This window comes from Geotrypetes seraphini, chromosome 2, assembly GCF_902459505.1.
Source record: "Geotrypetes seraphini chromosome 2, aGeoSer1.1, whole genome shotgun sequence".
NCBI lineage: Eukaryota > Metazoa > Chordata > Amphibia > Gymnophiona > Dermophiidae > Geotrypetes > Geotrypetes seraphini.
This window is the reverse complement of record NC_047085.1, coordinates 37477134-37621312: the sequence shown is the minus strand read 5'-3', so window position 1 is coordinate 37621312 and position 144179 is coordinate 37477134. Positions and strand designations below refer to the sequence as shown.

Sequence of the window (144179 nt, the reverse complement as noted above, 5' to 3'; positions counted from 1 at the left end):
GGCCTTTGCGCACCCTCGTGTGGGTTTCCCCACGTGCTGCCATTTGTACCACAGCAGTTAACGGGATGATTTTCCCAATTTTTTTTAAAAATTAATAGCCGTGCGCTAATGCTGCCATTAAATGAAAATAGTGCGTCTGCGCTTACCAACACCTATTTTGCAGGCGGTAAGGGCGCATGCGCTAATTCTGCACTAACTAGTTAGCATATGGTAAGGTAGGAGCGCTGAGTACTGGCTAGTGCACACTGATTTGGAACTTACTACAGAACATCTGTATGTGTCCAGGAAGCCATTGTAAGCTGCAGTAAGTCCATGTTAGAACATAAGAATAGCCTTACTGGGTCAGACCAATGGTCCATCAAGCCTAGTAGCTCGTTCTCACGGTGGCCAATTCAGCTCACTAGTACCTGGCCAAAACCCAAGGAGTAGCAATATTCCATGCTACCGATACAGGACAATCAGTGGCTTCCCCCGTGTCTTTCTCAATAACAGACTATGGACTTTTCCTCCAGGAACTTGTCCAAAACTTTCTTAAAACCAGCTAAGCTATCCGCTCTTACCACATCCTCTGGCAACGCGTTCCAGAGCTTAACTATTCTCTGAGTTAAAAAAATTTCTTCCTATTGTTTTTTTAAAAGTAGTAACTTCGAGTGTCCCCTAGTCTTTGCCATTTTTGACGGCGTGAAAAATCGATCCACTTGTACCCATTTTACTCCACTAAGGATTTTGTAGACTTCAATCATATCTCCCCTCAGCCGTCTCTTTTCCAAGCGGAAGAGCCCTAACCGCTTTAGTCTTTCCTCATATGAGAGGAGTGCCATCCCCTTTACCATTTTTTTGAACCTTTTCTAGCGCCACTGCTGCTCAGTAAAATGGCCTCTTAATTAACTTATGTGAAATGACTAACATAATTAAATAAATAATACAAATGTAAATAAACAGATCTAGGAAATGCTTTTCAGAAAAATCTTGTCCAGTTTCTGCACACAACATCATAGCCAGTGGTATAGCAAGGGTAGGCGGTACCCTCTCTGCCCTCCTCTCTGCCCCTTCGCTCCTTCTGTGCACCCTCACTCCTTCCCCGCCTCCCCCCACTACACTTGTGCCCTCTCTTTCACATACCTTGTTAAATCTTTGACAGCACGATCAGCTTGTCTGGCCTGCTGCTCGCGCCAGCATTGGCTTTCCCTCTGATGTCATTTCCTGTCCCCGTGACCCGGAAGCGATTTCAGAGAGGAGCAGGCCAGCGCGAGCAGCAGGCCTGAGAAATTGCTCATGCTGGTGAAGATTGAAAGAGGTACAGGCTGGGGGGAAGGGAGGGTGTGAGCATGGCGTAAGGGGCGGAGAGGTGCCGGTGCCACCTCCAAGATGGCGGCCGGGGTGGTCTGCCCCTCTCGCCCCCTTATTCCGCCACTGATCACAGTACCACCAGAGAAGATGTCTCTGCATTTGCAAAATGTGGTGTGGATGCAGGATAGGGATCATGTGACTCCATGGACGGGTTCAAATCAAACCTCAAAACTTTTCTATTTAAAGATGCTTATAAAATATGACAAAAAGTGACTTCTTCCACCCTTATTCACTCCCTTTTACTGACAAGCTTGAGATTATTTTAATTTAAACTTAAGACAACTCTGGACACTTAGGGCTCCTTTTACTAAGGTGCGCTAGCGTTTTTAGCGTGCGCTGCATTGCCACATGCGGTAACCCCGCACTACGTGCCAAAAACTAACGCCAGCTCAATGCTGTGCTCGCTAAGCACACGCTAAAACCGCTAGTGCAGCTTAGTAAAAGGAGCCCTTAAATATATTTCCCACTTCTTTTTTGTTATACTTTTTATTTTTATGTTTTTAAAAAATATTGCAATTCTCCCCTTTTATCCTTATGTATCTAGTTGACTATTTCTTTTTAATGTGCATTTGTAAATTAACTCTTTTTTTTTTTCTTCCTATTTACTATTATTGTAAACCGCTTAGATATTCGATAAGCGGTATATCAAGATTTCAGTAAACTTGAAACTTGAAACATTATCATTGGATTCCAATCCATGGTTGAACTGAGTTCAAGGTTTGTTTTTTTTTTTTTTTTTAAGTCAATGTTTATTTATTAATTAAAACGTTTCCAAACATAGAACAAGATATGATATAGCAAAATGATTGATGGTGTACCATCACATCTGTAAATAGAAAAACTAGTACAACGATAAAAGTATATAGCATAAGTGTAACAAGTCTTAGGGGTCCCTTTATCAAGCTGCGGTAGGGGTTTAACGCACGTTAAACCGCCTGCCGCGCTAGCCGCTAGCGCCTGCATTGAGCAGGCATTAGTTTTTTAGCCGGCCGCGGGGGTTAGCGCGTGATGAAATGTCCGACGGGCTAACCCCGCTAGCGCAGCTTGATAAAAGGACCCCTTAGTAAACATCAGTCAAGGTGAGTATAAACAGTTATCATCATGAAGTCAAACAAAAAGAAAGAGAAAGAAAGAAGACATAGAAAAAGTGATTAGCCAGTAGAGAAGAAGGAAAGAAAGAAAAAGTAGTGGAGATCAAGCATCAGGATGATGAAAGATAGAGTTTTAGAGATTTCCAATTATCTTGGAAACGTTGATAATAATTCAATTTTTTAGCTCTATATGCCTCAAAACGATAAGTTTGACAAACTAAATTCCACCATGGAGGGTGAGAGGCTTTGGCTAAGTTCTTCCAAGAATTGAGAAGGACCTTAAGAGCCAAAACCAAGAGGACATCAAATAGAAAAGCATCACTGATAGAAAGATGAAGTGAAGATGCAGATTTCAGCAACAACATTTGATAGGGCAATTCAATATCTACATGAAATAAAGAACATATAGTATTCCACACAGATGTCCAATGTGTTTGTATTGTAGGACACATAAATATGAGATGTTTTAAGGAACCAGGGGCAGTGGCACATGTCCAACATGCACTAGAAAAGGATAGATTCATTCTATGAGATTTAATATGGATCCATTGTGCTCTATGTAGAAGAAAATAAAGACTTTGAGTGAGGGAGGCAGACTTAGAAGTGCCAAAAGTAGATTTCAAAATATTGTCCCAAGTAGCATCAGAAATGGAAGTGCCAATATCTTCTTCCCAAGTATGTTTTAAAGAGGAGGTTTGGTTAGGAGGAATTTGCTTGAGCAGGTTATAGAATTTCGAAGCTGTGTGGCCAAAATTAAGAATTGTTTAGAGAGAGTATAAAGAGTGGGAACGTGAGTGATATTATGCTTATTAAAACCAGATTTCCTAATAGAGGAGTGAGAATTGAGATTCAGGAAGGGAGAACTCGGATTGTAGTTCACTAAAGGAATGCCAGGAGCCATCGGGATGACACAGGGATGTGAAGTCCCACATTTTATGACGCTGCCATAATGGCCAAGAGATATATTTTTTTTCAATTTGAAAAAGTCTGTTATACCAGAGAGGACAAAAGCCAGAAGCCAGAAGCCAGGGATGCTCTAGCAGTTTATCCAGTTCCATCAAAGTTTTATGAGTGGTGTGTATTAGAGGGTTATCAGGACGGGATTGTAAAAAGGAGGAACCTAGCAATCTAAGTAATGGTATAGGCTGCAGAAGTGAGATTTCTAGGCGCAACCAATTTGGGCTATCATGAGGTTCCGTTGTGTGAAGCCACTCCGCGCCCTGTCTTAATATATACACCCTATGATATAGATTAAGGTCTGGAAAATTAAATCCCCCCAGAAGTTTAGGAGCTTTCAATTTCTGAAGCAAAATGCGGTGAGGTTTATTATTCCAAAGAAAGTGAAACATTAGAGATTCAATTTGTTTGTAAAAAGAGGGTGGAAGTAGTATTGGGAACATATTTAGTAGGTATGTAATTTTAGGAACTACCATCATTTTTAGGGTGTCAAGTCTACCCCACCAGGAGAGGTGTAAAGGAGACCAGGAGGATAGAAGTGTCTTAACTGTGGAAATAGCTTTGCAGATAAGTAATGCTGATGTGGATTTAATATCTCTAGCAAAGGGTATACCTAAATATTTCATGCTTGAATTGACCCATGTGAACATGTAGTGGGAAATATGAAAAGGGATACATGTATCGTTGAGTGGCATGAGCTCCGTTTTGTCCGAATTAACTTTATATCCTGACATGTTGGAGAAAGATGAGATTAAGCCAACTAGAGAAGTGAGAGAAGATTGTGGATTTGATAAGTATAGTAAGATATCATCCGCATATACTGATAATTTGAATTCGATATTAGCAACAGTAATGCCTGAGATGGAGTTGGATTGTCTGATGGCAGAAAGTAATGGTTCAAAGGCTAAGTTAAATAGTAGTGGGGACATGGGACACCCCTGTCTTGTGCCTCTGTGTAGGATAAACGTATGGGAAACTTCATCATTAACTACTAATTGGGCAGTGGGTTCATTATACAAAAGTGATATCATGTTAATAAATTCCACAGGTAAACCAAAGTGACCAAGAACTTTGAACAAATATCTCCACTCTACCCTGTCAAAAGCTTTTTCAGCATCAAGAGAAGCTATCAAAAGGGGGGTGTTAAGTGGACAGGGCAGAGTGGAGAATATGACAAAGTAACCTAGTATTATCTGCACCATATCTGCCCTTCAGAAATCCAACCTGATCTCTGTGGATTAAATAGGGCATACTTTTTTCTAATCATAATACAAGTATTTTAGCAAAGATTTTATAGTCCAAGTTCAAAAGAGATATCAGACGGTAGTTTTTCACCCGTTGTGCATCTCTATTTGGTTTCGGAAGTACGATGATGTTGGCTTCACGAAAACGATGAAGGTTGTTCGGAGAGGATATGATGGAGTGATAATAGGCAAGGAGATGTGAAGTCAGAAGTGAAGAAAACGACTTGTAGAACTCAGAAGGTAGTCCATCCGGTCCTGGAGCTTTTGCCAATGCCATGGAGGATATAGCTCTGATGAGTTCATCTAAAGAGATAGGTTGGCTTAAAGACTGACATGAGACTCAGTCACAGAGAGTAATGAAAGGGATTGCAGAAAATCCGATATTTGATTGTCAGTGCAGGATGTTTCAGAAGCTCATAGAAGCTCATGTTAAAGAGACTCATAGAAGACACAAAAATCTTCAAGAATGTCTTTGGTAGCAATGTGAATCGTTCCAGAAGAAGAGGTTATATGTGATACTCTATGCCTTGTTCTACGGCCTTTCAGGTAAGAGGCCAGAAGACGACCAGCTTTGTTAGATTGGGCATAATACATAGTAGACTGTCTAAACATAGATGAGGAGGCAGAGGTGCTAAATATTTCATTATATTGGAATTTGAGTTTGTAAGAGTTTATATAAGTTTGGATCAAATTTGTCATACAATTGGGTTTCGTGAGAATGGATTTCCTGTTCCAGGCGAAGTAGATCAGCTTTTTTCTGTTTGAGACGAAAAGCGGAGTAACTTATCGTTTCTCCACATAGCCTTGCTTTTTAGGCTTCCCACAAGGTGGAGTAGTCGGTAACTGAATTCTGATTAGTGGCGAAGAACGTTTCTGATTCATTGGTGATGTGGGATAAAAAGTCAGTATCATGCAATAAGAGGTTATTCATCCTCCAAAACTTTGTTGTTGATGGAGAGGACCACAGAAGGGAACAAGAAACAGCAGCATGGTCCGAGATGACAATATCATGAATTTTGGCAGCATCAGTCATATGAAGAATGTCCTTCGATCCCAGAATATAGTCGATTCTGGAATAGGTTTTGTGGGGTACTGGAGAATTTTCATGACTATCAGTCTTGCAAATTTAAATTGAGATGGTGGGCCAGATGGTACTCTATGAGCCCTCTCTATCTCTAGAGGTGGTGAGAATTGTAGATTTAAAACTTTTGGTAGAAGATCTTGTAAATAAGAAATGAGGTCCTTACCCTCCAAAGTCTCTGGTAAACCTATAAGGCGCACGTTATTTCTGCGCATACAGTTGGACATGTCTTCGATGTCACGTTGAATAAGATCAATCTTATGTAGGCCCCGTTGCGCTTCCTGTAATTGAGTGTTATGAGCTGCCACATGTTCTTCAGTAAAATCCAAATGGGTGCTGTATTGCTTGAGCTGAAGAGTGATGTTATTAATTTCCGATCAGATATCTTCTGTGGCTGCGAGGTTATCTTGCATGAGAGTACTCAGGATTTGCAAGTCAGCAGCGATCGAGGCTCCCAGATCCTTGGCTACAGAGGAGCATGCTTTTTCAGGTGACGGAGAGTCGTGCTTGGAACGCTTTGACGCATTATGCATGGTAGTATTAGTGATCGGTGGCAAACCAACCGGTTTGTTAGATCGGGAAGACATAGCGATCTTGATATTTAAAATTACTGACCTCTAGGACGGCTGTAGCGGATTGAAATCAAGATTGATTTAGAGGGCTGGAGCAGAGGAGTTAGTTAGGCTGCCATCTTGTGTGCGGTCAGTCACGTGACCCACCTTGAGACTTAAGATATACGGTGAGGGAATTCTATCATATTTGGCTTCACTCATCTCACATTACATGCTTGATAGATTGCTGCATTTAGCCTGTGATCAGTGACGCACTTTTCCTTCTGCTTTTACAAAACAGAGGAAAAAGTGGCCTTAGCCTGCCCTTACATGGGTCTTTCCTGCTTGCTAAGGCGCACTGGGATAAAAAGGCCAAATTTCATTAGATACGACATCATCCAATGTACGAATGCCTGCATCCAATTCTTCCAAGGATCCCAGCGTCCACTGAAGACATTGCATAAGCAAGCAGCACAAGTTGTTTGAAGATGTGGGGTGTCAGGAAGCCCTGAAGAAGCGGTAGTGGACCGTGAAATGTTGGCTTTTAAAGAGACGCCACGTTTATATTTCAACACATTTGGCAACATTGCTTTTTCAAGCGATTTTTGTCCCATATTTAAAACCAGCCTAGCGGCAAGTGTAGAGTCTGTACGGAAGTTTTTTCTGCCAATGATGTGGGTGGAGGAGGCTTGAGCATTTATGCCCTGCCTCAACAAACCTGAGACTTTTTCTTCCATTAAAGGCATTACTCTCGGCTGATCGAGTGGAGCAGTTTTGTGTGTACAGTAAGTATTTAGCCTGTCTTCCCAAAGGAGATCAGAGCAGGATAGAAATCAGGTACTAAAATCATTTGCCCTGTCTGTCCTGCTGGGCTTATACAATATAGCTGGGGCAATGGAGGATTTAAGGGGCAAATTCTATAAGAAGCGCCCTAAAATTAGGCACCTATTTAGGCAGTGTTCAGCGCAATTCAAGTGAAATTGGGTGCTGTTTAATGAATCACGTTTAATGAAGACACCTAAGAAATAGGCCAGCTCTAGGCACAACTAAAAGTTAGGCGCCTAGATGAGCGCTTAGGCACGCTTAAGAGCAGCGATTCTGCAACAAGGCACCTAACATGCAGCCACGCCCACGCCTATCGTGCTTAGCGCCTATTTTTTTGAAGGACGCCTAAATTTTTAGAGGCGCCTAGTTGCAGAATCGCTCTTTCTTGATAGGTGCCTAAGTTTTAGTTATTGATGATTAAAAAGCTTAATTGAGCTTGTTAATCGATTTAGACAGGGGCCTCTGAAATAGAAACTGGTCTTTGACCAGAGGGCCGCCGCGTGAGCGGACTGCTGGGCATGATGGACCACAGGTCTGACCCTGCAGCAGCAATTCTTATGTAGGTGCCTAACATTAGGCACAGAATTTGGGCCTAAGTGACTTGCCCAGGCTCACAATGAGTAGCACAGGATTTGAACCCACAGCCTCAGGGTGCTGAGTCTGTAGCTCTAACCACTACACCACACTTTCCTCCAGGAGTAGCATTAGTAGTAAGTAGTAGATTAGAGACAGGGATGGATATAGGCCGGGAGATGTGAACCATGGAGGGATCTGAGAGTGTCAGATCCAAGGGACAGGGTGGAAGACTGGAGTGCCAGCTGACAACTCAGAAGTTATGCAGGTGCAGGCTGATATCCAGTGCCTGCACCTGCATAGCCAGGTGGCCAAAACTAGGACTGCCTTTTGTGCCCATACAATTGCTGACTCCTTCCTGCCTCTGCCTCCACCTTTGGACTGCATTGGCACTGGCCAAATTCCACCTGGTCAGTTTGAGACAATATTCTGCAGTATTGCCTGGCTATGTGCTGCTGAATATTGGCAGCTGGCCTACTTTAACTGTGTTGCATATTGGCTCCTGTGTTTCTTAAAGACATAAGGCTAGCCCTACTGGGTCAGACCAATGGTCCATCTAGCACAGTTTTCTATTTCCAACAGTGACCAAGCCAGGTTACAAGTACCTGGCAAAAAACCAAATAGTAGCAACATTCCAAAGCTGAGATTGTGATGTCATAATGCCTCATTCCACCAATGCCTAAAAGCCAGCCTAATCAGTGATGTCACAATGGCTTGATTGTTCTACACTCGGCTTACATAAGAACATAAGAATAGCCATATTGGGTTAGACCAATAGTCCATCTAGTCCAGTATCCTGTTTCCACAGTGGCCAATCCAGGTCACAAGTACGTGGCTAAAACCCAAATAGTAGCAACATTCCATGCTACCGATCCCAGGGCAAGCATTGGCTCCCCCTGTCTTTCTCAATAGCAGACTACAGACTATGGACTTTTCCTCCAGGAACTTGTCCAAAGCTTTTTTTAAATCCAGCTAAGTTAACTGTAGCTGTATGCCAAGTGATCATGTTTTGTACCAGGCTGGTTTCCTATGCACGTCATCTGTTGCCTATATAGTAATAACAAAGCTGTACTAAGAAGGCTTATGCCTTTGACTAATATGAGTATTTGTGATAACTGATAAACTTCATTTTAACCATTTAAAAAAAAAAAAATAAACTGACTAGTGTGTTTTTCTCCCACAATGTGGTATACAGGAATCCCACTTTAATATTTATCATGATATGTTGCTCTTGTACTGCAGAAGTGGTTAGAAAACACATTACTCAGGGGAGAACTCTTAAATTTCTGAAGGCAAAATCAAGCCATATGCTGGATCTCTCCAAATATGAAAGAATTTAGAGGCCCTTTTACTAAAGGGTTTTAGAATCTAGGCTTAGCTCATCTTAAAGTACAACTTTCTTGTGGTCTGGGCCTAGATTCAATGAGGCTATACCTCCTATTAAGGGCATTTTTATTTTATTTATTTTGCAGGTCCCACGCTAATTTTTTTTATTAATGCACAGAACTTGCAAAAATTTAACTGGGAACAGATATAGGGTTACCAGATTTTCCGTAATGAAAATCTGGACCCATGGCCCTGCCCCGAGGCCCACTCTATTTTGCCTGAGCCATGCCCGTTCTGCCCCCCAGCCCCGCCCCCTCAACCTGTATGCTAGTTGGGAGGGCATCTGCTCATGCGCTATTGTGATTGGGGGGTGGAACAGGAGCATGATGGGGCAGAGATAGGTAGGACTGGGCTTGGCTGGGGGCAGGTCTAGGGGTGTCCGGATTTTCCAGACGGAAAATCTGGTAACCCTAGTGCACAGTCTGTCTTCATAAGTCATAATCACTGGTAGAATTAGGCTTGGATATTTGGTGCCGGGCCATATCCAGATACCAGCTCTGAATATCCATTTTTTCGGTGACTCCCAGAAGTTATCCGGGTGCCACCGATATTCACTAGTGGTACCAGATAAATAATTGGCCATAGAGAGGGCAGCTTTTTATGAGGTCCTACTTGCCTGAATGTTAACAGCACCAGGGTAATTCCTGGCTCTGCATATGAATCAGTGGCAGGTAAGTGTTGCTGAATATTATGTCCTGACCTAGGTAGGAGGTGAACTAGTGCTCAATATTGGTCCTATAATTTTGCTTTTTATACCTTGAGATTAATGCTTAACTTGCCACAACTCTTCAAAACCTTTGAGCCCGATTCAAATTCCAGGCTCCAGTGCACACAACTTGCACAGAGTCTGAAGGCAATAAATCTTTTCTAGACGGCATATGTACATGGGAATGCCAGGCTTGTCCTTTGAACCAAGAGATCTGTTCCTCTGCCTTTCAGATGAATAGATACAAAGGTGTTCTAGAACCGACAATTAATTACCATTAGGGTCGAGGGCTGAAACTTCTCAGGCACCCAGTTGAACGGGCACCATCAGCTTTGATGCTAGTGCCAAGACCCTGAAATAGAACAGTGAGGCACTTTTTTTTAATGAACCTTTTTCTGCTTCAGTGACAACCCAATGGCGGGAGGAGAAGCAGCATCTCGAGAAAACAGAGCAGCTTTTATTAGCCACTGAAGGGAAGTCCTGCGGTTGACCAGGATCTGCTGTTCTTCCATCACCGGGGACCAAATGATAAACATGGAAAAGTTCATTTCCACTGTGAAAACTTAGGTCAGGTTCAATGTGTACCTTTCCTCTTTGGGCTTCAAACGGACCAATGTAGGAATAAAATTATTCGGCTACGCTGATGATATTACAATCATTATTCTTTACAATACTACACTGGTTCAAATCACTCACACCGTTAAACTTGTCTTGAATCTGATGGACTCATGGATGTCGGAATTTAAACTTAAATTGAATAGTGAAAAGATCAAATGTTCTCTTGCTTCCTCCCAAAAGAACCTCCATGATTCATCCATTGTGTTAAACACAATTCAATACACAATTTGTTCTTCTATAAAAATATTGGGAGTTGTTTATGATCAGAATCTAACTATGAAAAATCAGATTGACACCTTAGTCCAAAAGGGGTACTACACATTATGGAAGCTCCGTACTATTAAATCATACTTCGAAACTTCTGCACTTAGACTTATGGTCCAATCATTAGTACTGAGTCTTCTGGACTATTGTAATATTGCTTATTTAGCTACGACTAAGCAAAATATTACAATTGATCCAGAATACTGCGGTACGATTGATTGATGGTCTAAAGAAATATGATCAGGTAACCTCTTTCTACCGTGAGTTGCACCGGCTCCCCGTGTAGGCACGCATTATCTTTAAACTGGGATGCATATGCTACAAAGTCATCGATGGCCAAGCCCCACTTTATTTAGATGACAGATTTTCAATTGCATCCCATAAGAATAGTAGAAAATCACAAGCTCTGTTTGTATTTCCCTCTGTTAAAAAGGCTGCAAAGGCAAGAAATACCACGATCATCTGCTTTCATTTCAAGCAGCTTTTCATGACAAAGACTTTCATTCACTGTTACTCTCTTATGAACACTTTAGGAAACAATTGAAGTCTTATCTTTTCCCTAAGTACTTGTCTGAGTAGTTATCTATTCTATGGCCCTTTTTTGTAGATTATGTAGTTTTTGTAGACCGCACTGAACTTATGGTTATGTGGTATAGAAATACGATGTTATGTTATGTTACCCCCCTTTCTCTCCCTTCCTATCATCACCAAATCTCATTGCTCATGGCAATCAGTTTTGGGTTGCCAGATTTTCCAATTGGAAAATCCAGACCCCCTAGACCTGCCCCCAGGCCTGCCCAGTTCAGCCCCTCCCCGTCCCCGGATGGTGTATATGCTCCAGATCTGAGGTTTTTTCTCACCTTATCACAGGGGAGTTAAACTGATATAAGAAAAGCTATTTGGTTCTATAGTACTAATTCAATGAATGAAAAAAGAATATTAGTTAGTTTATATTGTTGAGTCCATTGTGTGTGAATTGAATTATTATAATTGAAAGAGACCATGGACACAAAGAAAGGATCATTCAGTACTGCACAATCTCAAGGCAGACTAAATAAATCAGTAATTATTTTGCATGTATTTTCAACAAAGAGAACTGGAGCCCCCCTTGTCTGTTTCTGAGTGATTGGTTGGAGGGGCTTCTAAACCAGGGCTTGAAGGGAAATCCTTCCCCCCACTGAGAGAACCTGCTTCCTTTTGCAGGAATGTGCACATATTGAGCAAAGAGGGGAGAAGGATGGAAGCAAATAAATGTTCGGGGGGAGGGAGGGGATCAGAGGTATGAATTTTTTGATGGCTCACCCTGCAACTGGGACAATCCTAGACTTACCAGACGTCCAGATCTCCCAGGACATGTCCTCTTTTTGAGGACATGTCCGGGGGTCCAGACGGCTTTTCAAAACCTGGCACTTTGTCCGGGTTTTGAAAAGCCTCCCTCAAAATCACTGTCGGACAGGAGGGCAATGCGGTGATGTCATGTGCATGCGTGACATCATCGTGCCACATGCACGGATGCCCTCCTGCCCGACCAGAGCAGGCAGCAGGGGGCGGGGCTGGGGCGGGATTGGGGGCTGGACTGGGGCGGGGATGCGTGGAAATGGTGGGCCTGGCGGCGGGTCTAAGGGGGCTGGATTTTCCGAACAGAAAATCTGGTAACCCTAGACAACCCCCCTTATACAAGGCTATGCAGATGACAGAGATAGTTGCTTAAAGACATAATTGATATAGCTCTAGTAGCGTTCAATGGGAAAGCAGACCTAGGGTTCTGTAACCCCAACCTTGCTGCTATAGTCCTTTATCTCTACACTACCTCTGTTAACACCAATGTCACAAACTCTACTTTCCTATCTCTGTGAAACAACTCTCCTTGCCAGTATATATTACCCCATCCCAGTCATCACAGGCCAGGGCAGATATGGTGACATTAGTCACCTCCCCCACAGCAAACTCTTAGCATATCCCCATCCCCACCACCACCCCTTTCACTCACACAAAAAAACCCACTCAAAATTGCCCTCGCTATTGCAAGATCCATAAACAACATAGATCTCAGCCTATGTAACCTCCTCACAGACAATAACTGGGACATCTTCCTAATTACCGAAACCTGGATCAAAGCCAATGATTGGAGCCACATTGGGTATGCTTTGCCTACTAGGATATCAAGCGCTAGCTTGCTCACACACCGATACTAGAGGAGGAGGTGTAGCCACCATAATTAAATCCAACCTCCACCCAAGACCAATAGACACCATCATGCTAAACGCACTGGAATGTCTCATCTTCTCAGCTGGTCACAACAGAGATTTCACCATCACTCTGATATACAGATCACCCCACTCTCCAATGACTGTCTTAGATGAATTACTATCCATCCTTGGCAAAATGGTCATCACCTACAACCAGATTATCATACTAGGAGACTTTAACTTCAAAGACTACCCAAACGAGACTGGATCCCCATCAGATTTCATTACATCACTATCAGACCTAGGCTTCCATCAAATAATCCCCTTACTGACTCACTCTGTGGGCCACATCTTAGACCTAATCTTTATTCAAAAAGATACTTCACTAACCTCAGGAACTCCCAGCTGATCCATCAAAGCAGCACCATCTGATCAATTTGACCACACTCACACAACAAAATACCCAGCAACCAGGAAGCAAACCCAATCCAAGATAATACGCAACAATGATACTTTCAACTTGGGGGATCTCTCAAAGGCCTTTGTAACCTAGCAGACACATTAAAACCGAATTCCAAATCCAAATCTTTATTAGTTCGTAAACTACAATTTCATTTTTTTATCCTGAACTTTTTTTAAAAAAATTTAAATTTATCAAATTTAAATTATTTATCAAGCATTTAAATCTTGTACAGAAAAGATTAATAGTTATATTAAGGTTCAATAAAATAAAAATACATTAAGGAAAATAATTAACTAAATCATTCTCAAGTCCACAATTAAGATCCAAGGTTATATTAAAGCAGAATTCTGAAAATTACTAGAACAATCTAGAAAAAAAAAAAGCAAAACATATGTTATCTGACTTAAAATTGAAATCGTATATATACGCAGATGACATTACAATTATCATTCCTATAACCTCACTGACACAAGAGACAGAACAACTCACCTGATCTGTTCTCACTAAGGTAGAACAATGGATTACACAATTTAAATTAAAACTGAACCCAGAAAAAACCAAAATTTTCATGGCAAGTCCTAATTACAAGTTAACGAATACCTCTTTGAAATTAAACGGGTTAGATTACCCAATTAATTCTACTATCAAAATCCTCGGAGTCATCCTGGACCGATGCCTGACTTTTGAAGACCAAACTAATGCTCAGGTTACAAAATGCTTTTACAGCCTATTGAAACTTCATACCCTCAAACACTATTTTGACTTCCTCTCTTTTCGACTGCTGGTTCAATCTCTAATCTTAAGCATCTTAGATTACTGCAATATTATATACTTGGGAATCCTTTAAGAAAACCATCAAACGATTGAGAGTCATTCATGGTCTCAAAAAGTCGGATCATATAAGCCCGTATTACAGAAATCTGCCGATGGAGGCAAGGGTCATCTTCAAGTTTGCCTGCCTCTGCTTCAAAACCATAACAAATTCATCCCCAATCTATCTGTTGCACCATTTTGAATTTTCAGGCACCATTTGCACACGTAGTGCCTATCTGTTTGCTTTCCCATCCTTGAAGGGCTGTATTTACAAGAAATTCCTTGATAAATCACTATCATTCCAAGCAGGCAAATGGAATAAATGTCTAACCACCTTCATTTCAAATGCACCCTCCTACCAAACCCTCAGGAAATCAATTAAAACCTATCTCTTTGATACATTTCTCTGACTTCTTTCCTGCCTTGTTGTATCTCTGAAATGCTTCCGGATAAACCTTGACTACTCTTGGCTTGCTAATGTAATTTGAAAGTCTTTTTCTGTAACATCGCTGTCTGTATACAGTCTCTTCCTCTGTAAACAGCTCTGAACTGCTTGTGGTATTGCAGTATACAAAAATAAAATTATTATTATTATTATCTGATGTCTGGTTCCGGAGACCTTCAATCTTCTTTAGGAGCTCATAATTCCTTCTTCCTTCTTATCTCATGGATAAGAAAGCAGTTAAATTAGAAGGTTCAAAAAACACATACTTCATGGAACGATACTTTACTATGTATTTATATGGATATTGCAAATAAAAAATCCCTCCAATAAGGGTAACTCCAGGTTTCAAAAGCAAGAACTGACATCTTCGTTTATGTGTATCACTAGATACATCAGGAAATATTTGAATCTTAAGTCCTAAAAATTTCTTTTGGCTGTTCTTGAAGAACATTTTCAAAATCCACATTTTATCTGGCAAAAGTGCCACTGAAGCCACTAATGTTGATGATTTGGCTACCTCTTTATCAGAGGTCTCCAAAATTGTCGAAATATCTAACTGTTCTTCATTTTGATCTTGATTAGGAATCTGTTGATCTTGTCTTTTAATCAGAAGATAATAGACCTGTGAGAAGGGAGGAATTGAGTCCTCTGATACCAACAAAACTTCCAAGAAATATCTTTTCAACATTTCCCTTGGTGTCTCTGCGAGCACCTGTGGGAAAATCAAAAATTGCAAATTATTATTCCGAGAAGTATTTTCTAATATTTCTATTTTCCTCCTCAGGTTCATATTATCTTTAATCATAGTTTCCTGAATTTGATGTATCTCTTTCAAGCTGTTATCAGTTGTATCTATCTGAGTCTTTGAACAACTTATTTTGACTAAGTCCACTCAAATCTTTTTCTTGTTGAGTTATTCTTCCCTCTAAGACACTGGATTGAGGGCATAAAGATTTCCCTAAATTCACCACCAAATCCCATAATAAGTCTAAAGTCACTTCTGAGGGCTTAGCCAAGGAACATATTTGTGGTTGCATAATTTTAAATTGCTCATCATTCCTCTTCTCCTGAAGGCCTCTAATAGGGATCTCCTCCTGCTCAGAAGTTGGAAATATTGCAGACTTCCACTAGTCTCTCCTCAAAACAAGGAATTTAACTCCTCCGGAGTTAATGCTAAAGCCTCTGGGAAAGGATTCATAACTGCATTTGGTGTATCTCCCACCTGCTTCGGTGAAGTGAGACTCGGAGGCTGGGGAGGAGAAGCTCTATGGTCGGGGCATAGAATAACATCCAGCCCTTGGATATCTGCCATGGCTCTGCTTGCTACTGGCATCTCCTGCGGACATCCCTCTGACATTGTTTCACATTAAAGCCTCTTCAAGAAGTCATCCATTGTGCCATGCGAAGTGGATTTGGGGCGCTGTGAAGCTCCAGCGGTGCTTCTGTCACATCGCTTCGGCATGGAGAAAGGAAATTTTCCTCTCAAGCGGGGAAAATGAAGAAAACAAGAGAACGCTCTGAAGAGATCTTCCCTGTATCAGGTGCGTGCGGCCCCATGTTAGGCTGAACTGTTTTTATTTTTTATTTTTATTCTATTGTCAAACCATTGCCAAACCATTTAGATATTTATGATAGATGGTATATCAAGTAATTAATGAAACATGAGGTAAGAGCTCTCTATGAAGGCCTACCAACTACATTAATGGAGCAAGACTGACCTATGTCACCTTTAGAAAAGCTATAAAAACTGCCTTATTCGACAGAAATATCACCTAAAAAATATCTACACAAAACTCTAAATCAATTTCAAATATTTCAAACAAGTTCTCTCCTGCGTATAAGTCTGAAATTTCTAACATCTGTTAAACTATCTGTATATTGTATTTTGCTACCTTTTAAAAGATTCTACATGCTGTATTTCTCTTATCTCTGCATATTATAACTCACTGACTGTCCAGCTCTCTTCAGTGTAAATTGCCTAGAAGTCTCACGACTATGGCGGTATAGAAGAATAAAGTTATTATTATTATCATTACTATTACCACCAACCAAAGAGATCAAATACTATCCGCACAAATTAAGATCCAAGAAATGAGAACTAAGAAAAGCGGAAAAGAAATGGTACAAATCCAGGCTTAACAGCGACAAGTCAAGCTGTAAGAACCTACACAAAGAATATAAACAAGCTACCCAAGAGACTAAAAAGATATACTACTCCAATCAACTAAAGCAGCTCCTGATTGGTGAGGCCCAATTTTAGTACAGGAAGAGGCGGTCGGAGCATACCGCGAGTGATTTCCTTCACTCGCCGGTGCTCCAGTTGCACTCTCCTGCCTCCCCAGACGAAAAAACATATGTGCGGTTTTTCGATATTCGTGGGGGTTCCTGGAACGGAACCCTTGTGAATATCGGAGGAGTACTGTACTTCACTGACAAAATAGACAAAATCTGATCTCATCTCGACTCCACTGCATTACCAGCACCAACTCCCCACAACGCTAAAAGGATACCTATACCCACTTATTACGAAACTGTCTCCCATGATGACCTCACCAAGATACTAGACTTTATCCATCCTTCTGACTCCATCCTTGTAAACTTCATTCTTCCTCTCATCAGCACCTCTCTACAATCAGGCTCAGGACCCACAAACTGGAAATCAGCCATCATCAGACCAATACTAAAAAAAACAACAACCCACACTCGACCCTAGCATGTCCAGCAACTTTAGACCAGTCTCTAATCTACCCTTTATTTACAAGATCCTGAAAAAACCAGTGCTCAACCAATTACACTCCTTCTCTTGGAAACTCATGGATAAAGGCAACAATATCCTTCTGGTGCTACTGGATCTTAGTGCAGACTTTGACATCATTTACCATCCACTCCTCATTACATGACTCTTTGAAATTGGCACCCAAAACACTGCATTACACTGGTTCACTTTCTTCCTTTGTAATAGATTCCAAAGTGTACTACTCAATGTGGCCCTATCGAAACCAAAATCAATCAAATATGGAGTTTCCCGAGGGACTCTGTTATCTCCTTTATTACTTAATCTCTACATCAGACCCATCCTAGACATAGCCCACAAACGCCAAATACACATTCACTCCTTTGCAGAAGACATACAACTGTATCTACCACTGGGAGAATTCTGTGACTCCCAGATCACAAAATTCATGAACTGGCTCTTGGAAATCAAAAACTGGATGTCTGTTAACAAATTGCAATTGAATGCCCCCCAAACAGAACTCCTTTGGATCTGCAAAGAGCATGGCACCCACCCCTCTCTACTCTGGGGATCAACCACCATAATTGCAAAGGACCAGGCACACAGCTTAGGAATACTCCTTGACTCCAACTTATTGCTTTCCAACCATATTTCCCAGGTGGTCTCTTCCTCATTCTACTACTTATGACAACTCCAGAAAATAAGGAACTACTTCTCGGAATCTGACTTCGCCCAACTTCATCCTCTTCCACATGAACTACTGCAACTCGCTATTCGACGGTCTCACAGCAAAGAATATACATCTCCAATGTGTACAATATGCAGCAAACCGACTTCTAAAAACCCTCCATGCCCTCGACCCTGTTTCCCAGGCTCTGTCTTCAACCCACTGGCTCCCCATAACCAAACTCTGCATCCTTAAAGGCTTGATGCTAGCGTACAAATCCCTGCAGAATATGGCACCAGACTACGTCAGCTAGGTTTCCACCCCACTCCCAGGAGAAAGCATGCCTCCAAACAATCCCTGGTCATGCCTTTCAACTACAGAGCGCTACGATCCGACTCCCATTTCTTACCATACTACCCTGCAGATCAGATCCCTCGAAGGATTCCTGAACTTTAGGAAAGCAATAAAAGCTTAGAAACTTACCTTTTCACCTAATCCCTTGTCTATTGCCTATTAGAACGAGATTCTTTGCATATGTTAGGATGGACACATTGTTTTGTAGGTATGGCAAAGTGAAACCGTATTTTATGTATGTTATCCTGTGACCCATTCTGAGCTCGTTGGTGAGAACGGGATAGAAATACATAAATAAGTCAACAGAAATGGCTGATGGTTACCTTTTCTGCTGCTTTCTAAAGCCGCAACTCTGGCCGTGTCGGAATTGGGAGTTCTTCCCCCACTGGGTTCCGCTCTTTACCTCTTTTGCTGCAATGTATTTTAATCCAGGTTTCAAACACCACCTTCTTTTCTCCGACATGTTAAAAGGCTTTGAAGTTTAGGTACGAGTGGATTAGTGAAGGTGGCACTCAAGCTTCCTTATTTATAGATCTGGCCGTCGTAATTACATGTTCTACATGAAGTAAGTTGAAAAACGGGATTGTTTCGCTTGTTTAAACTCTGAAAGCTACCTTCATGAGCCTTCTGTGCTGCCTGAAGGTTTGACGGTGAAAATGATGCTGACGGATTTACATAAGTTGTTTTGCTCTGGTTCCAGGGCACGCTGCATAAAGCATTCACTGGATTTCTTTTAAAACTCTTTTTTTTTTTTGGGGGGGGGGGGCCTTTTCCATGGCCCTGTAACTAGTTACAGACGTAGTCTGTGAATTAACATTCTTTCTTCAGTAATTCCATCCCTAAGAGTCTAGTCTTTTACCTTTCAACCAACCCAGATTCCACTCCACTCATTTTTATACAGTGTTGGCTGGGCTGCTATGCCAACTAATAGCATCCTTCATATACTGCAGACTGTCTCCAGAGAATATGCAGACAGCAGAAATGCACAGCAGTGTTAGCAATTGGAAGCTCTTTTTTTTTTTCCCCAGGCCTGTCATTGAATAGTCAGAAGAAAACTAAGCATCACCCGGTTATGAAATCAACTTCATGTAGTGCCAGATGCTCTAAAATCGCCTTTAAAACTCTGCGGGTCACTGTGGTGCCAGTAAATTGTCAGATTTTGAAAATGGCAATTGATGTTTAAACAATTTTGCATGCGAATGAGTTTAGAATATAAGACCAATGATCCACCAAGCCCAGTAGCCCGTTCTCACAGTGGCCATTCCAGGTCACTAGTACCTGGCCAAAACCCAAGGAGTAGCAACATTCCAGCATCTCAAAGAATAGCAAGATTCCGGAACCCCAGTGAGAGCAACATTCCAGAGCTAAGATTGTGATGTCATAATGCCTCATTCCACAGTGCTTCAGAGCCAGTCTCATTAATGATGTTACAATGGCTTGATTGTCCTATACTTCGCACATGTAAGAGCATAAGAACAGCCATACTAGGTCAGACCAATGGTCCATCAAGCGCAGTAGCCCATTCTCACGGTGGCCAATCCAGGTCACTAGTACTTGGCCAAAATCCAAGTAGTAGCAACATTCCATGCTAGCGATCCAGGGCAAGCAGTGGCTTCTCCCATGTCTTTCTCAATAACAGACTATGGACTTTCACGGAGGTCCACCGTAATCCCATCTGATCAGTTGTTGGAGAAAGTGACTGACATATGCACAGAGCTGACAGGGGAAGCTGACCCGTGCGCACTGGCGTAGTGAGGGGGAGGGGCACTCGGGGGGGGCACCCCTTACCCTCTTCTCTGTCCTCCCTCCCATGTGCGTACCCCTTCCCTTCCCCTGTACCTGTTTGGCTTCCTCGGTATGAGCAGTATCTCCTACTTGCTGCCAGCGCTAGCTCTCCCTAGTCGTGGGACCCAGAAGTAACGTCGGAGGGGAGCACCGAGGCCGGTGTGAGCAGCAGGTTGGAGCTTGTGGCGGGAGAAGAGTGAGAAGAAACAGGGATGTGGAGAGGAGAAGAGGTGCTGGCACCCCCACCGAGATGGTGCCTCCCAGCCCCCTTCCTTACCATGAGCAGTCATTTTGGGCATTGATAGCTGAAATACTTTAACGCTAAGCAGGTTAGAACTGGTGTAGCGTCGATCGTCAAAGGCGCAGTGAGTTTTGAGCATATGAGGGCATCTGTGGTTCTATAAGAGGGCATCCGTGGAAAATCAGGGGCGGGAAACTACGAGGTGACACCAGGAAATTCTTTTTCACTGAAAGGGTGGTTGATCGCTGGAATGGTCTTCCACTACAGGTGATTGAGGCCAGCAGCGTGCCTGATTTTAAGGCCAAATGGGATCGGCACATGGGATCTATTCACAGGACAAAGGTAGGGGAGGGACATTAGGGTGGGCAGACTAGATGGGCCGTGGCCCTTATCTGCCGTCTATTTCTATGTTTCTATGGGACCTAGTGCCCTGCTGGCCCCCGAGGGAAGTGGGAGATGGGAGGGGGGATCAACATTGTGGGGGGAGGGAAGGAGAATTGGGAGTGTAGAGGGCACCTTCATCCCTTTTGCGGATCCCAGACCCACTGTTATTAGTCCTGGATAGTCAACGTCTGTGCCCAGATAAGGCCTGGAATTGGATATCGGGGGCTAGTTCTGCCTGCTGCGGTCAGTGTTTAAAAAAATGCTGACCTCTGTGGGTTGGTTATCAACCAGTTTGTGGACATCCCCAGATGTCCAAATTGTGCTCTGGAAGTTTTTCTTAAATGTTTGATTACGACAGAAAAACATCCATGTCATAAGCCTACCCTAGATGAGCTACTGATCGATAGTAGTTTCAAGTTTTGATAAAATTTGATGGATCGCTTAATCTTAATACAAAGCGATGAACAGGTTTAAAAACATGTAGTACATATCTCAATACAGGGAGACGACCTCCTTAATGTAGGCCAACCAACAAACAAAATGGACCCTAAGGGAAAATGAGGGGAGAAATACAATATTTTGACAGTTCAGGAGACGAGTAAGGAAAAAAACGATAGAAGGGGAAAGACAACGCTAAAAATCTGGAGAAAACTAATTAAAATAGTGATGGAGTTCTAAAAAAAAATAAAAATAAAAAATAGTTAGCAGTTAAAAGCATCTTTAAAAAGAGAGCATTTCAACTTGCTTTTGAATTTGTCTATAAGAGCCGGGACATTGGACCATTTACTGTACTATTGTCCCTTGATACTTACATTTTGGAGATCCATATGGGATCAGGTGAACAAAATATTAGAAAATCCAGTGGCGTGGACGTACAATACCATCCTATTTGGTACGTTAATGAGAGCTAAAAGCCAAAATCTGCTAGGAATAACAAACTTCTCTTTATAATGACAGGGGTTGCCATACAACTTATATTGAAGAATTGGAAGAACTGGGATAGGTTAAATTACACTTTTTGGTGGGAATCTCTTTGTTATACTTTTAAAATGGAACGTTTGATGGCTCTACAGCAGGGAAGTTACGGAAAATTTCTGGATGTTTCGGAGCCAATGGCTAAATTTTGTAAGGAATACGGTAACTAGCTGTATTTTACTGACCTTTAAACATGCACATCCAGGGAGGGTGGGAGGGAGGGGGGAGGGGTTTGCATTGGAATTGATTTGGGGATTTTTTAGATAGTTTCTTGTGGGTATTTATTTTCTTGATTACTAGGTAGGAGGGTGGGGGAAAATAATTGCTTATTAATATCTACAAGTTTATTGTGCTTTTCTTGTAATATTATATGTACATGAATTATTTGCATGCATAATTGTAGTTTGAAAATTTAATAAAGATTTTTTTTTTAAAAAAAACACTCTTCCCTTATATATATATTGTGAGAGAATTCCACAATAGTGGAGCAATGACAGAGAAAATATATTGCCTCCGAGTATTAATAAATTTCAGAGTACAAGTGTTGGTTATTAGATCTAAGTGATCAAGCAAGAGTATACGGTATTAAGACGCACTCAATAAAAGAATATAGTTTTCAAAATAGTGAATTAGAAGGGTTTGGCAAGAAAAACGTCCATCTGCCTCTTTATACCACTTTTCAGGCATTTTTCTTGTTTGAAAATGAGCTTCTAAGTCATTTTTGCACCTATGAGACCTTATGTCTGCCAAAGGCTAGTGTAAATGTTCACGCCTAACTACTGTCAGGCATGGAAATGGAAATATTTTATAAATCTCACATAAATCCTGGGAATGCCAATGACTCACTCATGCCCCTCTCTTGGCTATGCACCATTGAGGGCTGCAGATTCTAATGTTTTTCAACATAGCAGAGCTCCTCCAGGCCCTCTTTAGATCTAAACTGGGGATAATTATAACAGGATATCCACCACAAGACACCGATCCTTCCAACTCCTCCCCCCCCCGAAAAAACAAGAACAACAACAAAAAAAAAACAACAACCCAAAATGTTGACTCCTGATGCAGGCTTCCTTGCCGAAACACAGCCGTGTCATCTTCCTTAATAATTCTCCTTGCAAATAAAGACATTGTTTGTTTGACTTTACCATTGGCTGGAGTTCTTTTGGCTGCCTTGTGCATAGCTGAAGGGCTACATTACATTTTAATATAATATACAGAAGTATGTTATTAATCAGCAGCTGTCTGAAAGTTCTAGCACTCTGCTTATGGATGTTGATTCATTTCTGCCTCATTTTTCAGACAAAGTGAAACTGGAAACAGTAGCACTGTTGCAGTGATCTTTACCAATGGCTTGCAACCTCAAGTCATAGAAACATGATGGCAGATAAAGGCCAAATGGCCCATCCAGTCTGTCCATCCGCAGCATCCACTATCTCCTCCTTTCCCTATTGGCTAAGGCTCTTTACACCTGCATTGTGAGGTCACAGAGCATTATTATTATAGAAACTTAGAAACATGATGGCAGATAAAGGCCAAATGGCCCATCCAGTCTGCCCATCCACAGTAACCATTAAATCTTCCTCTCTCTAAGAGGTGCCTATCCCAGGATTTTCCCAGTCCTTTTCTGCTATTTTAAAATAGGATCACATTAAATTTGCTGTATGGTGGCCATTAAATATAAAAGAAGATAAATAAAATAAAAGAAGATAAATATGACAGAAGATAAAGTCCATGATATACAGTATAACTGTGTGATCTGCTTTAGAGCCTTCCTTCCTCAAGGCAAAAGAATGAATCCTCTGTGTTGCCCGATTTCAGTTTCATCACCTCTAGTCACACCGAGGAGGCTATTCTTTGCACCCACCATGAAAACCAGCTACTTGTCAGCCTCTTATCATGGCATGTATATTGTAGGCACTGCAGAATTATAGATCTGAGAAGAGAAAGAAAAATGGCCACCTCTGCCAATTCAAGGAAATGATTATTATGAGTTGAAAAGACAGGAAGACTGATACCCTAACTTAATTGCTGGTTAATAAAAAAAACAATTTGAGTTTTGGAAGGAGAGGCCAAATGCATATAACTTCAGCTATATTCATTTTGCCTTGTTTTCATCAAGTTTCAAGTTTATTAAAATTTGTTATCTAAGCAATATCATATACTTCAATGCGTATAACAATTAAAAAAAAAAATCAAAAAAAAATGGGGAGGACAAAACAAGACATTGTAATCTCATGTAAGTTTGCAATTAGAGAATGACAGGGGGACAAATTTTTCCCCAACTCCGCAGGAACTCATTTTTCATTCCCATCCCAGCGTGTTCTTTTCCTGTCCCTGCCCCATTTCTGCAAGCTCTGTCCTCATCTGCACAAGCCTCAAACCCTTTAATATCATAAGTAGCAACATTCTAGAGCTCAGATTGTGATGTCATAATGCCTCATTCCACCAATGCCTAAGCTTTGTCCTCATCTGCACAAGCCTCAAACCTTTTAAAATCATAAGTAGCAATATTCTAGAGCTCAGATTGTGATGTCATAATGCCTCATTCCACCAATGCCTAAGCTCCTTCCTCATCTCTACAAGCCTCAAATCCTTTAAAATCATAAGTAGCAACATTCTAGAGCTCAGATTGTGATGTCATAATGCCTCATTCCACCAATGCCTAAGCTCCATCCTCATCTGCACAAGCCTTAAACCCTTTAAAATCAAAAGAGTTTGAAGCTTTTATGGTTAAGGCAGAGCTTGCAGTAATGGGGCAGGGATAGGGACACTGACAAAATTCATGGGGACAGGGAAATTGAGTTGCTGTGGAGATGGGGACAAATTTGTCCCCGTGTCATTCTCTATTTGCAATATGGCAGAATACAACAAAACAGCACAGCAAAAGGCAGCATAAGATCATCATTACAAACTAGCAGAAGAAAAAGAGCAAGTATACACTGCAGAAAGAAACATATTTTAGAGAACATAATAATAATAATAACAGTTTATATACCGCAGGACCGTGAAGTTCTATGCGGTTTACAAAGGTTAAAAGATGGTACAAGTTGAATGAACTTAACAGAGGTGAAAGATAGCCTTACTGGGTCAGACCAATGGTCCATCAAGCCCAGTAGCCCATTCTCACGGTGGCCAATCCAGGTCACCAGTACCTGGCCAAAACCCAAGGAGTAGCAATATTCCATGCTACCGATACAGAGTAAGCAGTGGCTTCCCCATGTCTTTCTCAATAACAGACTATGGACTTTTCCTCCAGGAACTTGGCAAAACTTTTCTTACAACCAGCTACGCGATCCGCTCTTACCACATCTTCTGGCATCGCATTCCAGAGCTTAACTATTCTCTGAGTGAAAAAAAAATTTCCTCCTATTGGTTTTAAGAGTATTTCCCTGTAACTTCATCAAGTGTCCCCTAGTCTTTGCAATTTTTGATGGAGTGAAAAATCGATCGACTTCTATCCATTCTACTCCACTCAGGATTTTGTAGACTTCAATCATATCTCCCCTCAGCCATCTCTTTTCCAAGCTGAAGAGCCCTAACCGTCTTGGTCTTTCCTCGTACGAGAGGAGTTCCATCCCCTTTACCATCTTGGTCGCTCTTCTTTGAACCTTTTCTAGCACCACTATATCTTTCTTGAGATAAGGAGACCAGAATTGAATGCAATATTCCAGATGAGGTTGCACCATGGAGCGATACAGTGGCATTATAATATTCTTAGTCTTGTTAGTCATCGCTTTTGTAATAATTCCTAGCATCCTGTTTGCTTTTTTGGCCGCCGCCACACATTGGGCAGAAGGTTTCATCATATTGTCCATGATGATACCCAGAGACTTGGGAGTACTGGTCGACAAGTCGATGAAGCCGTCTGCGCAATGCGCAGCGGTGGTGGCGAAAAGGGCAAATAGAATGCTAGGAATGATTGAGAAGGGGATCACGAACAGATCGGAGAGGGTTATCATGCCGCTGTACAGGGCCATGGTATGCCCTCACCTGGAGTACTGCGTCCAGCACTGGTCGCCGTACATGAAGAAGGACATAGTGCTACTCGAAAGGGTCCAGAGAAGAATGACCAAAATGATTAAGGGGCTGGAGGAGTGAGAGGTTAGAGAAACTGGGTCTCTTCTCCCTTGAAAAGAGGAGACTGAGAGGGGACATGATCGAAATGTTCAAGATAATTAAAGGAATAGACTTAGATAAACACAGGTTGTTCACCCTTTCCAAGGTAGGGAGAACGAGAGGGCACTCTCTAAAGTTAAAAGGGGATAGATTTCGTACAAACGTAAGGAAGTTCTTCTTCACCCAGAGAGTGATAGAAAACTGGAACGCTGTTCTGGAGGCTGTTATAGGGGAAAACAACCTCCAGGGATTCAAGACAAGTTCCTGCTGAACCAGAACGTATGCAGGTAAGGCTAGTCTCAGTTAGGCACTGGTCTTTGACCTAAGGGCCGCCACGTGAGCAGACTGCTGGGCACGATGGACCACTGATCTGACCCAACAGTGGCAATTCTTATGTTCTTATGTAGATCCTTTTCTTGGGCGCTAATCCCAAAATGCATGGGGAGGGGCCTAAGGCCCTGATTGGCTCACACGGCTCGGGCTCCTCCCAAGTATGCAAAGATAAGAAGATCCAAACGGTAACAAAGCCATGATTGCTTTCCTGCTCAAGTTAGGATAACGACTGCATAAACAACTAAAAATACAGCTACTTGCCATTAGTTTTCAAGAACCAATCACGTCAAAGAATGATGCTTGTCTGGGCGGTTGCATCCTTACGCACACAGACGCTCATAACATTGACAGACTTTTTACGAACGTGATGGACATGGCCTCTATTGTAGTATATCTTTAAGAAGGGAATTTTTTTTAAATAAAGTAAAATTTTGGAATCTCTCGTGACACATTCGGAATTTCATCGGGGCACACGGTTTGAGAGACACTGATTTAAAACACCGAGTGATATATACTTAATATTGGTTGAGTTATCTTATTGAGATTTTTGTAAGTTATTTAGCCAAGTTAGAAGGAAGTTATTTACCAGCCTGCTGTGATTCTACTCAAACTGTCATGTAAAATGGCAGCGATTAATCATTTCCCAAACTTGACTGTCATTATGTATTATTTCCATTGACAAGAATGAATCATTTATTGCAAAAGAGTCTCTTATTCTCTTTTTTTAGTTATGAGGCACTGATGCCACAAGACAAGTTCCTAGTTTATTTTGCAGCCCAGACGGTGCAAGCCCCTTATATGGAAGAGAACATTGCTTTGATTACAGGAGGAAACTGCTCCAGCTAGAAATTGTGCATATGAGGAACATGGAGTTATTTTATAAGGAGTCACCTATTTTATGTGATCTTCCTATACAAATTAAAATATGGTAAATAAACACTGTGCAACAAATTTTAATTTTTTTCCTGGGGCAAGAAGAAAATGAGGTTTACTTTCTAGACTTTGACCACCTGTGTATGGATATAGCCTCCGTTTTCTCCCGTCACATATAGTTTTTGAGCAAATCGCAAATATTTATAGCATGAGCAATCATAATGTAACGCATTGCGCCGATTTAAGAGTTCCTATAAATATTATTTTCTAGAATCGTTTTGCTGTTGAAGTGTGTTTATAAACGAGATTAGGAGTATCTCCAGCAATAGCCAGCAAGCATTGATGAATTCCATCTGCCCTGATATCGTTTCTCCATTGTAGCAATGTCCTGGTGAAACTTTTCCCCGTGCTCATCACTAACACAACCAGTGGCGTACCAAGGGGGGGGAGTTCCGCCCCGGGTGCACGCCTTGGGGGGGTGCAGAGCCGGCCAGATCCGGGTCCTCCTGCCCTATTGTGCAACTGAACCTGCACCTCCTTCCTTTCCCCCGGTCCACGCCACTGCAGTCTTACCTCAATGCTGCTGCTGCTAATTGCCGACAAGAAGTCTTCTTTCTGACGTCAATTCAGACGTCAAAGAGGACGTTCCGGGCCAGCCAATCACTGCCTTTCAGAAATGACGTCGGAAAGAAGATTTCATGTCGGCGACTAGCAGCAGCAGTGGGGATGTAAGACTGCAGCGGCATGGACCGGGGGAAAGGAAGGAGAGAGGCTTTTTTTTTTCCGCGGCAGGGAGGGAAGGATGTAGGCAGGCAAGCTGGCTGGCTTTAGCACGGCAGGGAGGTAGGGAGATAGGTAGAAAGGCAGGCAGGCTGGCTTTGGGGGTGGACAAAATCTGGAAGGCAGTGGGGGACATAAGGAGGCACCGGGGGGCACTAAGGACATAGGATATACAGAGAAAGGGAGAGACATAAAGGGGAAGGATATTGGAGGGAAAGAAAGGGGGCAGATGCTGATTGAAGAGGGGTGGATGGAGAGAGAAAGGGCAGATATTGGATGGTAGTGGGGAGCCTATGCTGGATGGAAGTGCAGATGGGAGAGATAAGGGAGCAAATGCAGGAGGAAATGGGAGGAGAGAAAGAGGGGAGCAGACGCTGGATGGAAGTGGACAGAGAGAGAAGGTACTAGATGGAAGGGTTAGAGAAAGAGGGTACATGATGGAAGGAGGGGGATAAATAAAAGGAGGGCACATGATGGGGAGAAAAGGATTGAGTTAAGGAAACACTAGAGGGGTGAGGGAAAGATGTGGCAAGCTTTAGGTAGACAGTAAAAAAGGAAATTGATGAGAGGGTAGTAAGAACGTAATCTAGACAGATGCAGAGAATAAATTGAAAAGGAAAATGAGGGAAAAAAGGGATTGCAGAGAAGAGGTGTGGGAGAGGGAAGGAGAGGAGAGAGATGCCAGACCAATGGGGGTGAAAGGAGAGATGGAAGGGGGAGGCATACAGTTTCTGGAAGGGGCATAGAAGGAGAGAAGATGCCATATGGGGGAAAAGAGATGGCAGACAGTGGATGGAAGGAAGAGAGTTACAAGAAGATGAGGAAAGCAGAAAGCACAGAAGACAAAGGTAGAAAAAAAATTTCTATTTATTTATTGCTTTAGGAGACATGTGTCACTGTTTCTGTGGTGTTGCATTGTATGCAGAGTCCAGCTTCTTGCTGGTTCAATTTAACCTTTGTCTATGTATTTCTATTTTATCCCCCCTTTTACAAAACTGTGGAGCGTTTTTTAGCGCCAGCTGTGGTGGTAGCAGCTCTGATGCTCAGAATTCTATGAGCGTCAGAGCTGTTACCACCGTGGCTAAAATCCACACTACAGTTTTGTAAAAAGGGGAGGGGTTAGTTTTTGATGACATATTCCATACTAGTTCGAAAGACATGGTTTTCTGTTAGGATTGACAGTGTAGGATTGATCTGTACTGGTCTGGCTTGGTTAGTTTTACAATGGGTGTATTGATGTACTGCTCACTGCAATATGTAAGATGCTGCCTTTTCCTAGGTACTCATGTGTGACGTGTGGCTTGTTACTAAAAATCATGTTTTCATACAGAAGACGGGGGTGTCAAAAAATGATGGGCCCCGGGTTTCACATATGTTAGGTACGCTACTGAACACTACCAAGATTATTGGGGAAAATAATCCAGATGCAAGTGGAGAAATTGAATTTTTAGTTTTAATATTTCAGAGATTGTTATAACATTTCCTCCATGCTTTGAAAATATAGCGAAAATGTTAATTTCTGCATTATAATGCTTTTTTGCCAAAAATCAGAGGGTTATACTGAAAAATTAAGGTCAGTTTTGAATTCAGCAACCCCAAACCACTATAGAACACCCACTACAATTTATGCCCCCAAACCTCTGTTGCATAGTGTAATTGAAGTGTGATGGGTAAAAAAAACACCTTTAATGAGAGATCCTGTTTGCCTGATAACTGCATCTCTCAGCAGCTATCTAGCTATGCAAGGCTAGTGAACCAATGGTGGGAGGCCTAGATTTTAGGATACAAATGTGATCTTGTGCATTCATCTACACAGAATTCTAAAGGAAATAAGTAGCAAAAATTGCAAGTGGCACCATACAGACTAATTCAGGGTTGTCCAGTCTCAGTCTTATGAACATAAGAGCTGTCATACTGGGACAGAGCGAAGGTCCATCAAACCCACTATCCTGTTTCAAAGTGGCCATTTCAGGTCACAAGCACCCAGCACGATCCAAAAAGAACAAAAAGATTTTATGCTGCTTACAAGCAATGAATTTTCCTGAGTCCATCTTAATAATGGCTTAGGGACTTTTCTTCTAGGAAATTATCAAAACCTTTTTTAAACCCTGCTAAGCTAAGTGGGTTTTGTTTTTTTTACCATGCTGTCTTTCAATCCTTAACCCTACTCCAACCCAGCCCGCTGATTAACCGTTCCCCTTAATTGTATCCATGACATCCTGTTTAGTCTGTCTTGCCTGTTTAGATTGTATGCTCTTTGGAGCAGGGACTGTTTTCTTACCTGTTGTGACTCTGTGCAGCGCTGTGTTAGTCTGGTAGCGCTATAGAAATAATTAATAGTAGTAGTAGTTGTCTGGCAACGGTTTCCAGAATTTAATTACATGTTGAGTGAAGAAATATTTTGTTTTTAAATTTACTACTTAGTAACTGCTCCAACTTAGTAACTGCTCCAACCCCTGGAAGGCATTCTGTGGAGTTCCGCAAAGCTCCCCATTATCTCCCATCCTTTTCAACCTTTTCATAGTAAACATAGAAACATGATGGCAGATAAAGGCCAAATGGCCCATCCAGTCTGCCCATCCGCAGTAACCATTATCTCTTCCTCTCTCCGAGAGATCCTACGTGCCTGGGAGACTGTTCCATGCAAATACCACCCTTTCTGTAAAAAAGTATTTCCTCAGATTACTCCAGAGCCTTTCACCTCTTAACTTCATCCTATGCCCTCTCATTGAAGAGTTTCCTTTCAAATTAAAGAGACTCGACTCATGCGCATTTACATTATGTAGGTATTTAAATGTCTCTATCATATATCCCCTCTTCCGCCTTTCCTCCAAAGTATATGAAGGGAGAGAAAGGAGTAGGACTACTGGAATGGAAGAGTGGTGGAGGGAAAGAAAGGGGGAAGGGTGGTGCTGATGGAATTGATGTACAGAGAAAGGGGAGAGACATAAGGGGGAAGGATATTGGAGGGAAAGAAAGGGGGCAGATGCTGATTAAAGAGGGGTGGATGGAAAGAGAAAGGGCAGATATTGGATGGTAGTGGGGAACCTATGCTGGATGGAGTGCAGATGGGAGAGATAAGGGAGCAAATGCAGGAAGGAAATGGGAGGAGAGAAAGAGGGGAGCAGACGCTGGTTGGAAGTGGACAGAGAGAGGAGAAGGTACTAAATGGAAGGATTGGAGAAAGAGGGTATTTTAGACTATTGTAACATCATCTACTTAGGAACACCCAAAAAAATTCTTTTTTTTTTTTTTTTAATTATTTATTTATAAAATTTTACAATATTTCCAAGCATATACATCTTGTACAGTAAAGTGAGATCAAATAGCATATAAACGAAAATTCCATAATTAATATTACTACAAGGAAATACTAATCTAGCTGATCTCACACTAGTCCTCAAAATTATTGGATCCATCATTAAGAGTAGAACATATATAATTCAAATTAATTAAATAAAATAAGAGAAGCCGTGTTTTAATAACAGACTATGGACTTTTCCTCCAGGAATTTGTCCAAACCTTTCTTAAAACCAGCTACGCTATCCACTTTTACCACAACCTCTGGCAACGCGTTCCATAAATAGAATATAGCTCTTAATGCCCTGTAGTACAAGGGTCTTTTAGTGTTGCGCGAGCTTTTGAGAACAAGAATAAATATACCACTTCATCTTGTCCATTATGAGGATTCTGGTCCTTCTAAGCTCACGTCTTGATAAATCAGTTGGTCTATAACGGATGCTCTCAGCTCAGTCTTCAGGACATATCCAGCCAGTCAGGTTTTCAGGATATTTACAATGAATATGCATGAGAGAGATTTGCATACAATGGAAGCAGTGTATGCAAATCTCTTACACATATTCCATGTGGCTGGGTGTGTCCCAAGGACTGAGTTGAGAATGCCTGGGTTCATAAGATTCTATTTCACGAGCAACTGTGTCCTTTTGGCTGTAACTGCGGGTTTAAAACTTATACCCAACACTGTTTGCGATTGTAAGGTCAATTAGATGTTATTCTGGCCTTGCTGGAGAGGCACTGACCACGTTTATCATTTTGTAAGTTCTTTTTATGGTGCTTCCAAAAGTATGGAGATTATAAGTTCTGTAAATATTTTCCTGTTTGCTTTGCTTTGTATGAAGATAACGGATTCTTAGTCCTTTAATATCAGAGCAAAACAAACAGACCTTGAGCTAGGTTTGCGTAGCACCAATAAATTATGAAAGGCCATATGGAAATGCTGTGTTTTCTAGTTCCGTCCCTTTTGCATTTTGTGTTTGTTTAGAAGTTCCTTGACGATGTTTGCTTCAGGGTTATAAAAGGGAGTCACAGAAATATGTGAATGACTTTATTTTCAAACCATCTACTGTAATGCCATTCAGCAAAGCACCCGTAAGAGGCATAGTTAAAAAAAAATGCATATTGATAAAGGCAAATCATATGACTGCCATCTGAACTCTAAGAGAAAGATATAAATTATCTACACAGCACTAAAAGGACAATGCTATACGAGGGACGTTCAATGATTTATCTACCTCAGTAGGAAAGAAAAGAGATTTTAAAAAAATTTTGTTTTATTTTTCAGTATAGTCCCCTGATAGCTCCATACACTTCATCCACTTTTTCTGCAGGGACTAACTCCTTTGAAAATAATTCTTCTGTTTGACCTTCAAACCAGGATGTCACAACCAGTGGTGTACCTAGCTTATGTGACACCCGGGGCACATCATTTTTTGACCCCCTCCTCCCCATCTGCATGAAAAACATGATTTTTAGTAACAAGCCACACGTCACACATGAGTACCTAGGAAAAGTCAGAATCTTACATACTGCAGTGAGCAGTTCAACATCGAAAAACCCATTGTAAAACTAAACAAGCCAGACTAGTACATATCAATCCTGCAGTCAATCCTAACAAAAAACCATGTCTTTCGAACACATAGAACACAGAAAACACCTTCGCCTAGTATGGAATATGTCATCACAAACTAACCCCTCCCTCTTTTACAAAACTGTAGTGTGGATTTTAGCCACGGTGGTAACAGCTCTGACGCTCATAGAATTCTGAGCATCAGAGCTGCTACCACCACGGCTGGCGCTAAAAAACGCTCCACAGTTTTGTAAAAGGGGGGATAAAATAGAAATACATAGAAAAAGATTAAATTGAACAAGTAAGAAGCTGGTCTCTGCATACAGTGCACCACAGAAACAGTGAAACATGTCTCCTAAAGCAATAAATAAATAGACATTTTTTTCTACCTTTGTCTTCTGTGGTTTCTGCTTTCCTCATCTTCTTTTAACTCTCTTCCTTCCATCCACTGTCTGCCGTCTCTCTTCCCGTATATGGCATCTTCACTGCTATGCCCCTTCCAGAAACTGTATGCCTCCCCCTTTCATCTCTCCTTTCACCCCTATTGGTCTGGCATCTCTCTCCGCCCCTCTCCCACACCTCTCCTTTGCAATCCCTTTCCCTTTTTTCCCTCATTTTCCTTTTCAATTTATTTTCTGCATCTGTCTAGATTACGTTCTTACTACCCTCTCATCAATGTCCTTTTTTACTGTCTACCTACAGCTTGCCACCTCTTTCCCTCACCCCCTCCAGTGTTTCCTTAACTCAATCCTTTTCTCCCCATTATGTTCCCTCCTTTTATTTATCCCCTCCTTCCATCATGTACCCTCATTCTCCAACCCTTCCATCTACTACCTTCTCCTCTCTCTGTCCACTTCCATCCAGCGTCTGCTCCCCACTTTCTCTCCTCCCATTTCCTTCCTGCATTTACTCCCTTATCTCTCCCATCTGCACTTCCATCTAGCATAAGCTCCTCACTACCATCCAATGTCTGCCCTTTCTCTCGCCATCCACCCCTCTTCAATCAGCATCTGCCCCCTTTCTTTCCTTCCAATATCCTTCCCCCCTTATGTCTCTCCCCTTTCTCTGTACATCAATTCCATCAGCACCACCCTTCCATACCACCCTGCCCCCTCCCTCCACCACTGTTCCATTCCAGCAGTCTTGCTCCTTTCTCTTCCTTCATGCAGCAAGGTCCCACAATGACTGTAGCTGCCGGCTGCCAGTCCACCTCACTCCGACGTACTTGCTCTGGAGCGCACTCAGCAGCCGCATGCTGGAAGATCCTGTGATGACTTGTCTGCTGGCTCTGCTCCGGAAGAAGTAAGTTACGTTGGAGGGGGTGGACCCGCAGATTCAGGGAGCTGTGGCAAAATCCCGCAATGACTGCATCTGCTGGGTCCACCCCCTCTGACGTAACTTACTTCTTCCGGAGCAGAGCCGGCAGACGAGTCATCGCGGGACCTTCCTGCACCTCAGCGTGGCTGCTGACTCTGCTGCCGAGAAAGTAAATCAGAGGTAAAGTGACCATTTATTTTTTCATCAAAAGGGGACATCTATTAATTGACTGTGTATCCTTTCTTTCATTTCTTTCTTTCTGCACTCAAGCCCAACAATTGTCCCTTTCTATTCCCTCCCTCTTTCCTTCCCATGTCCTTAGTGCCACCAGTGTCTCCTTCCCGTGTCCTTAGTGCCCCCAGTGCCTCCGTCCTGTGCCCTTAGTGCCCCCAGTGCCTCCTTCTCATGTCCTTAGTGCCCCCAGTACCTCCTTCCCGTGTCCATAGTGCCCCCAGTGCCTCCTTCCTGTGTCCATAGTGCCCCCATTGCCTCCTTCCCATGTCCATAGTGCCCCCAGTGCCCCGTCCTGTGTCCATGGTGCCCCCAGTGCCTCCTTCCTGTGTCCATAGTGCCCCCAGTGCCTCCTTTCTGTGTCCATGGTTCCCCCAGTGCCTCCTTCCTGTTTCCATGGTGCCCCCAGTGCCTCCTTCCTGTGACCATAATGCCCCCAGTGCCTCCGTCCTGTATCCATAGTGCCCCCTTCCCATGTCCTTAATGCCCCCAGTGCCTCCTTCTTATGTCCTCCCCTGCCTTCCAGGTTTTGTCCACCCCCCAAAGCCTGCCTGCCTACCTATCTCCCTCCCTGCCGCGCTAAAGGCAGCCTGCCTACATCCTTCTCTCCCTGCTGCGGAAAAAAAGCATGCTTCTCTCCTTCCTTTCCCCCGATCCGCGCCATTGCAATCTTACCTCCCCGCTGCTGCTGCTAATTGCCAACAAGAAGTCTTCTTTCTGACGTCAATTCTGATGTCAGAGAGGACATTCAGCCAGGCAGTGATTGGCTGGCCCAGAACGTCCTCTCCGACGTCAGAATTGACGTTGGAAAGAAGACTTTTTGTCAGCGATTAGCAGCAGCAGCGGAGAGGTAAGACTGCAGCGGCGTGGACCGGGGCAAAGGAAGGGTTTGAAGACCCGGACCTGGCAGGAGGGCAGGAGGACCCAGACCTGGCCGGCTGTGCACCCCCCGAAGCCTGCACCCGGGGCGGATCGCCCCTCCCCTTGGTACGCAACTGGTCACAACTTCCTTGACGTCTTCATCATTTGAAAACCGCTGTCCATAGAAAGATTTCTTCAAAACTCGTAACAGAAAATAATCTGAGGGAGCCAGGTTAGGATTGTAGGGTAGATAGTTCAGCTACTGAAACCCACATTCTTGGATGGCAGCCTGTTATTGTCATGACATGTGTTCCGGCCCATTGTCTTGAAGAAGCAGCAAGCCTGATGTGAGTTTTCCTGGTCTTTTCTCCTTGATTGATTCCCACAAAGTGATCATTGTGTTGGCGTAACTCTCCCCCGGTTTTGGTTGCCTTGTGTGGCATGAACTCCAGAAGCAAAAGTCCTTCATCATCCCAGAAGACAGTTGCCATGATTTTGCCTGCAGATTTTTCTGTCTTGAACTATTTTAGGGCGGGGGATGACTTGTGCTTCAACTGAATTGACTCCATTTTGGACTCAGGATCTCTGTGATAGACCCAAGTTTCATCTCCAGTCACCAAATGATGAAAAATAATTAACTTGGTCTTCATGGAACATCTCCAAGTTCTCTTGACAGCACTGGAGCCTCGTGGCCTTCTGACATGGCGTCAGCATTCTTGAAACCCATCATGTACTAACCTTGGACATTCCCAGCTTTTCATGAATTATTTTCCAAACTATACCTGCCAAGATGCCCATTTCTTCAGCTATTTGGGAAATCTTAATTTGTCTGTCTGACAAAATTAAATCTTCAACTTTCTTGCACATTTCTGTGGAAGTTGCTTCCACAGGCCGTCCAGTGTGAGGGTCATCTTCGATGGACTCCCTACCCCAATTAAACTGCTTGGTCTAAAATTTTACTTTGCAGGATGATGGGGCAGACTCACCATAAACTGCAGTCATGCATTCATGGATCTCTTTTGGCTTTTTCCCTTTTTTTGTGAGAAATTTTATCACTGAACGGTGTTCTAGATCTAGCACAAGGACTCTCCTGACATCCTGTCTCTTGGAATGTTAGACTCACATTGAGCTGCCATTGAGTAACCTTGATAACTCCTAATAATAGGCTAATGCCAGATCAAGTGTATATCTAAAGAAAGCTTTATTAGAGACTATAGATCTCAAGTGCCCGCAGCTATTTTCCGTTAGAACCAGTATATGTGGGCTATCACTGGTCCAAAATATCTCTTTTTAAATTCTGATTTGTAATTTTGTTTTATATAAAGATACTATTGTTCTTTAGGGTGACGGGTCAAAAGTGCGCGAGGACAAAGGCGTGCCGACAACCGAGCGTGGACAACTGAGCGCAGGGCTTAATCGCACCGAAGAAAACCCGTATTTTAAAGGGCTCTGACAGGGGGTGTGGGGGGCAACCCCCCCACTCTACTTAATAGGGATCGCGCTGCCTCACGCTGCCATGTTGGGGGTGTATGGGAGGTGTAAACCCCCCACATTATACTGAAAACTTAACTTTTTCCCTAAAAAACAGGGAAGAAGTTAAGTTTCTAGTATAATGAGGGGGGTTACAACCCAAACCCCCCACAACGCCAGCACGATCTCTATTAAGTAAAGTGGGGGGTTCCCCACCAACACCCCCCTTCGGAGCCCTTTAAAATACGTTTTTTCTTCGGCGCGATGAAGTCCTGCGCTCAGTTGTCCGCGCTAGGTTGTCGGCGCGCCTTTGTCCTCGCGCACTTTAGACTATGAATCATTCTTTAGATACAATTGCCTCTAAGGGCACTTACAAAATTAGCTTGTCTATATATACTTTCGCCCCTGTTGGGGACTCTTGCATATAATACTTAGCTCGGGTGCGATTTTCTACCCGGCCATCAAGAAGTAATACGACGGAAGATCTCCGTTTCGCTCTCGTGACGTATAAAGAGCTTCTTCAGAAAACTGATGTTTTGCGATTGCGATAAAGATAACAAGAGAAAAGAAAAGTATATATTATACATGCCAAAATTCTTTAATTTAAGTTGCAATTAAAGTTGAGACAAACTCGTTCTTGCTATTAGTGAAGAATCTAGGGGGCCGCGTGAGGATTCCTTATTTCCATTCAATTTAACTTAATTTGTTTACGTTTAATATCTTAGACTTAGAGTTAAATGACTTAAGAAATCTATGAACTTTCAAAAAATTAAGACAATATCAGACTATTTAGAATCATATTTTACTCAAAAAGCTAATATAAATATTAGTAAAAGCCAGCGTTTATGAACAAATAAAGCCACAATTACCCCTCCTCGTGGATTTCTTCTCCTATATCTTTGTAACTCTCTCCTTCCCCCCCTTTCTCTCCCCACTTCTACACATAAGTTCATGTAATCCTTTTTCTTCTTCTCTACCCACTATTTTTAAGTTCTTGTAAACCGTGTCGAGCTCCATACTCATGGAGATGATGCGGTATATAAACTTAAGGTTTAGATTAGATTAGATATCTCAGCTTTGGCAATTGTTCCTTGTATGAATGTACGGTGCAATGAAATAATTTCTATTCCGGATAAGGAAATGTGATGTGAAATGTTTATCCATTCTATAAAGAACAGTATTTATTTTAAATCTATGGTGGACTGTGTTTTGCTGCTGTGGAAGTGCTGTCTGGTAAACGGCTTCGTTCCTACCATGCACAGAATTTGCCAGTCACTTCAAATGAAAGACTCTGTTCACACCCTTTGGTAAATGAACCTATCTGTAAATAAACGTGTGTGTGTGTGTGTGTGTGTGTGTGTGTGTGTGTCTGAGGAGACTAATTCATAAACACCTTCACTAGAAAAATAAATAGTATGCAATTCTAAACCCTAATTTGGTTCCCCTCAGGGGAATTCCTCCTTCATTATGTTCTGACCTAATGCAAAGAAAAGATAGGCAGGTATTTAGAGAAAAAAAAGAACAAGACAGGGGTCCTCTTTATAATTTTATTTTTAGGTATTTATATACTGCCCAGTGGCGTACCTAGCATATGTGACACCCGGGGCCCATCATTTTTTGACACCCCCCCATCTATATGAAAAATATGATTTTTAGTAACAATCCACATATCACACAACAAGAGTGTACCAAGGAAAAGGCAGCATCTTAAACACTGCAGTGAGCACTAGAACACCAATACATACATTGTAAAACTAAACAAGCCAGATCCCGCACAGTCAATTGATCCTGCAGTCAATGCCAACTGAAAACTATGTCCTATTCATACACACAGAACATACACCCTTGCCCAATATGGAATAATCACAAACTAAAAATAGAAATATGTAGACAAAAGTTAAACTGAACCGCCAAGAAACCAGACTCTGCATACAATGCAACACCACAACACCACAAAAACAGTGACACATGACCCCTAATACTGTGCAAAATATAAAGACAGTAGATGTAAATTTGAAAAAACTGATACATAACAATCACCACTTTACAAATTAACAAATAAAAATAAAACAAATAATGAGAAATAAGAAAATACCATTTTATTGGACTAATCCATTTTTCAATTAGCTTTCAGAGGCCAAATCTTTCTTCAGAATAGTACATTATACTGCTGTTATGGTATCCTGTCCTGAGGAAAGGGGTTTAGTCCAAAAAATTACCTTATTTCCATTTCCTATTTATAAACTTTTATCAATACAGTTACAATACTACTTGATTCTAAGTAAAGCAACAAAAAATCTTTCTACCTTTTGTCGTTTCTGCTTTAATCATCTTCTCTATGCTCTCTTCTTTCTATACAGCATTTGTCCTCTCTCCCTTCCATGCAACATCTGACCTCTCTTTGCCCCTTCCACCCAGCTTCTGCCCTCTCTCTCTACCCCTTCCATCTACTACCCACACTCTCTCTGCCCCTTCCATCTACTGTCCACCCTCTCTCTCTTCCATATGGTATCTACCCTCTTTCTATGTCCCTTCAATAAACTGTATATCTGTGGTCCCTTCTCTCCTTTTCATATGATTCATTTCAGCTTCACCCCTTCTCCATTTTTCTGTCTCCACTCCCTCCCCTATGCTTTGGCATATCTCTCTTTCTCTTCTCCTTTCCTTCCTTCCTTCCCATTCCACACCATGGTATGGTATCTCTATCTCCTTTCCTTCCCTCATGCCATGGCATCTATTCCTCCCCCTCCATGGTCTGGTATCTCCTTTCTTCTTTTCCTTCCCTCCCATGGACTTGGCATCTCTGGTTCCTCCTTCCCTCTCTCTCCCCACTTGGGTGCTGCTGCAGCAGCAGCAGCATTTCTCTCCCCACTTCCCTGTGCAGCAGCAGCATTTCTCTGCTCCCTTCCCTGTGCATCAGCAGCATTTCTCCCCCCTTGCCTCTGCAGCATTTATTCCCCCCTTGCCTGTGCAGTATTTCTACCCTCCCCTCTTCCCTGTGCAGCAGCAGCATGTCTTTTCCCTTGCCTTTGCAGCTTTTCTCCCCCTTTGCCTTTGCAGCATTTCTCCCCCCTTGCCTGTGCAATATTTCTACCCTCCCCTCTTCCCTGTGCAGCAGCAGCAGTTTGTCTCCCCCCTTGCCTTTGCAGCATTTCTCCTCCCTTGCCTGTGCAGTATTTCTACCTTTCCCCCTTCCCTGTGCATCATTTCTACCCTCCCCCTTCCCTGTGCATCATTTCTACCCTCCCCCCTTCCCTGTGCATCAGCAGCATGTCTCCCCCTTGCCTGTGCAGTATTTCTACCCTCCCCCCTTCCCTGTGCTACATTTCTACCCTCCCCCTTCCCTGTGCAGCATTTCTACCCTCTCCCCTTCCCTGCCCAGCCTGTCTGGCCAGTTCCCCTGCTGAAAGCCGTGGGCGTCTACACCTCACCGATCCACTGCTGCGTCAGAAGCCTTCTCTCTGACGTTGTGACATCAGAGAGAACACTTCCGACGCAGCCGTGGATCGCGCGAGAAGTGGACGCCCGTGGCTTTCAGCAGGGGAGCCGGCCAGAAGCTGAGCAATGCTGGTGAGAACCCGCGGACACCCCTGTTTACTGCCGCTGCTACTGGTTAAGAAAAGGCAGCAGCAGCAGAATAGGGAGGTCGCGTCTCAGACAGGCATGCTCAGACCATCTACAGATGGTCTGCGCTTGCGTGGGGATCGCTATAGAGCGATCCGTGCAAGCAGATGGGGGCATTCCTCCGATCGCCCCCATCTGCATATTTTTCATTCCTGAATTCATCGGACCTGCCTGGATCGGACCCGGATCGGGCCCGATCGGGCAGGTTAGTGAATCCAGGCCTATCTTTGGTCTGGTTTTGTTTGGATGGCCTTTTTGGTTTAACGTGTTATATTTCATGGAGTTTTAAGTTTAGCCACTACAGTTTTATATACATTAAGGGCTCCTTTTACTAAGCTGCGATAGCGTTTTTAGCACACGCAGGATTTTACCGTGCGGCTAGAACTAACGCCAGCTCAATGATGGCATTAAAGTCTAGCACGCTCGGAAATTCAGCACATGCTATGCGTGCGCTACAACCACTATCGCAGCTTAGGGCTCCTTTTACAAAGGCGCGCTAGGGCCTTAACGCGCTGAATAGAGTGTGTTAAAATGCCTTGTGCACTAGCCGCTACCACCTCCTTTTAAGCAGGCGGTAGATTTTTGCCTAGCGTGCTAATCCGGTGCGTGCAGTAAAACCCGTAGCGTACCTTCGTAAAAGAAGCCCTATGAATTTGTATAATTTTTTTATGTTCAGTAGCTATAATGAAATGTATTTGTTTATTTGTTTCAAAAAAAAGGGGGTCATCTTGTCATTAATTGTAGAGAGCTGGGGGGGTTAAATTTTTATTTTTATTTGGGGGTGCACACATCCATTTGCTTAGCTAATTTATCTCAATCATTCTTTCAGTGTTTTTAGTACACAATTTTAATATTGAGGCGAAAGGCTCCTTTTACAAAGGTGCGCTAGCGTTTTTAGCGCACGCACAAGATTAGTATGTGCCATAGCACACGCTGGCTGAAAAATTACCGCCTGCTTAAAAGGAGGCGGTAGTGGCTAGCACACTTTTGTAAAAGGAGCCCCAAGGGTTTTTATCAATGTTCATAATGTATTTGTGATTAATATGTGTCCATAAACAATTATGTATATAATAATTTTTTTGGGGGGTGCTTTATTTTAATATGCTTTTTCAGCATGTGGTTTTTAAATGGCTTTGTAAGTTTAAAATGTGATGCTTTTTCATGATATGTTACTGTTATATTTATGTGATGGGCTTTTTTCTAGGTGTGTCTGTTGATTCTCTTTGCTGTTCAAAAATGTTTTAGCTGTTCACAATGTTGTATCAAGTTTTTAACCAATAGTTTTTTTTTAATACATATTAGAGTTATTTTTGTTACTAATATATCTGTCTATGATTGTAGACTCCTGAGGCAGGCCAATTGTAAAAAATCCTAAGGAATCTACTAAGCTGACAACAAATTACAGACCTATTGCGAGCATTCCCTTATTCGTAAAGCTGATGAAAGGTTTGTTCAACCAGGACTTAGTAATGTATTTAGACAAATTCAGCATTCTACACGACAACCAATCAGGTTTTCAATCCGGGTTTAGTACCGAAGAAGTCATTGCATCACTGCTAGATTTCCTTCATAACTTATTCAGTCAAGGTACAAGTGCTCTAGTTCTGCAATTAGACTTAAGCAGTGCCTTCAATTTGGTCAATCATGCCATACTGATTGAGGCAGCACAGGGAAGGGGGGAGGGTAGAAATACTCACAGGCAAGGGGGAGAAATGCTGCAAAGGCAAGGGGGAGACATGCTGCTGCTGCTGTTGCTGCACAGGGAAGGGGGAGGGTAGAAATGATGCACAGGGAAGGGGGAAAGGTAGAAATACTGCACAGGCAAGGGGGGAGAAATGCTGCAAAGGCAAGGGGGGAGACATACTGCTGCTGCTGCACAGGGAAGAGGGGAGGGTAGAAATACTGCACAGGCAAGGGGGAGAAATGCTGCAAAGGCAAAGGGGGAGAAATGCTGCAAAGACAAGGGAGAAGACATGCTGCTGCTGCACAGGGAAGGGGGGAGGGTAGAAATGCTGCACAGGCAAGGGAGGAATAAATGCTGCAGAGGAGTCAATTGGTCTTTCAGGTAATGTGTTGAAATGGTTTCAGGATTTCTTGATTAAACGATCATATCAAGTCTATAGTGATTACAAACAATCCAGCAGCTGGGTAAACTCTTGCGGAGTGCCGCAGGGCTCTCCACTATCCCCAACATTGTTTACCATTTACTTTGCCTCATTGGGGAACTTATTGCAAAGCTTAAAAGTCAAATTCTATATCTATGCAGACGATATCACTATAGTCATCCCCCTTACAACCCTGTCGCCTGAAACAAAGAATCATCTGTCATTCATTTTAAAACAGATCGAATTTTGGATGAACGAACTCAAATTAAAACTCAACTCAGACAAAACCAAATTTTTCTTAGCAAGCCCAAATGATAAAATTATAGACTCAACGATTTTTGCGAATGGTCAGGCCTTCCCTATTGAAGATTCCATAAAAATGCTGGGAGTGATTCTGGACCGACACCTTACCCTAAATGTACACACGGATTTATTGGTTAGGAAATGCTTTTCGACATTATGGAAACTCAGAACCATCAGAAAATATTTTGACGCAGTATCTTTCCACTTATTAGTTCAATCTTCCATCCTAAGCATACTGGACTACTGTAACATCATTTATTTGGGAACCTTCAAAAAAAACCCTCCAGAGGCTCCGAGTCATTCAAAATTCGGCAGTTCGACTGATTTTTGGGTTGAGAAAATGGGAACACATTAGTCCCTATTATCAAAAACTCCACTGGCTACCCCTCGTGGAAGCACGAGTTTTGTTTAAATTTTTTTGCCTTTGTTATAAATCAATATTTGGCCTGGCCCCTATGTACCTGGTTTCTCAATTTAATCTGGACTGGGCCGTTAGGCCCACACGCAGAATTCACATGTTCACCTATCCATCATTAAAGGATTGTCGCTACAAAAGATTCCTGGACAGAACTCTTGCCTCCCAGGCAGGTAAATGGAACGACTGGCTGGGTAACATTATCATGCATTCCTCATCCTACTTCAATTTTAGAAAATCAATTAAAACGAATTTGTTTAATCAATTGTAACCCAAGAATCTTACAGTGTTTCACTACTTCCATCCTGTACCTTATATTTGATGACTTTGTAATGTAACCAATTCGCTGATTGTCCAGCATCTCTTATTGTAAACTGCCTCGAACTATTATGGCTTTGGCGGTATATTAAAAAAAAAAATTATTATTATTATTTGGCCAAAACATGTGCATGTCGAGTCATTGAATTACTGTTTTGAAGAAATAAAGGATGTTTATGAAATACATCTGAGTTCACCAGTCATCTTTGGACAATTCCACTCATTTGTGTGTGATTTATGTTTGTGGATTTGATATTGCGTGTACAACAAATTTTTAATAAACTTGAAACTCTCCTGTGTTATCCTACCTGGATACTCTTCTGCTGCCATTCCACTATCGGTTGGTGTATCTCAGGGCTCTGTCGTGGGACCTCTTGTTTTCTCCATCTACACTTCTTCCCTTATTTATTATTTAATTTTCTACACCGTTCCCCCAGGGGAGCTCAGAATGGTTTACATGCATTTATTCAGGTACTCAAGCAGTTTTCCCTCTCTGTCCCGGCGGGCTCACAATCTATCTAACGTACCTGGGGAAATGGGGGGATTAAGTGACTTGCCCAGGGTCACCCCTGGATTTGAGGTTGTAGCTTTAACCACTGCACCACTCTAGAAATCAAAATGTAGTAAAAGTGAGCCAAGTATAGGAGGACAATCAAGCCATTGTGACATCACTGATGAGGTTGGCTCTTAGACATTGGTGGAATGAGGCATTATGATGTCACAATACCAGCTCTGATTATCAGAGGCTGAAGCTCAGAACATTTTATATGAATTTATTTAGGTACAAGCATTTTTCCCTGTTTGTCCCTCACAATCTATCTAATATACCTGGAGCAATGGGGGCGGAATTAAGTGACTTACCCAGGGTCACAAGGAACAGCGTGGGTTTGAACCCACAACCTCAGGGTGCTGAGGTTGTAGCTTTAACCACTGCGCCACACTCTCCCCCTGGTACTCTAATCTCCTTCCAGTACCACCTCTTTGCTGACGACTGACAAATCTACTTCTCTGCACCTGAAATTTCAATGCTATGCTGTGCACGCAACTCTGGGTGCCAATGCAAGTTTCTTGTGCACCAGAATATAGCTACCGCTAACGCCGACCTGTGGTCACTAAACTAGCCTAAACTAAACCTTAGGTTTATATACCGCATCCTCTCCACAATCGTAGAGCTCGGCACGGTTTACAAGAATTGGGAGAGAAAGGACCTCCAAAGAAGGTTAAAGGATATAGTGAGAGGAATATTTGGGGGGCTTAGGATGCCAAAGATGGGGTAAGTATTACATTTTTGAAAACAGCCAGGTTTTCAGATGTTTGCGGAAGAGTTGGAGAGAGCTCAGGATCCGAAGGGGGGAGGTAAAGTTGTTCCAGAGCTCAGTGAATCGGAAGGAGAGGGAGGTCCCTAGTTTTCCTGCACGGGAAATGCCTTTTAATGAAGGAAAGGATAGTTTTAGTTTGTGAGTGGGCCTGGTGGCATTAGGATTTGTGGAGTTCCAGGCAAGTGGGATAAAGGGAGGGAGGATGCCGTGAAGGATTTTGAAAGTTAGACAGGCGCATTTAAAGTGGACCCTGGCGATAATCGGAAGCCAGTGAAGCTTGGACAGGAGCGGTGAGACATGGTCGAATTTACTTTTTGGGAAGATGAGCTTAGCCGCGGCATTCTGGATCCGCTGAAGTCTATGAAGGTTTTTCTTGGTAAGGCTTAGGTAGATTGAGTTGCAGTAGTCCAATCTGGACAGGATGATGGATTGGACGAGGACGGTAAAGTGATTTTGATGGAAACAGGATCTTACTTTCCTCAGCATGTGAAGGCTGAAAAAGCATGCATTCTATCAGAGTCGCCTTAACATTTAGCCCATGCTAATCTTTAGCATGCGCTAAATTGATTAACGCGCCTTAGTAAATCGGTTAACGCGCCTTAGTAAAAGGGCCCCAATGTGCATTCGGAAAACCCGCATTGAGCTTCAGTACAAAACTCTAATGCGTGGCTTTCTGCATCGACCTATCTATATCTCTAGGGAAAAAAGCTTAGAAAAGCAGGTCGTTAGCGAGACGATAGTTCATTGCAATTTTCAGGTTAACCTGCAAACTTATTAAGGCCCAAATCCTGCAACCCAGCGCCTAAAGTTAGGCACCTATTTCGGAGGCGCCTTTCTAAATTGAATAACAAGCTCAATTAAGCTTTTTAATCAGCAATAATTGAAACGGAGGTGCCTTCCAAAAAGTAGGCGCTATGCATGTTAGGCGTGGGCGTGGCTACGTGTTGGGCGCCTACTTACAGAATCACCGCTCTTAAGCGCTCGCATGGGCGCCTAACTTTTAGTTGTGCCTTGACTGCCTCCAAAATAGGTGCTGCTCAGTGTGATTCACTAAACAGCACCCGATTTGACTTGAAAGGCCTAACTTATAGGCGCTTCTTATAGAATTTGCCCTTAAGTTTGTTGGGTTTTTTGGGTTTTTTTTTTACTAACACTGTGCTTTCCTATGGTAACCACCTGGATATGAGATCATAAGGACCAGGGGAGCAGCCCCTAGGTCTTCATCTGCTAATACAAAACATACTCCGAGTGAAGGAAGTAGCTGAGCCAATAAAGTGACATACTAATAATCCAGTTTGCTTTGGCCCAGTTCTGGAACGACCAGCGGTTAAGTGTGAGGGCGTATTCAGGCTGATTGAATTTTTGATCTTCCTATGGAGACGGCAGAGCTGCCGAATGACTTTGTGCCAGCAGGGAGACTTTTTTTTCATCAATCCTGCTTTTCAATTGATATCCCCAGTGCAGTGTGGTACTTGTGGTCTCTGATTGTACCCATTGAAACCAGTGCTGCAGGTCCCTTTGTGCGTCGGGATGGAGTTGGCGGAAATCCTAGACTCATTCCTGAAATTAGGCAGTTTGGCAGCTCTGGTGTAGTGTGCCAATTCCAATAGTTTTTGGTGTTTTTGGTTTTTTTTAAACACCCGAGAGAGGTGGTGGAGAGGAAAACGGTGACTGAGTTCAAAGAAGCGTGGGATGAACACAGAGGATTTAGAATCAGAAAATAATATTAAATATTGAACTAAGGCCAGTTACTGGGCAGACTTGCACGGTCTGTGTCTGTGTATGGCCGTTTGGTGGGGGATGGGCAGGGGAGGGCTTCAATGGCTGGGAGGGTGTAGATGGGCTGGAGTAAGTCTTAACAGAGATTTCGGCAGTTGGAACCCAAGCACAGTACCGGGTAAAGCTTTGGATTCTCGCCCAGAAATAGCTAAGAAGAAAAAAAAAAAAAAAAAAAATGTAACTTGAATCAGGTTGGGCAGACTGGATGGACCATTCGGGTCTTTATCTGCCGTCATCTACTATGTTACTATTCATATTAAAAGCAGTAGAAACCATTTTGCACATTAAAAAAATTCTGTCTGGCAGCAGCAGTAGTCTGGAACAGACTCTATGCTAATTAGCATTTAGAGGCTCTGCAGAGTTCAGCCTGGCTGGTGAGACCACCAGGAAAAGTCAGATGCAGAAAGCAGTGGTAAAAAAAAACTTCAGAGCATTCTGCCAAGAGGTCACAGGCGCCACGATGAGGTATGAACACTTAATTGTCGATGCCCAGAAATGGTAGAAAAGAGGACAGGAAAAATGAACAATCGAGTCCCTTGTCTCCCATAAACTAGCGTGAAATATATTGTACATTTAATCCTTTGGCATGGCTTACTTGCTTACTATAATGCGTTAAAAATAAACATCTAATCCTTAGCAGAAAAGTAAATACTCTCGTCAATGCATTTGAATAACTTATTATAAAGTCAAACCAGACGGTAGTGTGTGTCTGAGGAAGCATGTGACTCAGAGCCAAGGGTCTAATTTACTAAGCCTCTAATATTTAAACCCCATGGTCAGTGTTTCTCTTAAACAGCAGCCGTGGCATTTAGAGACACGCCAAGATCTTCAGCACCAGCCATTATCCAGGCAGTGCTGTTGGAAATTCATTTATAGAGATACCCAGTGCCAGTATCTCCATTGGAAGCTTCCATACCGCTACTAATGACTGGGGAGTCAAGAGTGGTTTTCAAAGATATCTGTAATGGATTTTAAATACAGATTCAGATGGATTCCACTGTGATTGTTGTCGGCCTCCTAGCTGATTGGCTAGGGCAGTGATTCCCAACCCTGTCCTGGAGGAACACCAGGCCAATCGGGTTTTCAGGCTAGCCCTAATGAATATGCATGAGAGAGATTTGCATATGATGGAAGTGATAGGCATGCAAATTTGCTTCATGCATATTCATTAGGGCTAGCCTGAAAACCCAATTGGCCTGGTGTTCCTCCAGGACAGGGTTGGGAACCACTGGGCTAGGGTATTCATGTTTGCATTTTTACACTATTATATATGTATGCTGTGTTTGCACAAGATTACAGTTAACCATTCTAACTGAGTATGCTATATTTACACACTCCTAAATAGGTTAACCTAGGGGTACCAGACGTCTAGGAAAACCGGACATGTCCTCTTTATAGAGGGCTGTCAGGGTTCCCGGACGGACTTTCCAAAACCCAGCACTTTGTCCGGGTTTTGGAGAGCCCCGCGTCTGGAGGGCCTTCAACAAGCATGCACGGGATGACATCCCACGCATCTGTGCATGCTTGTTGAAGGCCCTCCAGACGCGGGGCTTTCCAAAACCTCCTGAGGCCCTCCTGACGCGGCCTGGAGGTCGGGGAAAAAAGAGATGAGGCATTTTAGGGGGCGGGGCCTGAGGCGGAACAGGGCGGGACTGGAGGTGAAACAAGGCGGGGCTGGTCACAGAATGGGGTGGGGCCAGGCGTCCGGGTTTGTCTCTCCTTAAATATAGTAACCATAGGTTAACCATAACAACTAAGTGATCTATATTTACATGCATCCTAAATAGTTCTAGTAACCATTGTTCACATATCGACAAAATTCAGTTCCAGTACCAAGATAAATGGATAACTTAGCACAGCAAAAAGATTCCTTATCTCAACAATAAGAACATAAGAATTGCCGCTGCTGGGTCAGACCAGTGGTCCATCATGCCTAGGAGTCCGCTCACGCGGTGGCCCTCTGGTCAAAGACCAGCGCCCTGAGACTAATCCTACCTGCGTACATTCCAGTTCAGCAGGAACTTGTCTAACTTTGTCTTGAATCCCTGGAGGGTGTTTTCCCCTATGACAGACTCTGGAAGAGCATTCCAGTTTTCTACCACTCTCTGGGAGAAGAACTTCCTTACGTTTGTATGGAATCTATCCCCTTTTAACTTCAGAGAGTGCTCTCTTGTTCTCCCTACCTTGGAGAGGGTGAACAACCTGTCCTTTTCCACCAAGTCTGTTCCCTTCAGTACCTTAAATGTTTTGATTATGTCCCCTCTCAATCTTCTCTGTTCGAGGGAGAAGAGGCCCAGTTTCTCTAATCTTTCGCTGTAGGGCAACTCCTCCAGCCCCTTAACCATCATAGTCGCTCTTCTCTGGACCCTTTCGAGTAGTACCGTGTCCTTCTTCATGTGTGGCGACCAGTGCTGGACGCAGTACTCCAGGTGAGGGCGCCATGATAACCTTCTCCGATCTGTTTGTGATCCCCTTCTTTATCATTCCTAGCATTCTGTTTGCTCTTTTCGCTGCCGCTGCACCAGATGGCACTGAATAAAATCTTTTTATTTATTTATATATCACCTCTCGAGGTTATCTAAGCGGTTTTACAATCAGGTACTCAAACATTTTCCCTATCTGTCCCGGTGGGCTCACAATCTATCTAATGTACTCGGAGCAATGGAGGATTGAGCGACTTGCCCAGGGTCATAAGAAGCAGTGCTGGGTTTGAACTCACAACCACAGCAACCACACACCTCACTGCTTCGGGTTCAATTACAGGATGGCAAGAGGGCCTTCAAAAGCCATTTCTATCAATGCACAAACTATGTGTAAGTGTCCAGCTATGGCTCGTCAAATTGCCTCCTTTTTAAATGTAGCTTGTTTGCTTACTGCTGTGTTTCTTTCTGTTATTAATCAAGAATAAAGACTAAACAACAGCACAGGTTTCATTTTTACTTATCCTTTTAATGCAGTTTCTCTAGCATGCCCTGACGGGACCCGTTTCACCCAAAAGGGCTTTTTCAAGGGTTCACAAAGGAACTTTTTTCCAGCGGTCCTTCCTCGTTTGGGGCTAGAGTTAGTCTGCCCCAAATGGCTTTTGAAGGCCCTCTTGCCATCCTGAAACTGAACCCGAAGCAGTGAGGTGTGCGGTTGCTGTGGTTGTTTCCAATTTGCCTCACTCTTTCAAATTCCACATCCTTTTAGTATTTACTAATTTGAACTCACAACCTCAGGGGGCTGAGGCTGTAGCTCTAGCCCGTAGGCCACTGCTTCCTCCAACTCTACCCAGGCTCCACCCTGGACCACCCCAACACTACCTGGATAGCGCAACAGGATCTCCACCATGAATATGTATGAGATGTATTTGCATGCACTGCCTCCTTGAGATGCAAATCTATCTCATGCATATTTATTGTGGATATCCTGAAAACCTGACCTGGCTCCGGCTCTTGAGGAACGGAATTGCCTACCCCTGGTCTATCAGATCTTCAGTGACATTATCTGGATAAAGCCACAGAAATCGTGGCAAGGCCCTGCCATGTAGAAGCAGCTCCCACTGAGATAGGTCCTGCCGGATATTGGGGGGGGGGGGGGGTCCTAAGGCCTTCGCTCCCTCCTAGTCTGGGTCTGTGGGATAATAAAACCTCAGTTTGGTAAACTGAGCCCAATTTATTGCGTTCAATGATGTTTACTGACTTTCAGATCACAAATAGCAGAACATCTCCACACCCACCAAGGCTCCAACAAGAGCCAGGTTCCATGAATTTATACATCCGTCTGACAATAAGAATCCAACAATCCCCCCCCCCCCATACATTTAGGGAATATGGCAGTCATACTTCTGCACCAAACCAACAGCATTCTATCATGTCCAATCTGAAAGTTAAGAACTATTCTTCCAGCACCATACTCAAAATATAATTAATGTAGGAGCCAACACCATTTTTATAGCCTCCAATCTATTCTATTTTATTCTATTCTATATAGCATTTAATCTCCTTTAATCTCCAATAAAATTCCATGCAGATAGCAATATTTTAAAAAGATACATCTAGGCCAGTGGTCTCAAACTCGCGGCCCGCCAGGTACTATTTTGAGGCCCTCGGTATGTTTATCACAATAACAAAAGTAAAATAAAACAATTTCTTGATCATATGTCTCTTTAGCTATAAATTACAATATTATTATTAAGACTTAACCAAAAGGAAAGATTTATAAACTATAAAGAGTTTACCTCATGCCAAATTGTCATTTTTTTAATAAGATATTAACTATTTTTTCTGAGGCCCTCCAAGTACCGACAAATCCAAAATGTGGCCCTGCAAAGGGTTTGAGTTTGAGACCACTGATCTAGGAAGATAACAATATTTAAAAATAATACACCTAAGTTCTTAGCAAATTTACAATAAATCAGTTAAAATGATATTCAGCAGGACTTATCCAGGCATTATCACTGAAAATTGGCAGTAGCCAGTCATATTGAAAGTGGGAGGGCGAGGGGCATTACAGGAAGTGAATCTGGGAGCTATGTGGGTGCTGACATATTCAGTGCCTGTGCCCGCATAGCTAACTGGGCATAAAGGACTGCATAAGTAGCATCCCTAACTTTGCCTGGTAATCTATGCAAGTGCTAGAACTGAATATCAGATGGCACCCTCATAAATTCCAAGTACTAGCCTGAAGCTGCCTGTGCTTTCTCCTTCCTCCTGCCTGAAGAATAGCAGCCCCCTTCTTTTCTCCCTCCCCTCCAAAAAACAAGGCCCTCCAGGTAACCTCCCCACCCCCACTCCTTTGTAGACCCCAATGGGCCTACTGTTCCAGTCCCTCCCTGGTGGCCATGTATGAGTGAATCCAAGTCACTCCTGTGCAGGCTAAATCCAGCATAAAAATGGCTGCCATGACCTCTAGTGGCAGTCTCACGGTACTACTGCAGTACAGCAAGACCACTTCTAGAAGTTGATTGCTGGAGCTGGCCTGGTTAGGACAGACTGGGCATCACTCCTGCCCAAAGACCAATAGGGACTGGAATGGTACAGTCACCCACAAGTCTCTCTTCTTTTGTGCACAGAGGTACTTCATCCACTGTAATGTATCACTCCCTTGGTTTTTTGCAGCCAGGATGCATAGCCCTACATTTTTTTTAACATTAAATCTTAGCTTTCAATTTCTAGACCACTGTTCAATCTTTCCTAGATCCCTCCTCATGCTATCCACACCTTCCGGGGTGTCTATCAGATTTTGGTATCATCTATAAAGAGGTAAACTTTATCAGTCAGCTGTTCTGCAATATCACTCACAAAAATGTTAATAAGAATCAGACCATGAGCCGATTCCTATGGTATGCCACTGGTTTTACCCTTTTCCTCAGAGTGAGCTACATTTACCACATGAGAGGCTCCTGAAAAAATTAAGAAGTCATGGGATAGGTGGCAAAGTTCAGTTGTGGATTAGGAGTTATCGTATAGAAAACAGAGGGTCGAGTTAAATGGGCATTTTTCTCAATGGAGGAGAGTAAACAGTGGAGTGCCGCAGGGATCTGTACTGGGACCGGTGCTATTTAACTTGTTTATAAATGATCTGGAAATTGGAACGACGAGTGAGGTGATTCAATTTGCAGATGACACTAAACCAGTGGTCTCAAACTCAAACCGTTTGCAGGGCCACATTTTGGATTTGTAGGTACTTGAAGAGCCACAGAAAAAATAGTTAATGTCTTATTAAGGAAATGACAACTTTGTATGAGGTAAGTACCTACAAATCCAAAATGTGGATTATAAATCTTTCCTTAATTGCTTCTGGTAATTTCAGCTATACACAGCTGAAGCAGCGCAACATGCAGAAAGTGAAAAACTATCAAAGTATCAACTGCAAGAGACAAGATTTTGGACCAACTATTTTGAGGCCCTCGGTATTATAAAGAATGATTCTTTATGGAAAACTTGTGCCTTAAGTGTCCAGCGGTCACGTCCGCAACCGCCTTCAGCTCTCGCCTCCTCCAGCACCGGACACACGCACAAGCTGAACTGCCTCCAATGGTTACCTTACGTTCTGGAACGTTGCCCGTTACCTCACGCAAGCGCTTTCCTGCATCTGTATGTGATTGTGAGGTGGAGTGGAGAGGACAATCGCTTGCGTGAGGTTACAGCAGTGAGGCGGGCAATGTTCCAGAATGCGACCGCCGGACATGACCGTCGGATACTTAAGGCACAAGTTTTCTTTAAAGAATCATTCTTTATAATACCGAGGGCCTCAAAAAAGTTTGAGTCCACTGACCTTGGGGTTTAGCACCCAAGAAAAGGATCTGGGTGTCAATGTAGAGAATATGATGAAACCTTCTGCCCAATGTGCAACGGCAGCCAAACAAGCAAACAGGATGCTAGAAAGACTACAAAGGTTAGGGTCTTTAGCTTAGAAAAGAAACGACTGAGGGGAGATATGATTGAAGTCTACAAAATCCTGAGTGGAGTAGAACGGGTACAAGTGGATCGATTTTTCACTCTGTCAAAAATTACAAAGACTAGGAGACACTTGAAGTTACAGGGAAATACTTTTAAAACCAAGAGGAGGAAATTTTTTTTCACTCAGAGAATAGTTAAGCTCTGGAATGCATTGCTGGTTTTAAGAAGGGTTTGGACAATTTCCTGGAGGAAAAGATCCCAAGGAATAAGCAGTGAATTTCCCCAAGCTATCTTAATAATGGCTTATGGACTTTTGTTTTAGGAAATTATCCAAACCTTTTTTTAAGTCCTGCTAAACTAAGTGCTCTCACCACATTCTCTGGCAATGAATTCCTGAGTTCTCTGCTGTTGCCATACCAAGCTTCAGTTCGCTAGCTGATGTGTCCTATCCAGCATTGGAAGGCTTCCCACAAACTACCCAATGTTCCTTAATATGATACCAGTGTAGAAGTCAGCACTTCTGATACCTCTGATAACTTGGATACCTTTTCTTATGAACCAGATTCAGCTGGCTGCAGGCACTAGCTTTCTCAGACTTCACCCTGCCTGCTCTTACCCTGGCAGCTATTATGGAATCCACTGGGGAAAGCACAATTGTTGACTCAGCGAGGTCTCACCCTCTGGAAGCTCAACTGGTTTTCTTTTCCCTGTTGGAGGATAAATTGACATTTGCCCAGAGGTGAGAGCATTTTGAGCTACAAACTAGAGAATGACATGGGAACAAATTTTTCCCTGTCCCTGTGGGAACTTATTTTCCCATCATGGTGACTTATTTTCCTGTCCCTGCCCCATTCCTACAAGCTCCATCCTCATCTACACAAGCCTCAAACACTTTAAAATCGTAAGTAGCAACACTCTAGAGCTCAGATTGTGATGTCATAATGCCTCATTCCACCAATGCCTAAGCTCCGTCCTCATCTGCACAAGCCTCAACCACTTTAAAATCATGTGTTTGAGGCTTGTGCGATTAAGGAAGAGCTTACAGGAATGGGGCAGGGGCATGGACAGCGACAGTGACAAAACTCATGGGGACGGGACAGGCAAATTGAGTTCCTTCGGGGACAGGGAAAAATTTGTCTCCGTGTCATTCTCTATTACAAACCCGTCCATCAGGCCACAAACAGGAGAAGAGGCTGGAGCTGCAGGGTAAGTTCATACCTTCCCCTCACACTTTCCCATAGGAAACCAACCCTTCAGGAAAACGGTAAACGCAACCAGATTCCTGTGCTGAGTTCGCAGCTTCTAAATGTCTGCCATCTTGGCTCACCAGTCCTATAAGTATGAATGAATTTTGCAAACAGGCTTGGAATATGCCTATATATTCACTGTGGATGTCCTGACAGGTTGGGGAAGCCCTGCTAGGCAATTAGACTAATCCCCTGGCAGAACGAACGCAGTCCACAAATAGGACTGCTATCATTTACTTACACTGTAGTGACTTTTTCTCAGGACCAATAACCTTTAATATTCTTACTAGCAGTGAACTAGAGATGAGGGGTGGCTTTATATCATGAGGGTTAGTGAGCCTGAATTTTGAATTCTTTCCCTACCACTCACTTTGTTGAGCTCAGCAAGGTGGCCTTGTGCATAATCTTCAATTGCAATTCTTAGGGGTCCTTTTACTAAGGTACATTAACCGATTTAGCGCGTGCTAAAAGATTAGAATATAACGGGTGTCTTAGCATTTAGCGTGCACTAATCTTTGTAAGGAGTTCATTGGCCTGCATGGTGTCACATGATCAGGGGTTTTGACTTATTAGCTTCCTTCAAGCCGCGGTTTTTTTCATTTTCCGGCTCATTAAACATGGATTTAGCATTTCGCTAAGATATAGAACTGCTCTGGTAAGCCATGTAGCGAATTTTAAACGTAGGTTGTTTATACCGTTGGGCTCTTTAACTCATACAATGTTTGTTTTTTACAGCGTTCTCCTTCCCCGACCCTGATGAAATAATGAAAAGCTAAGTAATTGCTACTATGCTACTAGTGCTACTATGCTATAAAGTATTAAGCACGAACACTTTATAATTTATTAGGAAACAAAAAATATATAAAAAGAAAAAAAATCACACACTATAAGGTTCCTATGAGGACAGCTACCATACGTTTATACTGTGTGGCATTCTGAGGAACTGGTGTGAAGTTTCTTCATAGCTTTTCATTAAGCTTATTACTCTGGTGGCTAGTTTAAGTCTAATATTCCCAATAAGGTACAGCAGCCACAAGAGAAGAGGTGCACAAACACAAGGGGCTGTTTACCCTTCCAAAAGCTGGACATTAAGGGGTTTTAAGGAAGCCACAGATTCACAAACCTAAAGAGAAAGTTCTAGGAAGAAAACCAGGGGTATAGAAATGCCCTATCCAATTCAGCAGATACTTCCTGCTCAAGCCTCAGGTTGGAGAACTCCCCAACCAATCACGAGGAAAACATGCAAACCAGGTAGCTGATGGGAAAGCAGACAGGAAGCAAGCCAGTTCCTGCTCCAAGGTCTGGCTCATTAAAGAAGCTAAGAGAGCCTGGTGAAGTCTCAAAGCAAGGTACGACTCATTTTATTGCAGCAGATATAGAACAGTTATCCATTGGTTCTGAGGAAGATTTCAATGTAGGGGTACAAACAGAATCTATGGACTGCTCAGCGATTTATTCTGAAATACCTGAAGCAGAAGCAATAGCATGGGGGCCAAATGCCTGAAATGTTAATGAATCTGCTGTTGAGAGTAATAAGCTTCTAAAGCTCAAGCTGTGTTTTGTGCCAGGAATAGAGCTACTGAAGCTGAAGTGAGCTACAAGCACTTAGAGGCTCATAGCAGGTGTGGAGACTGTGTAGCTAAGCTGGGTCTTGTTTGGAACCGGTGCAATGCAGTAGCTATAGCAAGATGTTTGGTATTTTGAACTTTTAAATAGAGAATAACACAGAAACCAAGTTGTTCTGATTCCCCCCCCCCCCCTCCCGTGTCATTCTCTACTTTTAAATGGAAAAGCCAAACAGAAGCTTTAAGGACAATAACAAACCTTGAAAAGGGAATGGGAGGGAATATAATACCAAACTCAATGGGTGGTGGGTGGTAAGTTCTCTTTTCTGGGCCAGGATAGCGGAAAGCCCAGTGGAAGAATAATTCAAGGTACTGCTTGGAATGTTTGTTGAAACCAAACTAAAGAAATATATGTGAAACTAGAATTGTATAACTTGCTGAAGGAAGCCTAGGGCATGGCCCAGACTCAGGCCTGAGTGAAACCTGCATTAAACACAATTTTTCATTTTCTTTCGGTCTTTTGTGTATAAACTGGTGACAGGATTCTGAACTATGCTAATCAATATAATGTTTATGCCTTTATGGAAGCTGAACTGATGAACTGCAAAAGAAGGTTTAAGTCACTATGGAGAAATGCCTTTTGAGTTTTTGGCTGTCTGCATAACGCTTATCCTATATGTTTGAAGCACCAGAGATACTTGTTTTAGGAAAAGAAAAAAAAAACTTTAATCCAAGGAATAAACTTGTTTGGGAAACAGATTTTTGGAGTGTTGTGTTGGCACTTTTAAAACCATTTTCTATTACACTTCTTTGCCACTCCATTGGACCACTCGGATTTTCGCTTGTGCTGCTCAGAGAGGCTGGACCCGCGGTCAGGTGTTCCTTGACCATCACAATATGTATACTCTAGAGGAGAGTAGGGACAGGGGAGATAAAATTCTTGAAAGGTATTAATAAAGAAACAAATCTTTTCCAGAGAAAGGAAAATGGTCAAACTAGAGGGCATGAATTGAGGTTGCGGGGTGGCAGACGTAGGAGTAATGTTAGGAAATTATTTTTCATGGAAAGGGTGGTTAATGCCTGGAATGTCTTCCTGAGAGAAGTGATAGAGATGAAAATTGTGACAGAATTAAAAAAAATACAAAGCATAAGTGCAAAAACATTTTTTAATTCTATCACAATTTTCATCTCATAGAAACATAGAAAGATGACGGCAGATAAGGGCTACAGCCCATCAAGTCTGCCCACACCATTTACCCACCCTCTTAAGTCTACTGACCCCCTAAAGTATAATTGTAATTATACTGTCACTCTACTGACCTGCTCATTCAAGTCCATACCCTAGTGACCCTATCCCTTGGCATGACCCTCGTAGGGATCCCACATAGGTATCCCATTTGTTCTTGAAGTCTGGGATGCTGCGTGCCTCGACCACCTGCACTGGAAGCTTGTTCCAATGCTCAATCACTCTCTCCGTGAAGAAGTACTTCTTGGCGTCTCCACGAAACTTCCCTCCCCTGAGTTTGAGCGGATGTCCTCTTGTGGTCGAGGGTCCCTTGAGAAGAAAGACATTATCTTCCACCTCGACCCGTCCTGAGATGTATTTAAATGTCTCAATCATGTCTCCCCTCTCCCTACGCTCTCCCTCTCTCAGGAGGACATTCCGGGCATTAACCACCCTTTCCATGAAAAAGAATTTCCTAACATTACTCCTAAGTCTGCCACCCCACAACTATCTTGCCTGAGTCTGGTTGTGACCCTTTTTCACTTTCAATAAAAATATGTTTAAAAAAATAAAAAAAGCATGGGATGAACACAGATCTCTAATTAGAAAATGAATGGTATAAATGAAAGATCTAAGGCTGGTACTGGGCGGACTTACATGGTCTGTGTCCTGTATATGGAAATTTGGTTCAGGTTAAGCTGGAGAAGGCTTTTTTCCCCAATTCTTTATTCATTTTTTAAAAACTTATAATAAGTGTAACAGCATTTATAACATTTTAAACTCAAATACAACACAATATTCTGTTAAAATCCATATCAGAATTATATCCCCCTCCCCCCTAATCAATAACATTCTTTAAATTCAAGAAAACCTTCCATAAACCCCATTCCTATATACTTTATTTAATATTCAAATCAAAAAACCCTTCCCCCCATCCTGAATGTGCATTTTTAAGGGGAAAAATAATATTCAATCATTACAATATTTTGTTAATGGCTCCTAAATCTCCTGAAATTCTCTAAAATTCCCCTGCTGTGTGGCTATTGTCCTTTCCATTTTATAAATGTGACATAAAGAGTTCCACCGATTTTTCAAATTACTCGTAATCTGTTGTATGGCAACTCCTGTCGTAAGAAGTAGAAGCCTGTTATTCTTAGATGATATTTGGCTCTTAGCCCTCATTGACATGCCAAACAGCACAGTATCATACGATAATGCCACATCATTTTCCAACATACAATTTACTTGACCCCATATTGATTTCCAAAAAGCAAGAATCAATGGACAATAGAATAACAAATGATCTAATGTCCCAGCTTCGAGATGACAATGCCAGCATCTATTTGACTTAGAGCTATTTAACTTCTGTAAATGAACTGGGCTCCAAAATGCTCTATGTGATAGAAAAAAACATGTTTGTCTCATAGATGCAGACACTGTACATCTCATCCTCCAAGCCCAAATTCATGGCCATTTAGATGCAATAATTTGATGCTTAATCTCAATGGTCCAAATTGAGAAGACCAGTTTTTGGTTTTTTATTCATAAATCCAGATATTAATTTGGACCATTGAGCAGCCTGGTGTCCCAGAAAATCCACCTGAAAACACAAGAATGGCAAACTATACTGATTACTAAGATTTTTCCATTCAGGGAACCCTACCTGAATGACCTGCTTCAATTGCAACCACTTATAATTTTGTGATTTATTAAGACTATATTTGTGTTGCAATTGTGAAAAATCAAGCAGCTTGCCATTAGAAATAACATAATCTAAAGCAGTGTTCTTCAACCACCGGTCCATGGACCAATGCCGGTCCACAGAAATTTCCTGCCGTTCCACAGGGCCAGCACATGCATCAGGCCCAAAACAGTGTTCTTCAACTGCTGGTCCACAGTGCGATCGATACGGCGTTATCTTCAAGCCAGCTCCCTCTTCCTAACTGATTCAGTGCACAAAGCCACAGGCAGTGGCTCCTACGGACATCCTGCGCCTGAACTGGAAGCCTTCTCTCTGATGTTGCAACGTCAGAGGGAAGGCTTCCAGATGAGGCACGGGACGTGCAAGGTGCAATTAGTACTATTATGGGGGCGGGGTCTGGGGTGGATATTGGGTAGAGATGGGCAGGGTCTGGCCCACGACTTAGCCCAGTGTTCTTCAACCGCTGGTCCACGGACTGATGCCGGTCCACAGAATAATTCTTTTATTTCTGCCGGTCCATAGGTGTAAAAAGGTTGAAAAACACTGATCTAAAGTGCATATACTTGGCTTCATCCAATATTTCCAGATGACCTTAAATCCGCCAATTTGAATCTTGGAGTTTAGCCATAGGGTCTGATACAAGTTTTGAAATAGGTGTTAAGTTATTAACATATCTTAAGGCTTTCCATGTATCTACTAATATTCTATTTCCTTTATATAACCTAGGCATTTTGATACTGAGAACATGGTTTAATAACAGAGGACTACTACTCCAAAAAAAAATCGATAAGTACCTCTTCCAAATCAAGATTATAAATACAGGTTCCACATGCAATTGACTTGTACCTTATCAAGAGGGAAAGACCTCAGCAGCCTGCTCCATGTACCGAATAGTCAATTCAAGCAATGGTTTCTTCAGCAGGACAGAATTTCCATCATAGGTCATAAAACCCTCACAACCACCCGCCAAACTTTTTATAATAGTGTCTGTAACACCCAACACTTTCAATCGGTGAATGGTTGAAACAAAAAATATAATGCACTTATCTGTTCGCAAATAAGAGCCCGACGGGACCCGTTTCGCCCTCCTATTGGCTTCTTCGGGGGACTTTCTGACAGCTGAACAGAAACAAGAAAAAACAAGTGCTTCAATCTCATATAGAATATTGGCACAAGTGTACAATTGTCTCTAACACTTTCACGAAATAGTACTCACTGCCTTCAGTTAAGACTCACACTCGTCAAAAAAATGGCGCCGGTGGCGAACAAACGCCACGCATGCGTATTTAAAGACACCCACCATGACGTCACTATTCACTTCAGAAAAAAGAGTGCCAGCCAATGTTCCCATTCAAACCAGTAGGTTTTAAAGCACTCAGTTGGAATGTCCATCTGGCTTCTCTTTGCAAAAGTCTTGTGTGGCGATCACCTCCCCGATCGTTTTTTATTTCCTTGTCAATGCACATACATCTTAATTCATGAAACGCATGGGAGAAATCAAGACGGTATTCAACTATTTTTTTCTGAAGTGAATAGTGACGTCATGGTGGGTGTCTTTAAATACGCATGCGTGGCGTTTGTTCGCCACCGGCGCCATTTTTTTGACGAGTGTGAGTCTTAACTGAAGGCAGTGAGTACTATTTCGTGAAAGTGTTAGAGACAATTGTACACTTGTGCCAATATTCTATATGAGATTGAAGCACTTGTTTTTTCTTGTTTCTGTTCAGCTGTCAGAAAGTCCCCCGAAGAAGCCAATAGGAGGGCGAAACGGGTCCCGTCGGGCTCTTATTTGCGAACAGATAAGTGCATTATATTTTTTGTTTCAACCATTCACCGATTGAAAGTGTTGGGTGTTACAGACACTATTATAAAAAGTTTGGCGGGTGGTTGTGAGGGTTTTATGACCTATGATGGAAATTCTGTCCTGCTGAAGAAACCATTGCTTGAATTGACTATTCGGTGCATGGAGTAGGTTGCTGAGGTCTTTCCCTCTTGATAAGGTACAAGTCAATTGCATGTGGAACCTGTATTTATAATCTTAATAACAGAGGAAACATGAGTTGCCATTCCAACATCAACCAATCTGGGAACTTTTCTATGAGCTCTGGGAGGATCCAATACATACCCTGGCGCATAATATAGGATTGATGATACCTATAAAAATTAGGAAAATATACCCCACCCTCCATGATTGGCTTTTGTAAAGATACTAGAGAAATTCTTGCAATTTTACCTAGCCAAATAAATTTTGTAAGAATACTATTCAATTTTTTTTTAAAAGGACCCCGGAAAAAACACTGGTAACATACCCATCTGGTAACAAACCATAGGCAAAATCATCATTTTAATAGTTTGAACTCTCCTCCACCAAAATAGATGTAATGGGTTCCATTGCTCACACATTTCTGTGACCTTTTGCAATAAAAATTTTCTCATTCACTTTCATTGTCTCATCAGTGTATTTTTTATCCAAATGCCAAAATATTTTATTCCCTCTTCCTTCCAAAGAAACGAATCAAATAATCCTTTTGTACAATGTACATTTAGTGGAAGAATTTCTGATTTACTCCAATTTATTTTGTATCCTGAAAATTTCCCAAATTTCTCTATCAAATCAAATCAAATCTGGAGAAGGCTTTGATGGAAACCCCAGTAGTTTGGAACATGACGGCAATGCTGGGCAGACTTTTATGGTCTGTATCCCACAAATGACGGGATGCTTTAGATGGGCTAGAGTGAGCTTCAGTGGCAACTCCAATAGCTGGAACCTAAGGACAGTACTTGACAGACTTCTATAGTACATGGCCAAGAAATACCAAAGAAAAAAGACAATTTAATTTTAATCATGAATTTATAATGCGTGTAAATATTGGGTAGACTAGATGGATCGTTCCAGTCTATATCTGCTGTCATTGACTATGTTACTTTGCTATTATGTATTGATGACCTGGTCCTGCAGAACCTAAAAGGGAATCCAGGAGAAAAGTATTACAGGCAGTCCCCGGGTTAATAACAAGTTATGTTTTTAAAGCTGTTCTTAAGTCGGATTTGTATGTAATTCAGAACTTGAAGATTTTCAAGGTTCAAGGTTTTATTAAAATTGATTTAATTGCTTATCTAATTTCTAAGCGAGTTTACCATGAATAATAATAATAAAACCCAATAATGGAACCCAAGCACAGTACTGGGAAAAGCTTTGGATTCTCGCCCAGAAATAGCTAAGAAGAAAAAAAAAAAAAATTTAAATTGAATCAGGTTGGGCAGACTGGATGGACCATTCGGGTCTTTATCTGCCGTCATCTACTATGTTACTATGTTAAAAAAGAGCATGAACATAATAAAAATGCCATTAACAATACCATTAATACTTACAAAAAGAAAACAATTAAAAAGAAATATCAACTAATAATTAGCATATTGAAAAGGGATAAATGAGACAGACAGATGGGAGACAGGAGGAAATAGGGTTAGAAATACAATTTGGATAGGAAATTAGAGGGAAAAAACCAAAAAGGAAAGGGCTCATTGCTGCTTAATTCCTTAAGGGAGTTAAAAAGGATACTGTAAAATTTAAATCAAATGCTAAAAGCTTCTTTAAATAAATGACTCTTAAGTAGGCTTTTGAAACGTTCGAGATTAGCTTCTTTAACAAGAGCTGGTAGAGTATTCCAAAGTTGAAGGGCTACGACTGAGAAAATGTCATGCCTTTCGGTTCCTATTATATGAAGGGAGGGGACCGTCAGCAATTTACGATTAGATGATCTAAGACTGCGGGGTGGGTCATATGAGATAAGATATTTATTAATAAATTGGGGCAGTTTAGAATGAATTGTTTTAAATGTTAAGAGAGAGATTTTGTAAGAAATTCTTTGATTAATTGGTAGCCAATGGGCATTTCGAAGTAGGGGGGTAACATGGTCGTATTTTCTAGATTTTGTTATTAATTTCATTGCGGCATTTTGAATTATTTGTAAACGTTTTAATTCTTTCTAGGGTATTCCTATAAATAAGCTATTACAGTAATCTAATTTTGCAATGATTAATTAATTTAATTTAATGTTAATGGTTTCTAAGAATTTAGAGATTGAGCGAATCAGTCAGAGCTTGAAAAAACATGATTTAATTACAGAACTTATATGGTTATGGAAGGTTAGTTTTTTTAATCAAATACAACCCCTAAGAGTTTAATAGAGTCAACATGGTCCAGGAGGGAGATTTCGAGAAGAATTTGAAAGTTTAGCGCTATTCCCTCTTCCCTCCTTCCCTCTGTTCCCAACTGTCTTTACTCGTGTTCCCTCTAAGGTACAGCATGCACAACCACACACTGTTCTTCATGTGGCCAGGCATCATTTCTGAATCTGCTGTAGGAGAAGTGTAGGAGTCTATGCCACTGGAAATCCTGCTAAGTGAAATCAAATGAAACCACAACCACGTTCTTAAGTAGCAACATTCCAGAGCTCAAATTGTGATGTCATAATGCCTCATTCCATCAATGCCTAAGAGCCAACTTCATCAGTGATGTCACAATGGCTTGATTATTCCTATACAGGCAGTCCCCGGGTTAAGAACGAGACACATTTTTAAAGCTGGTCTTAATTCGGATTTGCATGTAACTCAGAACTTGTAGATTTTAAGCTTCTTGCTGCTTACCTCTGCTCCCAGCTGACAAAAGGGCCAACTGTCCCTACCCGTGTTCCCTCTTAGATACAGCATGCACGACCACACACTGTTCTTCATGTGGCCAGGCATCATTCCTGAATCTGTTGCAGGAGAAGTGTAGGAGTCAATGCCACTGGAAATACTGCTCAGTGAAATCAAATGAAGCCATAACCGCATTCTTAAGTATGAGTCGTACTTAAGTTGTAACTCAGGGACTGCCTGTACACAGAGAAGAAGAGAGGAACCAAAAGGAAAGAGTGAGAACTGTAAAAATAAGAGTGTTTTGATAGAGGATTTTGTTGAGTTTTACCTCTGCATATTGGCCTCGTTACTGTAAGAGTGGAGAAGTAGCCTAATGGCTTTAGCAGTGTGCTGAGATTTTGAAACAGTGGTACAGTAAGCGGGCAAGCAAGGGGAGCGGTTCACCCTGGGCACCAGGGTGGAGGCACCGGCACCCCTCCTCCTCTCCCGCCCCCTCTGCCTCTTCCCACTCTTCCCCTTGCCATGTGCGTGCCCCTTCCCCCATACCTCTTAGTTGTTCACTGCCGCGAGCAACAACTTTGACATGTTCCTTGCAACTGCACCAGCTCTCCCGCTGACATTGCTTCCGGGTGCCGCGTATAGGAAGTGACATCAGAGGGAGAGGCGCCAGGGTCACCGAGGAGCACATTGAAGTTGTTACTTGCGGCGGTGAACAACTAGAGGTATGGGGGAAGGGAAGAAGGGCGTGCGCAGCAGGGGAGGATCGGGGAAGGAGCAAGGGGGTGGAAATAAGGGCAGGGGAGGGGCGCCTCTCACTGTCACTCAGGTATATTTTTTTCAAGTATTTCTTTACAATCCTTCAATATAGTCTCCCTGCTTTGCAATGACCAAGTCCCAACATCCGAGAAGCTTCATTATTCCATCCAAGACACCGTTTTTATTCAGTTGCTGAATGGCTCAGGTAAAAGCGGATGAAAGCTCTTCCAGAGATGCAAAACGATATCCATGCATAGGTTGTTTCAACTTTGGAAAAAGGTCAAAGTCTGGTGGACTCGTCTGGACTGAAGGGAGCATGAGGTAACACCTCCCAGCCGTATTCGCGTAGTTTTTCAGTGACGACATTCCCTATGTGCAGGTGAGCGTTGTTGTGAAGAATGAGTGGCCCAGCCAAGAGCAACTGAGGTTGGGTTTTGTGCATTTTTCTGTGTATATTTTACAAAAATCATGATAATACACTGCTGTGATACTTCTTCCACATGGAACTTTGTCTGTGATGATGATGATGCCTTCATGATCATAAGCAAAAATCATCATTTGTTTGACTTTTGATTGAGGTTGTGGGGAAGATGAAGCTCTCCACTTGTTGGACTGTGATTTCAGCTCCGGCTCAAAGTCTCTGACCCACGTTTCATCAATAGCAACAGTGTGATTCAAGAATGCCTGACCTTAAACGTCAAATCTTTGTTTCAGCATGGTTGCATTGTCCAGGTGTCTCTGCTGCTGTTCAGCAGTCAAGAAGTGGGGGACCCATCACACAGAAATTTTTCTCTATTACATCATTTGTCAGAATTCGGTATACCAATGTCGGTGGCATCCCTGTGGTTTCAGAAAGTTCCTTGCATGTTGCATGACGATCTTGTTCAAGAGCCTCAGCAACGAGTTTCACACATCGTTCATTGGTTGTTGATTTTGGCCTTCATGGTCTTACATCATCATCATCTGTGCTCATATGACCACTCCAAAAATGAGTTGCCCACCGAGAAAATGTACTACGATCCACTGTTAACTCACCATAAACTTCAAGTAACGCACTGTGGATTTCTGTTGGATTTTTGCCATGTAGAGATTCAATTTATTTTTTTTATTTTTTTATTTTTTTATTTAATTTTTTTTTTTTTTGACCTCTGATCGTCAACAGACACAGTACCCGAGACACCTGCAGCCTCCATTTCCCATACTTGTCACAGCCACACTATGTACACTACAGAACTCCTAAGCACACGTCCTGCTGCGTCAAGCACTGAAGTGAAAGTGAAACAAGGTTTACTGCAATTGCATCATCCACTCCCCAAAGTTGCCAACCTGTGCATTATTTATGAAATGACCCTTGTATGTACTGTACCTAGAAGCAACACACCTTGAGCTACTACTGAAAAAAGGCTCAAGAAAACCAAATCCTTTTTCTTTTGAATAAAAATACAATTGTGATTTTTTTTTTTTCCAGAGAGTGGCCTGGATAGAGAATATTGTAATGTGCCTGAGGGGTGAACAAATGGTTACAGCTAAAGAAGACAGTATCCAACAGAGGTGAGGCCTTGAGATGTAGCTTTCCAACCCCTCAATATGGCCCTAGGGTCAGGGAAGAGGACTTTTGCTCCACCCTACCCTTTAAACCTTGTATAGCCATCCGACACTCCGGCCATTAATTATATAGGTGATTTATTTTGCAGCGCATTAGCTGGGCTTTCCTCATTTCATATGTGCTTTTAGGATTAAGATTTAGCTCACGCCTTTTCAGTGGCTGTTCAGCTTGTTCAGTTAATTTACCTAGACACAAAAGACTGGAAATGGAACTATAATTTTCTGAGGGATTGTGTGATCCTATGATGGTTTCTTAATAGGCTGCAGGATGTCTTTATTTTTTTTTTTTCAAAGAAGGAAAGGAACGCTTTCCTCAAAAAAGTATTAAAAATACTCATCAAAGGGGCAGTTAAAGTGCCCTTGACATATTTGATAATTCGTGTCACATAAGGGTCACGAATACAAGAAGAATTGCTTAACTTAGACGGCATACCTAAAGCCTTAGTCCTGGTAATCATTGAAAAGGATTGCCATTGAACAATGACCTCTTTATCAGACTGAGAGAAAACTGTCCATCAAGAGAAGCACACGAGGAAGCAATTTTCAAAGAGAAAAAAAAAAAAAAACAACCCCAACCTGCACTTGACTATTAGGTGAATCTCTTCATAAGAAAGACCTACTACAAGTCTGCAAGCCACAGAAAATAACGTGTGTAGGCAGCAGCATGAATCCTATAATTAAACTTTCTTGATCCCATCTATAACAATATGATATTTAGTCAATTGTGCCAGAAACAAAATTCTTTAAAATCAATAGAACCTGTGCTCCCTAGGGGATAAAAGGCAATCACACAGAGAGTGAAAACTATTAAAAACATAGTCTGACCAGCGAACAGAATCCAAAGACAATTCCAGATTATCATACATTGTAGGATCGGCAATAAATACTAAGAAAAACCCAAATGCATCCATCACAAGAAGGAACTCATTAACACGTAGGCATGAGGATCGATCATATATGTTAACTAAAGCCCCCCAAAAATAACATTGTGTTTGACATTTGTCTTTGATAGAGCAAGCAGACTATCAATCAGGTCCTTAGGGTTGATACCAGATGGAATATGGGACCACTAAATCGCACAGATTCCTCAAGTTTTAGAAGTTACTACAATATTCCAGGCATTAAACTATTTCAATATAAAGAGCAACTGAACATAAACCAGCCAAAACAACACCATATTTGACGCCACAGCATGTTATGATCGATTCCCAAGTTGGACAAGGATGATGAAAGGTCACTGTGGGAATATCAAATAACCAAGATCAACTGATGCATAAAACAGAGATAATTCCATGAGATTAAATAATCAATGTTTAGTTTATACAGGGCCGGTTTTAGACAAGCTGGGGTCCAGGGCAGAAATGAAGGAGGGGGCCCCTCTTCTACCCATTAGCCTGATCAGGCTAATGAAGCTCGTTTCCTGCGGTGCTTATGCGCATCAAGACTTTTGGATTGCTTAGCTTTTCCACATTTCTTCCACCCCAAGACTAGTAGGGACCCCTGAGGAAGACATTCTTGTCAAAACACGGACCATATTGGGTCCAACGCTCTCAGCGGACTGGGTCCTAAAAGTTTTTCATATGGATTGCTATAATGATTTTTTAAATAAAGTCCATATTAGGAAAATTGTCTCTCCACAGTGGATTCTCCAGGGTCAATTTCTTTGCTCTTGCTTACAGATCTGCAACACTCCTTGCCAGCTTTTATGCCAACTTGCCGCCTTTACAATGAGGCTATAAGTTGAATGAGACAAAATCTGTTGTAATGCCAATTAATGTGTTGGATACTTTCCTATCTCAGTTGAAATCTTCCATTCCATTTCTATGGTTCCTACTGACTTTAATTCAAAACGCATCCCAATCCACATCCTGCACATGTTCACCAAGATCATGTGCCCAAATGTGTTCCAAACTTCCTTAATGTTAAACTTTCTGCAGCAGACCTTAAACAATTATACCACCTGAATATCGGACCACTCATGGTATCTACTAGTGCTGTCCAATTCACGATTTGAATTGATTCACCGATTCAGGTGAATCATCGATTGGGTGATTCACCGATCGAGTGAATCGATGGGAATCGATTCATGTTTTGTTTTGTTTTTTTAAATCGGGCTCACCGATTCGGTGACAACCCTTCTCCCCATGCCTTCAGACATCCTAAGATTCAAATTTTCTCCAGATGTGGTTAAATTTAGGCAGTGCAGAGTGCTTAATAGTATGCCAGTGGTGTAACTTATCTTCCATCCCATACCAATCCGGTTGAGTCTGTTGCTCCACTGCCGCTCCTGCTTGAGGAGGGAGGTTGCTGCGAAGTGCGAGGTTTGTGCAGCCGAAGTTTGGGCAGTTGGGGGAAGTGCTGTGAAGTGCGAACGAGTAGAGGAGGTTTGGGCAGGTGAGTCGGAGATGCGGAGGGTCGGGGACTCGGGAGAAATAAATGGTGATGGCTGCGGGCGCGTGCCGGTTTGCCTGGTGTTAGGATGTCATGCCTTTGCCTCACGCAGCGGGCCTGAGGCTTTGCCGAGGCCTAGATCCTGGAGTGTAAAGAGCGATGGTCGATCGCTTGGAGAAACTGAGAAAATAATGTACTGATTTATGGGAAACTTGCTACGAGTGTATAAGAAAGTGAAAATGTTGATGTTATGATGAGCTTTTATTATAGTCTTCAAGCAAAAAAAAAAAATCGAAATACTTGTACTTCTGTAGCTTTAGATCAGGGGTGTCAAAGTCCCTCCTCGAGGGCCGGAATCCAGTCGGGTTTTCTGGATTTCCCCAATGAATATGCATTGAAAGCAGTGCATGCAAATAGATCTCATGCAGATTCATTGGGGAAATCCTGAAAACCCGACAGGATTCTGGCCCTCGAGGACCGACTTTGACACCTGTGCTTTAGATGCATGTTTTGTTTCCTAAGCGACACATTTCTTATCCCTAATGTTCCCTCGTGGCTTCTCCTTTTCTACCCCGTTCTTTTTTTTTAATCATTGATTTCCAAGGAAAATGAAGGAGGAATAGACTAATAACGCAGTGGGCCGAGATATTTTTGTTTAGTGTGATATCTATATCAAGCTTTTAGTATAGATGGCACATGCTGATTCTAAGAGAGGTGTCCCTCCCCCCACTCTCTTTTTTTTAATGCCATTTGCATGTCTTCCCAGAATAGGCTTCTTTGGTTCTGGGTGCGACTTTATATATGGTATTTTTGGCCCCATTTACTTTCTTGGTTTCTCTTTTGCTCTTGACACCTCCCACATTCCCTCCAATATCCTTGCTTGCCCTTCATCCTCTCTCATTTCTTCTGCTCCCTTTTCATTATCTTGTTTTCCTCCCCAGCCCCTTTCTCTTAGGCTCTGACCGCTAAAATAGCGGAAGCTGGTATATTTTTACTTGTAAGGCACCTTAACGTTTTAAGATGCTCACTGCCTTAATGTTTTACTCTGAATGGTTTTTGCCAGCCACAGTTTAGTAATAGTAATAATTCTCCCCCTCCCCCCCTTACCTATGCTCTTGGAGATTTTTAAAGATTCTTTAGCAATTGTGACACATTTTAATACAGCATGGATGGCAGCTAGACGCTGTGGGAATGACTCAAGTAAGATGGTTGCTAGAGGTGCAGGCTGCAGTGCACCCGACAGTTACTGATGGGTGCATTGTGGTAGATCCAGTGGTCGAACATGTTGATTGTGGTGGTCCTAGATGTGTTTGATCCGGGTGTCATCGTGAACAATATGCTGAAACCTTCCTCTCAATGTGTGCCGGTGTCCAAAAAAGCAAATGATGCTAAGAATTATTAGAAAAGGGATGGTAAACAAGACTAAGAATATTATAATGCCTCTGTATTGCTATAAAAGGGGTGATGAGGCTATAAAATAAACCCACTAAATACAAAAATTCCCCAGTGGAAAAACTTTACCAAATATTATAAACCAAATAATTCCCACTTAACCTAACATGTTAATGAAAGTTCAATTCTAATAACAGGAGTTGGCCTCAGTAATGGAGCCTACGCGTAGTCGAAATCAATGACTGGGGTGTTCAGCGTAGTTATCCTTGCTCCTTATTCTCCAATCATTGGCCTTACTCCTGTTAAATTACTTTATTCAAAAAGATTAAATCTACTATAAATTTCTTATTTTAATAATTTCTTTTTTTCTTTTTCCAGTTTTATAACTTATTATCATTAAAACATTCTATTAAACTCATTCTACCCCTTTCATTATACTCTCATTCTATTCCTTTCACTACACTGTCATTCTACTCCTTGGCTGTCGCCATTTTGTTGAATTGAGACCGCTTTCAAATGAACATTGAGCAGCAACGACTTGTTTCCCAAATTATCTGGCTCTGATGCAGTGGGTTTGAGTTTGTGCCCACGAAACGCTGGCCACGTTTATAACGGAAAGCAGGCAGTTTCATGAGAAATATATAATATTGTAATGAAAGGAGTAGAATGACAGTGTAGTGAAAGGAATAGAATGAGAGTATAATGAAAGGGGTAGAATGAGTTTAATAGAATGTTTTAATGATAATAAGTTATAAAACTGGAAAAAGAAAAAAAGAAATTATTAAAATAAGAAATTTATAGTAGATTTAATCTTTTTGAATAAAGTAATTTAACAGGAGTAAGGCCAATGATTGGAGAATAAGGAGCAAGGATAACTACGCTGAACACCCCAGTCATTGATTTCGACTACGCGTAGGCTCCATTACTGAGGCCAACTCCTGTTATTAGAATTGAACTTTCATTAACATGTTAGGTTAAGTGGGAATTATTTGGTTTATAATATTTTATAAAATAAACCCACCAGGATGTTTGAAAAAAACACCCAATTGGACAGGAAAATCAAATTGCAAAATCAATTCAATAGGCTGATTTGAATCAAATTTTTTCCCCCTGAATCGGGCAGCACTGGTATCTACCTTTGGAGGACTTTCCCTCTCTCATTGATGGGAAAGATTGAATTGTATAATATGGTGTTGGTGCCTCAGTGGATTCCAGTTTTGCTTTCTGTTAAACATGGCAAAGAATTGGGGAGAAGTTTGAGTTCCTATTTATGGAATGGGAAGCGAGCCAGATTACCCTTATCTGCACTGATGCGGCTTAACAAGATGGCGGCCGGTTAAGTCATTAATTGCACGGTCTCCTTCTCCCTTTTTATTTTTTGGTTTTCTCTGTTGCTTTGTTTGTTTTATTTAGTAGCTCACTTTGTTTAATTATCTTTATTAATCTTTATTTAATCTTATTTTTGATTTATATTGATTTATATTGCTTGAGCCTCCACTCGTGAATTCTAGTCTAATAGCTACCGATTTGACCGTTGGTTTCTGGTCTAACAATTTGAAATGCCTACATCCTACCTGTTATTCCTTGCACTTCAGGCAGGTTTAAGTTGAACCTGGTGACTGAGCCATTGCAAGTAATAGTGATGTTTGAAAGACACAAGGGGAGCAGCGCTAAGGTCAGCGGGGGTGGCTGAGACTTCGTGAAGCGGTTGGCTATTTAAGATCTGGAGGCGCCATATCTGAAATGATCTGCATAAACACTGAAGTCGGCAAGGATGCAGCTTCACGTTTTTCTACTGACAGAGTGACACCGTCAGGATGGGAGGTCCGCTGAGCCATTATGTTTATCTGAAATTTCACCACGTCCGATTCCTTGCCAACCATAGGAGTGGTGTGGTGAGAGGCGGTATCGGCAGTTGCGAGGGCTGGTAGAGAGGAGCGCTGCTGGACCTAGGAGTGGAGAATTGAGGTCGGCGAGATCTGTGTGCAAGCTGAACTGTCCAGCGCATTGGTCGTCGACCTGGAAACTTTCTTTTTCATCGGAGGAGGTTTCCTGTGGTTGGTGTACATTGGATGAAAACAGCAGCTGATCGTATATAACGGCTGAAGTGCTTGGGACAGTGATTTTGTTGATCTGACTGAAGTGATTCTGAGTCCCTCTTGACTCTTATATCATCATGTTTACCATATCTTTATTTTACTGTTTTTTAAATTTATTTGTTTTATATCTTTATTTTAAATTTTCTTCAGAATTCCATTGCTCAACGGTTTTGTCTTCTACTCATATTCCCTTGTTATTCATTCTTTACACATTTATTATGGCCATATATTTAATTTTTCCATATTTAGTTTTAATTCAAAAAATTTAATTTTTATTTAGTTTACTCATATAATTATTACTGTGTTGTACACTTTGCTTTAAATAGAATTATGACCTTAGAAAGATCAGTGTACTCTTGTTAGGATGTTTCATATCTTGTTTATTATATCTCTGTCTTTATTTTTACTCCTACTGCTCAGTAACTGTCTTCTAGGTACTTTAGTTAGATTGTGAGCCTTCGGGACAGTAAGGGAATTCCAAGTACCTATTCTTTATTTATCTTATTTTTATTGTATCCTTTAATGTATATTTCTCTGTAAACCGCTTCGAACTTAACGGATTTAGCGGTATATAAGAAATAAATTACATTACAAATTACATTAAGGAATGGGGTGGATTGGGATTGCAGAATTTGAAATTGTTTTCCCAGGCTTGTCGAATAAGACATCTAAATGACTTGTTCAGGGGAACGCATCATTTTTCAGCAACTTTATCTGAACTTACTCTTTGTGAACCTTACCACTCAGCTACTTTCTCCAAGCCAGGCGTCTCCCGGCGTCTCCCGGTGTCTCCTATGGGAGACATTTTGTTCAAACCCCTGCGCTGGGTATGGCGGAGCCTTTGCAAAGCTCTGCGGATTCCACACACCACCACGCCATTTCTGCCATTTTTGAACAATAGTGATTTTCCACCTGGAACATCTCAGTTTCCTTCCTCGATCTGGTGGACCACTAATACGCAATACAATTTCCAGGTTGTCACATTTACTGGCTCTCTAGATAAGTTTGATACCCTACAATCTGATCTACATTGGACAGCTAAGGATTGGTTCTCCTACTCTCAGATGTCCTCTTATGTGAGGCCAATACCTCGGGACAGTCTTACTGACAGGAGAAGGGAGTCTCTCTCTGAGGCGCTATGTTTGTCTGCACAGACTCAGATCCCATTAAGGTTTCATCATAGGTTCCTTCAAGAGACTTTGGGGGAACTTCCTTATGATATCTATGCAGCTAAGTGGACTGGGGATTTACCATGTGTGGTCACAGATATCGTAATCAAGACTGGACTTCAATGCACTTCCCGTATCACACGTCACTTTGTTCGATTACAAAAATTGGATAGCTCTAAGTCTAATAAATGTTGGCACTGTCATCTCGAAGCAGGGACTTTAGATCATTTATTATTCTATTGTCCATTTATTATGAATTTCTGGAAATCAATTTGGGACCAAATTAATTGTTTATTAGATAACCCAGTGGCATTATCATATGATACTGTGCTATGTGGTATGGCAATGAGAGCAAAAAGTCAGATTTCTACAAATAATAACAAATTATTACTTATAATGACTGGGGTGGCCATTCAACAAATTACGTATAATTGGAAAAATTGGAGATTAAATTATAATTTCTGGTGGAATTCCTTATGTCATGTTTATAAAATGGAAAGATTTATTGCAATACAGCACGGTTTTTTCAGGAAATTTCAGGATGTGTGGGAGCCATTTACAAAGTATTTACTGATTAGATGACATTTTATTTTATTTTATTTTTTTTCCTTAAATTTACATAACCGTTCTTAACCCGGGGACTGCCTGTATCTCAACTTCTACAAACGGTCAACCTGAACCCCAAAATCCATCTCCACGCAGCTCCGCTCCAACTCCTCCGTTTCCCTCCTCTGCTTTTTTGCCCCCCCCTCTTAGGAAATCCAGAACAGTGTGAACACATGGCAATATTTCCACTTGTTGATGCAGGGGTGTCCCCCCCCCCATCTTTTTAAATACCTTCTGCATTCAGTGAGGACAAAGACTAAGGGTTCCTTGTACTAAGGTGTGCTAGCGTTTTTAGCACACGCAGATTAGACCACGCTAACCCCACGCTACGCAGCTAGAACTAACACCAGCTCAATGCTGGCATTAGCGTCTAGCACGTGCGGCATTGTAGCGCGCTATTCCGCGCGTTAAAGCCCTAACGCAGCTTAGTAAAAGGAGCCCATTTTTATTTTTAAACCCACAAACAAAAATCCCACTGCGGACAGCTTATCCTTTAAAAAATGCAATAGAGTCCAGCATTTTACCGTACAACTGCATAGAGAACGTTCTTACTTTGTCCTCTCGGAAAGAAAGTGAGCTGCAGAAAATGGCTACACTTGGAAGGCAAACTAAGCAGAAATTTGATTTAGAAACCTTCGGTCAGACAGCAAATGAGGACATTTTTGCAGGAAGCAAAAGCCGCCCCCCTCCCCCCTCCCTCATCCAATGCACAGTAGATGCAATCATTTATTACATTTTCCCAGCATTAAATGTTCTCTTATGCTCTGAACTTAAGTTCCACGAGGTGTGCAGGGCAAGGGATTTCATTTCTGGAGAACCTGTTTCAAATCCAGTTTGCCAAACGTGTGATTAATTTGGTATTGTCAAACTCAATATATAGTTCAGGTCAAAAGTGCAGCAATGCTACCGGTTTCAGGCTGTTCCCAAAGTAAACATTTGTTTATTATAAAACTTCCCAATAATTGTGCTTCATGCATAGTGTTTGGGAGTTGGTGCTTAGGAGGGGCTCACAGCTGGAAATTGCACATGTGGGAAAGTTCACACAGACCTTTTCTCAGTACTTATTCTTTTTAGGTTTGTTTTGATCAAGTTAGAGCCGCCTTTTTTTGATAAAATCTTTATTCATTTTAAAACTTACAATAAGTGTGACATTAAGTTTAAACATTTTAACATCAGCAATAATACAAATAATGCAAATCATATAACTTATCTCCCTCCCTCCCCACCCTTCCATAGCAAATATAAAACCATAAGTATCATATAATAAAAATTTTCTCCCTATCATTCTTATATTGTAAAATATTAAACTAAAAATTACCCCCCCAGTATTGAACTTGTAAATTTGAGGGAAAAATGGTATCTATTCATTACAATATTTTGTTAACGGCTCCCACACCTCTTGAAACTTCCTTAAATACCCTTGCTGTGTAGCGATTACTCTTTCCATTTTATATATATGGCACAATGAGTTCCACCAAAAATTATAATTCAATCTATTCCAGTTCTTCCAATTACTTGTAGTAGTAGTAGTTTACCCACTTTACTACTCTCTATATTTTGTTGTATGGCAACTCCTGTCATTATAAGCAAAAGCTTGTTGTTATTCGAAGATATTTGACACTTTGCCCTCATTGACATGCCAAATAATATAGTATCATAGGTTAATGCCACCGGATTTTCCAATAAATTATTAATTTGGTCCCAAATTGATATATCTGTGCTTTGTCTTTCTGGAAGTTAGTATTTGCAAGATGGACATAGAACACGATAGAGATACTAAGAGCACAAAGAAATAGGAGTAGTTTGAAACTAAACTAAACTAAAGCTTAACTTTGTATACCGAGTCATCAGAAGTTAGAGCCTTCTGTTAGACAGGTCTTTCCATTTAGCTGTCTGTTCACGCCTCTCTATATTTTGATTGTGCAAATGCAAGGCCAAATGTAAGATTTGGCAGCTATAGACAGGATTGGATTGGATTTATTAAATTTGATATTGTTTATTGAGAGCTTCTAAATCACTACAAATGACTGGGGAATCAATTCAGAACAGTTTATATGAGCTTCTGTAATGGTGTTACAATAGCAAGTTAGTGATTTCTGGGAAGGTTTTCAATATTGGCTGATTAAACCATAATCAATGTATGAGCTTCTGTAAAAATGTTACAATACAGAGTTAGAGTTTTTCTGAGATAGTTTTCAATGCAGACATAATTAAACCATAATCAATCTACCTGCTTATATATACACATATATTAGTATTAGTATCATGTACTGTGTTCTAAATAAGGGATTAAAGGGGTCAAGATCTTCAGTCAATCTTTGGTCTTTAAACTCTCTCAACTCTGGAATAGAAACATAGAAACATAGAAGATGACGGCAGAAAAGGGCTACAGCCCATCAAGTCTGCCCACTCTGCTTACCCACCCCCTGTCTATGCCCTAATGACCCAATTTCCTTATCTTTACCCTCATAGGGATCACACATGGGTATCCCATTTATTCTTAAAGTCTGGCACGCTGTCTGCCTCGATCACCTGCGCTGGAAGCTTGTTCCAATGATCAACCACTCTCTCTGTGAAGAAATACTTTCTGGTGTCGCCATGAAATTTTCCGCCCCTGAGTTTGAGCGGGTGCCCTCTTGTGGCCGAGGGTCCTTGAGAAAGAAAATATCATCTTCCACTTCGACACGTCCCGTGAGGTACTTAAATGTTTCGATCATGTCTCCCCTCTCCCTACGTTCCTCGAGAGTGTAGAGCTGCAATTTGTTAAGTCTCTCTTCGTACGAGAGACCCTTGAGCCCCGAGATCATCCTGGTGGCCGTCCGTTGAACCGATTCAATTCTGCGCACATCTTTACTGTAATGTGGCCTCCAGAATTGCACACAGTACTTCCAGATGAGGTCTCACCATGGCCCTGTACAATGGCATTATGACTTCAGGCTTTCGGCTGACGAAACTTCTATTGATACAACCCAATATCTGCCTTGCCTTAGATGAAGCCTTCTCCACTTGATTGGCAGTTTTCATGTCTGCACTGATGATTACTCCTAAATCTCGTTCTGCTGAAGTCCTAGTTAAAGTTTCTCCGTTCAAGAAGTACGTCATGCATGGATTTCCGCTTCCGAGGTGCATGACCTTACATTTCTTAGCATTGAAGCCTAGCTGCCAGGTTGAGGATCTCCCCTTTTTTTTAAGGAATTCCAGTTCATTTCAATTTTTCTGTAAATCTTTAAAAACTACTCTATTTGCCAAGCATTTTTGAAAATTAATTCTTTAGAAATTTTGCTATTATCTTCTATTTATCATTTGTAAATCATTCCCTGTTTATTTAATTGCTGTAAACCGAGTCGAGCCTTCTCAGAATGATGAATCGGTGTACAAAGTTAAGCTTTAGTTTAGTTTCAAACTACTCCTATTTCTTTGTGTTCTTAGTATCTGTATCACGTTTCATGTCCATCTTGCAAATACTAACTTCCAGAAAGACAAAGCACAGATATATCAATTTATCATATCCTCTACAATTCTGGATATCCCTATTGTGGTTCATCTTCTTGTGTTCCTAGTGGGATCTAATCAACTATCTCCTCTATTATTGGCTAAAGTAGTCTGTGACAAGGATGGTCTCTATCCCTTTCTTGAACTTTCTGGTGTCCTTTTCTAGTTTTAGCTCCTTCAGAAGGGCGTTCCACCACCTAGAAGCCATCGCTGAGAACATTCTTTTCCTGATGCTTTTGAATTTGATGTCTCTGAAGGAGGGAATTTAAAGCAGGAGGTTTTGGCTTGAGCGTAGTACACGTGCTGATGTGTGGTGATATAGTCTGGTGCTAGGTATTGCGGTTCGGAGCGATGAATGATTTATCTTGAATTTCACCCTGCTTTCAATCGGGAGCCAGTGTAACTCTTTAGGTAGCGGGGTGGCGCTCGTCTGCCTCGATTTTCCCAGCAGAAATCTTGCTGTGGATTTGCTTAACCAAGTACTTTGGAATGCCATGCACGATCACGTTGGAGTAGTCAAAGATTGAGAGAACTAGGGTTATTATTACACTGGACATTGCTTGATGGGTGAAGTAGGGTTTAAGACCTCTGATATAAGGATGAGGGCTCTTGTAGCTCAGAGAGCCAAGGGTGGTACCCTTGAGACAGCAATGGTGGAGAGGGGTATTGGGCTAGAGTGCCATGATATCTCTTTGAAAACGCACTGGTGGACAACTGCAAAGTGGGTAAACTACTACTACTATTTATCATTTCTATAGTGCTGAAAGGCGTACACAGCACTGTACATTTACAAGCAATAGACAGTCCCTGCTCAGAAGAGCTTACAATCTAATTTGGACAGAGAGACAGGACATATAGGGGTTGAGGAGTTTCTTGCAGATAGAATGATAGGATGGATGCAGGTAATTTTACGATGAGTGGGAGTTAGGAGTTGAATGCAGCCTCAAAAAAGTGGGCCATTAGCTTGGATTTTGAATACTGCTCGAGAAGGAGCCTGGCATAATGGCTCAGGTAGTCTGTTCCATGCCTGTGGTACAGCAAGATAGAAGGGACAGAGTTGACAGGGGAGAAGATGCCTTTTTGGGTTAGGTACTTGGCACCTTCAATATTTGGGGATAATTCAACATAGTTCGTCTAAATTTTGGCGCTGGGAAAATGTGAACAAAGGACCCGATTCTATAAATGGTGCCTAAAAATTAGGCACTGTGGAACACAGCGCCTAGTGCCTGGCAATCTTCAGTTAGGTGCCGTTTATAGAATCACACCTAGTGGAGCTTAAAATGGACTTAGGCATCTGAACCTTAGGTCCCACTATTTATACCAGGGTTTCCATGGCCTAAATACTGGTTCCTAAGTCTATTTTAGGTGCCTACCATTAAAACACACCGAAGATCTGCCCATGACACACCGTTAACCACGCCCACGCACCTCAGATTAGGCATCTACCACCCAAATAATTTTAATTTAACCTAATTAAGCCTATTAGATAATTAAGTTAGGCACATAAATTGGTTAGGCACACCGATCTAAGCCCCTAAGTTTAGACATGTTTTATAGAATGTGGGCCTAAGTGCAATCGGGAGCCAGTGTAGCTCTTTAAGTATGGCTGCTGAATGTGTAAGTCCACATTTACTCATTTAAGTTAGACAGGAGTACTTATGCCTGCTCAGTGTTTATGATTTGATTTAACAACTTAATATACCACTTAATATCAAAGTTTTAAAATGGTTTACAAAACTAAAACAATACAATAATTGCAATCAATCGAATGCAAAAATAAATTGCTAAAAATTGACACACTATATTCAACAAAATCATATCTTCAAAGGTTGTCATGATCAATAATAAACCAAGATTAAAAACTTAACAGTTCAAGAAAAGAACATTCGAAAATCCAAATCGGAGACATTTGAAGGAATTGTGTTCCACAGAAATTGGCCAATGTAAGAGAGAGCTCAATTTCTGAGTAGAAATTGATTACACCTCCTGAAGAGAAGGGAGTTAATTTATTTAAAATATTTACAGTACTCCCCCAAAATTTTCAGGGGTTCCGTTCCAGAAACCCCCATGAATTTAAAAATAACCTGCAAATGCGGTTTTTCGCCTGTCAAAAGGCAGGGGAGGCAGGAGAGGGCAGCTGGAGCTGGCGGGTGAAGAAAATCACTCGTGGTCTGCTCCGACCGCCTCTTCCTGTAGTAAAGTTGGTTAGTAAAGATGCTTTGACACACAGCTCCTGATTGGTGTAGTCCGACTTTACTACAGGAAGAGGTGATCGGAGCAGACCACGAATGAGTGAGTCCGCAAATCGCGAATTCACAGGGGAACACTGTATATCCCGCATATCCAGTATCTATGCGGGTAACGATACATGCATAGTTAAAACAAACTCAACAAACACATAAGATATAGCATATAGCTTACAACCCGAAACCAGTGCCCTAAAAATAAGGCCAAATAACTGTCAAATTACACATTGTCCAGTTTTGAAAAGGCCAATTGGAAAAAAATAAGTTGTCAAACTTTTCCGAAATGCCAAAAAGTTAGAATTTAGACAAATGGAATCTGGACTTGAATTCCATAATGAAGGTCCAGCCACCTGAAACATTCAGGATCGATTTACAACTTTAGTAATCAACCAAAGTGGGGGAACAACCTAGAGGCCTCTAACTTGTGATCACAAAGGGCAACATAAGAACATAAGAATTGCCGTTGCTGGGTCAGACCAGTGCTCCATCGTGCCCAGCAGTCCGCTCACGCGGCGGCCCCTAGGTCAAAGACCAGTGCTCTAAATGAGCCCAGCCTCACCTGTGTACTTTCCAGTTGAGCAGGAACTTGTCTAACTTTGTCTTGAATCCCTGGAGGGTGTTTTCCCCTATGATAGACTCCAGAAGAGTGTTCCAGTTTTCTACCACTCTCTGGGTGAAGAAGAACTTCCTTACGTTCGTACGGAATCTATCCCCTTTCAACTTTAGAGAGTGACCTTTCGTTCTCCCTTCCTTGGAGAGGGTGAACAATAAAGAGGCACTCACCTTAGGCAACAAGTCACAAACAGAAATCATTGCTGAGATGAACGCAAGAAACATTAGTTGTCTTTTTTATTTTTATACAATTTCTCACAAACAAAAAGCCTTGAAAACTATGCATAACAACTTAAATATTATCTTGGCAGAAAGTGGCAGCCAATGCAATGTCTTTAATAAAGGCATAACATGATCAGATATCTTTGAACCAATTATAAAACGAACTGCAGTATTCTGAATCAGCGGAAAGCCTTTTCAAACGAATTTTCATAAGTCCTGCATACAAAGAGTTGACCAACTTGACCAAGTTACTTTTAGGTAGAAAAGGCTTCAGCTGCCTTATCAACTGCAGCTGAGAGTAATATGATTTTACAATTAAAATTGTAAAATCTGTTGATCAGATTTCAATGAAGAGTCACAATGAAAACTTATGGTGACAAATTTCTCTTTAAGAGGAATGGGCTTGCCCAGTAACATGGAAGACATAGCTAAAGTGCGGCTCCTATATGATCAACAAACCAGTTATCCAAGGTTTCTAGTTTACAATTTAGGTTTGACAATACCTGAGTTTGATCATTCTTCATAAATGTTAGAAGTTATATGTCATCAGCAAACAAATGGAAATTATAGTCCCTACTCTTTATGAGATTAGCCAAAGGTCCCAGGTCCATGCCTCCTTGCAGTTGTGCATGATGGATTTTGAACACACAACTTATAGAATAACGACTAATTGCAGTTATGCATGTAACTGGTTTAATTAGGTGTCATTGACTCATGTTTGAGTCCTAGTGACTTGATGAATTACAGGTGTAAAAAAGAGACCAGTTTTGTACTAGGTTCGGTAAGGCCCTCCAGCATCATCCCCATGGTTGTTTTCAACAGGTCCAGCCATCTGATTGCAGGTCACCCTCTTCTCATTCATAACTGATAATTAATGCCAATCAGAGCCAATGAAGATTAATTATAGCTAATACCAATTAGCCTCTTTACATTGGGTACCAATAGAAGCCAGAATTAGATTTAAAGTGAGTATTTTAATGTCATGGTTGGACGCCTTCCTATTTTATTCAATTAGTAGTCTCATCTTTAAAAAAGAAATCATGTTTTGAGTGTAGGGCAGTGGTTAAAGCTACAGCCTCAGCACCCTGAGGTTGTGGGTTCAAAACCACACTGCTCATTGTGACCCTGGGCAAGTCACTTAATCCCCCCCCATTAACCCAGGAACATTATATAGACTGTGAGACCACCAGGACAGACATGGAAAAATGCTTGAGTACCTGAATAAATTCATGTAAACCAGTCTGAGCTCCCTTGGGAGACCGGTATAGAAAATTGACTAATTAAATTATCCCTTAGTTAAAGGAATGCAATATAAGAAAATGTTTACCGTACTTCTACTTTCCAATATCAATCAGTTATATGGAATAGCATTTCATTGGAAATGAGACAGATTACAAGTAATTTATCTCAGATTTAGAAAGATAATCGAGGCAATATTTTTTGAAGAATATCTAAACTTGAGTTGAATTTGGGAAGTATAAGGTATAAAAATATGAAGGATTTTAATGTAATTCTTGGATGCCTCTTGTTCAGTATATTAATTTGTAATCTGTATAGAGCTGAGAGGCTTAATGACGGAATATAAGTATTGTATTGCATTGTAAATTACATACACTACTGACACTATTCTATAAACTGTGAATGCAATTTTGCACCCTAAGGCCCGCATTTTATAAATATCACCCGAAAAGGTTGGCGCTTACCGTGATTCTATAAACTGCCTATGGAGTTAGATATGTTTTTTTTAGAATCATGCTTAGAGACCCTCTGATTGGCTAACATTTAGGCGCAGGCAAGTAGGCCAACGAAAACCAGGCCTGCATGCCTGTGCCTATATTGTGGGTGGATCAGGCCTATTCTATAACAGTGAACCTATCTTTTAGGCATGCCCATGACCCTCCCCTGCTCACGCCCCTTTTTGAGATCCGTTCACTAGGAGTTATGTGCACCACTGTATAGAATATGCTTAGAAAGTTGTGCGTGTAAATTCTAATTAGTGTCGACAATTACTTGACAGTGGCCAATTATCAGTGCTGATTGGCTCATTAATCAATTAAGTTGGGCACAAATCCAAATTTGTGCACACAGCTCAAAGAGCCATGTATAGAATCTAGTCCTAAGGGCTAAATTCAGCAAACATTACATTACATTACATTACATTACACTACACTACATTACATTAATAATCACAGGCTGCAGATATCGAACCTTCCTGGACAGAACGTTCAAGTTTCAAGCTGGTAGACAGCAAACTTGGCTAGGCTATTTCATTGATGTTGCTAGGTTGACCTATAGCGTATTCCGGAAAGAATTAAAGACCACTTTGTTTAAGAAATTCATGTCCTAGCCAGACTTTCTCCCCACGATCAAAGCTTCCACACCTCACCCTGAATTCTTTTTTCCTCATTATAGGTACCCTATATTCTCTGTCTGCTATAATTTCCTCTTCACAATTGTATCCAGCTACTCGCTGGTGTCTGATCATTTTAAATATAATTATGTAAAAAGTTAATTCTTATACTGTAACCTATGTATAGTTTTCTTCTAACCAATTTGCACCTTGTAATCTCTGACCACTCAGTGACCTCTTATCTATTTATACACTGTAATTCGCTGACTGTACAGCTATTCTTCATTGTGAGCCACCTAGAAGTCGCAAGACTATGGCGGTATAGAAAAATTAAGTTATTATTATTATTATTATTATTAGTGACTTCTATTCCGCCTTTACCTTGCAGTTCAAGGCAGATTACATAAGAATTGTTATGATCTTAATACATAAGATTATAAAAGAGCATTTTCTAATTTGCTAAGGAGTGGACTGGTAATGCCGGTGGAGTTTGGGACTTTATTGATAAAGTTATATTGGGTTTTATGTGTTTTTTGAAGTGTAAAGTTTTTGTTTCTTTTTTGAAAGTTTTATAGTCTGTGGTAGAAGTCGGCAGATAGGTGAGTTGTCGGTCCAGTTTTGCTGCTCTGGTGGCCAGAAGGTTGTCATATATTTTTTTTCGTTTGACATTTTTGGTTGGCGGGTGTGCGAATATTGTGCGGGTTCTCCTGTGTCTGATTGAGGTAGAGTGAGTTAGTCGATTGTTCCAGTAGGAAGGGCTGTTTCCGTTTACAGCTTTGAATAGTAGGCAAAGGAATTTGAAGTGTATTCTGGCTTGTATTGGGAGCCAGTGTGAATCGTGGTAGGCCTCCGTGATATGGTCGTATTTTTTCAAAGAATAGATAAATCCCTAATATGGGAACCCAAATATGGGAACCGAAAAAATGAGTGCTAAGAGTTGGGATCTCCTTTATAAAATAACGCTTAGTGCCAGGGTCTGTGCCCAATTTGGGTGCGAGGATCTACACCAACTAAAACTTGGTGGGATCTGCTGTTTTCTAGAACACTGTGTGCATGTTCTTTTTTTAATATTTTATTATTTTATTTAATTACAATAGTGTAATACATTTGATTGAAAGTAACAAAAATATTACAAAGAATACACTATCTCGAAACAATAATATTACAGAATCATAGCTATACCCAACCCCTTTCCATTAATTATTAATATTGACAATATTAAACATTTTAAATATGAAGAATTAATATCCATATATATCAGTATCATTCCCTACCCCACCCCCATCCCAACCCAGATATGTAATGAAAAAAACTGTGTTGCATGTTCTAGAAACGCCCGACCCACTCATGTCCCTCCCATGGACACGCCTCCATTTCGGATCCACAGTTAAAAAATTCCCACATGTTATCTGTATAGAATACCAACTAAGAAGACACGTGCTTAAATTCCACTTCTTGCCAATTAGCGCCAAGGTTTGATTGTTAGCGCCCAATTGTGATGCTCATGGGCTCGCTAGTCAGTTTTGAACGCCACATATAGAATTTTCTGGGTATTTGTACATTTGGCTATGCAAGTTTATAAAATTAGGGGGGTTGGTGCCCTAGGTCAGAGGTAGGCAATTCCGGTCCTCGAGAGCTGGAGTCAGGTCAGGTTTTCAGGATATCAGCAATGAATATGTATGAGATGGATTTGCATGCACTGCCTCCTTGAGATGCAAATCTATCTCATGCATATTTATTGTGGATATCCTGAAAACCTGACCTGGCCCCGGCTCTCGAGGACCGGAATTGCCTACCCCTGCCCTAAGTAGTTGTCTTAAATTCAGACCAGTGCATATATAAACATAAAGATAAAGACAAGAGGCAAAAGAAGCCAGAAGCAGAAAGCGATGGGGTGGCAAGAAAGTCAGATCCTGCCATCCAAAGACAAAGAAGGCAGTAACAGTAGAGTTGGTTCCATAGGGACTCAAAATCACACAGCATTAAAAAAAGGGGATAAAAACCCCTGGTAAATGATTTCACTGTGCCAATGGGAGTCCAATTGCTGCTGGTAGAAAATGAAGCAAGCTAACGCCATGGAGAAGACATGAGCAACATTCCAGCATGAACCCAACCATCGCCGCTACAAAAAAAAAAAGAAGGCCGGCTGCAGCAATAGAGGATGAGCTGACCTGGTGGCTGTATTAGCATATAGGAAGCTGGTAGGAAGGAAAGAGGAGGAAATTGCAAGTGAGGGATGGGAGGGAAGAGATGGGAAGTGCATGAGAAGAGTGGAAGAGAAGGGAGAAACACAAGCCAGGCGAGGAAGAGAGGGAAGAAGGAAGAGGCACACAGCTTGCTATGGCTCTGGGAACCTGCAACATTAGAAAAGATAAACAATGCTCATTTTATATAAGTCTTTCTTTCTTTCTTTTCCAGAAATCCATCTTTTTCAGCTCTGAATGGATTGCAAAGTAAGAATGATAAATACGAATATACAGAGCACTACCCCCGCCCCCAGTATGATAAATCTGTCAAACAGTCTTATAAGTAGGAAAGGTCAAGGATGATATACTCTAATATGCTGTGACATCTGAAATCTGGACAGTCATCCATCTGATGATATTTAGGTAGAAACCAGAATAGCGATTTCATTTCTGATCTATGGGTCATAAAAAGTCATCATGTTTAATGCATGTACAGAATAGTCACTTCTTAACTTTTCATGCAAAGAGTTTCAAAACTGATTTCCAATTAGTTTCATGAGATCATGAATGAATTTGCAGTTGGCGTGAAGCTAATTTGTGAATACATTAAGGGAAAAGCTGTAGCACCTGTACTATCCATCCCTGGATGGCTTGGTGGAATCTGACCTGAGAAAATGTCCTGTGTGCTGGGACTTAAGAATTTATCTATCTAGAATACTCTAGAACAGTGGTTCCCAACCCTGTCCTGGAGGACCACCAGCCAGTCAGGTTTTCAGAACAGCCCTAATGAATATGCATGGGGCAGATCTGCATGCCTGTCACCTCTATTATATGCAGATCTCTCTCATCCATATTCATTAGGGCTATCCCGAAAACCCGACTGGCTGATGGTCCTCTAGGACAGGGTTGGGAACCACGGCTCTAGAACAAAAGAGAAAAAGAGAGGACAGAGACATTAAAGAATATTAAAGAAAGGAGAGACAGGGGAGATAGAATTCAGACGTTCAAATACTTGAAGGGTATTAACGTAGAACATAATCTTTTCCAGAGAAAGGAAAATGGTAAAACCAGAGGACATAATTTGAGGTTGAGGGGTGGTAGATTCAGGGGCAATGTTAGGAAATTCTACTTTACGGAGAGGGTGGTGGATGCCTGGAATGTGCTCCCGAGAGAGGTGGTGGAGAGGAAAACGGTGACAGAGTTCAAAGAAGCGTGGGATGAACACAGAGGATTTAGAATCAGAAAATAATATTAAATATTGAACTAAGGCCAGTACTGGGCAGACTTGCATGGTCTGTGTCTGTGTATGGCCGTTTGGTGGAGGATGGGCAGGGGAGGACTTCAATGGCTGGGAGGGTGTAGATGGGCTGGAGTAAGTCTTAACAGAGATTTCGGCAGTTGGAACCCAAGCACAGTACCGGGTAAAGCTTTGGATTCTTGCCCAGAAATAGCTAAGAAGAAAAAATTAAAATTGAATCAGGTTGGGCAAACTGGATGGACCATTCGGGTCTTTATCTGCCGTCATCTACTATATTACTATGTTACTATGTAATATAGCCGTAGGATTATGCCATCTTGAAGTACCTATATGGAAACTGCTTTGAGTGTGGTTGAATAACTACTTAAAGGCAGTATACAAGTCCCAATCCCTTCCCCCTTTCTTATCTGACCAGAGTCATGAAAGACTGGGGAACATAATGGGAGATTTCATCTACTTCCAACAACCCCAAAATAACCATTTGCCAAGAGATTCCCCCAGGATTTAATGGGTGCTTCGGGGGCAAATTGCTATTTTCTCCCAGCACTTGGTTGCACTTCAGCTGGCTCAGCAGTTAGCACTGGTGTGGGGAGTGTGTGGTGTAGTGGTTAGAGCCTCAGCACCCTGAGGTTGTGGGTTCAAATCCCACACTGCTCCTTGTGACCCTGGGCAAGTCACTTAATCCCCATTGCCCCAGGTACGTTAGATAGAGTGGGAGCCTGCCAGGACAGTTAGGGAAAAATGTATGAGTACCTTAATAAATTCATATAAACTGTTCTGAGCTCCCCTGGGAGAACGGTATCGAAAATAGAATAAGTAAATAGTGTGAAAAGCTTCAGCCTCTGATAACCAGAGCTGGTATTGTGACATCATAATGCCTCATTCCACCAATGCCTAAGAGCCAACCTCATCAGTGATGTCACAATGGCTTGATTGTCCTATACATTTTGATTTCTAGACTGGTGCAGTGGTTAAAACTACAGCCTCAGCACCCCGAGTTGGGTTCAAATCCATGCCACTCCTTGTGACCCTGGGCAAGTCACTTAATCCTCATTGCCCCAGGTATGTTAGATAGAGTGGGAGCCCACCGGGACAGTTAGGGAAAAACCCTTGAGTACCTGTATAATTTGTAATCCACATAGAATTCTAGGATATGCAGAATATAATTTTTTTGTTGTTGTTTATATCCACGCTTGCTTATTGACCCCTTTGTTTTCACATCAGTTTAGCTGGAATTTAAATATAGTCAGCAACTTTGGTGGAAAAGGGCATAAACGATGGCAGGCGTATTAATGCATTTGTTTCTTCATTCAAACGACATGATTTATACCAATAAAGATGGATAATAACAGGAAACTGGGTGGGGGGGGAGGTAACCGCAAGCATGTGGACTTCATATTTGCTTGTGTGACCAGCTATGAAATGGTGGAAGATGAAATGCGTGCGTAGGCCTCCGAGATGTTTGTTATCACCCAGTCTCCATAAAGGGTTAAGGTGTCAATGTCATGCTTCATGTCACCCACTCTCTGATAAGCCCGAGCGGCCCTTCCATTGTTTGGACTGAACCTTATTAGGTTTACTTACCTCCTTTTGATGTCTGGCCGTGTTTGTTTACGAGCGCCAGCGGCTTGTGCTGACTCTGCCAGTGTATATTTTCCACTAAATCCCATTGACCTTCCTTCACGGGTCGGCAGCCCGAGACACCTACAGAACTGACTTTTCAAGTTCTCTGTGAGAGGAACATGAACTTCGTGTTTGCTTCCTTTTCTTCACCTTCCCCCCACTTAATGAAATGGTTAATTATATTAACAGAGAAAGGACAATGAAGGGACGATCCTAAAAGGAAATACAGTATGTGCGCTGAACATTTGATAGTTCTGTTGTGGACGTAATGTACAATTTCATCTCGGATAAAACCAGATTCTTTACAGGTTTGTGATACTTTCCTGCTAGCTCAGCATGAGTTACGCTGGCTCCCGACTGAAGGCAGGGTGAGATTCAAGGTCGTGCTGCTGACACACAAAATCATTCATCTGTCAGAACCACAATACCTAACAACTGGACCAGACCACCATACACCGACACACGCCCTACGCTCGAGCCAAGAATACCTACTGGAAATATCCTCCTTCAGAGACATCAGATGCAAAAGCATCAGGAAAAGAATGTTCGCAGTGAGGGCCCCATTGGGGTGGAACTCCCTTCCGAAGGAATTAAAACTTGTAAAGGACACCAAAAGGTTCAAGAAAGGAATAAAGATGATACAGTACTCTTCATAGAACGCAATAGCAAATAAAGAAACATTTAGGGAAAATAACAACATGGGGGAAACAGCAGGCTACCCTTCAATTGAAACATGAAAGGGTGAACTCACGAATAACATAAAGAAAGACAAGTATGTGACAATACCGAAACAATAATTATAGTATATGTATACAGATGGTATAAATAGGTAAGATTCACATATATTTAGCTCCCCAGTCATTAGGAGCGGTAAAGAAGCTTCCAATAAACAATATTACTACTACTTATCATTTCTATAATGCTGAAAGGTGTACGCAGTGCTGTCCATTTAATATTCAAAAGACAGTCCCTGCTCAGAAGAGCTTACAATCTAATATGGACAGACGGGTTTGGGGAGTTTCTGGCAAAAGGAAAGATACAATGGGTATAGGTATCTGACAGTGAGTGGGAGTTAAGAGTTGAAAGCAGCTTCAAAGAAGTGGGCTTTTAGCTTGGATTTGAATACCGCTGGAGACGGAGAACGACGTATTGATTCTTGCAGCCTGCTCCAGGCACATGGTTTGGCACGAATGAAGGGACGGAGTCTGGAATTGGCGATGGAGGTAAAGGAAACAGATGAGGGTCTTACCCGATGAATGGAGATCGGGGGGGGGGGGTGCATAGGGGGGATGAGTGAGGAAGGGGCTACAGAGTGAATGCACTTGTAAATCAGTAAGAGGAGTTTGAACTGCGTTTGGAAACAGTTGGGGAGCCAATGAAGTGACTTGAGGAGGAGGGGGAGAGGATAATGTCAGCTCTTGTAGAATGAGTCGTGCAGCGGCATTTTGAACGGATTGAAGGGGGTGAGAGGCAGATGAGCGGGAGACTGAGAGATATTGCACGTATCTGAGCTTTGGAGACTTAGGGCCGGATTCCGTAAACGGTGTCTATATCGGTGGTGTCTACAAAAATGGATGATGACCACATGTCAAATCAGATCACAGAATCATGACTGACGACGCCTAAGAAAAAACTTAGACAACTAAACTAAACTAAAGCTCAACTTAGTGTACCGAGTCATCATTCTGAGAAGGCTTGACTCGGTTTACAGCAATTAAACAAAGAGGGAATGGTTTACAAATGATAAATAAAAGATAATAGCAAAATTTCAAAAGAATTCACTTTCAAAATGTTTGGCAAATAGAGTAGTTTTTAAAGCTTTACGGAAAAATTGAAATGAACTGGAACTCCTTAAAAAAAAAAGGGGAGATCATTCCAGAGTTGAGAGAGTTTAAAGACCAAAGATTGACTGGAGATCTTGACTCCTTTAAACCCTTTTTTAATCGGCTTTTTACTGGCCTACATTGCAAGCGTCTATAGTGAATCGTGCCTAATGGCGCCTAAATCTCGCTCCTCCCCTAATCGCATCCACTTAAACATAAGGCGCGGTTAGGCATCCTGTGGTAGATGTGTTAACGGTGTCGACACTGTAGATGCCTCCTGGCACCTACATATTTTTTTTCTTTTTTAATGAGTTTTTAATTGGTTTTAAACGACGCGGTCAATTAGGGAGCCCTTAGGGGCTCATTTACACTGAGAGATTGGAGAAACTGGGTCTCTTTTCCCTGGAGAAGAAGAGACTTAGAGGGGATATGATAGAGACTTACAAGATCATTAAGGGCATAGATAGAGTAACATAGAAACATAGAAGATGACGGCAGATAAGGGCCATAGCCCATCAGGTCTGCCCACTCTACTGACCCACCCCCAAGTCTACTATCCTATGGATCCCACTCCTGGTGAGAGGTTCCCTTGGCTTAACCCTCTAAGGGATCCCACATGGGGACAGATTCTTCAAACTGTCGAATAATAAAAGAACAAGAGGGCATTCGGAAAAGTTGAAAGGGGACAGATTCAAAACGAATTCTGGGAAGTTCTTCTTTACCCAACATGTGGTGGACACCTGGAATGCGCTTCCAGAGGGCGTAATAGGGAAGAGTACGGTACTGGGGTTCAAGAAAGGATTGGACAATTTCCTGCTGGAAAAGGGGATAGAGGGGTATAGATAGAGGGCTACTGCACAGGTCCTGGACCTATTGGGCCGCCGCGTGAGCGGACTGCTGGACACGATGAACCTCAGGTCTGACCCAGCGGAGGCTTTGCTTATGTTCTTATGTTCTTAAATAAGCAGCTTGCATGGGTTTCTCTGTGTGGTAGCCATGTGGACTCAGTCTAACGAGTACTACCAGTGGCGTGGTAAGGGTGAGCGGCTCGTGGGGTGGCGGTGCCTCTCTCCCGCCCTCTTCCCTGCCCCCCTGTCGCACGCACACCCTCCTTCCCTTTCCCCGTACCTTTATAACTTCTCCGGTGTGGGCAGTGTGCCCGCTTCGGTGTCGGCTTGCTCTTTGACGTCGCTTCCTAGGTGCGGGTCCTGGAAGGGACATCAGAGAGCGAGAGAGCGCCGATGCTGACACAGGCAGCAACCTTGGGTCGGGGAAGTAAAAAAAAATGAGCGGGGGAAGGCAAGGGGCATGCGGCAAGGAGAGGGGCGGGGGTTAGGCAGAGAGGAGGAGGGATGTCGGGCCCTTAGGAAGACGGCGCCCAGGGCGGACCGCCCCCCCTTTAATAAAAGGACCCCAAAGTATCTTAATAAAAAATTTGGCTCGCGACTTAGCCTATGTTTTAGATTTCGGCCCCTTATGTGATTGAGTTTGACACCCCTACCTTAGAGGGAATATTGCTCCCTAGTTCTCCAAGGGTCTGTTTCAAGGATCTCGCGGCAACAAGGGGGCGTCAGTGGAAAATCAGGGGCGGGAAACTGCACGGTGACACTAGGAAGTTCTTCTTCACTGAAAGAGTGGTTGATCGCTGGAATAGTCTTCCACTTCAGGTTATTGAGGCCAGCAGCGTGCCAGATTTTAAGGCCAGATGAGACAGACATGTGGGATCTCTCCGCAAAGATAGATAGGGAGGGTCATTGGAGTGGGCAGACTTGATGGGCCGTGGCCCTTATCTGCCATCTATTTCTATGTTTCTATGGACTGCCCCAGCACTGTCCAAACGGTGCTATGGCAGTCAGAGGGTTAGTGTTGACGAATATTCCACTGGCTAGCAGCATCTCTATCCAAATAAGTGGTCTTGAGCAGTGGTATAGTAAGAGGGGGGTCCTCAGGGTGCTGGCATCCCCCTGCTCTTTGCCCCCCCCATCACTTGCGTGTCCCTTCCCTTCCCCTCGTACCTTTTTATTTTCTGCGTGAGCAACCGCGAAGCTGCTGCTCGCGTCGGCATCGGCGTTCTCTCTGATGTCACTTCCGGGATCCGCGCCCAGGGAGGGGTGTCGGAGAGAGCGCTGAAGCTGATGCAAGCAGCAACTTCGCGGCTCTTGCTGAAGATACAAATGTATGAGGAAGGGCCGCTCGCTCCCGCTACGCCACTGGCTTTGAGTATTGGCCATCGGTACCTAGCTTATTCTGGACATATCTACCCAGCCTACAAGTTAAATAAGAACATCTCTATTCCTTGCTCATGGTGAGTCAGATTTACTAAGGTGCATGAATGCATAGTAACACGTGTTTTTTTAAGGCAAGACGCGAAAGCACGCATTAATGCAAACTATAAATTATGTCCACTGTGTCTGATGTAGTAGCTCTATGACAGTGAGCTATATGTTCTCATGGGTTCATAGACAAAATCGCGCCGACAACTGAGCGCAAGGTTGATGGCGCGCCAAAGAAAAGCACTATTTTAAAGGGTTCCGACGAGGGGTGTTGGTGGGGAACCCCCCTATTTTACTTAACAGACATCGCGCTGGCGTTGTGGGGGGTTTGGGGGGTTGTAACCCCCCTCATTATACTTGAAACCAAACTTTTTACTTGTTTTTTAGGGAAAAAGTTCAGTTTTAAGTATAATGTGGGGGGTTACAACCCCCCCAAATCCCCCACAATGCCAGCGCAATGTCTGTTAAGTAAAGTGGGGGGGTTCCCCCCCACACCTCCCGTCGGAGCCCTTTAAAATAGTGCTTTTCTTCGGCGCGCCATCAACATTGCGCTCAGTTGTCTGCGCACCGTTGTCTCGCGCGATCTAGTCCCGTCACCGTTCTCATGAGTGACCCCATGGCAAACCTTGCATTCAAAATGAAATAGGGAAAGGGGACAATGGCAGTCGGCCTCAATAATTGGCAGCAGAAACTGAAAGTGCGCTGACTAATCGTCCCCGTGTAGATCTCTCGCTCAGGCTCCTTTAATTCTTTCCTTACACAAAGCATTGGTCTCGAGAAGAGTAAATAACATAATCTTAGCATTAATAGAACAAGATTGATTAAGTATTTTATGGCTCCAAATTGTAGATAATAGTTTGTAACAGAATCAAAACACTGATAAGAAAAGAATACAGTAGGTGAATCAATGATGTTCTAGTCAAAATTAATCTCTCTCTTTCTCCTTCCTCTTTTGCTCCTGCTCCCTCTTGCCTTTCCCCTTTTCCACTCTTCCTTCCTCTCGCTCTCAATGGAATTGGGATTGCCACCTCACCCAGGTCAACCTAAATAGGCTGATCAAGTCCTGGTTCTTCCCTATTGACTGTCCTTAATTTATCTAAATAGATCTCATTTCTAGATATGTTTTGCTTAGGCAACAGGGCAGTGTTATCGCAAGCTGTGTGCCACGGCAGAATAAAGCTATGCCGTAAGACACCCGAGGAGGATAGGTGCTGACACCAGCTGACTGCTCACAGGATGTGCCTCTTGTGGCGAGAAGCACGTACTATAGGCAGTCAGCCAAAGTCGGTGCCTCTCCTCATCACCTCTCCAGCAACCCCCAACCCCATGGCAGAATAGGAGGCTTGGGGCCATGGCTGGAGAGCATCCACACATGTACGGATGTCAACGTGATGCCCTGTAGCCGTGGCCCTGCATTTAGTGTCACACTTAAATCTTCAATTTTTAACTGTAGGGACGTAAACTCAAATTATATGTGGATATATCAATAAATAATGAAATCATAAGTGTTCAGTGCCCAGTCTCCTGCGTTAGAGCCACAGCGAGATCAAATCGGGACCATCATCACACTTATGCGTCCCTTGGATAAAAGAAGTGCCCTAGATAAACTCCTGAAGAAGCCTTTCGGGCGAAACGCAGGACTGAGTTGGGGAGATGCCAAGAGAATTGCACATATGATTTGACACGAGGTGGAGGATTCCTGACGAGCCACGCTGTTAAACCATCATTGCTGGCAACAATAAGCTAAGTGCGATCGATTAGTATATTAATAAGGATATCCCAGTGTTTACCAGCTCTAGTGACTACTTAAAGATCAATAGGCAATAACACAATTGATTCAGCTAAGAGACGCATAAGTGTGACGATGGTCCCGATTTGATCTCGCTGTGCCTCCAGCGCAGGAGATTGGGCACTGAACACTTATGAGTTCATTATTTATTTATTTATATATATACACATATAATTTGAGTTTACGTCCCTATAGTTCAAGATTGAAGATTTAAGTGTGACACTAAATGCAGGGCCACAGCTGCAGGGGAGACTGTGGTGCAGTGGTTAAAGCTACAGCCTCAGCACCCTGAGGTTGTGGGTTCAATCACCCGCTGCTCCTTGTGACCCTGGGCAAGTCACTTAATCCCCCCATTTCCCCAGGTACCTTAGATAGATTGTGAGCCTGCCGGGACAGAGAGGGAAAACTGCTTGAGTACCTGAATAAATGCATGTAAACCGTTCTGAGCTCCCCTGGGAGAACGGTATAGAATAAATTATATATACACATATAATTTGAGTTTACATCCCTACAGTTAAAGATTGAAGATTTAAGTATAAAATCTACAGACCAGTGAATTTTTGTGATTTTAATATGTACACTGGAATATAATTTGATATATTCCTGAAAATATACACCTCAATTTAGTGTGCCATGGCTTCAAAAAGTTTCTGGCACACTGTGATAGGGCTTATTAGGAAGGCTGACTTGTCCTTCTAAATAATCATGCCTTGGACCAGTGTATCACAAATTTGTGTGCTGCAGTTAATGCGCTTCCCCAGATTCCAGGTGTGCCGCAAAATGCCGGGGAGGAGGAGAGGCGCCAGCTGACTGCCTACGAGAGGGCACATCCCGTAGGCAGTCATCCAGCGCTAGCGCCTCTCCGTGTCTCTTCCCTTCCAGCACCCCCACTGGCAAATCAGGGCCCCGTCTGGAGGGCCTTCATGCATGCATGGACGTTGATATAATGATGTCACGTATGCGTGTGACGTCATCACATTGCCACCCGCGCATTTCTGGATGCCCTTGATCCACAGCCATCACGATTAGCATGCCATGACTTCACAAAGTTTGCGAGCCACTGCCTTAGACTGCTTACATAGGGGCCTTTTTACCAAGCAGTGGGTAAGCTTGCCACTGCTTAAAATCCGCAGACATGGGGCACCCTCGGGTGCCATGTACTAATTTCAGGCTCAGTGCGGGCCAACCATGTGCTAAAAAGTACTTTTATTTTTTAGTGCTAGGGTCATGTTTGGGGGGCGGAGCTCTGACCCCTAGAAATAGTGGGCAAATTTTCCAAATAAGGACAATCACTCCTTATTTGTGGAACCAGTTGCCAGGTCATGTGAGATTATTTAGGGAGTTAAAATCTTCTAAAAGGGAATTGAAAACATGCTTATTTGTACGACCTTTTTAATTTTTTTAGAGAGAAATATTGTGAAACATTCCTTTTTGATTGAAATGTCTTTGTGAAATTTTAGAAGAGGAAATGATGAAGTAGGGCTACTTGTTGCAGTTTGTTGTGTTGTGAAGATTATGCAAAATATTCTTTGTTTTATTGCAATCCACCTAGTTAGTAGGCAGTAAAGAAATTTTTTAAATAAATAAATAAAATCAATACATTTGTAAGATTGACCATGGCATTGTCAATCTGGATAGTGCCAGTGTGATCAGAGGGAATATTTAGCAGCACTGTCTGGTTAATACCACTGAATATTCTGCTAACCAACACTTTTCTGGTTAGCAGCACCTACTAACTGGATAAGTTTATAGTTATATAATGAATATCAGGGACTCTGCCAAGGCAAAATGAATTAATCTACTACTACTATTAATTATGTCTAGAGTGCTAACAGACATACACAGCACTGTATATACCGTATTTTTCACTCCATAAGATGCACCTGACCATAAGATGCACCCTAGATTTAGAGTAGGAAAACAAGAAAAAACCCCATTCTAAACCAAATTGTGTACTAACATATACCAGGCTCTGCACCCAGTCCCCCTCACTCCCTGCCAGGCTCTGCACCCTGTCCCCCTTCCCCTACTAATTGTAATGCAATTTTTTCCTTTCATCATTCATATACACACAGCAGATATAAATTCTCAAAACTGACACATTTCGATCACTAAATTGAAAATAAAATAATTTTTCCTACCTTTGTTGTCTGGTGATTTAATTAGTTTCTGGTTGGATTTCCTTCTGACTGTGCATCCAACATTTCTTTCACAATCCAGCCTATCCCCTTTGGGTCCAGGTCTTTATCTCTCTCTGTCTTTCTTCTGTTTGCCAACCTCCCACCCCCCCATGTCCAACATTTGTTCTGCTTTCTTCCAGGTCTTTCTCTGCTTCTCTCTCCTTCCTTCCTCCCTCCCTGGTACAGAATATTTCCACCTCTCTGCAGTCTCTCTCTCTCTTCCCTCTATACCAGTGGTCTCAAACTCAAACCCTAACCCTTTGCAGGGCCACATTTTGGATCTGTTGGTACTTGGAGGGCCTCAGAAAAAATAGTTAATGTCTTATTAAAGAAATAAAGAAATGACAATTTTGCATGAGGTAAAACTTTTTATAGTTTTTATAGCACTTTCCTTTTGGCTAAGTCTTAATAATAATATTGTAATTTATAGCTAAAGAGACATATGATCAAGAAACTGTTTTATTATACTTTTGTGATTATGATAAATGTACCGAGGGTCTCAAAAAAGTACCTGGCGGGCCGCATGTGGCCCCTGGGCCGCTAGTTTGAGACCACTGCTCTATACACTCCCAAGTCCAACATCTGCCCCCCTCTCTTCTGCCTCCCCTTTGTTTCAGGTTTCTCCCTCTCTCTATCTTCCTTCTGCTAACATTTTGAGTCCTCCCCTCTCTAACCCCTAGTCCAGCATCTGCCCTATCTTCAACTCTGTTTCCTGCCCCTCCTCAAGGTCCCTTTGTGTCCCTTTCCCCCTCCCCCCCCCAGTGTCCAGATCCATCATCCTGCCGGGGCCCTCACGATGGGTGGGGCCTTACCTTCACTATTTACTGCAAGGTCGTTGAGGCTCCAGACGGTGCTGCTTTGAGCTGGGATGGTTGGTAGAAGCCCTCACAGTGCAGGGAATCAGCTTCTGTCCGGGTCCGAATGCATGCTCCGGAGTTGGCAAGCTCTCATCGCCTCCCCAGCAGTTGCTCTTCTTGCTCGCTACCTGGGGCAGGAGATCGGGGGAGACACAGTTCTCCTTTTCCATTGAGAGGTTGTTTACCGACGCTGTGACCACTGCTGAGCTAATTATGACAGCCTGCAGAGTGAACCTAGCAGGCTGCCGTTGGCCTCCGAATCACATTTCCTCTACCGCGGTCCCGCCCCTTCTCTGACATCAGGGGCAGGACCGCGGCAGAGGCAACATGCTTCAGAGGCCAATGGCAGCCTGCTAGGTTCACTCTGCAGGCTGCTGTAATTAGCTCAGCGGTGGCCACAGCGTGGAAGACACCTCTCTCGCTAGGTGCGGGAAGCAGCTTGAAGGTAAGCCACCCCTCCTGCCTGTTGCGAGCCTAATTTGCTTTAAAGGGGGAAATCCAGAGCCAAGAAGGCAGCTGAGCGCTCACAGATACTAGGAAGAGCCGTATTTGGCGCGGGCCTTTAGAAAGGTACAACGGGGTGGGGTGTTAAAAACAAAGTATCATCGCTGCATAAGACGCATCGATATTTCCACCCACTTTTGGGTGGAAAAAAAGTGCGTCTTATGGAGCGAAAAATACGGTAGTCAGAAAGGAGACAGCCCTTAGAGGACATGTCCAGCTAAATCTGGATGTCAAGTAACCCTAGGCAAACATGATGCTAGGGTAGGGGTTACAGTTAGCATGGGATGGTTAATCTGCTGGCTAGGGTTATGTGTTGAAGGCAATCTCAAAACGGTGGGCTTTCAGTCTATTATTGAACCAGGGAAAGAAGGGAGCATCTTTGACATTGAAGTCACTATTCTTTTTTTATGCAATGCACTCTCCTACTCCTGCTCACCTCAGGGAATGTCAATCGCAACCCTGGCCCTCCACATGTGCACCCCTTTAAACCACTACTGGGTAATAATATAGTAAACACTAGTGTCCCGAAGTGAGCACTTAGCACAAAAAAAGAACACTACAATCATGAAAGCACTTTATAAACTTGCTCGAGGAGCTCAGAACTGTAAGATGGTGTTAAGAATCACAAACAGGGATAAACTCTACAATGTTGTTTCAACGTGTCTATCATTGCTCCATCTCGAGTTTGTATAAAATTATTTCATATGTTGTAAAGGTTGTTTCCAAAAATTTACAATAGTTCGTGAATTATCAATCATTCTCAATGTGTAAACTTCAACTTAGCTCAAAGATGAGTCAAATCCAGAATAAGAAAGTGTCTTGCTGAAGCGGGGAGTCTGACACGTTTCGCCAAGACGGCTTCTTCAGAGAACCTACTTAAACTGGTTAACATTCAATGAGAAGAGCATCATTCTTTCAAAACAAGAAGATGAAAAAATTCCATTTTACTATATGAAAGAATGATAACTTTCAAAACAAACGCTGCTGGTGGATACCTTCAAACTCTCCTGACTTCTCTAATATCCGGTTCTCTGAAGAAGCCGTCTTGGCGAAACGCGTCAGACCCCCGCTTCAGCAAGACACTTTCTTATTCTGGATTTGACTCATCTTTGAGCTAAGTTGAAGTTCACACATTGAGAATGATTGATAATTCATGAACTATTGTAAATCTTTGGAAACAACCTTTGGAAACAACAATCCCAATTTATCATTTGGCTGAACTGTCACTCATTTATGAAGAAACGCCCACCATTCCACCTCCCGATTTAACCCTGTAGGAACAACCGTTTCCCAGTGATATATCCATGATTGATTGTTCTTTTTTCCACAGAAAGACTGCCATATTCCCCCCTCTCTTCAAGTTTTCAAGTTTTAAGTTTATTAATTGGCTTGTTCAATCGCTTAATCGGATTTCTAAGCGATGTACAATAAAATATACATATAAGGAAACAAAAACATTACATACAATTAATTAATTATAACGTAAACAAAAGGTAAGAGGGGATGAAATACATTTTTTTATAGTAAAGAAGGAACATACAGGGAAAATACAAAAGGAAATTGAAAAAAAACAAGAGAAAGCAAAATAATTCACTAAAATAACACTTTATAAAAAAATTTAATTAATTTGCAAATGCATCTTTAAACAAAAAGGTTTTTAATTCGCTTTTAAATTTCCCAAACACCTTCTCCTCCCGTAAAAACATGGGAAGCGCATTCCAGATCTGGGGAGCTGTACATGAGAAGATAAATTGTCTTCTTGTGCTAATAACCTTCAACGAAGGAATTGACAAAAGGTTCCGTTCACTAGATCTTAAAGTTCTTTTAACTGAATATGGGATAAGTAATCTGAATAAAAATGCTGGAGTCTTATTTTCTAATGTTTTAAAAATAATTGTACATAATTTGTGTGTAATTCTATGTATGACTGGAAGCCAATGAGCCTTTTTAAGGAGTGGTGTCACATGATCAAATTTTTTAGATTTTGTTATTAATTTAATAGAGGCATTTTGAATAATTTGTAATCGTTTAATTTCTTGTGACGCAATTCCTGTAAATAATGAGTTACAATAATCGATTTTAGACATCACCAGAGAGTGAATAAGAATATTAAGTGCTTTGGGACAGAGGAATTTAGAAATGGATCGAATTTTCCGCAACCTATAGAAGGTGGTTTTAACAATACTACTAATGTGGTGCATCATAAGAACATAAGAACATAAGCAGTGCCTCCGCCGGGTCAGACCATAGGTCCATCACGCCCAGCAGTCCGCTCCCGCGGCGGCCCAAACAGGTCCTGACCTGTCTAAATCACCAGAAGGGGCTCCCATGCCATCCTGGTTTCCTGATGAGTCCTATCTTCCCATCGAAGTCCTAGCCCTCCGGTCTTGCACATGCTCGACCTGGTTGGGTTTCTATACTTTCTCAGTATCCCAGTATCCCACTTTACTTTCTCAGTATCCCACGATCCCTTTATCCCCCAGGAATCTGTCCAGTCTCTGTTTGAATCCCTGTACCGTACTCTGCCCGATCACTTCCTCCGGTAGCGCATTCCAAGTGTCAACGACCCTTTGGGTGAAGAAAGACTTCCTTGCATTTGTTTTGAACCTATCTCCCTTCAGTTTCTCCGAATGCCCCCTCGTACCTGTTATCCCCTTCAGCCTGAAGAATCTGTCCCTGTCCACCCTCTCCATGCCCCTCATGATCTTGAAGGTCTCTATCATATCACCCCTGAGCCTCCTTTTTTCCAGAGAGAAGAGCCCCAGCCTGTCCAACCTCTCGGTGTATGGGCAGTGTTCCAGCCCTCTTACCAGTTTCGTTGCTCTCCTTTGGACTCTCTCAAGTACCGCCATGTCTTTCTTGAGGTACGGCGACCAATACTGAACGCAGTATTCCAGATGAGGACGCACCATCGATCGATACAATGGCATGATGACTTCCTGGTTGTTATGCCCCTCTTTATGATGCCCAGCATCCTGTTGGCTTTTTTCGAGGCCGCTGCGCACTGTGCAGATGGCTTCAGTGATGCTTCCAAACCAAATATTTGAGATCATCTAAAGTATGTGACTGAGTATGCCAATGTTGAGAAAGGGGAGCTCCCATATCTCCCATTTGAATTTTACTTAGATGTTCAATAACCCGTACCCTGATAGATCTTATAGTGCATTACATTAAATTAGTGATTTTTATTCCGCCATTACCTTGCGGTTCAAGGCGGATTACATCCAAACTAAAACAAAACAAGAATTACATTCAAAATTTGAAGGAATAAAATAAGCGATGACTTAAAATTTTTAAGGTAATAAAAATGTCGGGTAAAAGAGTTACCAACAGGAAGTAGAAGTCTTTAGAAGATAGGAATAGGGTGAATTATGGGGTTTTAAATAACGTTTGGTAAGTATAAGAATATTAGAGAGTATTAAGGGTATAGAGAGTGTTGGATGTTGGGTTGGGATTGGTCGTGCTGGATAGGTTTTATGTATTTTTTGAAGAGTATGGTTTTGGTATCTCTCTTGAAGGTTTTGTAGTTTGTAGTTGAAGATAACAGAGTGGTGATTTGTCTGTCCAGTTTAGCTGCTTTGGAGGCTATTAGGTTGTCATAAAGTTTTTTTCGTTTGACATTTTTGGATGTTGGGTGGGAGAATAGTGAGCGGGTTCTTCTGTGTCTGGTTGAGGAGGATTAATTTAGTTGGTTGTTCCAGTAGGTTGGACTTTCTCCGTTGATAGTACAACCTATATAAAAAATTGACAGGGACAGATGATCATGTAGACAACTCCCTCTGAGTTACAATTCGTCTGTTGTCTAAGGGTGTAGATTTTTTGTAGACGGGGTGCTTAATCTCCTGAACTTCCATAGCGTGAGAACACACACTGCAACTACCACATGGATGATGTCCCTTAGAGCTCAATTGTGAACCTTGATCTATACTCCAAAATTGGGAAGAGCTGACCCGCCCACGCAGTGGGAAGATACAAACAATTTAAAAAGAGATAAAAATTATAAGCAAATAATAAGATCCATTAGGTTGCCAGTCTATTGAATAATTGAGTTTTTATCGGTTTTCTAAAATCAAGATAGGAGGAAGCTTCCATCGCAATTTTGGCAAGCCATGTATTCAGTGTGGCCGCCTGAAAGGAAAAGGTTTTGTCGAGGAACCTTTTGTAATGACAGGATTTTATTGATGGATATGCAAACAAGTATACTGGTGTTTTGTTGTTGCAAACAAGGAGAGCTGGTGTTTTGGTGGGTTTTTTTTTTTTTTTAAATACAGTGAGGTTTTTATTTTTACTCTTGGGGCTGTAAGATTGTGACTCACACTCACGAATAAACATCACATGTCTGTTGAATGTATGTACTTTCGACAATAATATAAAACTCAGCAAACACTTACAGTCCACTGGAAATGCAAACAGTGGTATACACATGATCTTAGATCTCGGTTGGCTGACTTGGCACTTGTGCACCTGTGTGGTTAAAGCCGTGTATATACAGCTAAATATAATTTATGAAGATGTATGCTAGTAATAGAGCAAAGATGTACTGTTCTTTATGAGATTCTAGATCTAGCAATTCACTGTTGGAGTCCATGTCATCTGTTTGACATTTTCCCCCGCAGTTAACGGGCTCTAATGATGTAATTATTGGAGATAGTAAGCCCCGTAGGTCTATCAACCCAGTATCCTGTTTCCAACAGCGGCCAACCCAGGTCACAAGTACCTGGCAAGATCCCAAAACAGTAAAACAGATTTTATGCTGTGAGTCAGGGGTATTCAAAAGAGATGTGTGCAGCGTTACAGAACAGCGGGGACCCGCACCCAATTGGCATACTAGCTTCTAAACCAGGTTTCAGCTGGCATAAGCTGGCATGGTGCGTTGTTTAAGGCAGTGTTCCTCAACTCGGTCCTGCAGTACCCCCCCCCCCCTTGCCAGTCAGGTTTTTAAGATATCCACAATGAATATGCATGAAAGAAATTTGCATATAATGGAGGCAATGTATGCAAATTTCTTTCATGCATATTCATTGTGGATATCCTGAAAATCTGATTGACAAGGGTGGGGTACTCCAGGACCGAGTTGAGAAACACCGATTGTCCGTCAAGTGTCCGCTCTCTTCTGCAGTGGCATTGTCCCTTCGCGTGAGCTACGGTCTTCAGATAGTTCGAGTTTAGAAGTTCTGTCATTAGCGGTTGTGAGGCTTACGGAGAATCGTAAGTTTATGCTTTCATTGCAGGGCCTGGCGCTGTGGAATGCTTTACCTCTGTTTTGGCGCCAACCTGACATGCTCTGGTATTTTAGAAAGGGGGTGAAAACTGTGTTTAAGCTCTTTTTTGGCGTGAGCCTTGTGACAGTTTGAGTTGGGGCAGTTCTTTTTTTATCCTGTTTCTCCTTTGCTGTTTTTTTACTTGCCTGTATCATTAAAGTGTGATTTTGTATGTGATTTTTGTTCCTCGCTTAGATTTGTGGATAAGCGGATTATAAATAATTTTAAATAAATAAGTCCTCCAAAGAATGATACAAGGACAAAGTTTGTCCCCATTACCTTGGGGTCTGTCCCTGTTGTCGTCCCCCAACACCACAAGCTCTGGGCTCCTTTTACTAAGCCGCGTTAGGGCTTTAACGCATGGAATAGCACGCTACATTGCCGCGCGCACTAGACTTTAACGCCAGCATTGAGCTGGCGTTAGTTTTTCCGTGTAGCGCGCGGTAATTTTCTGTGTGTGCTAAAAACACTAACACACCGTAGTAAAAGGAGTCCTCTGTCTTCATCTACACAAGCCTCAAACACTTTAAAATCATTAATAGCAACATTCTAGAGCTCAGATTGTGATGTCATAATGCCTCATTCCACCAATGCCTAAGCTCTGCCCTCATCTGCACAAGCCTCAAACACTTTACAGTCATAAGTAGCAACATTCTAGAGCTCAGATTGTGATGTCATAATGCCTCATTCCACCAATGCCTAAGCTCTGTCCTCATCTGCACAAGCCTCAAACACTTTAAAATCATAAGTGTTCGAGGCATGTGCAAATGAGGTCAGAGTTTTCAGGGACAGGGACAGAGCTCCCGGAGACAGGGCAGAGATGGAGGCAGACCCTGCGGCGACAGGGGCAAACTTTGTCCCCCATGTCATTTGTGACCAAAGTTGGTGCTGAATTTAACACACTGAATTTTATTGGCGTTGAATTTTTGGTGCCAGTTATAGAATCTGGCCCTTTGCTGTTTGCCTGATCTTCAACCTGAAGAAATCTGACCATGTATCTCAGTATTATGGAGACCTTCACTGACTTCCTTTTGAGGCAAGGTTAATGTTTAAATTTGGAACTTTATGTTATAAAACTCTTCAGGGACAAATTCCGGGATACTTAGGGCTCCTTTAATGAAGCCGCGTTAGCGGTTTAATGCGCGTAATAGCACGCGCTAAACTGCTGGATGCGCTAGCCGCTACCGCCTCCTCATGAGCAGGTGGTAGTTTTTCGGCTAGCGCGGGGGTTAACGTGTGATTAAAAGTTGCGTGCGCTAAAGCCGCTAATGCGGCTTCGTAAAAGAAGCCCTTAATGGCCCAATTTAGTTTTTTTTTATTCAAATCGCCCTTTACGGATTACTTCTATTTTCACTTTTCCATCGGTAAGAAGATGTATTTATAAGAAGTTTTTACATCAAAGTTTTTACATCTCTTTTCAGGCCGCTAGTTGGGACATTGAATTTCATAAGTCATCGTTATCATATCTCATGTTAAGATTGGGGCAACAATGCTGTTTGTGACTGGCACCAAGCTCTGGAATGCGCTGCCTGGTATTCTGCGATTCTGTGATGGGAGATTGAACTTTAAGAAAATGTTGAAAATGCAATTACAGTGGAGAGAGCGCAGATGCTCAAGGCCCAGCAAAAAGGAAGGCAGATCTTCGGGCACCGGCATGTCCTGTGCGTTGGTGCCGGTGCCGGGTGCCAGATGGAGGGTAAGCGATGTGTTTGGGTGGATGGGTGTGTGGGGGATGCCAGATCGCGGCGGGGGGGGGGAGGGGGTGGTGCCGGATCGTGGGGGGGGAGAGTGCCGGATCGCGGGGGGAGGCGCTCGTACATCGAGGCAAGAAGCTCAGTTTCCGAGGCACCAATTTTGCGAATGTTTTGCTTGTCTTGCAAAACACTCACAAACCGGTGCACTTGTAAACCGAGGTACCACTATATTTGTCGATGCCTTCCTGTGCTAATGCTCTTCTCTGTTAATTCCTTCCTGTCCTGTAAATGATTTTATGGAGTCTTGGGTTTCCATCTTGCAGGATGAATTTAAAGAAGATTTTAATAATGATACCGTTAGTTAATGTCTTCTTGTGTTTATCTTGTTGAATTTCTTAAATATATATGCATGTAATTTTGCAAACCGCATAGTTATCATGCGATCTATAAATTTTTTAAATACATAAATCTTCATAGATGCAATTTAGAAAATTATTGAAATCATCATTGTTCGCCAAATTTATTGGTAATTGAAAATCCGGTACTTTTTATTTTTATAACTAAAAATTCTCGCTATTTTAACTGCAAATTGTTTTCTGCAATTTTGTAAGTCTCACACTGCAATGAACTGAAAGGTATTTGCAGTCTAGAAATGGAAATGGTACATTTGTAGTTTATGATTTTATATATTGACTAGCTGATGCCCCGGAGTTGCACGGGTATTTAATTATAGCAATAACACTGTAAATGGATTCAAAAAAAGATACTTTATAGTGGTGAAATAAATTATTTTTTTACAGCTTTATAAAAAGTACAATATTCAAATAATAATGTGAAATATTACTAACACAAAACTTCATTATAAACAACATTTTTAGTTTCACCTCCAGGAGCAAGAACATATACATTGTTGGGTGAACCCACCCTTGAGCAAGCAACATAGAGTTGTCCATGGGAAAAACAGGGGGATCTTAAATCCACTCCACAGTATGTAATAGTCTGTCCTTGTGATTTGTTGATTGTGATAGAGAATGCAAGTCTCACTGGAATTTGCAATCTCTTAAACTGAAAAGGAAGATCTGTTGGAATAAGTGGTATCCGCGGGATAAATACGGTTTCACCTTGTCCCTTTCCGGTTAAGATAGTCGCTTCAATTACATTGGACAGTAACCTCTTTACACAAAGCCTTGTGCCATTGCAAAGTTTTGGTGGGTCAAGGTTGCTAAGTAAAATAACTGGAGATCCCACAGCTTTTTACATTTTTTCCATTGACATGAATAGGTGAAATCTGATTTTCTGTTTGTAGCTCCGCCCACGTGTGCAGGTGGGCCGAGAGACCCCCAGAACATATCACCCCAAGTAGTGAGGGATCTGTATACCAAGTTTCGGTCAAATCGGTCAAGCCCTTTTTGAATTACTGTGAGAATGGCAGCTCTTTACATTTTTTCCATTGACATGAATGGGTGAAATCTGATTTTCTGTTTGTAGCTCCGCCCACGTGTGCAGGTGGGAAGCGAGACCCCCAGAACATATCACCCTAGGTAGTGAGAGATCTGCATATCAAGTTTCGTTCAAATCGGTCCCACAGCTTTTTACATTTTTCCCATTGACTTGAATGGGTGAAATCAGATTTTCTGTTTGTAGCTCCGCCCATGTGTGCAGGTGGGCCGCGAGACCCCCAGAACATATCACCCCAGGTAGTGAGGGATCTGCATACCAAGTTTTGTTCAAATCGGTCCCACAGCTTTTTACATTTTTTCCATTGACTTGAATGGGTGAAATCTGATTTTCTGTTTGTAGCTCCGCCCACGTGTGCAGGTGGGCCGCGAGACCCCCAGAACATATCACCCCAGGTAGTGAGGGATCTGCATATCAAGTTTCGTTCAAATCGGTCCCACAGCTTTTTACATTTTTCCCATTGACTTGAATGGGTGAAATCAGATTTTCTGTTTGTAGCTCTGCCCACGTGTGCAGGTGGGCAGCGAGACCCCCCAGAACATATCACCCCAGGTAGTGAGGGATCTGCATACCAAGTTTCGTTCAAATCGGTCCCACAGCTTTTTACATTTTTTCCATTGACGTGAATGGGTGAAATCTGATTTTCTGTTTGTAGCTCCGCCCACGTGTGCAGGTGGGCCGCGAGACCCCCAGAACATATCACCCCAGGTAGTGAGGGATCTGCATACCAATTTGCGTTCAAATCGGTCCCACAGCTTTTTCCATTTTTTCCATTGACTTGAATGGGTGAAATATGATTTTCTGTTTGTAGCTCCGCCCACGTGTGCAAGTGGGCCGTGAGACCCACAGAACATATCACCCCAGGTAGTGAGGGATCAGCATAGCAAGTTTCGTTCAAATCGGGCAAGCCGTTTTTGCGTTGGCAGCTTTTTACATTTTTTCCATTGACATGAATGGGTGAAATCTGATTTTCTGTTTGTAGCTCCGCCCACGTGTGCAAGTGGGCCGCGAGACCCCCAGAACATATCACCCCAGGTAGTGAGGGATCTGCATACCAAGTTTCGTTCAAATCGGGCAAGCCGTTTTTGCGTTGGCAGCTTTTTACATTTTTTCCATTGACATGAATGGGTGAAATCTGATTTTCTGTTTGTAGCTCCGCCCACGTGTGCAGGTGGGCCGCGAGACCCCCAGAACATATCATCCCAGGTAGTGAGGGATCTGCATACCAAGTTTCGTTCAAATCGGTCAAGCCGTTTTTGCGTGATCGCGGCACATACACACATACACACACACATACACACATACATACCTCCGATTTTATATATATAGATTATGGCCTCCTTTTACTAAATAGCGATAGAGGTTTCTACCACGGGCCGGCAAGGAATTCATTCTATGAGCATCGGAGTATTTAAGTCACAGGTCCGTGGTAGAAACCTATACCGCTGTTTAGTAAAACCTAGCCTATGCATGTAATATTGTGCGGATTACAAATCTTAGAAATGAATAAATAAATGTAGAGCAAAAATAACAAAGCAGGTTGCACATTGATTTATACTGGCCCAATTAGAGCTGACAGTTTTGTTTACAATGAGCACTTTGCTGGTAGCAACTTAAACGTATTATAGTGAACAAGGGAGTGGTGCCCAGAATTCAGTAGCAGAATACAGGATTAGATATGTCTTCTGTCCCAAGGGTAATCAGTTTTCCTGTACAGTATTTGCAGATCATTTAAGCAAACACTACTACAATTTGTGGCATATGGCCCGCTTTAAAATAAACTGATACCTATGTAGCATGAAATGATTTTATAATTCTGCTTGGAGTTAAAATATGTAGCCTGATATAGTTAATGTTACTGAAGTTATGAATTTTGAATTTGAATTATTGCCTGACCCAATAGATAATTTATTCTGAGGGACTTAAAGTAAAAATGATATGGTTTTACAATTCTGCTTGGAGTTAAAGTATATTAATTTAATGGATTTAAAAGTGAATTTCTGATGTGGTCTTTGAGCCATCTATTCAGAAAGGTGTTAAATGCCCATTCAGTAGAGCACAACAGAAAGGACTGAACCATGGCCAAGATTCACTAAGCAAACCAATCGTGTACCGATCGATTTGCGAGCCCTTTGCGACCAAATTTCCCTCCAACCGCATTCACTAATGCCTGTAGCTATCCGATCCCGACCCTCCCATCATCTGATGCACGGGGAGGGGCCTAAGGCACTGATTGGCTGAGGCGCCTCGGGCTCCTCCCTGGGAGGAGCCTGGGAGGAGCCTGAGGTGCCTCAGTCAATCTGTGCCTCAGCCAATCAGTGCCAGAGGACTTTCCTCCTGCTCCTGAAGATTGGCCTACGAGCAGGAGGGTGCGGGCACCCCTCCTGCTCCCGAAGATGGAGGGAGCCCTGTCCCAAGGAGCAGGAGGGACCGAGCACCCCTCCTGCTCCCAACTATTTTAAAGGTACGCGGGGTGGGTGGGCCAGGCCCGACCACATGGGCCTACCTGGGGTAGGCTGGTCGTGGGGTGGGCCGGTCATGGGTGAGGTGGTGGGCCGGTGGGCTGTTCGTGGGTGAGGCAGTGGGGGGGGGTGTTGGGCAGGGCCAGTGTGTCGGGCTGGTGGGTGGAGCTTTAAAACCACAGGTTTGCACTTCAGGGAATGGCGGCAGAGAGCAGGAGAGTCCGGTGAGCAGGCAAGAGAGATCGGGGCAGAGCAGGGCAGGCAGGAGAGATCAGGGCCTGGGGGGGATCGGGCAGGACCGGTGTGACGAGCCGGTAGGTGGGGCTAGTGTAGGCTCTCCTGCCTTCCCTGCTCTGCCCCGATCTCTCTTGCCTGCTCGCCGGACTCTCCTGCTCTCTGCCTCCATTACTTGCAGTGCAGGCCTGCTTTAAAACCACAGGCTTCCCCTGCAGGGAATGGCGGCAGAGAGCAGGAGAGTCTGGCAAGAAGGCAAGAGAGATCGGGGCAGAGCCCTGACAGCAGAGACAGGAGGCTGCTTCTGCTGTCACTACTGTCAGGGTGTGAGCACGAGCGGGGATCGCTCTCTAGTGATCCTGGCCGTGGGTATGGGGCATGTTAACGATTGTCCCCATTTGCATGAAGGCCTTTAGTGAATTCGTTGGCCTGCATGCAAACGGAAACGGATCGTACACGGATTGGTGGGTTAGTGAATCTAGGCCCATCTGCCTTCAGAAAGTGTTAAGTACCTGGCCAGGGCGGATAACAGGATGTAGGCCAGAAGACCAGATTCATCTCTGAACTACCCCAGTCTGAACAACAGAAGCTCATTTTTGTGTTAAATGCACCTATTACAAAAGAAAGGACTGAGCCATCACCTTCAGAAAGTGTTAAGTACACCTATTCAGATAAGACAAAAGACATGGCCAGAGTGGATACTAGAGTTAAATAGACCTTTAACAGGATGTAGATCAAACAGAAGCTCTTCATACCAAATTCATATCTGAACTAACAATAGAAGCTCATTCGATCAGATGACCTCATCTGCCTATCCTCCATTTTAACCCACTCAAACATAGATTCACACCTTATCCAGCAAGGACAGTAACAATACTCTGTATTGGGACAACATGTTAAGCCATTGTAATTCAATCATCATCCACCTAGGAACAGAGAATGGATTCTATTTTTAGAACAGGTCTCAACCCTATAAATATGAAGCAAAATCCTTTCTCAGGAGGGTAAGATGCTCACTCTCCCTCTGGAACCAGCCTGAATAAAGCTACAATTCTTCTCCCTGGATCACCATGCTGCTTTACTAGGCCATGCGGCCTCTGCTCCTTTTTAAGGACTTTTCACACTATAAGTAACTTTTTGAATCCAGATAAATTATTCCTTCTCCTTTGCAACATTTGTCTTGTGCACTCTTATTGTCTTTGCTCAAAAGGTCCCATCTGTAACGGCCTACCTGCTTGGTTTTTAAAACTTTTAAATAAACTTTCAGTTTGCTTATAAATGTTCTGGGTCTTGGTCCTTGAATATATATATATATATTTAATTATTAATTAAGCGAGCTAACTTTCCCCAAATTAATAGTTCTTTATAATACATATTTCTCTAAGCCAGGGAGGGATGTGCATTATCAGTTAAGTTCCATCCAATTAATAATAATTTTTAATAACACCTATGCTGGCTTGGTGGTTCAGTAGAAGCGCTATGAACTGCTATACAATGAGACTTTTTATCCCCTCCCCATGCTGATTGTGGTTAGTGAACCTGTGATGGAAGCATTCATAGCCCATAGTGACGGGAGTGGAGAAGCACTGAGATTTAGGGCTCCGCATTTGCAGGTTTCTGGAAGGAGTGTGGTACATGGCCCCTGGCTGAGGTCTTTCCCTGCAATGACATGGCTAAACGTTAGTTGGGAGAGGATATGAAACTGGGGATGGTGGAAGGAGATTCCCTGGGTAGTTGTGAATGAGCCTTATGGTACCAGATCCCAGCCACAGTTCTTACTTAGCTGGAAATTCAAAGGAGCAGGAGAAAACTCTTGGGTGAAGAAAGAGAACACTATGTAACACAATTTTTGTTCGTAAACAGTAAGTATAATTTCCTAATTTCTCATGCCTAAAAAGTTTAGAAAATGTCTTATTTTCATAAAACTTTGCTTTTGCGACCAGGATATTCAAATTTGGCAAATGTTCATAGTTAAAACATGAAAACGCTGAGTTTACATATTTTCATTCTTATAAAGTCATAAAAAGCAACATTTGAATCATAATTAACATGTATTTATATTGAAGTTATACAAAAATGACCATAGATTTAGAAGTGAGTAGTTTTTTGAGATTTGCAATTATATTGTAAGTCACTTTAATGAATCAGCCCTCAGGTGTGGTCTCCCATCATGTTCTTATTTCATTGTACTTGTAGAGGCATTCGAAATCCAGTATGTCCTGGTAGAAGTGCTCACCTTGCTCCTCTGAGTATGCTCCCATGTTCCGCTTGAATGTCTGAAGATGAGCATCAATGACATGAGCTTTTAGAGATATCCTACAGCTCATTTTACTGTAATTCTTCAGCAGATTCTCAACCAATTCCACGTAGTTTTTGGCCTTGCGATTGCCCTGGAAGCCCTGAACCACTGCGATACAGCTGCTTTCAACTTCCTAGTTAGCTTCTCGGGAAATTCCTTGCACGCCAGGATCTTCTTTATTTGTGGTCCGACGAAGACATCAGCTTTGAACTTTGCCTCAGACAGGTTAGGGAAGATGTCTTGAAGGCTGCCGATTCCTTATCTAGAGCGCTGACAAATTGTTTCATTAAGCCCAATTTGATGTGCAGTGGTGGCATGAGCGCCTTCCAGGGGTCCATTAGTGGTTCCCATTTGACATTGTTTCTTCCCACAGAAAACTCAGTCTGTTGTGGCCAGTCCTATCTTTGGTAGTGCATCTTTATGTCCCTGCTGTCGAGATAGCAGGGAAACTTGGTAAAACTGCCTTGGAGGCCCTTTAGGAATGCCACCATTTTGACATCTCTGATGACCTCCCAGCTATATTCATCATACTTTGAGGTGCACTGAGTGAGCCAGTAGAAAAGACTGGTACTTGTTTCCGTTTTGTAGCAGCTTGGCTTTCATGAACTGTCAATGAAGAGACACCATTCTTTTGGATTACAGGTGATTCCAATAGCCTCAAACAGCCTGGTCATATTGTGGCAGAAGCAGAGCCCGTCTTGATGGGTGAAGAAGGTAGAAAAAGCTTGGTGATGCTTCCTCTGATCTGTAACTTGCACACTTTCATCCAACTGCTTGAGTCTAGATGTCAACGGCTTGGCACTGGACTCGGTAAGACCAAGATCTCTGACCAAGTCATTGAGGTCTTTTTGATTTGGATAGTATGGGTTTCTCTCATCAACTGCACCACTGATATTGTAAACTGAATCTATAACGTCTCTCTCACTCTCTGACATGCTGCTCTCTTCTGAAGACAGATGCTTTCTCTCTGGGGGAGTGGGTATGGGGAGCTCAGGGCAATGTGGTACTGGAGCGATGGGTCCAGATATGTGATTGCAGATGCATGTTTGCCAGTTCAAAGTTTTGAAAGATCCACCATGCAGAAGTAGCAGTTGGCTCGCTTTTCCCCTCTGTACCATCCTGTAGAAGAACAAAATGAAATTGTGGCAATGAAAACAATAAATTTATTTCACCTATGACTAATATGTATAGGATTCTCGCAAAATATTTCATTTATGATATAATTTCAAATAACTTTGAAAATTTAAATATTTAAATATTTTTTTAAAATGTAACATTCTAAGGAATTTTATGGCAGAGAATTCCGCCATCCTACTGAGAAACAAAATTCTTACTTTCCAGAGTTTTTTCGGCAGTGCTCGCATGTGAAGTGAGGTGCCCAAGGTTTGTCTTGCTCCCCAATAGGCATTCTGAAATATGCCTTTTAGGCATTGCATATCTTAGCAGAGGCTTCTATGGATAGGGTTACCAGATTTCCTCTTTTAAAAAATGACATCTGGCCCTCCCCCATTCCATCATAGCCCCGCCCTGTTTCACCCCCAACCCAGTCCCTCTCTGCCCCCAGCCCAGCTCCCACACAAACCTCATGTCGCCTTCTCTGAGCTAAGGGCTGTGTCTGGAAGACCTCTGATCATGCACGGATGTTGACATGATAATGTCACGCACATGTGCAAAATTGTGTGATATCACGTTGCCATCTGCAGAGGCCCTCCAGACATGGCCCCGAGCTTGGGGTCTTCCAAAACCCAGATAGTTCTCTAAAAAGGACATGGCTGAGTTCCCCCAGACACTAGGAACCCTATCTATGGAGTACTTTGTCCCTCTTGTTTTGATTACTTGGTCACATACATAGCAAAGTGCATTTATTGGATGTTTGAGCCTTAGTAAAAGGGCCCCCGAGTTTACTCAGCTTGGAATCAATCTGGAATATTTTGCAAAAAAGGTAAATTTCAAAATATCAATGTCCTAATCACAAATGCAAAGTTTGAATGGAATGGTAGCCATTTTCTATACTTATGTGGCATAGGCAATTAAGAAAGAGCACTAACTACCCAGGAACATAAAAAAAATAAATAAATTTGATAATTGGTGTAATTATACCAAAACAAATAAGAACAGTAACAGTATACCTGACTGGGCCTCCGCGTGTGCGGATCGCCGGACTCGATGGACCATGGGTCTGATCCGGAGATGGCAATTCTTATGTTCTTATGTTCTTTGCAAAGGCTTCAGATCAAAAATTGCTTGATAATATGAGCTGTGCTGGCATTCTGAACAAAAAGGAGAGAGCATTAGGAAGAGTGGCATAGCAAGAAGCAGTGGGGTCTGTGGTGGAGGCACTTGACATGCCTCCCCCACATGGGGAGGTATCTTAAAAATACATTCTCCATTCCCGTTCCCTCGCACCTCTTGCAGTTCTTACCAGCAGTGAGCAGGATCTCCAAGGCCCTGCTTGTGCTGGCTGAGCTTGGTCTCTTACATCACTTCCTGGTCCTGTGAACAGGAAATATGTCAGAGGGAGGGCTGCCAGCAACAACTAGAAGAGGTATGGGGATAGGATTCCCAGAGTTTCCAATTGTAAAATCCGGACCCCTAGACCCGCCCCAGACACACCCAGTTCTGCCCATTCCCACCCTAATCCCGCCTCCCCCCCAGGCCTACCCAGTTCCACAAAGCAATCAAAGGGAAAACCAAGTTATTATGAACCTGATATGATTTATTGAATTACTTTAGTAAAATCTGGACCCCTAGACCTGCCCTGTTCTACCCATTCCTACCCCATTATGCCCCAGCACCACCCCTAATCCTGCCCTAGCCATGCCCCACCCACCCCTGCCTGTTCTCGTCCGACAGGAGGGCATCCGCGCATGCGCGTATGCAAAGCAATGACATCGCACGCATGCGCGTGCTTGTAACATCTCACGGCATGCGTGGATGCCCTCCTGCCCAACGTGATGTCGAGGAAGCTTTTCAAAACCCGGACAAAATGCCGGGTTTTGAAAAGCCATCCGGACTCGCCGAACATGTCCTAAAAAAGGAGGACCTGACTGGGGAAATTCGATGTCTGGTAACCGTACTCATAGGCCCAGCCAGCCACTGCAGTGGCACAGGCCAAATGTGAAAGTGGAGGAGGGGGGGGCGAGGGAAGGGGAGGGACAAGGCTCACTCTTAGCTACACCCTGTTAGGTACATTAAATAATGCTAAAAGTCACAGGGGTTACAAACATGGTTAGCTGAAGCTATCTAAGGAATGCCCCTATGAAACAATCCCACAGACATGCCGAGTTGTTGCAGTCCAAATACCGCTGGCCATATGCTAACACAGTGGTCTCAAACATGCGGCCCGGGGGCCACATGCGGCCCACCAAGTACTATTTTGAGGCCCTCGGTATGTTTATCATAATCACAAAAGTAAAATAAAACAGTTTCTTGATCATATGTCTCTTTAGCTATAAATGACAATATTATTAATAAGATTTAGCCAAAAGGAAAGCTTTATAAACTATAAAGAATTTTACCTCATGCAAAATTGGTATTTCTTTAATAAGACATTAACTATTTTTTTCTGCGGCCCTCCAAGTACTTACAAATCCAAAATGTGGCCCTGCAATGAGTTTGAGTTTGAGACCACTGTGCTAACACAAACCATCTTGTGTAGAGGCTCACATGCTGAAGATAATCTGCCACCCAGTACAGAGGCAAACAAATAGTTCCATTTAAATGAGAGGTTTGTAGGCCGCCGGCTAATACCATCTTGCAGGCCCGAGTCCTTCTTAGCTACCAGTTGTTACCTTTTACAGCAATTCTCTGTTTGAATCAGGTCTCCTATGTATAAGAGCAGAAGGTACATATTATGCTCGGCTACACAGGCTCTGTGTCAGATAAGATCTTATCCTATTTAAAAAGTCAATTTCGAAGCAACTTTGCCCTCTACGCTTTGGACACCGCCTTTGAAGTTGGAGTTTATCTCAAATAGTGTTCTGGTATTTTATTGACTTTACATTTGTCAGACCAAGATAATTTACAAGTATCTAAAAGCTCCTTTTCTCTTGCTGAGAGGCCGAGAGAGTCAGATATTTAAAGCTGTTCCTGGCTTCCAGTGTGGGTTTAATGAATCTGTTTTCTCCAATGTGAAATTCCATTTCAGAATGTGCCCGAGTTGCAGTGATTCGTTTGACAATCTGGTTGATTTCAGTCGTAGCTGTTGAATATTAATGAAATTAATGGAATGGAAAATGTATTTACATTGGTGTGATATATATAGGCCTCCTTCTCAGATAAAACTGGCAAAGATTTAATTGTAGACATTCAAAATATAGCTGTAAAAGGTGAAGTAGTACTAATAGGAGATTTTAATGTGCCAGATGTTGATTGGGATATCCCTATTGTGGGATCTCCTAGAAGTAGGGAGATCCTGGATTCTATAAGGAGAACTGTTCCAGCAGTTGGTAATGGAACCCTCAAAGGTTGGGACCATATTGGACTTAAAGGGGAAGATTCTCAAATGTTTGCGGTATAATCCAATGGGCTGCTGTCATGTTCGCTACTGTAACGATTTTAAAAACGTGAGTCATTCTTTAAAAAATGCACATGCAAATGAGGTTCATAGAGAGTCGCTAAATTTACATGTGCCCATCGTTGGTAATAGCGATTGGCACATTTGCAGAATAAATACAAAAATACATTTTTAAAACCCCTAATCAAAGATCAGCAGGAGAGATGCCTATTCCTGCCGCAGAAGTCAAGCAACCCTCCCCCCCACAGTAGCGGGAGAGAGACCCACTATTTCCTGCTGCCAAGCAACCCCCCGACACCCCTCTGGCAGCGGGAGAGATGCCTACTCCCGCCGCCAAGCGACAGACCTGATAGCCCCCACCCACAGCAGGAGAAATGCCCATTCCCTCCCCCCCATCGCATTTATGCCTCTGACCCTTCACAGCCGGAGGGATGCCTACTCCCTCTGGCCAGCAGGCCCACCTGTTCAAAATGGCAGGCCTTTCCCTCCCCAGTGCATCCTAGGATGCACCTGGGAGGGTCCTAAGGTTCTGATTAGCACAGGTTGCTTAAGGCCCCTCATGTGGAAAGGGCCTTAAGTGTCTAGGAGGGGTTTTAAGCAACCTGAGCCAATCGGAGCCTTAGGCCACTTCCTGATGCATCCCAGGATGCACTGGGGAGGGGAAGGCTCATCATTTTGAAGTTGTGGGCCTGCTGGCCAGAGGAAATAGACCTCTCTCTGGTCAGCCTTTGTAAAAAAGGTAAGGAGGGGTGGAAGGGTTGTCGGAGGCGCATGGGGGGGTCGTCTGGAGTACAATGGCAGTGGTGAGAGGGAATGGGCATCTCTCCCACTGCTAGGGGGGGTGGTCGGGGATGTGCTTTGCGGTGGGAGGGAGTGGGCATCTCTTCCATTGCCGGATGATGGGGGGTGTTGTTTGGCGGCAGTAAAATTTTCTGGCAGGTCTGAGCTGTCAAGCCTTACTTGTCTGTCAATGCCTGAGCCAATCAGGGCTCAGGCACTGACCAGAAAGTAAGGCTACAACAGTTCAGACCTGTGGAAAGTTTTGCTCTCAAATGTAGGACAGCGAGGTTATAGAATCATCCAGAGTGCTTCATTAAATATTAATGACCTCATTGTAATACATTTGCATGGCAGAGTCGGAGACTGCTAGGAAGCACAGAAAAGACCACAGTAAGCCGTTTTGATAATCTACCGCTAAAATACATAGATGCTAAACCGGCTGGAACTGGTTTAGCGACCACGTTAAAGTTTTGAGAATCTAACCCTTAGGGCTTACAAATGGGGAAAATGTTTCTGATGTTATATAGAAACATAGAAAGAAACATAGAAAGGTGACGGCAGAAAAGGGCTACAGCCCATCAAGTCTGCCCACTCTACTGACCCACCCCATTAAGTCTGAGTGCTGCTCGACCCACGTAGGGATCCCACGTGGATGTCCCATTTATTCTTAAAGTCGAGCACGCTTGTGGCCTTGATTACCTGCGTCGGAATTTTGTTCCAGTGATCTACCACTCTTTCTGTGAAGAAATACTTCCTGATGTCACCTCTAAATTTCCCTCCCCTGAGTTTGAGCGGGTGCCCCCTTGTGACCGAGGGTCCCTTGGGAAGGAATATATCGTTTTCTACCTCGACACGACCTGTGACGTACTTAAAAGTCTCAATCATGTCACCCCTTTCCCTGCGCTCCTCTAGAGAGTACAGCTGCAATTTGCCCAGTCTTTCCTCGTATGAGAGACCCTTGAGTCCAGAGACCTTCCTAGTGGCCATTCGCTGGACCGACTCAGCTCGAAGCACATCTTTACGGTAATGTGGCCTCCAGAATTGCACACAGTACTCTAGATGAGGTCTCACCATGGTTCTATACAGTGGCATTATGACTTCAGGTTTGCGGCTGACGAAGCTTCTATTGATACATCCCATCATTTGCCTCGCCTTGGATGAGGCCTTCTCCACTTGTTTGGCAGCCTTCATGTCTGCACTGATGATCACTCCCAAGTCCCGTTCCTCTGAAGTCCTAGCTAGTGTTTCTCCATTCAAGGTGTATGTTCTGCATGGATTTCTGCTGCCGAGATGCATGACCTTACACTTCTTTGCGTTGAAGCCCAGCTGCCATGTCGTGGACCATTTTTCCAACTTGATCAGATCCTGCGTCATACCATCCGTGGGATTGCTTCCACCCACTATATTACACAGTTTGGCGTCGTCGGCGAACAGCGCTACTTTACCCTGAAGCCCTCGGGTCAAGTCCCTTATGAATATGTTAAAAAGGGATGGTCCCAGGACTGAGCCCTGAGGCACACCGCTAGTCACCTATGATGTCTCAGAGAGGGTGCCATTGACCACCACTTTCTGAAGTCTTCCACTCAGCCAATCGTTGACCCACGCCGTTAGTTTCTCACCTAACCCCATCGATTTCATCTTGTTTAATAGTCTACGGTGTGGGACACTGTCAAAAGCTTTACTGAAATCCAAGTATACTATGTCCAGAGACTCTCCCGAGTCCAGCTTTCCTGTCACCCAATCAAAGAAGCTGATGAGATTGGACTGGCATGACCTGCCCCTAGTGAATCCATGTTGACAGGGATCCCTCAGATTCCCCTCATCCAATATTGTGTCTAATTTCTCTTTAAGTAGAGTTTCCATGAGTTTACACACTATTGATGTGAGACTTACTGGTCTGTAATTTGCGGCCTCCGCTCTGCAACCCTTTTTGTGCAGAGGAACCACGTTGGCAGTTTTCCAGTCCAGGGGGACTCTCCCCGTATTTAGGGAGAGATTGAAGAGTATTGCTAATGGTTCCGCCAAAACATCGCATAGCTCTCTGAGCACTCTTGGGTGCAGATTGTCCGGTCCCATGGCTTTGTTCACCTTGAGTCTTGACAGTTCTTTGTAAACATCAGCTGGTGTGAACTCAAACTTCTGAAATGGGTCTTCCATGCTTTGCTTTGCTGCTAGCCGAGGCCCGTGCCCTGGTGCTTCGCAGGTAAAGACTGAACAGAAGTAATCATTCAGTAGTTTGGCTTTATCGGAGTCTGTTTCTACATAATTCCCGTCTGGTGTTCTAAGGCGTACTATCCCGTTTGCGTTCTTTTTCCTGTCGCTAATGTATCTGAAGAAGGATTTGTCCCCTTTCTTGATGTTCTTTGCTAGAGTTTCTCCATACGAATTTTGGCCTCCCTGACTGCTGTTTTGACCGCTGCAGACTTTTTCCTGTATTCAATGTTTGCTTCTTTTTCCCCCGTGCGTTTGTATGAGAGAAATGCTCATACAGTGGGTGATCCCCCCCATTTTTTAAAGATACATTAGTGATAGGAAGAAGTGCAAAAGTAGCATTGTGAGACTTAAAGGTGAAACGGAGAAATATGTAGAAGCTGATAAAGATGAGGCTGAATTACTTAACAAATATTTCTGTTCTGTGTTCACAGCTGAAGTGCTAGGAGTGGAACCACAGAAGACATGCAAATAGAACTGGAGGTGTGATAGACCCCGATCGATTTTCAAAGCGATGGGAACGGAAGGTGTCTATTTAAGGGTACTGAAAGAACTTAGTAAAGTTCTGGTGGCTCCACTGGCTGACTTTTTTTTTTTTTTTCCAATGGCTTCTTTAGAATTGAGAGTTGTACTGGAGGACTGGAGAAGGGTAGATGTGGTTCTTCTCCACAAAAGTGGAAGTAAGGAAGAAGTAAGGAACTATAGGCCAGTACGTCCGACTACTGTGGTAAGCAAATTAATGAAAACGCTTTGAAAACAGAGAATAGTGACGTTTCTGGAATCTATTGAATTACAGGAACTAAGGCAATATGGATTCACTAGAGGCAGGTCTTGTCAGAAAAATATGATTAATTTCTTTGACCAGAACATTGGATAGAGGGAGACCGCTAGATGTGGTTTATTTAGATTTTAGGAAAGCCTTTGACAGTGCTCCACACAGGTGTCTAATAAATAAACTGATTGCCCTTGGTATGGGCCCCAAGGTGACAGAATGGGTCGGTAATTGGTTGAGTGGAAAGCAACAGAGGGTAGTGGTCAATGGAAATTGCTCTGAGGAAATGGATGTTACCAGTGGTGTGCCTCAAAGATTGGTTCTTGGGCCTGCTCTTTTTAACATTTATATAACTGATATTGCTGAAGGGTTGTTGGGTAAGATTTACCTCTTTGCGCATGATACCAAAATCTGCAATAGAGTAGTCACCCCAGATGGTGTGAATAACATGAGGAAGGCCTAGCAAAGCTTGAAAATTGGTCTGAAATTTGGTAGTTAATATTTAATGTGAAGAAATTCAAAGTCATGCACTTGGGCTGCAAAAACCCAAGGGAATGGTACAGTTTAGGGCATGAAGAACTTTTGTGCATGAAAGAGGAATGGGACTTGGGTGTGATACTATGTGATGATCTTAAGGTGGCCAAATTGGTTGAAAAGGCAATGGTGAAAGCTAGGAAATGGTTGGGGTTGTAGGGAGCATAGGGAGAGAGATGGCCAGTGTGACAGGGAAGCGCCTGTCAGCAGTTTAAACCCGGTTTTAAACCCTGCCTTGCAAAGGGCTGCCCCTATTCCTAAGCCCAGGAAGCTGCCCAGTAACCCTGTTCCTATCACCAAGAGCCAACAGGCAGGGCAAGGCAAAGAGAGAAGGGCAGAAACCACAACATCTGGTTTAGGGCACTATAACCCCTTTTATAACACCTCGGGCAGTTCTGTAACAAAACCTCTAGTAAAGAAAACCAGCACAGGCATGGTTAATGAGAGGGGTGGGGCTGACAGGCAGGACGAACCCAGAGGGAGAGTGGGAACAAGCCTGCAGCATAAAATCAGCACAGCTGGGAACACTCAGGGAAGGACGGAGAATGCAGGGAAGAATACAGAGAACGCAGGGAGGAATGCAGGAGGGAATTCAGGAGGGAATTCAGGAACTGCTAGAACAAGAAGTGCCGTGCTGAGCAGGAAAGGGCCTGCCAGGAGTTCTCTGTCCCAGACCAGAGCTAAAACACAGGCTGCCTTACAATCCTCCCGAGCTAACAGACTTCTGGCTCCTAAGCAGAAGTTCAAAGGAGGAGAAAGGTTCCCAGGGCAGGGCTGGCCGTTAGCTGACCCTGAAGGGAGTTCTTACCCGGTCTCAGAAAGCGAAGAGCCCCTAATGGAATTAGAGGGAGAGCTATCTGGAAGCAGTGAAATGGAGTGCAATCTAGCAGCCTGGGATCTCCTGTAGAATCACAGTCAATAAGGTATGAATGGGGGAGGGGAATGAAAGTGAATGTATTTTTGTGTAGCGTTCTTTCTCCCTTAGGCAGAACTGTAAGCATGTGTGAATGCATCAATGAGAGCCTGAGAGAGAGGCCTTGTAGATAAAGGGAAGGAGGTGAGAACCTAATTAACTTTCCCTGAGAAGCTTGAAGAACTCAGAGACCTGACATCACGTAACCCTGAAGCAGGGAACTTTTGGGAGGGGACTTAACACCAGTCTTAAAAGGTTGGGTTATATAAAGTTCCCTAGCCCCTACCCAGGAGCATAGGGGTAGTGGAAGCATTGGACTTCAGAGAGGTCAGGTATAAAAGCTTCCTGAAGTGTTTGCAGACAAAAGCAGTAAAACTAAAGAGAAAACGTTTTGGTTTATTTTTGGCTTTTTGCCTGAGCAGCAGGCTGGACTATATTACAGTGGTGCCTCACACAACGAACTTAATTCGTTCCAGGAGCAAGTTTGTTATGCGAAAAGTTCGTTATGTGAAACGCGTTTTCCCATAACAATACATGTTAAAAAAAATAATTCGTTCTGTAGCATAAAATATGCTAAGATGACATAAAAAAAGATAAATTTTTGGTTATTATTTTTATTTAGATACATCTAAAAACATAATTGTTTTTTAAAACAACACACATTTTTTAAATTTAAAGACAGACTAAGTAGAGTCTAATTTTACAGTGAGAGAGGGCAGAGTCTCAGCGGCAAAAACTGGGACTTAACTGTTCATTTTTTTTTTTTTCTACCGTGTTTCCCCGATGATAAGGCAGGGCCATCAAATAAGACAGCCCCCCCTTTTTAGAAAAAAAATGTAAAATAAGGCACCCCCCCGCAAATAAGCCACCCACCGATACCTGCGCTTACCCGAATCGGGTGGTACGGTGAGTGACTCCGTGTGGTCCCTGGCACCCCCGACACGATCGGGGCAAGAGGGAGCTCAAGCCCTCTTGCCCCCCCGACTCCCCGACACGATCCGGGCAAAAGGGAGCTCAAGCCCTCTTGCCCCCCCGACTCCCCGACACGATCGGGGCAAAAGGGAGCCCAAGCCCTCTTGCCCCGCCGATTCCCCAACTCCCCGACAATATCGGGCCAGGAGGGAGCCCAAGTCCTCCTGGCCACGGCGACCCCCTAACCCCACCCTGCACTACATTACGGGCAGGAGGGATCCCAGGCCCTCCTGCCCTCGACGCAAACCCCCCCCCCCCCCAACGCCCGCCCCCCCCAAGAACCTCCGACCGCCCCTCCAGCCGACCCGCGACCCCCCTGGCCGACCCCCACGACACCCCCACCCCCCTTCCCCGTACCTTTCTGTAGTTGGCCGGACAGGCGGGTTTGGCTCCCGTCTGTCCGGCCAACTACAGAAAGGTACGGGGAAGGGGGTTGGGGGTGTCGTGGGGGTCGGCCAGGGGGGTCGCGGGTCGGCTGGGGGGGCGGTCAGAGGTTCTTGGGGGGGGCGGTCGTTGGGGGGAGGGGGGGTTTGCATCGAGGGCAGGAGGGCCTGGGATCCCTCCTGCCCGTAATGTAGTGCAGGGTGGGGTTAGGGGGTCGCCGTGGCCAGGAGGACTTGGGCTCCCTCCTGGCCCGATATTGTCGGGGAGTTGGGGAATCGGCGGGGCAAGAGGGCTTGGGCTCCTTTTTGCCCCGATCGTGTCGGGGAGTCGGGGGGGCAAGAGGGAGCCAGGCGGAGAGAGGGCAGTTAAGCGCAGTGCCTGCGCGGAAGGATGCAGCTCGGGCGACTTCGTTGTGTGAAACGAAGTTCGTTGTACGAATCAAGACATAAAGTTCGTTGTGCGCAGCATGCGCTGTGCGAGGCGTCCGTTGTGTGAGGCACCACTGTATAAAGAAGAGAACCTTGTGAATGTATGATTTGTTTTAAGTCCACTCAACCAGAGGGACTACTGGAACCCCAGTGCTGTGAACTGGGGGTAATAAAGATAAAAGCTGAACTTTACCCAAAAAGCAATCTTCTAATTATTCTACTGAATATCCAGTGGGAGTCCTCCGGGGAGCGCTCCGTCCTACGCCTGGGGCGGGAGCCGGGTTGCCAGTGCTAGGCTTATCCCTGGACCCCGCCACAGAGCGAATTATGTTGGCAGTGGTGGGATGTAGCGCTACTCACAGGCTACTGCTGGAACAGTGGAATTTTTTTTTTTTTGCTTTTTCAAATTTTTGGTTGAAAGAACTGATTATTGCTGTGGAAAGCACATGGCTTATGGATATTGCAAGTACTATTGCCTAACTAGGAGGAATTGCAATACTGCTTGGTGCAGGTTATGAGTGCTGCACAAATACTGGAAGACTGGAAACAGTAACTTTAAAATTGCCTGTGGATTACAGTTTTTTTTGGAGTTTGGACAGTGAATGATAAAGTCACATTTTGGTTGGAGTATTGGTGGAGTCCCACAGAGGTGTTGCAGGAGTGCGTGGCTACTAGGCCGGAGATCCAGGTCGGCGGACGGAGACCGGAGTGAACCCAGCTGCATCCTGGTGGAGAGGCGACCGGAGGAGCAGTGTATGCGGAAATGGAGATCGAATCCTGGGGAGGAAAAAACCCAAAGGCGCAGACTCATCAGTGCCTGAGGTAAGGGTACCTTAGGGTGCTGGTGAGGGATTCTAAGTAAAAGGTTTCCTGTTTCCGGGAAGGGAGAGGGGAAAGGTGCTTAAAGAGCTACACTTGGTTTGTGTTCTCATTTCCCTTTCCTTCCAGATGGAGTCGGCCAAGCCTACAACAGCGTGGGAGGTCGAGCGGCGACAGCTTGCAGAGGCGATGAGAGAGTCGGTACGGACACAGATGGACTTGTGGAAAGCCGATCAGACCGCCTAACAAACTCGCCATGCCGAGCTACTTCATATGCTTGGGGAACAAGTGCAGGCTATGCATAAGCTGGCACAACGGCAAGTGACTGAACCAACCACCAGCGCCCCGGTAGGAGCTTCCTTTGGGGAGCCTATTAGACTGAATAAGCTAGCACCGGAGGACGATATTGAAGATTTTTTATTAGCGTTTGAGCGGGTGGCTGGGGCATCTCACTGGCCTCAGGACCAGTGGGCAATAAAACTTATTCCCTGCTTAGCAGGACGAGCGCTAGAGGCTTACCGAACTTTAAATGCTGAGCAAGCCTCGGACTATAAGTGCTTAAAGGAAGTCCTATTAGAGTATCTTGGACATACCCCAGAACAGTACAGAATGCAGTTCCGGGCCTTAAAAATGGAGCCTGGAGAGAGACCCAAGGCCCTAGCGCAGAGGCTTAAACGTCTCTGTGAGGGATGGTTAACCCCTTTTCTTCAAAGCCTCCCAGCCGTGATAGCAGAGCTGGTGAGAGAACAATTCATGGAAGCAGTTCCAGCCTCTTTACGAGACTGGTTAGCCAGGCAGGGAGTTCCAACCCTAGGTCAAACTGTGGCTATCGCTGAAGCCTTCCTGGAGGCTCAGGTCCCCTCTAGAACCCAAGGGGCTAGGCGAACACCCTGGGAGGAAACCTCACGAATACGGGGCTCTAGTCACACCACCCCGAGTAGGTATAATCAAAGTACCTCCAGGGATCGAATCTTTCGCTGTTTCTCCTGTGGGAAAATGGGTCACTGGAGCACACAGTGTAAAGGGAAGCTGATCCTGGCTAGTAGGAAAGAATCCCCAGGTCCTAGGGAAGGGAGGGAATACTTTCTGCCAGTCAGGATAGGGGGACTTCCGGCTACTGCTCTATTAGACTCTGGGGCGAATCAGTCGAGTGTCTCTCGGGCCTTGTGGAGGGCTATACGGAATAAGAAGGGCGGGCAGGTAGAGAAACCTAGAGGCATATCTAGAATTCAATGTATGCACGGCATGACCATTCCTTATGAACTCCGAAGAGTGTGGTTGGAATATGGGGGGAAAAGGCAGCCCCTAGAGGTAGTAGTAATGCCAAAACCGCCCTATGACCTTATATTAGGGAGAGAATGGTCAGGTTTCCAAGAATGCATGAGGAAGCGGGAAGAGATGTCCCGGTTGAGGTATAATGAGGGGTGGACACTACAAGGACAGAGGGAGCCCCGAGACGAAGAACTGGGGGAAATCTTTCCTTGGGAGGATGCGCTTATGGGATCCCCCTCACGGAAAATTAAGAAAACCCGGACAGAAAGGAGGGCTGACAAAGTCACATATTCCCAAGAACTAAGGTCAGGGGGAGATCTGTCTTGGAGGCCTTGGCAACCATGGGAGGTGATGCGGAAGTTCCCGACCCTACGACAAGAACAAAGAACCGATCGGTCCTTACGGTACATATGGGCGCAAATGAGGCAGCCGGGGAGAAGGTACAGACAGTTCCAGATAGAAGGAGGCCTAGTATATTATATGACCTGGGATAAGGAAACGGGGAGGCCACATAGACATCTGGTAGTGCCCCAATCCTTTAGGAGAAGGATGTTTTGGGTTGCCCATCTGGACCCCAAAACGAGTCACCTTTTGGAGGTCCAAACCCTGAGCCGGGCGAAGGCTCAGTTTTATTGGCCTTCTTTACCTCAGGAAGTTAAAATCTGGTACCACGAATGTAAGCCCTGTCATTCCAGACCCGTTCCTAAAGAACAGTCAGACGGGATCCGGGACCAGGAGGAGAGGGAAAGAGTGGTAGATCTGGGGCTTGTTGAAAAGGAGAGCTGCGAGGTAAGATTAAAATTTGTGCGGCTGTCTAAGAGGGCGAGATCTCCCTATAAGGCTACAAGCCAAGCCGCAGGTTTTGATTTGAGTAGTGCCCAAGAAAGGATAATACCCAAGGGAGGCCGGGAGGTCATAAACACAGATTTACAAGTAGCTTTACCTCCGGGGTGCTACGGGAGAATAGCACCTCGATCCGGATTGGCACTTAGGCATGGGCTATGTGTAGAAGCAGGGGTAGTGGACCCCGACTATAGGGGGCCCCTGAAAATACTCCTCTTCAATTTAGGGGAGGAAGATTATAGGATAAGGGAAGGAGACCGAATAGCCCAATTAATTTGTGAGAAGGTTTTCCTTCCAGATCTGCAGGAAGAAGAGAGGTTAGAGGAAACAGGTCGAGGAAACCAGGGTTGGGGTTCCACGGGGGTGGATGAAGCTCAAACCTGGGGAAAGCAGAACATGGACAATCTGTCACGACTGGAGGAAGGGGAAGAACCCCTGCCCAAAGATAAAAGGACTGATAGTGTTTTGAGGGGGGGGGGGTATGTGACAGGGAAGCGCCTGTCAGCAGTTTAAACCCGGTTTTAAACCCTGCCTTGCAAAGGGCTGCCCCTATTCCTAAGCCTAGGAAGCTGCCCAGTAACCCTGTTCCTATCACCAAGAGCCAACAGGCAGGGCAAGGCAAAGAGAGAAGGGCAGAAACCACAACATCTGGTTTAGGGCACTATAACCCCTTTTATAACACCCCGGGCAGTTCTGTAACAAAACCTCTAGTAAAGAAAACCAGCACAGGCATGGTTAATGAGAGGGGTGGGGCTGACAGGCAGGACGAACCCAGAGGGAGAGTGGGAACAAGCCTGCAGCATAAAATCAGCACAGCTGGGAACACTCAGGGAAGGACGGAGAATGCAGGGAAGAATACAGAGAACGCAGGGAGGAATGCAGGAGAGAATTCAGGAGGGAATTCAGGAACTGCTAGAACAAGAAGTGCCGTGCTGAGCAGGAAAGGGCCTGCCAGGAGTTCTCTGTCCCAGACCAGAGCTAAAGCACAGGCTGCCTTACAATCCTCCCGAGCTAACAGACTTCTGGCTCCTAAGCAGAAGTTCAAAGGAGGAGAAAGGTTCCCAGGGCAGGGCTGGCCGTTAGCTGACCCTGAAGGGAGTTCTTACCCGGTCTCAGAAAGCGAAGAGCCCCTAATGGAATTAGAGGGAGAGCTATCTGGAAGCAGTGAAATGGAGTGCAATCTAGCAGCCTGGGATCTCCTGTAGAATCACAGTCAATAAGGTATGAATGGGGGAGGGGAATGAAAGTGAATGTATTTTTGTGTAGAGTTCTTTCTCCCTTAGGCAGAACTGTAAGCATGTGTGAATGCATCAATGAGAGCCTGAGAGAGAGGCCTTGTAGATAAAGGGAAGGAGGTGAGAACCTAATTAACTTTCCCCGAGAAGCTTGAACGGAACTCCCTGAAGCAGGGAACTTTTGGGAGGGGACTTACACCAGTCTTAAAAGGTTGGGCTATATAAAGTTCCCTAGCCCCTACCCAGGAGCATAGGGGTAGTGGGAGCATTGGACTTCGGAGGGGTCAGGTATAAAAGCTTCCTGAAGTGTTTGCAGACAAAAGCAGTAAAACTAAAGAGAAAACGTTTTGGTTTATTTTTGGCTTTTTGCCTGAGCAGCAGGCTGGACTATATTATAAAGAAGAGAACCTTGTGAATGTATGATTTGTTTTAAGTCCACTCAACCAGAGGGACTACTGGAACCCCAGTTCTGTGTACTGGGGGTAATAAAGATAAAAGCTGAACTTTACCCAAAAAGCAATCTTCTAATTATTCTACTGATTATCCAGTGGGAGTCCTCCGGGGAGCGCTCCGTCCTACACCTGGGGCGGGAGCCGGGTTGCCAGCGCTAGGCTTATCCCTGGACCCCGCCACACCAGTAAGAAAAAGGAAGTATTGATGACTTTGATGAGACCTCATTTTCAATATTGTGTACAATTTTGGATACCGCACTTTCAAAAAGATATAAACAGGATGGAGTAGGTCCAGAGGAAGGCTACTAAAATGGTCAGTGGTCTTCATCATAAGGCGTATGGGGGCAGACTTAAAGATCTCTCTCTCTCTCTATATATATATATATATTTTTGGGAGGAGAAGTGGAAGAGGGGAGATATGATAGAGACGTTTAAATACCTATGTAGCATATATGCAATCTTTCATTTGGTTTTGTTCTTATTTAATTTGAGGCGGTGGGTCGAGGTCCAGTTTTCTGTGATGTAGGCACATTTTTTACATTGATGAAGGGATTGACTAATGCGGCTGTTACAGGTAGCACGATCGTAATGTCATCTGTATAGGTGAAATGTGTTATTTGTGTGAAATCTAGGGTGGCTCATAAGGATTGCGACAGTAAGTTGAACACTGATGGTGAAAGTGGTGATCCTTGGGAGACCCCATTGGGAGGGTGCCAGCTACCAGAAAGTGCACCATACTGACATACATACTTAAATACTTAAAAGGTATTAACGTAGAACAAAATCTTTTCCAGAGAAAGGAAAATGGTAAAAACCAGAGGACATAATTTGAGGTTTAGGGGTGGTAGATTCAAGAGTAATTCAAGAGTAGAAAATTCTTCTTTATGGAGAGGTTGGTTGATGCTTGGAATGCGCTCCCAATTGATGTGGTGGAGAAGAAAATGGCGACAGAGTTTAAAAAAGCATGAGATGAATACAGAGGATCTCGAATCAGAAAAACATTAAGGCCAGTACTAGGCAGACTTGCACGGTCTATGTCCGCATATGGCCTTTTGGCTGAGGATGGGCTGGGGAGGGCTTCGATGGCTGGGATGGTTTAGATGGACTGGAGTGAGCTTTGATGGAGACTTCAGTAGATGGAACCTAAGCAGACTACCGGGCAGAGCTTTAGGTTCTGGCCCAGCAATAGCTAAGAAGAAGGAAAATTTAAATTAAAAGTAATTTAAAGAGTGGGTAAGGTTGGGCAGACTGGATGGACCATTCAGGTCATTATCTGCCATCATCTACTATGTTACTATGCTAGTCCTGAGTGGTTAGGAAGCTTTGGATACAGGAGAGGACTGGGATGCTAAATCCCAAATCACTGCTGATCTCGGACGTTTGATTGACGTTTACTAGGTCAAAAGCGTTGCTTAGGTCAAATTGGATTATGATAACCCTGTGACCCATGCTTAGTAGTTTTTGCTATGTGTTACTAGTGCTGTGACCACCGTCTCAGTGCTGTGATTTTTCCTGAATCTCGATTGTGAAGGATGAAGTATATTGAAGCGTTGTACATAAGTAACATTTGAGTTATTCTGTGACATATTCTTCCATTTTGATGAATAGGGGGATGGATGCTACTAGCTGATAATTGGTCACATCAGAGGGACTGAGTTTTGGGTTCTTAGGAATGGACGTTAAGAGAATTCCTCCTCCTGATTTGGGGAAAAGGCTAGTTTTTAGGTGATAGTTGAGCCATTGGGTTATTTTTTCCTATGGTTGTTGGGGTGGCTGATTTGATCAGGTAAGGTGGGCAGATGTCCAGGCCGCGGTATGTTTTGGAGCATATTAGGAGAAGCTGTTTTGTGTCTCTAAATGTAATCTCTTCAAAATCATGCCAAGATCTGTCTGCAGGTATTTCTATAGGTGGTTTTATTGCAGGGGGTATAGATGGATTTGTTGTGGTGGTGGTGGTGGTGGTGGTGGGTAGCTGGTCTTTTAAAATAGTTGGCTAGTTCTGGGGCTGTTGGAATAGAGGAGTTGTCGCCATTTGTGATCTTGTTCATGTTGGTTAGATTATCTAATACTGAGAACAGTTTGTTGATTTTAAGATTATCTTCTGTGCTGATCTGTTTAGAGAATTACTCTTTCTTCTTTTGCATCAATAGTGATTCATGTTCTAGGATTTTCTAGTGCCACAGGGGACAGGTGTTTTTGCCGGTAGTGCTTGGCTTATCAGCAAGTTCTTTTTAGGGACATAAGTGCTGAGATGAACCACTTCTCCAATGAGTGGATTCTTTTGCTGCATTTGAACAGGGCTAATTTGTTTAGGATATGTTTATTGATTGTTTTCCAATGGTCTAGGAAGTCTTGGTCAGGGATGGGGAGGGATAATGAGTTATTGTGACCAACCCAGCGCCAGTGCAGGCTTAGTCCCAAAAAGAACCAGCATTAAGAACTTGCATTCCTTTACCAAGAGAGCTGACCAGGTCAGTAGCAGGAGTCAGCTGGCTACTCTACAGACATGGAGGCTGAGCAGGACAGAGACTGGCCACTCAGCCATATCCAAGAAAGCACATTACAGAAAAGATTTAAGGCTAAACCAATGAGATGAACTGCTTTTAGGGAGAAGCCTGTCACTTTAAGGCAGCCCCCATCTGGAATACTGTGTACAATTCTGGAGGCCGCATTACCACAAAGATGTGCTGAGACTTGAGTCGGTCCAGCGAATGGCCACCCGGATGGTCTCGGGACTCAAGGATCTCCCGTATGAGGAACGGCTGGATAAATTGCAGCTATACTCACTCGAGGAATGCAGAGAGAGGGGAGACATGATCGAGACGTTCAAATATCTCATGGGCTGTATCGAGATGGAAGAGGATATCTTCTTTTTCAAAGGTCCCACGGCAACAAGAGGGCATCCATGGAAACTCAGGGGTGGGAAATTGCACTTTGACACCAGGAAATACTTCTTCACCAAAAGGGTGGTTTATCGCTGGAATAGTCTTCCACTACAGGTAATTGAGGCCAACAGCATGCCTGATTGTAAGACAAAATGGGATCGTCACATGGGATCTCTTCACAGAGAAAGGTAGGGGAGGGTTATTGGGGTGGGCAGACTGGATGGGCCGTGGCCCTTATCTGCCATCTTTTTCTATGTTTCTGTGTTTCTATAAGGAAAGCCAGGAACTACAGTTAAGAGAGCTGGATTCCCTTCCCTGCTCCAGGTGCAGCGGGTGGGGCTACACCAGGCTTAAAATGCAGGACTTCGAATAGCAGAGAGGGAGGAGGTGGAAGCTGCCTGTAACCAGAAGGGTACAGGGAGCAGCCCAGGAAGCAGGACAGAGAAGGCTGGAGCAATTCCCTTCTCCTGAGCATTGGCTTGGTCATGAGATTGAAATGACTAAGGAAGGACTGGCAGTGCCACCAGGGCAGGATTAATTCTTCGAGGGCCCCTAAGCAGACAAGTACACTGGGCCCCCAGGCCCTGCCCCATACATACCCCGCCCCTGCCTCGCCCCCATTTATCTGTTTTCTTATTTACTTCTTTATTTCCACCTGTATTTCTTTTTTTTTTTTTTTAATTCAAAACAAAGATTAGCATACCAGTGCACCGTTTTTCTTCTATGCAACCCCAAACATCTCTGAACAAATCTCCCTTCCTTCCCTTCCCACCTTCTTACCTACTGAACCCTTTCAATACGTATATAAAAGTGTTCAAATATATTGTAAAGCAGTAATACTATCCAAATGTAAGTCTATATTAATAACCAAGTTTACAATGCCTCTCAACTGCCTCACTCTATGTCGACCAACTATAACCCATATGTATATATAAACAACCAAATCTGTAACTCCTCTAGTACGTTCCACTCCATGTATATCAACTTGTAACGAAACAACAAGGCAAGCAGTCCAAAGAATCCAACATAAAACAAAAGAAGATCGACAGACAATAAGGAAATTCAAATCAGGTTTATTGAAGGTGCTCTCAAGAATCATGCTCGATGCATTTCGCCAAACAAGGCTAGTCAACGCTAACAGAAAACCATGTCTTTCATACACACAGAACACAGTTCCTCCCAGGGCAGGATTAACCAATAGGCCAAGTAGGCACATGCCTAGGGCCCAAAATGGTCAGGGGGGGCCCAATGAAGGAGGGCATCAACATTGTTTTTTCCAAATGGCATCGATTGGCAACGCAGGCCCCCTCCCGATCGGCAACGCGGGCTCCACCCCGATCAGCTACACGCCCCCCCCCCTTTTGACGGAAAGTAAGATAAGCAAGCAACGCGGGTAAGAAAGGCAATGGGACCTGTAATTGTGAAAACGGTGCTACTTGCCCAAAGCTTCCCTCTGACGCAGCTTCCTGTTTCCGCCTGGGCGCACGGTGGGGTGGGGCAGGGCAGGGGGCCCAGTGTACTTGTGTGCCTAGGGGCCCTCGGTGAATTAATCCTGCCCTGGATACACCCTCACACAGTATGGAATAAGTAATCACAAACTAAAAATAGAAATATGTAGATAAAGAACAAGAAGTTGCAAAAGCATCAAAAGGTTTTAGGAGTGTACCTCTTGATCTCCTCAGAGCAACTTTCAAGATTACACATCTTTCACTCTTGACAGACAATTGTTAAAATCCTCTACGTGATGCTTTGCCTCTCTCCTCTTTATCAATCATTTAGTTATATTCTAGCTTCTGGGCATAAGCCAAGACCTGAACTCTCCTCTCACTATATTTCGAAAGCTCCAATCTCTCTCTTTCTCTCTCCATCTCCTCCTCATTTCCCCATTCCCCAGTGCTCCTTTTCACTTAGACCAAGCACACCAGGCAGCACCCAATATTTGAACCCCCACCTCCTCTCTCTTTCAGCAGCATCCTGTCCTTTTCCTGTAAGGACTGTAGGCCAGAAATAGTTTTGTTTTCTGAACTCAGGATCAGGTCTCAGTGGCATACCAAAGGGGGGGGGGGGGGAGGTCCGCCCCAGGTGCACGCTCCAAGGGGGTGCACAGCCGGCCGGGTCCGGAAGCTCCCATGCTGCTGAAAACTGCTGTATTTATTCCAGAGCGCGGCTGCCATCAGTGGCTGATCGCGCCAGCGGTCATCAGCTCAGCGGCCCCTTTTTCAGCACTTAGACCTGTTTTGACTTCGTCTAAGTCAAAAAGGTATAAGTGCCGACTAGGCAACCTGCCTAAGGTTTTGGTTATACCTGCTGCACGCCCACCACCCGCACTTTCCCCTCCTCTAAACACGCCTCTTTTCTCTCTGTGCGTTTAGTGGCAGGGAAAAGGCCTAAGCTGGTTTTAGATACGTCTAAAAACCAGCTTTGGTTATGGGTACTTAGACGGTCAGGCTTTTTGATCGTCCAAATAGCCATTTAGGACACTTTTTTGACTTTTTTTTTTTAAATTATGAACCCTATAGTTTTTGCCTGTGTTTTCCTCCCCCCCCCCCTTCTTGTACTGGGAAGCAAACCTCTATAGGTAGAACCCAGAGACTGTTTATGGGAGTTTTTTCTTTCCTCTCTCCTAAGCAAAGACTGTAATAAAGGTGAAGAAAATGCAGCAGAATTAAGAAGGTTTTTTTTCTTCTGCTTGTTATGTATTTATGCTTTGTTCCTACTACCCTTTATTGGCTAAAAAGATTTTGGTTTTTCTTTTCCCTCTTGCTGCTGAGCTGGGCAGTCATTGCAGCCCGGTGGGAACTATTTTGCTCTAATAATATGAGGAGAAAACCCCCCCCACCAGAACAAGAGGCTTGGCATTTATTTTTGTTTCATACTTGAAAGTTAATGTGAAACTTTGTCTCTCCTTTTACCTGAGCCAGACCTCATTCATCCTTGTTCCAAGAAGGGAACGGTCTGATTCCTGTTGGAAGATACTTACCTGAAGGCAACCATCATGTTGCCTAATTACATCACAGCTTCCACCTGCCACACAAGCAGTGTCAAAGCAGCCAAACTACACTGGTGAGACACAGTGTTTGTTATTTTCCTGCTTGTACCTCAATAATACTTTAATGCAGGGGTATCCAACCTGTGGCCCCATGAAGAATTTTGTGCGGCCCCGGTTGAGGGTGATGCAGTGTTTTCCTCTGCTGCCCCCGGGTGTTTACCGTCTTGCCAGCTCTCTCCTCTGTCTTGCTGCAGCGTTTGCGCGTTTATGTGGCCCCAGAAAATTTTTTTTCGGCCAATGCGGCCCAGAGAAGCCAAAAGGTTGGACACCCCTGCTTAAATGCCTGTAAAGAATTGCAAGTCTTTAAAAGTATCAACCTAACAGAAAATAATAATAATAATTTTATTCTTATATACCACCATACCGAAAAAGTTCTAGGCGGTTCACAACAAGGTGAGCTAATACATGGGATACAGATAAAATACAAATTAGAATAATGGACTTAAAAACAGATAAAGACAGAAAGCATTTACAATATAATGCAGAAAATACCGTCATGGCAGGGAAAGAAGTAATACATGGAACAGATAAAATACATCAAGTTGAATATAAGGAACTTGATTGAAAAAATGAAGCAGAATGCATTAAGATACAGCCTATCAAAGAGTTGAGTCTTTAACAATTTTCTAAAATCAAGGTAGGAAGAGACCTCTAACATAATTTTTCCAAGCCATACATTCAATTTAGCGGCTTGAAATGAGAGAGGGTTCTCTCAAGGAACTTCTTATTTTATGGAGGGATATGAAAACAAGTGCACTCTACATTTGGTCTTTTTGGCGTGACTCAAAGAAAAATGAGACACAAAATAGCCTGGTAACAAACCAGAAACTGATTTATAACAAATAGAAGAAAATTTGAACAGAATTCTCGACTCTATCGGCAACCAATGGAGTTTCAAATAAAAAGGAGTGATATGCTCCCATTTTTTTAAACCAAAAATGAGGTGAACGGCAGTATTCTGAATCACTCTCAATTTTTTGAAAATTTTCTTGTAAGCACCTAGGTATATAATGTTACAGTTATCGAAAATACTTAAGATAGAAGACTGTATCAATAAACGAAAGGAAGTTTTGTCGAAATACTTCTTAATGATACGAAGCTTCCAAAGCACAGAGATACATCCAAGTTGGAAAGTATTTTTGTTTTGACGCAAACTGTTGCCTATTTTCCTTTTCATGTTTGCTAAGCCATTCTGACGGGTGCCCAGTGAAAGGGCTAAAATCAAAAGTTATTATTTTTGCACTAACTCTTTAGTGTGCTGGTGTATTTTTACCGGAGCAGCCAGTACACTTGAAGGCCCTAGGCAAGTACCTGGGCCGGGTTCATGCTGACAGGGTTACCTCATTTTCAGGGGGGACATGCTGGGGTCTGAGTTTGGTCCTCACCAGCGCCCTCTGCTGTCCTTACCAGAGGCGTGGTGGGTGGCATTATCTATTTCATTCCAGTATGATTCAGTGGCTACTTTTTTTTCTATATTAAAAGGCTATTTGGGGGGAGGGGTGGTGGATGTCGGTTTGGTTATTGAAGGTTATGCAATGTGTTGATCATTTTTTTTGTCACATACTGCGAGTGGGGGGACTGAGCAGCCTAGGATGGAGGGAAGGCATCTTGACTGATAAGTTGAATACGCGGTCTACCACATATCATCCCTATCATGTTTGGCTGCTTACAAATTGACGTGGTGGTGACTTGACAACCGGCATTTAAAAAGGGGTGACCTGGGCCTACATGGAGTTGGGCAGACTGGATGGTCCATGAGGGTCTTTTTATGCTATCGACTCCATAAATATTTGGGCTTCCTCCAGGGTTAATGACTACAAGAACAATTTATTACCCCCCTTTAATGTGGAAATATGAGGGGCTTACTAATGTAATTTTTATTACTTTGTATTCTGTTTCTGTAAGTTATTCAGGAAATGTTTCTACAGGAGTTGAGGACCCTGTTGAATTGTTATGTCATCACTTTATAGAACACCATGAAGGATAAGACCCCCCCCCAAAAAATAAAAAAATATTGATGGTGGCCAATGAGTTGCTATCTAGGAAGTCAGCTGACTTGCTATCTAGGAAGACAAACACTTGGTTCAATTGACGGTTCTTTTCATGGGAGATACATTGTCCCAGTCCATTTGTGGACAAGCAAGTTGAAGAACATATGGGTTGAACCACTAACTTGCCCCCCTCTGTCCATTCATGTTTCTCATACTTCAGTTTGCCGCTGTCTTTCCTCTCGCAGTGAAGCCCTGATACGCGAACTCGTTTCGCAATTGCTGCATGCCAGTACACCTTGCAGATTACGCAAACAAATATAACCAGCTATTTTAAGCAGCCTGAACCTTGGCTGTAGCAGATGAGTTCTATTTTTAGATGTTACATCAAGGGCTATATGCAGAGTGGTATAATAGGTTACTAGCTGTCAAAGTCTGTGACAGCTATTCCTTTTGCTGCTGATCTGTTCAATATTACTGGCTCGGAGGCATTTTCGGATCATAAGTAGCATTTTTTTTTGTTTATGGACGGATGTCTTCCAGTGCTTACCTTGGTCATACTCTAAGTAACCTGACCACACAGTAGCAGACACATGGGATGATATACTTGACTTTGTTAGTTTTACTTAATCTGTAGCATTTTTAATTATTGTAAACCGCGTAGAACTTCACGGTCCTGCGGTATAGAAACTGTTATTATTATTAAAGGATTAAGTGCACACAGTGGCGTAGTAAGGAGCGCAGGGGGTGGTCCATCCCGGGTGCCGTCTTGGTTGGGGGCCTCTGCCCCCCTGCTCCTTCGCACTCCTCTCCTTGCCATGCGTATGCCTTCACTCCCCCCCTCCCCATCGAACCTAGCTTTTCGCCTGCACGAGTAGAAACGCCAACCTGCTGTTCATGCCAACGTTGGCTGTCCCTCTGACGTCACTGCCAGGTACCGCGCCTAGGAAGTGACGTCGGAGGGAGAGACGGCAAGTTGGTGATGTTGCTTGCGCTGGGAAAGTTAAAGAAGGTACAGGGGAGGGACGGGCATGGCAGGGGGAGAGGAGCGGGAAAGGAACGGAGTAGGGGGCAGGGGAGGTGCGCCTCTCGCCCTCGCTATGCCACTGAGTGCACATTTTATAGAATGGGATGCAGGGTAGAGCCAAATTACCACCAATGACCAGTTACTGATTTTTTTAATGGCTAACTCATGAACTAATTAGTTTAGGCCTGGATCTGGGATCCATGCCCAAATTTGTATACTCGGCTTTGAGGGTGACGGGACAATCGCGCGCCAGACACCAGCGCACCGACAATCGAGTGCTGACAATTCGGCGCAAGACAGAAGCGCGCCGCGGGAAAACTTAGTTTTAAAGAGCTCCGATGGGGTGTGTGGGGAAACCCCTCCACTTTACTGCATCCAGTTCGTGCTGCCGGTGGGGGGTGGGGGGGTGTGAGGGGTGCAACCCCCCACACTATAGAGAAAATGAAACTTTTCCCGAAAAAAATTGGAAAAAGTTCCGTTTTCTCTATAATGAAGGGTTCTAAACCCGCGCCCAAAAGCAGTGCGAATAGTATGCAGTAAAATGTGTGTGTGTGTGTGTGGGGGGGGGTGGGGGTGTCCTCACTCACACCCCGATTCGGAGCTCTTTAAAACTAAGTTTTCTGGCGGTGCGCTGGTGTCTTGCGCTGAATTGTCTGCCCTCCATTGTCGGCGTACTGGTGTCTCGCACGCAACTGACTATGAACCGCTTTGAGTGACCTCTATAGAAGCCAGGGGATGATCTTTACTTTAGGCGTGCAGAGAAGCACTCTTAAAGTGAATTGCATATGTTAGGGACCTGATTCTATTAATGGTGCCTAAAAATTGGCACTTAGCGCGTTGCTAGAAAAGCAATTTGTACCTTCTAGAATCAAGCTTAGCAAAGTTTGTGCCATAACTTTTCGGTGCACCCATATATAGGGTTACCGGACATCCGGATTTCCCCGGACACGCCCTCCATGTCCGGGCGTCTTTTCAAAACCTGGCACTTTGTCCGGGTTTTGAAAAGCCTCCCTCAGAATCGCCGTCCAGCAGGAGGGCAGCGCGATGACATCACACGCAAGCGCCTGTGTGTGATGTCAGCGCATCGCAAGCGCGCATGCCCCCTGCTGCCCAACCAGAGCGGGCAGCAGGGGGCAGGGCTAGGGTGGGACTGGGGTGTGGATGGGTGGAACTGGGCCGGCCTGGTTGTGGGCCAATGGGGTACGGATTTTCCAAACGGAAAATCTGGTAACCCTACCCATATAGGCCAAGGAAAACCAGGCCATTATTCCCACGCCTAAGTTCTGCATAGACCGGACGTATTCTACCACAGTGCACATAACTTTTAGGAATGCTCATGACCTTCCTCTAGCTATGCCCCTTTTCAGATTTGTGCACTAGAAGTAGTATGTAACACTTTGGGCTAGAGTCACTAAGCAAACAGATCGTGTACCAATCGGTTTGCGACCCCTTAGCGACCAAATTTCCCTCCAGCCCAATTCACTTACCTCTCTGCCGACCATCGTCCAATCCGCGCATGCAAATGAGGGCAACAGCTTGCAAAGTAGGCAGGGACCCGATTCAGAAATCAAAACCCTGCAACACTGACTGGGCTGGCCAAACACTCCTTAAACGACTTCTGAGGACCAGTCGCTCAAGCACTTTCCGACTGTCCTGCCTTCTGCCGCCCTGCTCTCTGCCCTGTCAGCCCCGATCTCCTGCTGCCCGAACGTCTCCTGCAGCCCCGATTTTCCCGCTGCCCCGAATGCCTGCCTGTCCTGAACACGCCGGCCTGCCTGCCCCGACTCTTCCACCCTTCCCCGCAGTGCAAGCCCATGGTTTTAACCTGCGGACTTAAGCAGGTTAAAACCACGGGCTCCAAGGGCTAGATTCAAGTTAAGGAAAAAAAAAAAAAAAACCCTTCCAGGCCTGGAGGTCCATGCACTCCCTTTAAATTAGGGGTCTCAAAGTCCCTCCTTGAGGGCTGCAATCCAGTCGGGTTTTCAGGATTTCCCCAATGAATATGAATGAGATCTATGTGCATGCACTGCTTTCAATGCATATTCATTGGGGAAATCCTGAAAACCCGACTGGATTGCGGCCCTCAAGGAGGGACTTTGAGATCCCTGCTCTAAATGTTAAGATTGTTTTTTTAAAGAAAACGAAATTATGAACATACATGAAAGTCTAGGGTATGGACCGGTCACCGGCGCTACTCTTGTTCAGATACATTTCATACCATCTGTCAACCCCATTTTTTTTCTCTCCAGCACAGGCACACCTCTGTCCCAGCTTAACTAGGAACAGGAATCATCTTCCATAACTGGAAGGATCATCAATCTGCCTCCCTTTCTGGCACGTCAACCGAGAGCTGTGACACAGGGGGAGAAGAAAATGAACCAGGACCAAGGAAAAGAGAGAAAGGAGATTTCGGCTCTGCCTATTGCATTATCAAAGTAACATCTAAGGAAAAAAAAAACCCCCAGATGGTATGCGCATATGCTGGGATTGCTAGAGAGCGATCCAGGCAGGCAGATGGGAGCGTTCCTCCGATCGCCCCCATCTGCATATTGAAGTTTCTTCAATTGATCGGACCTGCCATGGGTTTGTGAATCTAGCCCATAGTACAATGCGCCAAGTTATGCACGTATCTTCTAGTGACTGACAATTAGCATCCGTTAATAGGTGTTAATTACTAATTATCAGCACAGATTGGTCTTGTTAAGCAATTAGGTTGTGCTTGTTTGCTCAACGTATGACACCATATACAGAATTTGGGAGAATATGTATAGTGCCAGAATATTGCTGTCACACGGACAACTGACAACAGTTGCAACATTATACAAATGGTCAATGTCAAAGGTCATCTGTGTTAACAGTGCTAAATATATAGAGCCTCTTTTATAAAGCTCGATAGCGTGGCCTCTGTGATAACTGCCCCAAAACCCACAGGGCTTCGGAGCTTTTGCCGTGTTTTAGCTGCTAGCAAGGCTTTGTAAAAGGGGGAGGGGATAGCGTTTTTTTTTAACATAGTGGCCAACATTTAATGAAATACGGTGACTGCCGGGTTTGAATATTGAGCTGATTGTATGCTGTTCTCTTTTTCTATTAACAATATACAAAATAGTGCTGCTTTTTTTTTTTCTGCCAAGGCTGCAAACTAGCCAGAGGTAGCTATGTCTTTTTTTTATTTTTATTTTGCAGAAACTATTTTTCTGTGCTACTTACTGTGAATCATATCGGAGTAACGACGACCTCTGATTCCAGGGAAAGGCACAGCTGATCACACCCCCAGCCTAATGACCTGTCAACAGCAATGAGCAAGCAGTGAATGACCCACCTTATCTGCAGGAATGTCCCAGGCCAACTATGCTCGACTCCAGAGACTAGAAATCCCTATTGTGTTACTGTGGCCAGAGACAGAAAAGGGAACGTTAATTTATTTTATCATTCAAGACTGTACGAGTTATCCACAAGGACCGTTGTATATGGCAATGTGCCAGTACAGCCGTAGTGCTCAATAATCCTTGAACCCATCCTCGACCTTCCTTGTACCTGGAACGAGATGAGCTGAATTTTCCTTGTATTGTCTAGCTAAGGGAGTTTCCCTTCAGTTGAAAGAGTACCATGGTATTGCCAGGGCAGTTTGATCTGATAATATTCTCACTAATAGCTACGAAGGATTATTTCACAATGTTGCTCGAGACGCATGCTATAACAAACCATTAATCTTATAAAATGCAATTGCATTTTAATGTTCTCCAGTACATCCCTTAAGCGTATGTAGATGAAGATTGAAGTTTGTTAAAGTGTTTGATATATCGCTCAGGGCTAGAGCCATCAGAGTGGTGCGTAAATACAATTGTACATCACAGTGGGCAACTTATAGCTTTTTTTTAAGATAAAAGTGAGTTAAGTAGCAACGTGGAAAAATATGAGAAGATAGGAACGCCACTGGATGGTAGAAAAATTGAGTCAAGGTGAAAGATGTTGCTTGTGTCACCATGCTGCCGTCCAAGCCGTCATTGTGGTTTGTACAGAAGTATGGGGAAAATGGAGATTAGGGGACAAGGGGATGTCAAGAGTTTCGGTTGGCATCGTTGAAGAGAAAAGTTTTGAGTGAACTGCAAAAGTCTGTAGATGTTTGAAGAGATTTAATTCAAGTTTCAAGTTTAATTAGTGTTTGATTTTTACGCAATGTCATATATTTCAATGCATATAACATGTATCCGTTATATAAAAAAAACCAGGGTGGACAAAATAAAATAAGATAACACAGTACATACATATCATTTTTGTTCTATTACAAACTGATACAAACTGGTACAAATGGATAATGGGAGGGACTACAATTTATAAAAAAGGGGAACATTTGAGGTAAGAACATAAAGGATGGGATCACTTGAGGAAAAGTATAAAATGAATAAGATGAAGATATTTTAATAATTTGTATAGATTTAGTTTTATTGAACAGACTATGTGATATTAGCCTCTTTATAGAAAAAAGATTTTAGGGAATGCTTAAATTTTATAATTTGATGACCTATTCGTTTAATGCATTAGGGTCAAGATATTGTATTTAATTAATTATTCTATCTATATATTGAATGTATCTTTATAAAGGAAACCTTTTAAGGCGCGCTTAAATTTATCTAAGGATGGGTCGCCACGTAAATAATTCCTGGAGGCAAGGAGTTCCAAAGTGTTGTTCCAACGACACTGAAGATTTTTGAGCTGGTGAAGTCAAGGCATATCTGACGAAGGGATGGTATATAGAGAACATAAGAATAGCCTTACTGGGTCAGACCAATGGTCCATAAAGCCCAGTAGCCCGTTTTCACAGTGACCAATAGAGGTCACTAGTACCTGACCAAAACCCAAGGAGTAGCAACATTCCATACTACCGATCTAGGGCTTCCCCCATTTCTTAATAACAGACTATGGACTTTTCCTCCAGGAATTTGTCCAAACCTTTCTTAAAACCAGCTACACTATCCACTTTTACCACATTCTCTGGCAACGCGTTCCAGAGCTTTCCTGTTCTCTGAGTGAAAAAAAATTTCCTCCAATTGGTTTTAAAAGTATTTCTCTGTAACTTCGAGTGTCCCCTAGTCTTTGTAATTTTTGATGGAGCGAAAAATCGATCCACTTGTACCCGTTTTGCTCCACTCAGGATTTTGTAGACTTCAATCATATCTCCCCCTCAGCCGTCTCTTTTCCAAGCTGAAGAGCCCTAACCGTTTTAGTCTTTAGTCTTTCCTCATACGAGAAGATTTGATTGTGATGATCTCAAGGCTCTGATGGGTGCGTATGGGACTAAGTATTTAGAGCAGTGGTTCCCAACCCTGTCCTGGAGGACCACCAGGCCAATCGGGTTTTCAGGCTAGCCCTAATGAATATGCACGAGAGAGATTTGCATATAATGGAAGTGACAGGCATGCAGATCTGCTCCATGCATATTCATTAGGGCTATCCTGAAAACCCGATTGGCCTGGTGGTCCTCTGGGATAGGGTTGGGAACCACTGATCTAGAGAGATGAAGTGAGGTCTCAGAATGAAGAGTCTTGTGAACGAGGGAAAGAATTTTGATACCTGGCAAGAAATAAGGAGCCACTGTTCTTGTTTCATAAGTTGTTCTTGATTTGTTTTCTGGTTGCTAGAAACATTGTAGCAACTGTGTAAGCTCGGACGTTCTAATTTGCTCACCTTCATATATTCTGAACATTTTCATGGAGGAAGTAATTCTATATCGATCTCCTAAAGTTAGGTACTGAGATGATGGGGGTTCAGTGCAAATTCTGTAGTTGTGTGTGCCATTATAGAATACTTGTGTAAGTCCACATTTACTCACCTAGCTTTAGGTGTGAGCACTTAACAGACGTCTGGATTTTCCTGGCCATATCCTCCTATTCGAGGGCATGTCCGGGGGTCCGGACGGCTTTTCAAAACCCGGCACTTTGTCCGGGATTTGAAAAGCTTCCCGTCAAAATCGCGTCTGGAAGGGACATCCACGCATGCGCAGACGCAACACGGTGTCGTCACGTGCGTGTGTTGTCATTGGATCACGTCCGCGCAGGTGCGGATGCCGGCTGGGGGGGCAGAACGGGGCAGAATTGGGCAGGCCTGGGGGCAGGGCCATGGGTCCGGATTTTCCTTCAGATGCATAAATGCTAGTAATCTATCACCCACATGCCTGACACACCTCTGACCCGTCCATGTCCCTCTCAATTCAGTGCACCCTTGGAGTTGTGCACTGTAGTGGCATTGCTGGGACTCAGTGGGCTCCGTGCAGGATGACCGAGATGGGGCCCCCACACGTGTGTCCTCTCTCTCTTCCAGACTCTCTCCCTCGCTCCACCCACTCAGTTCTGGCACCTTTCTTTATCCTGTGCCCAGCTGCTTACCCACCCGCTGTGTCCTCCAGACGCTTCATAGTAACATAGTAGATGACGGCAGATAGAGACCCAAATGGCCCATCCAGTCTGCCCAACCTGATTCAATTTAAATTTTAAATTTTTTTTTTCTTCAGCTTCAGCGGCAGAAACCGCACTAAAGGCTGCCTCTCTGGTTGGCAGGGCCTTTTTTTTCTGCTGCATCCTACCCACAGGATGTTTACATCAGAGCAGTGGTCCGTGACAGAGGAAAGGCCCCGCTGGCCACAGAGGCAGCCTTTAGCGCTCTCTCTCTCTGCCGCTGTTGCAGCTGGAGGGCCTGGTGGGTGGGCAAGCAGCTGGGTGGGGTGCCGGACCTGCGTGAGTGGAAGAACGGGATAAGTTGCAGGCATCGCCTACCATTGAGTGGCCCTGGGCATTTTGCCGGGCTACACCTCTGGTGCGACTTACAGAATACCAACTAAGGCATTTATTACCATAATTGCCAATTAGTGCACATTAACATCAATTATAGTCATTAAGATCAATTAACCTAATCAAGTTACATTAAGTTACACACACAACTGACTTTTATTCTATAAGCTCAGCATGCAAATTTACTAGTTGAAAATTTGGGTGTGCAACTTTCTACAGATAGGAGGGTTATTGTATATATTTTTTTTAAGTTTATTTTTTATCTTGTTTTCAACAATTCCAATATTTTCAACCTAACACTGTCCAAATGTTTGCAATTTATCCTTAAGTGTTCTTAATCTAGGTACATAAACAGCTACTCCTGCAAAGAAATAAGATGGTACCACCAGTACATATGGATTAACAGATTAATCTTACTGCCTCTACTTGAGATCTCCGTGCATCTCTGCATAACCTCTGCGATGCAACTCAGTCATTCTCTGCCTTTATCTATCAATACTTTATGCTGATATACAAATCTTTTGTAGGGAATCCATTTACTTCCAAATCATGGCTCTCAGCTGCTCCATTTCATATATTTTCCATACCTTCCTGTACCAATCTTTCAGACTGAGATGGCTAGGTGAACTGCTGATAACGGGCACCAACCAGGTTCACTCCTAGGACGGAGATTACGATGCATGCACTCAACCTGGATTCCGGCATCAGGCACTGAATATCCAATTTTATTTTGGCTGTTTCTAACTTAACTGGCTAAGCTAGGGTTGCCAGATTTTCTCTTTTAAAAAACAGAGGACACGTGGCCCTGCCCATTCCACCCCAGTCCCGCCCCATTTTCCCTCCAGCCCCGCCCCTACACAAACCTCGCATCTGCTTCCCCGAGCTCGGGGACGCATCTAGAGCGTGTCTGCGCACGTGCTTGCGACATCATACCGTCGGCGTCAGCGCATGTTCGGACGCCCTCCAGATGCGGCCCCGAGCTCAGGGACTTCCAAAACCCAGACAAACTGCCGGGTTTTTGGAAATCCCTTCGGGCACCTGGACAGTCCTCTAAAAAGAGGACATGTCTGGGTTTTTCTGGACGTCTGGTAATCCTAGGCCAGGGGTAGGGAACTCCGGTCCTCGAGAGCTGTATTCCAGTCAGGTTTTCAGGATTTCCCCAATGAATATGCATTGAAAGCAGTGCATGCACATAGATCTCATGCATATTCATTGGGGAAATCCTGAAAACCCGACTGGAATATGGCTCTCGAGGACTGGAGTTCCCTACCCCTACCCTAGGCTAAGCAAATATACAACATTGGCCAGTTAAAGTTAGTAGCAGGCAAAGATAGGACTGCTATTTAAGTGGTCTGATGTCCTCGTTAAACATAACCGAGACAGCTAAGTTGAGACAGCTAAGTTGAGACAGCTAAGTTGCGTGACATACCTGGCTAGTGGCTAGGTACTAATCGCGAATATTCAGCAGAGATAACCGGCAATCTCTCGCTGAATATTAGTCATGTAACCAACCAGGAGCCAATTCTGGCCAGTTAAATATCGCTGCATATTGGAGGATTGTCTTTATCCTGCCTTCCCTCATGTAAACCCTGCATACACAATTCAAAATGATGTTGCACAAGACATTCATAGGGGAACCTAAAAAGAATGGTTTCCTTGATTTCCAGTACCAATAAAACCTTGGTTTGCGAGCATAATTTGTTCCAAAAGCATGCTTGTAATCCAAAACACTCGTATAGTAAAGCAAATTTCCCCCCATAAGAAATAATGGAAACTCAGACGATTCGTTCCACAACCCCAAAACTTTAATACAAAATACTATATGTACTTGTATTGCAAGACCTTGCTTGTTTAGAACAGTCGCTACGCTCTTGCAGTGTCAGCGAGAGAAGAACCATCGGCTCAATTGTGATGATGTCACGCGTGTATACTGTATGTACTCGCTCGTTTAGAACAGTCACTACACTCTTGCAGTGTCAGCGAGAAAAGAACCATCGGCTCAATTGTGATGATGTCACGCGTGTATACTGTATGCACTCGTATTGCAAGACCTCTCTCATTTAGAACAGTCACTACACTCTTGCAGCGTCAGAGAGAGAAGAACCATCGGCTCAATTGTGATGATGTCACGCGTGTATACTGTATGTACTCGCTCGTTTAGAACAGTCACTACACTCTTGCAGTGTCAGCGAGAAAAGAACCATCGGCTCAATTGTGATGATGTCATGTGTGTATACTATGTGTACTCGTATTGCACGACTTTGCTCGTTTAGAACAGTCACTACACTCCTGCAGCGTCAGAG

General features: G+C 43.2%; 2 long non-coding RNA genes across 2 annotated transcripts; both read left to right on the top strand.

Annotated features, from left to right (window-relative positions):
• Positions 1–54640: 54640 nt before the first annotated feature.
• Positions 54641–103490, top strand: LOC117355527. The gene is made up of 3 exons (XR_004538394.1): positions 54641–54692; positions 54773–55386; positions 103286–103490. It is a non-coding gene; the product is annotated as an uncharacterized LOC117355527 (long non-coding RNA).
• Positions 103491–103501: 11 nt separating this feature from the next.
• On the top strand, positions 103502–139610 carry LOC117355526. Its single transcript, XR_004538393.1, has 4 exons — positions 103502–103560; positions 109909–110821; positions 131949–132090; positions 137341–139610. It is a non-coding gene; the product is annotated as an uncharacterized LOC117355526 (long non-coding RNA).
• Positions 139611–144179: the final 4569 nt, after the last annotated feature.